Source organism: Opisthocomus hoazin, chromosome 17 (assembly GCF_030867145.1).
Source record: "Opisthocomus hoazin isolate bOpiHoa1 chromosome 17, bOpiHoa1.hap1, whole genome shotgun sequence".
Lineage (NCBI taxonomy): Eukaryota > Metazoa > Chordata > Aves > Opisthocomiformes > Opisthocomidae > Opisthocomus > Opisthocomus hoazin.
The window spans coordinates 4164933-4298946 of record NC_134430.1 but is presented as its reverse complement, the minus strand read 5'-3'; the positions used below and the strand labels follow the sequence as shown (position 1 = coordinate 4298946).

The 134014-nt window shown below is 58.2% G+C and overlaps 11 protein-coding genes and 2 long non-coding RNA genes across 27 annotated transcripts; 4 read left to right on the top strand and 9 right to left on the bottom strand.

Moving 5' to 3' along the window:
• Positions 1-8867: 8867 nt before the first annotated feature.
• On the bottom strand, positions 8868-12501 carry HMGN2 (high mobility group nucleosomal binding domain 2). Its single transcript, XM_075437889.1, has 6 exons — positions 12096-12501; positions 11445-11489; positions 11062-11091; positions 10690-10740; positions 10238-10333; positions 8868-9777 (listed from the first exon to the last, which is right to left on the bottom strand). The coding sequence occupies exons 1-6, from the start codon at positions 12108-12110 to the stop codon at positions 9742-9744; spliced, it is 273 nt and encodes a 90-aa protein (XP_075294004.1). The 5' UTR covers positions 12111-12501; the 3' UTR covers positions 8868-9741.
• Positions 12502-13250: 749 nt separating this feature from the next.
• On the bottom strand, positions 13251-26499 carry DHDDS (dehydrodolichyl diphosphate synthase subunit). Of its 3 annotated transcripts, none has more exons than XM_075438027.1 (9): positions 26417-26499; positions 25125-25208; positions 24089-24205; positions 23318-23460; positions 21858-21974; positions 21568-21669; positions 20790-20904; positions 18483-18590; positions 13251-15577 (listed from the first exon to the last, which is right to left on the bottom strand). In XM_075438027.1, exons 2-9 carry the CDS (start codon positions 25185-25187, stop codon positions 15341-15343), a joined length of 1002 nt encoding a protein of 333 aa, XP_075294142.1. In that variant the 5' UTR covers positions 25188-25208; positions 26417-26499; the 3' UTR covers positions 13251-15340. The 3 variants fall into 3 exon arrangements, with proteins under 3 accessions (XP_075294142.1, XP_075294143.1, XP_009941738.2); XM_075438028.1 differs by having other exon boundaries at positions 25125-25203; positions 26417-26464; XM_009943436.2 differs by lacking the exon at positions 26417-26499 and having other exon boundaries at positions 25125-26392.
• Positions 26500-30768: 4269 nt separating this feature from the next.
• On the bottom strand, positions 30769-42766 carry LIN28A (lin-28 RNA binding posttranscriptional regulator A). The gene is made up of 4 exons (XM_075438046.1): positions 42736-42766; positions 41757-41935; positions 32071-32255; positions 30769-30982 (listed from the first exon to the last, which is right to left on the bottom strand). Exons 1-4 carry the CDS (start codon positions 42764-42766, stop codon positions 30769-30771), a joined length of 609 nt encoding a protein of 202 aa, XP_075294161.1.
• A 12641-nt stretch (positions 42767-55407) lies between these two features.
• CRYBG2 (crystallin beta-gamma domain containing 2) lies at positions 55408-64066 on the top strand. The gene is made up of 19 exons (XM_075438095.1): positions 55408-57420; positions 58028-58075; positions 58163-58281; positions 58542-58698; positions 58795-58934; positions 59022-59148; positions 59466-59501; positions 59573-59700; positions 59901-60027; positions 60307-60449; positions 60530-60656; positions 60761-60793; positions 60918-61030; positions 61197-61326; positions 61518-61657; positions 62189-62312; positions 62649-62807; positions 63679-63838; positions 63978-64066. Exons 1-19 carry the CDS (start codon positions 55408-55410, stop codon positions 64064-64066), a joined length of 4113 nt encoding a protein of 1370 aa, XP_075294210.1.
• Positions 64067-65852: 1786 nt separating this feature from the next.
• LOC142363468 (uncharacterized) lies at positions 65853-73558 on the bottom strand. The gene is made up of 5 exons (XR_012765755.1): positions 71453-73558; positions 71086-71230; positions 69998-70085; positions 67739-67986; positions 65853-66199 (listed from the first exon to the last, which is right to left on the bottom strand). It is a non-coding gene; the product is annotated as an uncharacterized LOC142363468 (long non-coding RNA).
• On the top strand, positions 71161-82710 carry UBXN11 (UBX domain protein 11). 2 transcript variants are annotated; one of them, XM_075438235.1, is made up of 12 exons: positions 71187-71249; positions 71558-71658; positions 72425-72479; positions 73533-73609; positions 74120-74234; positions 75654-75871; positions 76215-76292; positions 77718-77838; positions 78926-79029; positions 79265-79332; positions 80100-80246; positions 81039-82710. In XM_075438235.1, the coding sequence occupies exons 1-12, from the start codon at positions 71243-71245 to the stop codon at positions 81202-81204; spliced, it is 1257 nt and encodes a 418-aa protein (XP_075294350.1). In that variant the 5' UTR covers positions 71187-71242; the 3' UTR covers positions 81205-82710. The 2 variants fall into 2 exon arrangements, with proteins under 2 accessions (XP_075294351.1, XP_075294350.1); XM_075438236.1 differs by lacking the exon at positions 71558-71658 and having other exon boundaries at positions 71161-71249.
• Positions 82711-82819: 109 nt separating this feature from the next.
• On the bottom strand, positions 82820-84804 carry SH3BGRL3 (SH3 domain binding glutamate rich protein like 3). Its single transcript, XM_075438238.1, is given in 4 exon segments — positions 82820-83720; positions 84112-84279; positions 84614-84720; positions 84723-84804. Coding segments are annotated over 4 exon segments (408 nt in total). The 5' UTR covers positions 84790-84804; the 3' UTR covers positions 82820-83654.
• Positions 84805-85470: 666 nt separating this feature from the next.
• On the bottom strand, positions 85471-98425 carry CEP85 (centrosomal protein 85). 6 transcript variants are annotated; one of them, XM_075438229.1, is made up of 14 exons: positions 98365-98425; positions 96650-96716; positions 95892-96044; positions 92939-93663; positions 92153-92286; positions 91193-91310; positions 90617-90802; positions 90091-90243; positions 89679-89833; positions 89044-89164; positions 88529-88579; positions 88336-88443; positions 87447-87675; positions 85471-87192 (listed from the first exon to the last, which is right to left on the bottom strand). In XM_075438229.1, exons 2-14 carry the CDS (start codon positions 96702-96704, stop codon positions 87029-87031), a joined length of 2352 nt encoding a protein of 783 aa, XP_075294344.1. In that variant the 5' UTR covers positions 96705-96716; positions 98365-98425; the 3' UTR covers positions 85471-87028. The 6 variants fall into 6 exon arrangements, with proteins under 6 accessions (XP_075294344.1, XP_075294345.1, XP_075294347.1 ...); XM_075438230.1 differs by lacking the exon at positions 98365-98425 and adding an exon at positions 96946-97020; XM_075438232.1 differs by lacking the exons at positions 95892-96044; positions 96650-96716; positions 98365-98425 and adding an exon at positions 94953-95479.
• Positions 98426-100222: 1797 nt separating this feature from the next.
• Positions 100223-108055, bottom strand: CNKSR1 (connector enhancer of kinase suppressor of Ras 1). The gene is given in 21 exon segments (XM_075438105.1): positions 100223-100777; positions 100864-101045; positions 101282-101396; positions 101489-101553; positions 101800-101873; positions 101960-102031; positions 102786-102859; positions 102941-103113; positions 103216-103246; positions 103520-103698; positions 103784-103917; positions 104363-104448; positions 104603-104722; positions 105365-105433; positions 105835-105920; positions 105923-106217; positions 106312-106353; positions 106477-106561; positions 106646-106836; positions 107498-107655; positions 108004-108055. Coding segments are annotated over 21 exon segments (2484 nt in total). The 3' UTR covers positions 100223-100576.
• LOC142363455 (uncharacterized) lies at positions 105572-110028 on the top strand. The gene is made up of 3 exons (XR_012765749.1): positions 105572-105710; positions 106321-108360; positions 108473-110028. It is a non-coding gene; the product is annotated as an uncharacterized LOC142363455 (long non-coding RNA).
• A 740-nt stretch (positions 110029-110768) lies between these two features.
• Positions 110769-112651, bottom strand: ZNF593 (zinc finger protein 593). The gene is made up of 3 exons (XM_075437966.1): positions 112428-112651; positions 111429-111491; positions 110769-111240 (listed from the first exon to the last, which is right to left on the bottom strand). Exons 1-3 carry the CDS (start codon positions 112622-112624, stop codon positions 111099-111101), a joined length of 402 nt encoding a protein of 133 aa, XP_075294081.1. The 5' UTR covers positions 112625-112651; the 3' UTR covers positions 110769-111098.
• Positions 112652-113416: 765 nt separating this feature from the next.
• C17H1orf232 (chromosome 17 C1orf232 homolog) lies at positions 113417-114405 on the top strand. Its single transcript, XM_075438215.1, has 4 exons — positions 113417-113524; positions 113627-113713; positions 113802-113899; positions 114156-114405. The coding sequence occupies exons 1-4, from the start codon at positions 113438-113440 to the stop codon at positions 114403-114405; spliced, it is 522 nt and encodes a 173-aa protein (XP_075294330.1). The 5' UTR covers positions 113417-113437.
• Positions 114406-114715: 310 nt separating this feature from the next.
• LOC104333607 (serine/threonine-protein kinase PDIK1L) lies at positions 114716-133063 on the bottom strand. Of its 7 annotated transcripts, XR_012765728.1 has the most exons (4): positions 132976-133063; positions 123925-124041; positions 119753-119928; positions 118986-119282 (listed from the first exon to the last, which is right to left on the bottom strand). XR_012765728.1 is itself a non-coding variant. In XM_075437732.1 (3 exons), the coding sequence occupies exons 2-3, from the start codon at positions 131084-131086 to the stop codon at positions 126969-126971; spliced, it is 1236 nt and encodes a 411-aa protein (XP_075293847.1). In that variant the 5' UTR covers positions 131087-131991; positions 132976-133063; the 3' UTR covers positions 124058-126968. The 7 variants fall into 7 exon arrangements, 4 of the variants coding, with proteins under 4 accessions (XP_075293849.1, XP_075293848.1, XP_075293847.1 ...); XR_012765729.1 differs by lacking the exon at positions 123925-124041 and having other exon boundaries at positions 132976-133061; XR_012765730.1 differs by lacking the exons at positions 123925-124041; positions 132976-133063 and adding an exon at positions 121546-122103.
• Between the last annotated feature and the right edge of the window lie 951 nt (positions 133064-134014).

The window sequence follows — 134014 nt, the reverse complement described above, 5'->3', positions numbered from 1 at the left end:
AAGCTTCAGTGCACGCTGCTTGGTGTCAATAAAGGCTCTGCCAGAGGCAGCGAGCATTTTAAAAAGCTCCAGCTCTGGAAGCTGGCTTGAGTTTTGCCACTAACTTCAGTGACAGCAAAAATGAGACTTGCGTGGTAGATAACGACTCCTTTCAGCCTTTTCCTGTGGGAAATGAGGCATTTGCTCACAACCTGCTTTCAGAAAGTCCTGGCCAGACCTGCTGTCTTACTTTTCTATTTACAGTCTGCAGAGAATCATTTTCCCCCTCAGCCTAAGAAGCCACTAACATAACGTCGGAGATAAATGTTCTGTAGCAGCAGCCCAGCATAAGATACGGTGGAAACAGGGTCAGTGTGTTGGAAATGGATAATAAATAATATCTAATGTAACATTATTTAAGTCAAAAGTCTTCTCTCAAATACAAGGACTTTGGGGCATGCTACAGTCCTTAAAACAGCACAAGAAGCACAGCGCTGCGAGCTGTTAACACTCTGGAACACCATATACTTGCTGAAAGGTAATACTGATCGACAGAGATGGAAAACAGTTTTTTGGCAACCATTTGCCAGCTCCTTGGAAATTAATACGGGAGCCAATTATCAATGGACAAATGTCCCTTCTACAACATCACCGGCTCACTGCCGGCACAAGCTTGCCTGCTGCCAGAAGCATTTCGGAAGAGGAAGGTACAGGCAGAAATGGATGGGTTTAAATATCATCACTATGCAGACAGAAATGGATGGGTTTAAACAGCATCACTGTAGCCTTAGAAATCATTCGTTCAGTAAAGGGAAACAGTTATGTCAGAAAGCCAACCAGTCTGGATCCAGAACAGGGTAAACCAGCCCACCCGGAGCATCGGTTAGTCACCCCTTACGGTCCTGCAGCTCTCAGCACCAGTCATAGGGAAAATTCAGTTCTTTGCCACCCAGCATAAGATGGGGACTGTGTCTGAAATGCAAAATAAATCTGCAGAACCCGAGTGCGGGTGAGGCGGCGATGCTGGAGGAATCCCTCTTGCGAGGAGAGCCCGGTATTGCACGGAGGCAGCGCTGCACGGGAGCTGCTGCTGCGCTGGCTGCAGACGAGTGCGGGGAGCTCTGCCCTCACCTCCGTCTGGCTCTGTAACCAGCGACCTGCTCAGGCACCCGGGCAGGAACCCAATGCCTTTGATTTAAAACAAATGCATCATCGCACTTCTCACCGCTCTGGTAGGCAGCGAACGTGCAACCCCAGTGCCGAGCACACAGCCCGTGAGCAGGACCTTGGGGTGACATTGGGGCGTTTTATCTTCAACAATCTGTTTACTCATGTGTGCAAGCCAGACCCCGTATAGAATATAACCCAGCTGGGGCCAGTGCACACCAGTCCAAGCAGTGTGCTGGCTCGGGTGGCCGCTGGGCTGCCAGCCCCACCACCTCCGTGAATGACAGATGGGAGGAAAGGGTCTATCAGCATCCCCAATTTTGGGTTAAGCTGGCCTATATTTCCTCCCCCCCCCATACACAAACTGTAAGCTCAACTTAAAGCTGGCTCCTCCTTGTTTTGCTGATAGAAACTGTTCATTTAAGAGTTAATCAACAAACCAAACTCCCAAAGCTTTTCTGTGCAAACGGATAACAGCCCCGCTCTGCTCACTCTGCTAATCACTGAATAATCGCTGTAGGTTTGTTATCTAGGAACTAGCGGGGCACGGTGACAGGGTCTGTGAATAAAATCTACGTCATTCCAGTACAGGGCACACTCAGAAGTCCTTGAAGCATTTGGTGTCAATGTTTACTACACCTTCATGGAACGGCATTTATACTTGTGACTGGAAATCTCTGTCTTCTGCCTTTTCCCTATAATTCCAGGTGGTGTTTTGCCCACTTCATCCAATAAATGCATAGATCCCTGCCCCAATAAATGCATCAATCTCTGCCCCAAGTAGGTACTGAGAACTGAAGAAAAGGAATGAGCTTGGCTTACCAGGAGGCTCATCTTTCCGTTTCGCATCCACCTCAAGGAAGTATCACAAGGGTGTCAAGTGCTCCACACGCAATCTCGCCAACTCCGGGAAGCGGCCACTTCCTTTCCAACTTTAGGCACCGCTCCTTGGTAAAGGTAATCATGGAAAGCATGTGTGAGAAGGAGACAACCCAATGACGAAGATATTTCACAATGTAAAACACAAAGGAAAATCAGCCCTCTGCAACTGAGGGCATTGCTTCAGCCCAATACGTGTTCCAGGATGGCATTCTGTGAGACTCGGCAAACAGTACTGGCAGAAGTTGCTGGCTAGAAAACTGAGCACAGAGTTCTACAGCATCGGAAAAATCACGCCAGCTGGACTTTCAAGGAGCATTGTGAATTGGCAGAAATATGACAATTTGGTTTCCTAGATTAAGCTTGTAGAGAAAAAGCACAGGCACTCAAAATACTGACATACAACAGCAAAGGGAGGCATGACAAAAAGTGCAGGAAGCTTTTCAATAAAGTATTATTTCTTTGAATGATACGATTTATTCTGTAATCTCAGGTTGAAGATGCAGCAAGTGTGATAGCAGTCGTTTGTACCAACAAGCCTAAAAGTAACCAGGCTTATACGATACCTATTTAAATCTGGATTTAGGATAAAGTATCCCTTCCCCAGTTTGAGGACAGATGAGACGGATAGCGGCAGCTCTCGTTTAAGCTGAAACTCCCAGGACATGTGCCACAGCAGCTGCAAGAAGTGCCTGAGGAAGAGAGAGAATGGTCCAGTGACTCTTAAAATAGAATCTGGGAAGCCTAAGCTCAAAGGCTCGCTACACCACAGGCAGGTTCCTGCGAGATGTCAGCCGTGCCTGTAAACTGATGCTGAACTGAGCACTCTGTCTGGATTTCAGACAAAAACGTAACAAAAACTGGAAAGTGCTCCCGTGCTGTGGCTGCACAGCTAGGTTAGGGATGCTCGGAGGGGACTCGCCCCGCTCTGGTGACCATCGCGTGTTGAGTGCTGGTCTGCCGAGGCTGGCAGGAGAGCAGGGCGATGGAGGCTGCTGGAGAAGCACTCCTCCCGCTTCCTAAAAGCAAATAACAGACGCTGGACTGGGATAACCCAGGATAACCCAGGCTCCAGGCTCCCGGCTCTGCTGACAGGCGGCCTGTGCTGCAGTTGGACGCTGCCTGCCGTTTGTGGCTTCGATTCTGCGTTCCCTGGTACCACCGTGTGGCCAAGGGAGGAACGGGCTGTTAATTAAAGCGGTGCTTAATGAGCTGAAGAGCAGCCCCACAAATCCCCGAGCCCACCGGGCCGTGGCAAGGAGGGAGGGTGAGGCTGCCAAACCCAGCCTTCCCCTGCCAGCATGCCACCCATCCAGCTCACTCCTGAAACCGCGCAAGAGAAATTAATTCGGGATCAACGGAATTCTCCTTCCTCGCTTTCTGCAGGGCTTGCCAGCGGGGAAGCTAATTTGGTCGTGGTATGGCAGGGAAACCTGGGCATCGCAAACCAGGCTGCGCTCCAACAAACCCTATTCACCAAACACCCACAGCACAGTAACCATCTCCAGTATCATCTCCAGTAAGAAGGAAATTACTAGAGAAACTAATTTAATTGCCTAAGTTTACCATCAGTCCTCAGGCTAGACTAAGCACCCCATATATGTATACATTCAGTTCTTACACTTAGAAAACACTTATTGCCATCAACAATGAGCACTGAGACACCACTTCATTAGAATTAAGGCACACAAAACCTCCTGTCTGGGCCACACTAAAATAGTAACGTAACTAGATTAATAGTAATCTAATAGTAACCCCTCCCTTGCTTCGTGATTGCGCATACACAGCAACAGCAACCAACACGCTTGAGAGCAGGGCAGAGCTGTTGCCCAGAGGAAATTTGTTAAAAATCCAAAAGTAAACTCAGTGGGATAATTGAAGAAGACAAAATGAAATCCACTATCAAATCTGTTTAGAAGGGGAAACCTAGCAAGTTGGGGGTTCAAGTATCCGGCAGCAAAATGTAAAAGCTTCCAGTACCTGCAGGAGCTTTGGAAGGCAGAGCGGTGAGATGCTGCACCTCCAGGTCATCTGCAGCCAGTCGCACCGTGCCTTCCTTCCACCTTGTCTCAGTCCTTTCTCCAGGCTGGTGTTACAGACCTAAGGTGATGAAATCTTGTTTGGAGTCTTTAATGCATTTTAATAGATCTCACATTTAGGAAGTTTTTCCCTTACATTTCCTGTTGCTATTTCTTCTGTCACGCCATAGATTTTCTGTCACCTTAAAAATTCCTTTTGCAAGGAGATGGTTAAAAATCAAAACTGTCTAAATAGTTTAAAAAAAAGCCCAGCCTTTCACATTAGAAGTCTTCCTAATGTCAACTTACTAAAGCTCTTTATTCGTCAGTATCTCCTCCTCATTAGCCTTAATCAAACTTTCCTCAGAATCAGCTCCCCCTGTGCCATCGCCTTCCCATTCCTCGCCAGCGAGGCCGGGCTCACACTGTAAACTGTGAGTTTAACTATAGCTCCATTTCATCTCTACGAACTGCAGGATAAGGACCCATTTCTCAGAAATTATAGTCAGCAATATTAGTCCCTGGGTACAGTATTACCATATCTGGGATGATTTAGGGACAATGAAATCCCCGTGCCATCAAGCTTGGTGATTCTTCTGACACAAATGATCCTGCAACTCAATATTCACTGCGTGTGCGCACTGAGATTTAGTCCGTTTTCCTTCCCTGTTCCTTTTCATACCCACCCAGCACAGGGCTTGGCTGATGGGAGGAGGATACTGTCACTTTTTCCAAATATAATTGAGCTCTGTGAATGCAAGATGAAAACTGCCGCAGGAGTAAATCACCCTGAAACTCAACGCTGCTAATCCAAGGGCACCGCGTCAGGAGGAGCAGGGACGGAGTTTGTCGTTCTTGGGGAGTCCCCCCAGCACAATCTAGTTCAATTGTGCTTTTTTTAGCCAAACAATCCACTTTCACTTGAAAATAAAACCACGGCTGGGGTAAAGGTGGTTCTGTGGGATTGCGGGAAGTGACCCACTGGCCGCAACTACCTCACGTTAACTCCTACTCAGTTTTAATTGTCACTTAGTACACTGCTTTTGGAGAGTCCGGAGACTCTGCTCTATCATTTCTCAGTAATCTAAATGTTCTTAAGCACCCAGCAAAAATCTGAAGTCTTAAGAAAACCAGGATCGCCCACAGGCTCCGCTGGAAGCCTGCCAAAGGTTTCAGCGCCGTTAAGAACTTGGCCGTTCTTTGCAATCTCACTTATTAAGAGGCAAATAAATGATAACGGCAGTTTGGGTCCATTTCCCAGACCATTTGTGCTGAAATTAATAAACTGAGAAACAATTCAGTGGCACGGCCTCTAATTTTACACGGATTTAAACCATACCGGTACACGACGACTTCTGAACCTACTCGTTCGCCTTTCTGTTGTCCGTGGTGACTTTCTGGATCCTGGATGCTGCTGTGCCCCTTTGCTGCAACTCCGAGCAACAGATTCCCCCGTCATACTGAATCTGGCTCCTGCTTCATCGTAGCTCTCTAGTGCATGCAAGCCATTTTTCTGCAAGAGGATGGATAAAATGAAGGTGTGAAAGGTATCAGACAGCAGAACAAGGAAAATTATCATGTAAATTGACAGCGAATGTTGAGAACTGGGGTAATTAGCAGAAAGACAAAAAAGCTTTCGTGTCTTACAGGACACCTCCAACGCATCCAGCACTGCCTAACAGCCTCGCGCAGCTCTCGAGACGTGCAGTTACCATCTGAAACGACGTGACGCAGCTGCCGGAACGTGACCAGGGTCCCAGCTGGCTTACCCTTCCAAAGCGCCATTGCTGGTCCTCAGGACATCAACGTCTGAGAAGTAATGAAGAAGAGTGGACAAAAAATGGAGGATGATGTCTTCCACAACAAATTCCTAGACAGGGCACTTGAGCAAAGCCCAGCAACGCAGCCGGGCTCTGACAGCACCGTTTGTCTCTACACCTAGTACTTCTGTTTTTACCTGAAGCTAGCGCAATCCTTGGTCTTTCCCAGTCATCAGCTGCAAATGGGAACCATCATTGTGCATTCCCAGGGTTTTTTTTTTAATGCTCAAACCCTCAGATCGATTTAAAATAGGATGCTCTTTACGTTGGAAAATAGTCACGTATTACTGCGTAGCACCGGTACCCTTCACCAGCAGATCGCTGGGCAGTTCTGTGCATGGCCGTGTTGCCATCAAACACCGGTGGGCTCCAGTCCTTGTCAGCTCAAACAAATAGGACAGAACACACGCTAACGCAAAGACCACCTGACAGAGCAGCTTTCTAAATGCACCCGGCAGCATAAATCACATTCCCAGACGATACACAGAGACAATTCTCCATGTAAAATGATTACGATTTAACAGAAAAACTTATTTTTAGCTTGAGGCGTTCTGGCAGCTGGAGATGCAGATTTGCGGCTATTCTAACCGCTAAACATGCACGGATCGCGGCACAGCGCTGCCTGCTCTTTAGCTTTTAATTTACAGAACTAATTAGTTGGATTTACTGCCTTTAGCATCCCTCACCCTCTGTTTGCTTAAGGAGGAATAGATGAGCCCTGCGTGTCAAGTCAGGCTCCACAGGCCAATAACTCCAGCACAAGGGCACAGCCGGGGGAAACACCTTCGGTGTCGCAAGAGCTTCAGATCTTGCAGCAGCGAATATACGCGTCGCTTCGTGCGGAGAAGAGACAGGCAGAGCCCTCGCGTAGCCGAGACGTGGATCATCCGCGGGGTTTAAAACTTCTCTAGCAACTTTTACATGTTTGGAGGAGAGGTGGTGTTCTGCTCAGCAAGCAGATTTCAAAGCAGGATAAAGGAAAATACAGGAGTTTCGTAGCAAAACCAACAGCATCAATACTTTCCAAAGCGTATTACGGTATCAGCATGAAGCGACGTGTGGCAAGGCATTCAGGCCGTTGATTCCGTACATCCGAGATGTAATGGGGTTTGGAAGTTCGCTTGGCAGTAAGAGAGCACGGCTGAGGAGCTACAGAGAAACTTCTGTGGCAATTAGCACCTAAAATCATCATTTTCCTGCTCGGCTGCAGAAAATGTCCCGTACAGCAATGCACAGGACAGCGACACACCGTTGAAACTTCTAAGTACTGAAAAGCTTAAGTAATAGTTAAGCATTAAGCTCTTCACCAAAAAGAAACCCTGCAATTACACTTGATTAGCCGTACTTTATTTACGACTAGGGGATGAAGAGACCTTCCAGCCACAAAGATGCTCGCAGAGAACACCAGAGCATTCCAGCTGGCAACCCGTTCAAAACCCGATTCGTTTGGAACTGCTCGTTGTCTGTGTAGAAGCCCAACAACGTAAGGCTCTACAAAAGCAAGGTAGGCTATTTCAAAATTCCTTATATTAAAACATTTAATTAAAATATTTGAATGTAAAGGTAATTACGTTATTATTACTGGGTGAAATCCCAAGCTCACCGCCCAGAGCGCGCTTACAGCCTCACCCGGGCTGTGACCAAGCCTCGACCATCCCACAGCCTCCAGGCTCACCTCCCTCTGGTACCTGGAAATTCGGGCTCCTTGGGAAACCCCGAGGAGTTCAAACCTGCCCTCAGCCCTCCCGCTCCGGCGCTTGAACCACGCTTGCTCCCTCCAAAGTCTCTTCCACAGGACACAGCAGAGCAGACCAGAGCAACGTCACGGTACCCTAACGGCCTTTCTCGGGAATCTTTGACTTTCTGCTTCACCCCAGCTTCTCAACCTCCCCCATGGACGTCCTGGGGCTTCGCCCAAGCTGCATCTCTGGGAGGACGCCCCGGGCAGCGCACAACCTCCTCCCTGCTCCCGCTGCCGGGGAGCTGCGGCCTGTCAGCAGCCGCATCCCACTGCTCGGATGCTCAAGCAAGCAGTCAGTAGTTTCGTTGGCCGTTTCTAAGCTGCTGCTTCCGGGTAGCGTATACGCAAGATTATTACACATTTTACTTCTTACATTTGCTATGGCAAGTATAAGACATATCAGCTATGATAATACAAGATGGAAAAACAGCTCCTATTGGTGCATCTCACACTGGCTGCTTTCTGCCCGTCCAGCCCCTCCAGAGCACTTCCAGCACTCTAGACACCAAAAATCTGATGTGAAACTCTGCCCTGTTGGTTTCCATCAGATTCCCTCTGAAAACAGCACAGGTTGAAACAGGGCGCTGAACTGAACCAAGAGCCGACGCTGAAGTCCCGGGAAAGGCCAGAGACCGAAAAAGCACTCCCAGAAAGCTGCTGAAGGAGACATTTACACACCGGGGCTTCTGGTTTGGCTCTGCACTAGTGTAAGTAGCAACTATACAAATGGTGCATTTTTACTCAACAAATCTTGTTTCCTGCTTAGTCACTACTACAGCAAAGTCTGTATTTGATTAGCAGAAGCAAGAATATCCAAGCTTCAGCACAGAAATCTAACACACCATCAGTTTCACGGAGCTAGTTCTGGTTTCACTACCAAGAAAAGCTTACCAAAATTTATTTTTCTCTGCAGCGACTGCAAGATTGCTGTATTCTTCCCCTTTTCGTAGGGTGCCACTTTTTAGACGGTAACAAAGATAGTTTATCTCCGTAAATTCACTTACAGGCTCCATGTTGGGCCTCCCAGTAAGCCAAGTTTCAAAACATCCTGCAGTGCTCCAGCTCTCAGGTAGGGAAATCTCACTTTTCACTTGTGAATTAAGACTGGATTAATTATCTGAATTAAGATGCTCCAACCAAATTCCTGGCCTTTAGCAAAGCATCGCCTAAATACAAACACACACGTGTACATGGCAAGTACCCTCCTGACACTAACCACATCGCAGGTGAAATAAAGGCAAGAGAATTTAGAAAGGCATTAAGAACAGTCCAAGCCAAACCGTATCCAGCTTTATTAAAGGTACTTTTCATAAACAATCATGGTAATTTAGGCAGGACATGGGCTACAATCTGCAACATTTTACAACAACCGTCAAACTCCCCTCCCTTCATGGACTACCAAAACGTAAACGTTGCTATAAAACGGAAGAATCTTCATTTCATACTTGTAGAGGGGAAAGTTTAGAGTGAGGGTGGACACTTTCACATTTAGCATGTTGTTTAACAACGCTTCACAAACCTACCCTGACTTTAAGAGGAAAAAAAATTAAAATGCAGGTTTCTTAATCTGAAGATCCACAATATAAAAGAGGAAGTACAGCTCCTTTTCGAGCCATTAGATCCCTAAATCAGACACCAGAAGTCTGGATCACCTGACAATGCATTTAGAGTGGCAAGCCCCAAAATGCCAATTCTGCCGTGTTTTGGAGTGATTGGCTTTAGGCAAACAACGAGGACGTGAAAGGGAATGCCGAGGGCACTACAAACTGTGGTTTTGAAGTCGGCAACAGGCACCTTGGGAGCTTCGATGGTCACTTGGATGCACTTCACAGAACTTAACAGAGGGACAGCACAAAGGAATCCCTTCCTCTGCGATTCAGGAAGAGCCCTTCTTCCAAAAGCTGTGGGACCGGGAAAACTTTTCTTATTAAAATTTAGGTTCCCAGAAATAGACTAAGTGACATTTGTCCCCACTGCCCCCCCCCCCCCCAACACAACAACGAAGCGGTCTGTGTGCTAACAACATAGCTTAAAAAAAAGTAAACCAAAATTCTGCATTGTTATAAAACTTGATAAAAAATAGTATTTCAAACTGTACAGTCACCAGAAGTACACAGTTATCAAAAATTCACACATTTTACTTGGCTTCACCAGCACCTTCAGCTTTCTGTGCCTACAAGAAAAAGGGGAACCAGTCAATACACACCGTGCACTCGCGCCAAACAACCGATAAAACTCGTTTTTTTCTGAACAGCAGTTCTCTGAACAGAAGAAATCTTATCTGGGCTGCACCAGTGTAATTTTTAACAAAACAAAATCGAACATTTGAGGTACCGTAAAAGACAACCTGAAGTTGCTCTATTCCGTGCAAACCTTATGCATTTTCAGAACAAGGCAGAGCAGTAACTTTCCCGGGGCAACTTCAGCTTGCCAACAGGCAACTTTAGCTCTTCACCAAGCATGCAACACCCCTCCCCCCAACGCCCGTTCATACGTTGCTAGTGTCACAAGCAACAGGTCTAAATAATCAAGCAATAACCCCTCTTCATTAGCGCAAGCCTAGCCCTGTCCATGCTCGATATGTTAATGGGAATTCGCTGATGTAAGACAAGCGCCCAGACCCACCGCCATACCTGGTCTGTTTTGGCATCTCCATTTTCTGCAGGGTTGTTTCCCTCCTTGCCAGCATCAGCCTTCCCCTTCTTTCCCTTGGGCAACTTCTCGCTCTTCTGCAAAGGTAAAACGACGTGCGCCATTATGATTACCAACCTCCAGTCATTAGGCCACGAGAACCCAAAAACTAGAATGGCAAAAGCCAAGGGTGGATGTTGGCCCAAGAAGAACGCAACACACAAATGTTCGCGTCGTTAAAGAGATCGACAACAACTATGAGGAGTCTTCACTTCAGTATTTTTAATGCAAATTTAGTACAGCTCAGAAGTTTTCAGTGCAACTTCACAGCAGTAAGGATGCAGCTCCATGTCATCGCCACACACGCTGTTATTTGAAGTTTTATTGGTTATTACTGGACAAATCTCTCAGAACCCATTTACATCTCAGTAACAGCACTGACACGACGACTCACCTTTGGAGCTGCTTTTTTCGGTTTAGGCTCTGGCTTGGGAGGAGCAGGCTTCTGCAAGTGAGAAAAATCCCTGGTGTTACTCAAATTACTTTAAGACAAACTTATTCCTATTTTAAAAACATTCAACCCCAATGGTTTAGTTTTATGAAAGCAAATCAAAATATTTGAAACTGCAGCACTTACTTGGGTTGTCAATTATTCTACCACTCCCATAGCACCACACAATGGGCCAGTTCGTTAAGCCAGTAACTTTCTTCCACCTGAACAACGCGTCTCTCCAGAATACCTACGGCTCTCACACAGATGCGGTACCCACTACTCCAGCTTAAAACTGAGTGTGGTGACATCTCTGCTCAACGACAGAATACTCACAGCAGATAACCTCGCCGATCTCCGTTGTGGCTGTTCAAAAATAATAAAAGATCAAATTTAATGGGATGGAATATGAACGCTCAAAAACTCGTAAAGTAACTCGCATTGCAAAGTTGTAAAATCCCAGAACTAACGATTTAAGTTTTTAGTTCCCTTTTTCCCCCCCATTCTTAAGAAACATAAGAAGATCCCGTTTAAATCACTACTTATAGCTAACAGGAGTCGAGTAGATTTTTCATGGTGGTTAAAAGACAGTGAATACTTTGAAAAGCCATGATCAATTAAGACCACTCCCCCCCTTCTTTATTTTAATAAAGTTAAGCCTCCCTCTTCCAACGCAAACACTTAACGACCCAACTTTGTCAAAATATTGAACTTCTTACCTCATCCTTAACTTTGGCCTTATCGCCCTTGGTATCTCCTTCGGCCTAGAAGGCGAAGCACAGCTCGCACCGCCGAGTTCAGGGCAGGCGCTCCCCCCCTCCCCCAAGGACCCGCTCCCACCAGCACCGGGGGGACCCAGGCCTCCCCCCCCGCCAGCGGACAGCGCTCCCGGGCCCGCCACGACCCGGGGAAGAGCGGGAGGCCCCAGCGGGACCCCCCCGGGCCGGGCCCCGCACCCCGCGGCGGGGCGGGAGCAGAGGCCTCCCCCGGGGGAGGGGGGGGATGGGGGGGGCGGGGGAGCGGCGCTGCCCCTTCAGGGAGGCCCCGCGCCCGCCCACGGCTGCCCCCGCGGGGCGGCGGTTTTGGCGGCAAAGCAGCGCGCCCGCTTCCCGCCCTTTCCCGCCCCACCGGCGCGCTCCCCCCCCCCCCCGCGCCTCCTGTCACCCCGACCTCCCGCCAAAACCAACCGGATCGGACCGGCGCCGCTCGCCGCGCCCCTCCCTCCCCCGCCGCAGGGCCCCCGCGCCCGCTCCCCCCCCCCGCCACCGGTAACGGGCTCCGCGCCGCCCCGCAGCCGTTACCAACCCGGGGGGGGGCTGATCCCGCCCTCCCGGGGCAGGCAGGCCCCGCAGCGGGGCTCCCCCACGTACCTTTCTCTTCGGCATGGCTGCGCGCGGGCGCGTTGTGCGTGTGAGGGAAGCGCGCGGAGCTGGGCCGGAGCGGCGTGAGGGGGCGGAGGGAGGGGGGAGGGCGGGGGGAGAGGGGGCGGAAAGAGCCGGGCGCGCTGGGTGCGGGGCGGCGGGCGGTGCGGGGCGGCGGGGGGCTGGCTCCCGCCCGGCTGCGCTGGCTCCCGACCCCACTAATTGGGATCGGGTGTTTATAAAGTTTTATATAGAGCCGGACGCGGCCCAACCGGTTCCAGCCGGATCCCCACCGCCCCGCCCGCCCATTGGCCCGTCGGGGTCACGTGGGGTGGGGCCAGGCGGGGGAAAGCGGGTGGGGAGGGGGGAGAATGCTGAGGAGGTGGCGCGCGCGCAACTGGGCCTTGCGCCCCCCTCCCTCCGCCCCCCCGGCCTTCCCGCGCGCCGCAGTGCTCCGCGGGCGGGAAACACCCGGCGGGGATTGGGGGGGGGGCATAAAAAAAAGCTGGGAAAAAGGGGAAAAGCAGCAATGGAAGAAGCCGCGGGCGCTGGGTGGGTGCGGGGCAGCGCGGGGATACGCAGCCGCCCCCCCCCCCCCCCCAAACGCGCGTGGGGAAAGCGGGACCACCCCCCCCACCCCCCCCCGCGGGAGCTGCAGAGGCGGCGCGCGCGGAGCTGTTCGTTCAGCACCAGGCGCCGCCGTGCGCCCCCCCTCAGGCACCGCCCGGGGGCGGGAAAGGGGAGCGGGGGGACGTGAGGGAGGGGGAGGCAGCGCGGAAACACAGGGCGAAAATCATCAAAACGCCAGAAAACAGCACCGAAACTCTTCCCGCTACTTGCGCTGGGGTGGCTGCCGGGCTCCCCCCGGTCACAGGCACAGCCCCCCCGCCACACCCCCCCGAGCTTAAAACCTTTTGCCTGACGCTCCTCCAGCAAACCAGCCCCAGGAACACGCTCCCCCTGTCCCCCCCGGGAAGCCCTCAGACCTCCAAGGCCAGCAGAGCACAGTTCGGGTTCCCACCCCCTCCACCCTCACGCTCGGAAGCCGAGGTCTCGCTCACAGGCCAACCGCTCGGCTTCCGGAACCGTCCCTTCAGGAGTCACTGGAAAGATGCAGGAGCTGGCCCACGGGACTTCGCCTACTGGCCCATGAAGTGAGGTGTAAGGAGAAAGCTGGCGTTTCCCCAGAATCACCGATGCAGGGGGGGATAAACAAACTGTCAGGTAACACCAACCTCTTCCCAGCACCTGAAGGGCTGGCTTGTTCTCCTCCCCTACTACAGCAACGCCTTTTACAAAGGGGATTGAAACTTCCCCTCCAAGCCCTTTGTAAACCAGATCCTTCGATTACCACACCTGCAACAGTACTGCTGATTTGCGGAAAACCAAACCACCACTGTGGCTTTGGTCACCAGTATCATCATAACACAACTGAAAACCTTTTCTTCAAGGCAAAAATACATTCCTGGGTAGAAGACCGTGTCCCCATCAGCCTGGCAAAGCAGAGTGGAGAGTGCTCCGTCTCATGGAGAGTAAACCATTTCCACAGACGGCTTCCTGAAATGTAAAGACAGAGAAAATAAAATACAGCCAAAAAAGTTTAAAATCGACAGCTCCCATCGTCTCGGCATGCTTTCATCCAAGCTGCTGTTTGCTACTTACACAAGAGGAGGGTCGTGCATGGAGCTTCCCTCGGCCAAGCCTTGGGCTACCAGCAAACTGCTTGCACGGCTGTGAAAAGAACACGGCCTCCAAATGTTTCCAGTCTAACAGGAATCCGCTGAGGAGTCTGCCGTAGGTCGAACCATGTTGTGTCAGACCTGGACGCCACCTTCATGACCCCTCAGAATAAGCTCTACGTACTTTTACATGTTCAGCTTATTTTTTTTTTTAAAGTAAGTTTGGTATAAATATGCTTTATTCACAATTTGACAATGTCATTATCCTCTTCACAATCACATTCCCAGTGCTGAGTCTGCAGCACTTTAAAGTCTTTTAAATCTGCATTTTCTGGTTTTCACCTGGAGGTAAAAAGGAACACTTTAAAACCAGCCACAGCTGGTACTGCTGCACCGGCCTGTGCACCAGAAACAAAACCCAGGACATTTTCTGTTACTTTGACCATAGGGACAGAAACCAGGAGAAACTGGAGACGGAAACTATCTTGGAAATTAGCTAGTCCATCTCCCTGCCAATGGAAAACTGAGAACAAGCACTCCACAGCTGCTGCGGCCACTCCCATTAAAATCCACTAAACAGCCCCTCAAAAGCATTTTGGCTGGGGTCAGAGGTTGGTTTTGGCTACTGTACTCCCGAACTAAGCCCACCCTCATTCCCCAGGAACAGGACAGTAAGTCAGAGAGGTCTCGGAGGGCTTTGGCATACCATATCCATCACCTGGTTTTAGCTAACTTCTTTTCCTTTTTAAGCCATGAAGTGAATTCCCAGCCAATCCTTTTTCCTTGCCTGCTCAGAGCCCCTTTCCTAAGCACAGTCAGTCAGTTCCAACATCAGCATCTTGGGCGCTTGGGGTTTCCCCAAGTACACAGCCCAGCAGGGATCACAGGACCCCGTGAAGCTTTGGAGTATCCGTTTTCTTTACGACAAGCCTGACAACACCTCGCTTTAGCTCTTTCCAAAGAGCAGATACATCAAAACTAGCAGAGTAAGGTGGGGAAAAGACAAGATGCTGCCATAAAGTAGGCAGTGGGGAGTATCTCTGCCACCGCTTGGCAAAGGGCGCCCTTCTACGCTGGGAATAATCCTCTCCCTACAGAAAGCAGGGCTCCCCTTAAGGGACGGCAGAGGAAACTCAACAGAAGATTCACTGCTGTGAAGCCATGGAAAGAATGAAGTCCAGGCTGATTTAACGGGACTGAATTGGTTTGCCTGGGCCAATTCACAAGGAGTCAAACAGCACTGGAGGCTCATTCTAGATAACTTCTTGTCACCAAAACAGTCGGGCCTGTAAGTACCAAGCAGCAGAGATACGGCGGGGTGCGCGTGTTCTACAATCATCAGGGGCAGGGAGGCGAGACACAAGGACGGCATTACCTTCCTCAGCAGCATTCACAGAACTAGAAGGGTTCACAGTATTCTGTCCCTGCCCTCGGACAGGGCCAGCGGGGACGGAAAGCCCTAGAGCAGCCCTGCATCCCCACTGCAGAACCACACCGAGTGAATTCCTCTGGGCAGCAGCTGTTCCCTCTAACATGGTTAAAAATTGTCTTCCCAAGAACATCCCAGCACCTATGTCATGCAGACACCATACACAGTCTTTCAAAGAAGTTCGCTCTCTTGTGCTCTAGTGCCTGTAGAAAGCCCTGGATCCTCTCTTCGCGCATGGCGGTGCATTTCTGCAACAGCGTCTGTCGGCGCCGAGAGTCTCCGTGGGATCCAAACCCCTCCTGCTGCAGCTTCTCCATCACATAAGTCTGATCCCTTTCCATCTGCTGTCGCCTCGTTTCCTCCACGTAGGAGTCTCTGGCCTTCTAGAGTGAAAAGCAGCAGAGTGTTAGCACTTTACCAGGCCTTTTCAGCTCATCTGTGGTACAGATGCAAGGCAGCACAGGTTGTGGGAGAAACAGCCTCTGCTTGGCCATCAATCTGCAGGTGAAACAAGGGGTGGCTCTGCGCGCACCTCCTCCACTTTGAGGCAGCCTGCTTGGTTAGTTAGAAAAAAATAAATACAGGGATATCCTTCTGGACTTTCTGTCCAAGACACAAGTCTGCTCACAGCATTAACTCCTAGAGAAAATAGATAAAGGTCATGACAGATTCTGGAAAAACCCTCAGATACTGGAAACAGAGAGGAACAGCGTACCAGAGGACTTTACGACCACAGACACGTGCACGAGCTGGCCTCGCCAGTGTCATCGGAGAATCTTTGATCCTATTCACACCGCAGCTGAAAGGTTCTAGGGGATTCAGAACAATGTTTTATGGGGCAATTCTTTGAGCTGATGATCAGCTATTGAGCTGACCAGCTTCAATAAAAAAAAAAACCCAAACAAGAGTGGGCTCAGCATTCCCAAATGCCTGTGATCTAATAATGTACTGGCTCGAAACACAGCAGGATGGGCAGGAGAAGGGTAAAGGCAGTTGCTATCTTTGCCTGCCCTTCAAGTATTTGAAATATTTTTGCAGAGCATCACTTTTGGATTTCTTATTGCACATATGCTAGCCTGCAGCCTCCAGCAGCAAAAAACACATCTGCATGCAGAAATATTAGGCTTTCATTTTTAAAAAGGGTAAAACTGGTCACCGTGACATAACCTGACACACACATATTTAGGGAGTGCTGGCCTTTCAAACGGGGAAGAAGAAATAATTACTCTAATGAGAGCCTGACTCACTCTTCACTACACTTTCCCTGCGCCCAAGTCCGTAGTCTATGCTCTGGCACTGTAAATTAGCTTCTGTTGTGCTAGGAATGAGAGTAGAAATATCCCTAGCTACAGAAAGCCCACTCCACTGATAGCACTCCACTGCTCTAGCTCTGCTTATTTGAAATGCAAAGACCATCAGCCTGTTCAGCATTAGACTTCCACCCTTGGACAAAGGGAAATTCTGTCTGTTCACCAGAGGAGACTCTGCGCAACCACCTCCACAGGGCAGGCTTGCCAACCAACGGCTGCATTCTCTCCCTTGGTCTACCATGTACCAACAGCGGGTTGTAGCTGATCCTGGGACTAAGCGGTGAGCAACAACCAGGGAGCAGACTCCCCCGAGAGCAGGCTAACTGGAAAATGAAGATGATAACTATTAAATGGGGTGCTGTTTGAGTTGGTGGAAAGAGGATATCTTTTGTCAAGTACCTCCAAATGAAGGTTTTTCTGTACCTTGTCAAAACTCCCACCCGGCTGCCCATCCACACCGTAACTGCCTCCAGTGTCCTGAACACAGCTGCACTCTCCCAGAGTAGACACAGCTGCTGTCATATATTCCGGCCTCTCGGCAAGCCAGTGCCCTAGCCCCACCACCCTCACTGACAAGCATCCCTTTCGCCAAGGTAATTTGTTTCAAGAGCTCCAGATACTTTTGGCTTTCAAGATCACCTACTTCAGGTGCAAAAACTCCAGCTCCTGAACCTCAGCGGTTTCTCCGAGTGAAAAGTCCTCCCTTCTGCGCAGCTGGGCCGCATTCCTTGAAAAAAGGGCAGGCTTACATGCTGCAAAGTGGATCTTACAGCCAGAAAACTGACCAAAGAACAAATGGGGACAATAAAAAGCCTTGATAATAGCGTAGTATGAACACAGAGCCACAAACGAGAACTAAGAAAAGATGAGACTAGCTAGGAACAGAAGAAGCATTTGTTACCCACTGGAAATTAGCACCAGGAGCAAAGTCAGAACAGTGACCTTACTGTTCAAGTCAGAGGCAGAGCTGATGTCAATGACAAGCACTACTGCTTTTTTTGCTTTCCCCTTCCTGCAGAAGGTGAATTGCCATTAGTTGTATTAATACAATAAATTGTGGGTAGGAAAAGGGCAGACTTGGGGCAGAAAGAGGAATAAGAGAGGTTAAGGACATGGAGAATTTGGATGCTTCCATACTGACTGCACCCAATTAAATTCACCCATAACCACAACCGCCTATAATCTCTTTGACAGCTCTCAGAGGTGAGCAAGGTCCCTGAAGGTAGAACAGGACAATAAAACGCCTATCTTTAAAAACAGAGGACCCACTTTGTTTTGCTTAAAAATAGCCAGATTACTAAGTCACTACTAAGTTGGCTAGACTTATCTGAACCAGGTCAGGGAGAGCTCACAACAACAAATCTAAGAAGAGGGGAACAATGACAACGAGCAATAGGAACAATGTCTTTAGTAGGCACATCTGAACCTACAGTTGTCCACAGTCTCACAGCTCAGGCAGCCTCACTTCAGCTCCCAGAAAGGAAACTCTAAACCCACTTGTTGCAACCCTGAAAACAATAGCAGAATTAGAGGAAGAGCATACAAATTCTCCCTGCTCATTCCTGAGTGAACTAAGCAGTCTTTGCTTGAGCCACCGATGAATTGGTTTGAGTTAAACTGGCTGGTTTTGCCCTGTAGCAAATCAGGAGTGCTCACTTGTTCTGTCCTGTCGGCTGAGGAGCGGGGACAGATACTTCCAGTTGGTGGAACGAGCAATAAGCAGTAGAAAGAGTGGTGACTTCAGATATTCCCAAAAGTAGAGAAGTGTGGCCACCCGCTAAGATGCTGTGACAAGCCACACGGGTACAGGAGAAGCAACACATCTGGCATTAGCTGCTACTAAAACAAGACCTTAACTAACCGCAATAAACAAACAAGTCCTCTGTTCCCACTCTGCACACTCTCACCTGATCTCCAGCACGCTGCTGTGCGGATAACGTGCTGTGCTGAACTTCCCAGCCCCTTGAGGCTTCCTTACCTGTAAAGCACTGTAGTTCATCTGGAACCGAAGGATGGCCTCACACAAGTTCCAAAAGGAATATTCTGGCCACAAGACTGACTGAAACACCAGGCACGAATGCGATGTCTGCAGAAAGCAAGATCACCAACAATTTAATCATCTAGCAAGCGAAAAAGTCATCAAGATGCAGCTCTGTTGGTCAAACTCTGCCAGTTTCCCCACAAAGATTTTACCTGGGCTGTGTTATCAGGTTCTACTTAAAATGAAATAAATATCAGCCAGGACAGTTTGAAATTGCACAACAGAGTCATTCTAATTAGTTTTTAATGCTGTGACGCTAGTCATCCATCCCTGCAAAGAATTCTCTCTAATGCTACACTGGTCTTCAGAGAGGTATTTTTAATAGCTTAAGCATCACAGACTTAAAACAAAACTAAAATAGCAGCACTGGACTACCAAAGACTGAGTTAAGGGAATAACAGATGAACTGAGGATCAGGACATGACATTTAAGCCGTTCATGAAATGACATCTCGTGATATTCCTTACTGCCCACTCATGGCATTTAAATGGCTTGATGAATCTAAGAGTTGTGGGGCACTGAAGAGATCCTACAGCTGAAAGATGCAAGCTTTTGAGTTAAAACACGTTTTTGCCATTGAGTTCCTCAAAGTTTCAGGTAAGTGTGTTCCTATGACCATTACTACAACATCTAACACTTAAAATAGTAATGCTACAGAAAATCTTAGTGTCGATTCCATATAAAACAACACCATAGGACATTTTCTTTGACATCAGAGAATCATCGCGAAAGCACCATTTCCTCCTACTTTGGGGCTGTCAGGACACACACGATTGCCAGTGAAGGGAAATTTGCACCAACGCTCCGACACATGAGCTGGCAGAGTGGGAGCACAAGCACACGTTCTGCTCCGCTGCTTCTGCTGTAATCTGCGGCACGGGAGAGGGGCACCACGCCAGCCAGACTCAGAGCACTGACTTCCTCAGTAATGCTTCACCCATTTCAAGCTCAGTCTCTGAGGCACCTCTGCCAGGACTATCACCATGAGGGACAAGTGAAAGGTTAGTCTGCAGCACTGAGGCCCATCCAGGGTGTATACGTGTGCCCAAAAATACAGGGAGGAGAGGGAGATGCCTTGGTAGGCAACCGCAACTCAGGCCAGGCAACTTCTGTGAACTTGCCAATTAAGTAAGTTGGAATAGAAACATTTGATGTGGTTGCTTAAAGGCAGTTGGGTTTTGGCTCCAAATTGTACATGTAAAACAAAACATTAGCTTTAAGTAAAGCAGCTTGACTCAGATGTTCTCCTGCAAAGTTTGGCTTACAAACAAGTCAACTATAGCCTAGCACAGGAGAAACAGAAATGAAAGTAGCTGTGGATATTGCAACTGCAAATACACAAACTTCATATGTATTAAGAACTTACTATGTTTTAGCTCGGCAGCCGAGTCATGCTGATTTGACTTTGCTACCCTTAGAACCTGTCCTCCAGGGTCTTGTTTCATTATGAGAGTCAAATACGCCTCTGAAACTGTGACAAGTCAGGCATGTACATTACACGTACGTTGTAGGGTTACACCTCCAATACCTACAGCTGACGTGACAAACACCTCTCTTGGGAATACAGACATCCTTCCTGGGATTTCCTCATCCCAGGAAACATACTGACAGGTTAAATTAATCAAAGACAGGAATTTTCCAGTCAAATGGGGAATTACCTAAATGTGAGAAGAGGAGCAAAAGGACGAGCAGTTCATTATTTCACAGAATCACAGAATGGTTTGGGTTGGAAGGGACCTTATAGATCACCCCGTTCCAACCCCCCTGCCATGAGCAGGGACATCTTCCACTAGACCTGGTTGCCCAGAGCTCCATACAACCTGGCCTTGAACACTGCAAGGGAGGGGGCAGCCACAGCTTCTCTGGGCAACCTGGGCCAGTGTTTCACCACCCTCACGGGGAAGAATTTCTTCCTAATATCTAAATCTGCCCTCTTTTAGTTTACAGCCATTCCCCCTTGTCCTATCTATTTCCTTGACTGCTGTCAGCTAGACTAATTTGTGATTTCTTATTAAGCATTTTCAGGATGATACACTTCCAGGTTTGTGCTGCAAGGTATTTTAGGCAATCACGGAACTGCAAGAAACAGATTCCTCAGAGGCGTCCCAGCACTCCGTCCATCTAGGGAGTTACCTAACCACTGGCAGAGAGAGTTTAAGAGCCCTCGTGTCAGTTCATGCCTGGAGTCAGCAGAACACCCTCCGACACAAAAATGGAATATTTCAATAAGAAAACAGGCTTTACCTGCCAGAGCAAGAAGTCACTCAACCGAACCTCTCCAGAGGTTCGAATCAGGAGGTCTGGGTCAGGGGAGTTGCTGGTGTACAGACATTTATCAAGCAACGATTCAGACACATCACTAAGAAAGACAGATGCATCTTATTAAGATCACTTTCCTGACCCAATGGAGGTGGCACTACTACACCAGAACTACTGAGGGTTTTTCAGCAACACAGGACTGCAGATTAAAGCTGGGCGGTGGTGCTGTACCACAGCCAGTCATTAACTTGCTTCTGATGGAATTTGCTGTCTGCGCCACAGGCTATTACAAATGCTCTTTCGGCCCCCACAGCATCCCCCCCATGCTCTTTGAAACAATACAGTGGTGGAACCAGACTGTGAGGACTTCCATCTGGAGCAGAGAGCAGAGTGCTAACTACTCCATCTCCTCCAGGGTGGAGGAACGGTTCAGTATTCATGATTCATCTGTTGTTTGACCTCATAGCTAAGACTGCCAGCCAAGCAGTCAATTGTTGTGGCATAAAATCTGCCTTCAAATTTAAACTAACTTAAGACACAGACCTAATTTCTCTTCTGTCTTGGTTGTGTATCTATCACCATGGTAACTGCAATAATAAAAACCAAACATTGCATAGTAACTTTAAGTCATTTGTTCCAGTCATACCGGTTTAATGAGATCTATTTAAAAGCCACTCGGTTTCTGAGAGGTTATTAATAAAGCGTAGGAGGTAAGACAGGCAGTCTTCAACTACGAAACCTCACGCAGCAACACAAGAGTTACCTGGGCTCGAGCAGTCCTTGTTCCACCCCCCATGCCATCTCCCTGACAGCATTGCTGATTTCATGCCTCGACGTGTATGCAAAGCAGACGTTTAGAAAGCATCTGAAAAGAGGAGAAATAACTGAAAGACTAACCTAAGGAAGGTCCAGCAGATGACAGAAAGAAGAATATCTACAACAGTTGTGTGTGTTTGTAGGACAAAGCAAAAAAAAAAAAAAAAAGGTGTCTCATGTCTGCCAAGCCTCAGCCTTCAGGTTGAAGAGGAAGCCGTGAGGCTGTGCGTTACTTACTTGTTGTAGTTCCTAGTTGCCAGCACAGATTTGGCAATCAGCTCCTGAATATCCAAGGGCAGAAGTGGCAGGTCCCCGAGGACACGGATACACACACCATGCTTCTTCAAGCTCTCCCTATACCCAACAACAAGAGTGAGGATTGCAGAAAACAGATCAGTCCCTACTGCACACGTGCCATGTTTGCCTTGCGTGACATCTACCAAATGAAAACAGCAGGCCTGTAGCAAGCATAGCTTCAGCAAAACTAACAATTAGAAAAGGGAAAAATAACCAAATGGTTTTCAGGTGCTCACAGCTGGCTTAGATTTGATCATCCCAAACCACTCCATAAAAGGAAATGGATCATTCCCCATCCAGGTTCCTGAGGTACAGACATAACCAAAGGACTAGAAAATGATCACAGATGAGGCATTCCTACCTGAAGTTATGAAAATCCTTACGGAAAACTTATAGTACAATCATAGATTCCGGCCACCTATAACTAATCAAAAATTGAGGTGACTAACGGTCACCCACAGAGCAGCACAACTACTCTCTGGTGTAAGAAAAGAATACTGAATGAGGGTGTTAGATTTACGTCAGATGAGATAGGAAGCCATCTGTGCCTGCTGTAGCATTATTCTGAGCAGACAGGACACCCCGTGGGATCCTACAGGCTCGTGCTGCTCTCTGACTGGTGGTACGACCTCCCTGATGAAGGGCCGCACCGGGTGTGAACCACAGAAACAGCCTCTTTGCATCACAGCGTACTGCAGTGCTCAGACAGCCCTGATCTTCCCAGCTGCTTCTCGTGCACACACGCTACCCCCGCCCTCCCATTCTTCCAGCTGCACCCCCTCACTGCCTTTCAAATTGACTTCAGCCGGATAAGCACCCCCTCCATGCACCACTCAGCACCAGTCAGGCGTGGGGAAACACACACAGCCACTGCGCACCGGGGCACTGTAACACCGCTCCCTGCTCACTCAGATCTGTACCAGTCCCATCTACACACAATAGGTTGAACTAGCTCTCCAGCTCCAGCACGTGACTTAACACACCGTGTGCCCACAAGTAAAAGTCTCAAGTTACCAAGCTAAACTCGACCTGCCAAGAATACCATGACAGAATTGAAGACAAGGCTTTGACACTTCCTGAAAACAAGGCATCTAGCACTCTAGTGCCAAGCAGGAACTTCTGATTGTGCCGTGCTCATCTGAAAGCTGTACTATCCCCACGGTCTGGACAGGGTTGTTGCACCGTTAGCTGTATGATACGGACACGAATCCGGTGTGCTTGGGGACTGCACTTCCCCATCCATGCAGGCAGAGCCCCTCAACACAAATCTCTGGCTGGAGGTGGAGAACAGCTTCCATAATTTCATCCATTTTCTCAGCCACCAACATCTCTGTAACACCTCTTAATCACGTTCCGCTTTAGTTCCACCCTGTGCAACCCAGACATGAGAGGATTCTTACTGCTCTTCCAATAGGCGGCTAAATTTCTGTCTTGCCAGATCCATTAGTCCATCCACCTCCTCCTTGGAGCGCTTAAAGTTCTCAATACTGAAGGCATAAACAGTGACCTCCCGAATGCCCAGATTTAAGCACCACCGTAGTGTCTGCGAGAAGACAAAATATAATGGAAAACAAAAGTCAGGTAGGCAGACTCAGACAATCAGACAGGTCAGCGAGACCCAGCTTCTCCACTGCTAAAACCTTCCTGTCTTTTCCCACTATGCTAAGACTGGATCAAAAGAAACAAGCATCAAGAGCTGACAATGCAACCCACCTGATGAGAATTTCAGCTTCATGTTAAAGAACAGGAGGAAAATCTCACTATCTAAGGATGTGAATCCACAACAGATATGGGGCTAATCCAGCCCGGGAAAGCACTTCTTGCAGATAATATTCTAAGGTATATAAGATCATACCTTTCAAAATCTTTTCAAAGAAATTCAACCTGCTTCACAGAATTAAAAGCTTCAAGATCTGCAAGGCAGATATTTTAATCGAGTGTAAAACAGAGGGGAGAAAAAAATAGCTGATTAGAGTGACTCTGCAGATAACAGGAAGAGAGAGAGAGGAGCTGAAGCTGGGAACCCCGACGAGTAATGTCAGCTCCAAGCACGGACCCGACTCCAGCGAAGAAAAGGAACACAACACACCAGCCAAGTGGTAAAAAATCAGCTGGTGAACACAGCTCGAGGTTTCAATGCACAACTTTAAGGCAGCAAACATCCTCCCCACCTGCGCCAGCTTATCGAAGCCTTGCGAATGCCCCTGCTGTCTCTCCACATGACACTTCCGGGCGTAGCGGCGGTTGCCGTCCATGATGAAGGCAACATGCTTGGGCATCGGACCTGCCTAGAAAATACGGAGGAACACAACAGACCAGACAGCGAACAGCCAAGCCGGCCTCTTGCATCGCAGACTTTGGTCCCTGTTCATGGCAGCACCACCTATTTCTAGGAGTGCTTCCCACCGAAAGTCTGGAACAAGAAAGATGTGAGTTACCTGTTCATTAACCCTCATTTAGGCTCTCTAAGAAGCGCATCAGCATTGATAACTGCCTGAACTGAGAGGCAGCTTTGCCCTCCCCATTTCTACCACGCTACAGAGAACTGTGGCACTCAGTGGAGAGAGCAGCCCTGCCACTGCGACCTCTCCGCAGCCACGGTGGAGGGTGCGCACAGTCTTATGCTGCCCTAAGTGTAAGTGGGTTTTATTTCTGAGTTCAAGGGCATTTTCACAGACAATTAACTTAAGAGAAAACAAAACAAGTCACGAGACTTCCCCCCACCTAAGAGGAGTATTCATTTCCATTGACATCATGAGGTCTGCCCAGATCCTTCCGAGAGCAGGGCAGCAGCACCAGTCTCAGGACTCTGCTGAGCAAGGACGGAATTTTCCTGGAACTGGTGAGCTGCCAGTCTACTCAGCAAAAACTCAGTTTCATTTCTCAGACTCATAACCCGACCATCTTGCTTCTCGCCCTCCTCCCATGCCCTGCCTCCATCAGCAAGGGCACAGAACATGGAAGCCTGGGAGTGTAAGCTCATTACTGGCAAGCACTGCCTGCAGCCCTGCTCATTCGCAAGACTCGGCTTAAGTAATTTTCCATCCTCGAATGCTGTTTAGGGATGCACACCCAGTGCCAGCATTAACACGTACCCTTGCTAGCATCCCTGCCCTTCTAGAGCGGAGCAGTCGCAGAGACAGTCCCGCTCTGAACCCTGATGAACCCACCAGCTCTTTACCACCGGTAACCGAAGTCATTCCTTACCTTAATGATGTTGGCACAAAATCTCTCTATGATGGTCAGCTCGCCTTCTTTGATCCACGACATGTTTTACCAAGAGCTCCTTTTCTTTTTCAATAGGAAGATGAAAATAAAGGGGTTAGAGGTACAGAAGATTCTGTCTGAGCCCAAAGCAACGCTACAGACCATCACCTTGGAAAAACAAGCTTTGACTAGCTGCCTTGGAGCCCGTTTTACCATCTGTGCAAGTACTTCGATAAGCAGACTACGGGGGAGCTCAGGAACGAGCTCTGGAGTTTTCCAGCTGCATGCCGCGACAGTGGATTCTGCAGTAGCTGGCTGTTAGGAAAAAAAGCTATTCCCAGATCCTCCAGCCGAACTGGCTGGTGAGCGAGCACAGCCCCGCAGCTTGGGCTGCCACCAGGAGAGTTCCGGGGCGGTGGCCACGCAAAGCCACCTTCCGTGCTTTTGTGCTGGAGCTGGTGGAAATCCTCCCAACGAAGCAACCACCCACATCACCGACTACCCCGCGCTTGTGTCACCACTGGTATTTCTTTTCCTTCACAATGAGAGAACGTCAGCCCCTGGAGCTGTAAAAACGTTGGGGTTTTTACCATATTATCTGCACAGCAAATACCAACGGCTGGTTTGAGCCAGGGAGATACAAGAGCTTGCTGACCTTCCCTGTTCATCGTCAGTTCTCTTGCAGAGGAACCCTGAGAGACGTGGGCAAAGCAGCTCTGAAGAGAGCGCTGTGGGGGCCACACTCCAGCTCCAGCCACCCGGTACCCAGCTCGGGACCGGCGCAGACCCGAACTGCACCCATCGCACTGACGCTCTGTGCAGGCCTCCCCTGCCTCCCCCTCGGGAAGCAGTGCCTGCCCACAGAGCGCTCAGGCGAGGAACGCTGACCCTCGGGCTCTGCCACCGCGGCTCTGGACGCTCCCCTGGAGCAGCCCGGGCTGAACACCCGCCCCGGCCCGGAGCCGCCTTTGGCTGGAACAGCGATCGGGATCGCATGCAGCCGGCGCGGCAAACCGGCGTCCCGGAGCACCCCCCCGCCTCCGGGCCCGGGGCGCAGCACCGGGGAGGCCGCCGCTCGCTGAGGCCCGGCCCAGCGGGCGCTGCCAGGAGGATTCACGGCCCCCCCGGAGGCCGCTGCCCCCCCGGACCGCCCGCTCCCGCTGAGACCGGCCCTGCCCGGGCCCGGGGCACCCCCGGCTGCCTCTGGGGGGGTCCCGGTGGAAGGAGACGCCCCCCGCCCCCGAGAGGCCGCCCCGCTGCCGGAGGCGAGCCCCGGCCCCGCCGCCCGTTACCTCGCCCGGCGCCGCCTCGGCCTCCCCCTGAGGGTGACGAGCCCTTCCGCCTGCGTCACCCGCTGCGTCACCCGCCCGCGCCCCGCTGCGCGCAGGCGCCGACGCCGCGGGGCGGGGCAGGAGGCGGGGTTTGCGCGCATGCGCGGGGAGGGGGGCGGCAGCTGGTACCGGGGAGCGGGACCGGGGCGGCCTGGAAGGGCCGGGGCGGGGTGGCTGCGGGGGGTCCTGGGGGTGTGTGGGCAGGGCACGGTGGCAGGGCACGGTGGCTGGGGGGTTCTGGGGGGTTCCTGGGGGTAGGCGGTCAGGGCAGGGTGGCCGAGGGGGTCCTGGGGGTGGTTGGGGGGCTCCTGGGGGTGTGTGGGCAGGGCAGGGTGGCTGAGGGGGTCCTAGGGGTGGGCAGGCAGGGCAGGGTGGCTAGGGGGGTCCTGGGAGTAGGTGGGCAGGGCAGGGTGATTGGGAGGTACCTGGCTCCCTCCCCCCGCAGCACCCACTGGAGGGAAAAACAGCGTAACCACACACAGAACTCCACCAGCAGCCATTGCCCGTGGTCTTTATTATATTTTTTTTTACAGAAAAGAACAAACCCCACATTTTACATAGTTGGTACAAAAACAAATTAAAAAAAAAAAAAAGGAGGGGGGAAAACCTGCAGCAACAGGAGCAGGGGGGGGTCTTGCCGCAGGGACCCCAGCAGGAAATCCCTTTGGAAATCGCGGCTGGGGGTCACCCCGAGCAGCCGCCCCGGCTCTGCCCTCCCTCCCTCCCACTTCATAAAAATTCAAGAGTTTGCCCCAAACAAGCTTTGGTTGCTAGCAGTAAACACGGATTACATTCTTCCGTCTCCTCGCAGACAAATCTTGTGACTCCAGGCTCTTCGCGCCGGGGAGACGCTGGCTCGCGGGGGGACAGCTTCGCCTCATGCGTCCCAGCGCTCCCGCGGCGCGGCGGGGCCCCGAGCGCGCGGCCTCGTCCGCCCGAAATGCATAGTGCCCAGCGCCTGCAAGCCGAGCGTGGGCAGGGTGCGTGATGATGCAGCAATTTACTTAATTATTGGCAAGATACGGAAGGGCCACGGCGGCAAACAGCAACGAGAAGACGCGAATCAATCCCATCCTCTCCCGCGTGGCTTCCGTTCACAGATAAAAATCCCTGTTTGCTTGGATCCCGGGGCCACGCCGGCCCCGGAGGAAACCTGAGTGATTCTCGAAGCCCCTTTGCTGTTGGCTTCAGCCAAGGACAGGGATGGTTACAGAGCTCGTATCCCCACACAGAGTTGCAAGGCAGAGTACGCAGAGAAGATCCTGTCTCCCTGGTCCATAACCTATTAGATGCTTTGGCTATTTTTTAATTCCTTTTTTTTTTTTTCCCTCTTACTTTTGTAAACAATAATCAAGGAGAATACTGAGAGAAAATGGAAAGATTTAGAGGTATTTACACACGCTAGACATCTAGTAGAAAAATCACCAAACCATTAAACTGGGGGCGAGGGGGGAAAGGTCCCACACGACTCCTCAAGACAGAGACACGAATTGGGGGGCAGCAGTTTCCCCGGCACGACCGAGGTGCCGGGGGAAGGCCAACAGCCCCCCGCCACGCAGCAGCGGGACCGAGGCCCAGGCTTAGACACGCAGCCCAGTGCGCTCTATTGCATTTACCCCGTTCGGACAAAAGCCGTTTTCCTGAAGCAGCTTTGTATAGATCCCGCTGCTAGTCAAGAACTACAAAGTCCTTCCCCCCACCCTCCCAAGAAGAGAAGACCACCACCTCACCACAAAAACTACAGGAGCAGGGCAGGCGAGCAGCCGGGGAGCCGCTCTCCATCCCCACCGGTGCCCGCGTGCCACAGGGCAGAGCGAAGCCTCGGAGGGGTCACCAGGCTCCAGCAACCTCAGCAAATCCCCCCCCCGGTGACCCCCGCCAGCGAAGGTGGAGTAGGTGCTGCCCGTCTGCTCCAGCCCTGCTCTACATCTAAACCTATCGCTACCTAAAGAACAGCAGAAACCGTGCCCATGTCCCAAGACGCCCTCCCTGGGAAGGCTCCAGCCAGCCCTGGGCTGCGAAGTGGAGTGTTAATGCCCCAAAACCAGGGATCCAGAATTTTCCCTTGGTCATCATGAGCCGGCATTTGGGGGAAGCCGGGAAGGGAGAAGAAAGATGGAGCAGCTGCACCTTCCTTGGACTTGGGTCCACCTTGGCACCAGGTCCTTCGTCGCAGGAGGTCACAGGCAGCCAGCCAGCTTTCTGCTCGAGAGTGAGCACGGGCAGGGGACTGAGGATAACCCTCAGTCTCCCAATGACCTCCCCGGCCACTGTCAGCTCTTGTCCTGTCCCCCTGAATGGGCTGGGAGCCCCATCCTGGCTTTCCACCCCCAGCCACACGGCACCAGCCTGCTGGGAGCCTGTGCGACGTCCCAGCCCGTGGGCAACGGGAGGGCTCGGGCACGGGGTGGACTGGAGCGTTCCCATCAGGATGGTGGGGAGGGGACGTGTGAGCGTAAACAGGAGAGAGAAATGGAGGACAGCCCTCAAAATCCACCAGGCTGGGAGAAACTCTGGAGTTGGGGAGCCAACACGGGCTCTAGCAGCTGTTCCCTGCCCCATGGCACTGCCTGGCTTCTCTGTCCCCGCACATGGACCTACAGACCCCAATTCCTCCTCAGTCCATGGGGAAGGGAAAAAGACTCTATTAAAATACAGTTAAAAAGAAAACAAATCCCAAACATACCAAAAAACACAACTGAAAAGCTCGACAACACATCAGTCCACCTGGCGAACATCCAGTGAGGTAGATCTACACTTCCAATACAAACTTCGTCACGTCTTTGTGCTGTTAGAAAAAAACCTTCCTCTCTGTCCAGCACTGGGCTACAGAGGCATTTTATCCCTGAGATTGCTCGAATACCTGAGAATAAGTTGCAGGAATTATGTCCTTTCTCTCTCTCTCTTTTTTTTTCCTTTTCTTAAAGATTAAAATATACAAAAATACAAAACCAGAATATTTATATTAAAAAAAAAAATCAAAAAAACCAAAACCCAAAATAAAGACGACAAACAAACCCAAAGATACGTCATTCACGCACGTCCTAGTGCAGGTTTCACTTGGCGTTGGCTTCGGCACGGCCGGGGGGCTGCCCCGGGAGGAGGGCTGTCCACCGGGGCCAATAAATAAAGGCAAGACTTGGGGGGGCCGGTGGGGCGGAAGGACAGCGGCCGCTAACGACTGGGGCACCCTTTTCCTCTGGCCCTGGGGAGGCTCAGCCCAGGAGCCAGCGGTTTCTGGAGCGTGGGATGGGTGGAAGGAGCAGAGGGGCAGTTTTGTGCTGCGCGGGTTTGATCCAGGCAGTCTGGTGTCTGGGTCTGCGTGAGCCCCGGCTGGGTTGCGTACGTGGCCTCCAGGGGAAACGCTGCCAGCAACACCCCCCAGGAGCCGGCTCTGCCCCGTGTCCGGTGCCCAAGGCTTAACGAGGAGCATTTCTGCTCCGTGAAGCCCTCCCGCTCCCCAGCTCCGCACGTCGGAGGTAGGGAGAAGCCTTAGAGGGGAAGAGCTGGCTGCAAACAGCACCTCGCGCTCTCTGGGCTGGCACTTGGGAAGGCTTAGGGGGGAAAAAAAAGTGGTTTTCTTCTGCCTTGATCTCCCCCAGGCCACAGCTCGCAGCCCATGAGCAGGCAACAAGTGTTAGCCCAGCCCCGAGAGATGTCCCATTTTCTTCCAGACTGAGCCCAAATCCGGGATCTGCTGGTTTGAGCAATGGGGTGACCACGGAAAAACCGCAAATCCTCGCACCGACCTGCAAGTGAGAAGCCACAAGAAGCAGAGGGACCCGTGGGGCCGGCCCGCGGGCATCTCCCTGGCTCTCTGCAGCCACCCTTCCCCCCTCGGCCACCCTCCTTGGGGCAGAGAGGGACCGGGCAGGTGTAGGAGCGGGTCCCCTGCAGCTCATCCAAGCTCTGCCGGAGCCTGTTTGGAGCTCAGGAGAACAAGGAGCCATGAGCTCCTCCCTGAGGTGTTGCTTCTCTGCTCCTCCTCCCAGAGACGCTACTGCCTGGCTTTGTTTAGGAAAAGAATAAAGGTGAATCAAATATGGGGGTTTTTTTTTAGCTGGAAGAGGTGGGTTGGGTGCTGCCTCCCCCTGTTTCTGGAACGAGCCATCCTGATTCAAGCAGGGCTTTTCCCAGGCTGGGAAGAGCGGGAAAAGGTCTGTGCAGAGACACCGGGTCCCCGCCGTTAGCACTGCTGCCTTCCCTCCCCAGTCCTTCACCCTGCCCTCCCTCCTCCGAGCCCCCGCAGCTGCCCGTTGCCTTGCCAAAGCCTTTTCATCCCGGTGGAAGCCCCCCCTCCCCACCACCCGCCATCATTCCCGGGTTTCGGGGAGGAGGGCCGAGCCGTGCATATCCTCCTCCTCTCGGAAGTAGGCAGGTTTTCCCTGCGAGCTGGGGGACTGCTGGGCTTTCGCGGGGCAGTTGGCGACCATGTGGCTGATGCTCTGGCAGAAGTGGCATTTCTTGGGCTGCGGCGGGAGCTTGCACTCTTTGGCATGGTGGTCCAGCCCGCCGCAGTTGTAGCATCTGCGGGAGGGGGAGGAAAGAGATTCCAGGAGGAGAAACAAAACGAGGTGGGGTGCTGCCGTGGTCCGGCCTGGGACCCATCTGGTTTCGCAGCCAGAGCTGGGCTCAAAATGGCCCGGCTGCTGCAGGGATATGGGGTCGGCTCTCCGGGGACGGATGGTGGCCCTGGGTTTGGTCCCTGCAGTGCTCCAGCATGGCCAGTCTGGGCCTGGCTCAGTGGTGCTGCTGGTACCCAGGAGATGGCAGCAAACCCCCGCACCGAAACCGAGCACTCGGGGACAAAAATCGGGGCTATCGGGGGGCTTCCACCCCCTCCTGTGTCTACAGACCCTGCACCCAGGGTCGCACACCGTGGGCCAAGAGCCTGCGGCAGAGCAGGGACGGGCAATCGGACGACTGACAGCCGCAGTCGGGAGAACGGTTGCAGGGACAGCCCCAAACCTCTCTCACGGCTGCACCCTCACAGCCCTCGTCCCCCGGGTGCCACCTTCGCACCGAGCAGTGTGGGCAGAGGGAGCTGCCTCGTATCCTTTTTAAATCCTGCATCTGTCTAGGATGGCCACAACCCTTTGCTCTTTGCTTTTCCTTCCCATTTCCTTCCCAGCTAATTTTAAAACCCAATTGTGAGAATGGCTGGGCAGGGAGGGCGGCATCCGCTGGGAAAGCTGGGACGAGGCATCCCCGGGCAGCCGGGATGGGGAGGACGGGAGAGGAGAGGACGGATGAAGGGCTGGCCAGAAACTCGCCCCGGGGCTCCCAGCCTCACCGTGGGAGACGCTGCCGGGATGTCCGGCCATTTCCTTCCCACAAGGAAGGGTTTCTCTTCGAGAAAATTACCCCTGCCCAGCGCAGCTCCCCCAGACGAGGGGAGCGGCTGCCCGGGGTGTCCCTGACCTCTGCCCTCTCGCTGCTGGTTTGCTGCCCTTTCCCTACCAAGCTGCATCTGCCACTCATTAACAGCCGAAGGAAGCCACTTTCCCAGAGGAAGGGTCGCTGCCCGTCCCCATGCCGTGGGCAGGGTGCCGGGCAGCTCCTGGTGCCCGCAGAGCTTGGACCCTGCCCCGGGTCAGACCCCAGCCGCCCCTTACCGGTCTCCTTTCGATCTGCGTTTCTGGAGGCTCTTGCCTTTGGGTCTCCTCTCGCTGCCGATGCAGAAGACGCCTCCCGGGCCAGTCACCCGGATAGACTCCAAACCTTTGGATGACTTCTTGAAGGTGAACTCGACAGCTTCGCCCTCCTTCAGGCTGCGGAAACCCTCCATGTGGAGCTTGCTCTGGGAGGCACAGGGAAAGGATGGGGGTCAGCACCGAGCCGGGGTGTCCGCACCGAGCCGGGGTGTCTGCCGGGCACTCAGAAAGCCCCAGCCCAGCAAACACCTCCCGTGGCACCAGAGCTGCCAACGGCCCCTGTAGCTGCCTCTTACGAGGGGACGGATAGCGGGGACTGAGCTCAACCAGGCACTTTCATCTCCCTAAAATCCCTGGAGCCCCATTTGGTAACGCACAGCCTTCAGCGAGCTGAGACACCTGGCTGAGTAGGGCTCGCTGGCAAGCAAGGGCTGGCAGCTCTGACCTGAATTTCAACAGTATGTGCTGCAAAAATCTGTTTCTCAGGGCTGCAGAACAGCCCCCTGCTCCCACCGACACCCCAGGCTGGGGAGCAAGAGCTGCTCCTGCACCTCCCAGCGCCCCGGGCTGGGGATGCTCAGGAGGAGATCCAAAAATGCCATTTTAAAAAGACAAAAGGATCTTGAGGCTTTGCAGAGGCACATGTTACCCTGCTCGTGGCAGGACACACAGCAAGGCCAGGAGGCTGGAAGCTGGGGCTGCTGGCCTGGGGTCCCAGCCAGCCCCCTGCACTGCAGCTCACCTCGGTTCAAGCACTTTAAATGCCCCCAATAATTAATTAAGCAGCCATTTGGCCCTGGATTGTCACTGCTGGGAGCATCTCCTGTCCCTGCCAGGATTGCCACAGCAGTGCAATCAAACTCGGGAGTTCAGACCCAGGCTGGGGAGGGGGGTTGTGGGGTCCAAAAACCCACTCTGCTTTCATGAGCTCCATCCTTTTTAGCAGAACTAATTTGTACGGAGCCGAGATGGGCGATGCAGCGACATCTCTTGCCCCCCTGCGCCAGCAAGCGCTGCCATGAGCCGCACTGCCTGCTCCGCCGGACCAGGACCGACACTTCCCAGCAGCAATTCCAGCTCAGCTTCCTTCGTGGAGCCCAAACGAGCGTGAGCAAAGAGTTAAGAGGGGTTTGCTGGCAGAGGGAGGAGCAGCTCCAGCGGGCTGGGGAGTCCCGGCAGAGCCGGCGCCAACGCCTGCGCGGCTGCAGCAGGACCCAGCATTTATGAATGGAGCATCTCCCCCATTCATGGCCCGGCGAGTTCCCGTCACGTGGGCCGCGGCCGCCCATTCTTCCCGCACCGAGCCGCCGGCGCACGCTGCCTGGGGACGGGCAGGCATGGTTGGTTCCCCTTTCCCTTCCCCTCTTCCGCCCCAAATCTTGCCAGGACCCACGTGGAATCACCCCACGTAAAAGCAGAGAGGGAGAAAATGAAGTTGTTGAGTTTCAGGAGTGAACTGTTTTTGGCCAGGTCTTGCAGGACGTGCATGTGTCTGTGGACATGAGAGAAGTGGGAACGCAGCAGAACTTGAGGAACCACCCTTGAGACCCCTTTTTCCCTGTTCTGTGCCTGGGGGCCCAGACCCCACGGGCTGGGCCATGATACCCACTTGCACCCGGTCTATTTGCCCGCTGGGACAAGGTGCAGGGCGAGCCAGATGGGATCGTCAGAAACCTCGGCTCTCCAACCTGCTTCTGCTCCCAAAGGGGAGAGCCAAACCGTGAGCTACGAGGTCCCCAAAGGCAACAAGGACACAACAGGGTCTCACAGCAGCCTCTGCCCATCCAGGGGTGGTCTGGGCAGTCCCATCACCACCCACCGCTGGCAGACACCCTGCCATGCTTGGCGCGATGGCCAGACACTGCTTCCCAACCCCACCTTGGCTTTCCCCCGGTGCTGAGCATCACCAGGGTGCTGAGCATCACCCAAGCAGGAGCTCTGCATCTGAAGCAGCTGCCAGCACAACACAGGAGATGCCTGATTCAGCCTCGGCACCTCGGGGTTGGCCACCGACCCTGCCCCATCCCCAGTGTGTCACCACACCAGCCCCCTCGAACCCCCCCTGCGCGGCGGTTTGGGCGATGGGTGCTGCCACGGATGGCGAGTTTGCCTCACTCCAGCAGCAGCTGCGGGATTTTGGGGGTGAGGAGGAGCTGAGCATCACTCCGTGGCGCAGGAGGCAGCTCCGGAGGCTGGGGGACGAGAGGCAGAGCCCCTTGCCGGGGGCGTTTGCAGCCCCAGCTGTGTTTACACTGCGGAGATGAAAACTCCCAGGCGCTCGGCTCCCAAGCTTCGGGACAAAGCCAAACAGTGGCAGGGGGGGACCCCAGCACACAAGCTGGACCCCCCCCCGCAGCTCAGCCCACGCCCTGGGTACCATCACCCGTGGGCAGCCAAACCGCTGTACCCCCAGTGCCGGGGGTCCAGCTCCTTCCCCCGTGAGCCATCCGTTACCCCCATTTCGGGGAAGAGGCAGAAGCTGCCGCAACGCGATGGGGGAAGCGATTTATTTTCCAGGAGCGGGTGAGGATGACAACGGCCTCCCCGGCCCCCTCCGCCAAAAGGCCAAAGGAAACGCCCTCTCCCCGGGGAAGGGGGGGGGGGGCAGCGGCCGGGGCCCCCCAGCCCCCCCCCCCCTCCCCACACCACAGCCTTTTGATGTGAGCTGCAGAGTGGCTGGTGGTCCCTGCGCATCCCCCCTGCCCCCTTCCCAAAACACACACATTGCTGGCATTCCTCTGTTATCAGATAGGTAATCAAACTGCAGCCCATTGAATTAGCTGCATACCTCCTGCATCTGAAAGGAAGGGGCCCAGAGCCCCCGTCCCACACCACACACAAAGCCGGAGCCTTCCCAGGCCTCCACACACACGCAACCCCCCCAAAAAAATGAAGGGAGGAAGGGGGGGATTGGAGCGAGCCGGGGATGCTGGGGATGAGGGGGAGCAGGGGAGGGCCAGGGCCGGGAGCCACCGGCCAGCAAGAACAAAGGGCCGGCGGCAGCCGCGCTCCCGCTGCCCAAATTCCAGGAGTTCCAGGCCACGGCGGGGGGAGGAAGGGTGGCCGGCATGGCCGAGGCCCCTCTGACCCCCTGCAGCCCCTCCGCATCGGCCCCACGCCCGGCTCGCCCGTCGGGTGCTGGGGTTCAGGGTCCAGGTCCCACGGCGGAGCTGAGGGGTTGGTCACGGGGGGCAGGGGGCGGTTTTGGTATGGGGGGGTGTAGGGTGACCCTGGGGTCCCTCTGGGCTTGGGATCACAAAGCGTTGCCGTCCTCATAATAAAACCGTGTCGAAGCATAGCCTAGAGCAAGGATTTCACTTGTTATCATTAGGGTCCAGAGTTAACCAGCGGGACAGGGAACAGCAGGAGAGCGGGCACCACTTCTCCCCGCTCTCTGTGGCCCCCGGGCACCCCCTCGCCGAGAACCTCTGCTTTTCCACCCATCCCGCACCCCGGCAGCTCCGCAGTTATTTACGGCAGACAAAGACGCCAGCAGATGAGCGGCCGAGCGCTGCCCGCTGCCCCCCACCCTCACCCCTTCCCCACCTGCATGTGGGTGACTTCATCCCTCCTCTTCCTCCCACCCAACAAATCCCTCGTCACAGATCCCAGCGCTGGGCTTGCTTCCCCTCCCCGGAGGGGTGACAACGTGGAGCACCCCAAACCCGGCCGCTGCTCCCCAAACCGCCGGGCTCCGGTTCGCCCCCACCCCGCCGCGCTCCGGAGGGGCTTGGCCAGCCCCGGGGTCACCATTGTCCCCGCGGCCTCCCCAGCGTGACACAAGGGGACGTTTATTCCCAGCCAGCTCCGGCCACTCAATCAAACCATCTTTGTGTCCGGAGGGGCCTGGGGGGAGCGGCCGCGGCACCTCGGGAGCGTTGAGGCCGTTTAAACCAAAATCCCTCGGAAAACGAGCGGGGTTGGGACGCTGGGACAGCAGGAACGCGGGCGGTGGCGCCGAGCTGTGCCCGGGGTATGGCCGGGCCATGCCCAGCGCGTTTCGGGCAGCCCAACCCCACCGCAGCCAGAGCCCATGCCTCAGTTTCCCCCACTCCGCAGAGGGGAAGCAGCCCATGAGGGCCACGGGAGCTGGACCCCCCCGGCACTGGGCACAGGAATTGCTGAGTCCCCAGAGGGTCACTGCGCCCCGGCTCTGCACCCCACCTTCGCCTGCAGCCTGGGGATACCCTGACCGTGGTCCCCTCTGCTCAGCCTGCACCCACAGCCATGCCCAGGGCACCCCGGCCACCACGCTGTCCCCCAAAGCTGCAGTGTCCCCCCAGATCCCCCCCTTTGTGCCAGGCAGCCCCACGCCAGGCATCCCGGCCGGGCTGCAGGGCAGCTGCGGAGTCCTGGGCACCCGGCCGCCTTTGCCCCACCTTGACCGCCCAAGGGCCCACCCTGGGGGGGACACACGCGTCCTCCCGCCCCGCAGGGCTGAGGCTTGGCACAGCCGGCGCAGAGCAGCCCCCTCCTCGGCTCCTGCGCCAGGAACGAGCTGGCGTGCAGAGGGCTGGGGCTCGCCCCGTTTTTCGGGGCACGGTTCCCATTGCCACCCGGTGACGTCATCGCGATCCCACCGGGACGGGGCAGCCCCAGCCCAGCTCCGAGCCCCGCGCCGGCAGAGCAAACAGCCCCCAAAGCAGACGTGGGCAGGGTCAGACTCTGCCAACACTCAGCAGTGACCCGAGCCCCGTGCCACGGCGAGCCCAGCTCAGCTCCCACCACGGAAACGTCCCTTTGCCGTCACAGCTCCTGCCTGGATCCAGCCCTGAGCAAACCCCTTCCCCTCTCCCAGAACGACGCAGAAAATCTTTTCCCGGTGCCGGCAGTTCAAGCGCCGGGGGGCTGCGCTGCTGGGGTTTTCGGGCTCAGAGCAAGAATCGCCCCATGGTCCCGTCCTGCAGCTCAGCCCCCGTGCCAGCGGCCGGTGGGTGCTCTCAGGAACAGGGTCCTCCCTCGGCTCCAGGGGCTTGGTGTGGAGATAAATGGGTGACGCCTGCGGGACCCCGTCGGGGAGAGCACAGGGGGTTAAATAAAAAATTACCAGGGTTTTCCAGTCTCTCTCTACTGTTATCTAGAGCAATACCCCCAAGAATTTTTCCCCAATTCAAGTAAAACCAAAATAAAGCCACTTTCCTGCCAAAGTAACTTCTGTTTGCTCTTAATTTTTTACCGTAAGCCAGCAAAATTAAACGCTAGATACTAATTCTGAGGGGAAAAAAGGATCCACCGAGGAGCTTAATCCATCAGCTACCTGCCCTAAATCCACCCCCTCAGCTCCTTCAGCTGTATTTTTCCCCCACCCTGGGGGTGCCAAACCCTCCCGCGCATCCCAGGGGGCAGCTAATTAGGATTAGCTGCTGCATATTAATTCCCTGCTCCCATGTCAAAGCAGGGGCACGGCCAGGAGCAGCAGCGCATCTTCTGCCAGTGGTTTCAGCTTCATCCCACTCCTCCGTAGGACCAAGTAAATAAGGAAAAGGAAGCAGAGGAGCTGGGGGCAGCAGGGAAACGGGGTCTCCAAGCCAGCGGCCCCATCCCAGCCGGCTCCATCCCAGCCGGCTCCATCCCAGCCCTTCCCGGCTCCAGCGGGAGCAATCCCATTCATTTGGGCCATTTTATCTGGGAAGACCATTTAAGGGTGTTTTCTCTCCCTGCCCTGGGGCTGAGAGGGGAGCTGGGGGAAGGGATGTGCCTGAAGCCATCCGTTAATCTTTAGACAGAGACAGGAGGCTTTTTTTGTGTGCGCGGGTCTTGAGGGAGGTTCAGGGGTAGAATAAAGCCGCTCTCTTTCACTCTTTGCCATCAGGACCTGGCGCGCAAGCGGCCCGATACGATTTTATTCCAGCAGTTATTTAAAAAAAAAAAAACCAAAAACAACAAAGAAATTTTTCCTACCCCTCTCCCCCCAAAAGCAGAGATGCGAGGTGCATTTCCACCCCTGGTCAGCCACCCACGCCGGACCCCGGGTGCCCCCCCAGCGCCGCGGGGTGACCCCGCTCCCGGAGAGCGGACGCAGGAGCGACACACGTGAGAAAGCGGAAAAAGTGAGATACAGAATGCGTCCCACAGGCACCATGGTCCAACGCACTGACTAACTCCAACTGCTGCTCCGAGCGGGTTCCTCCTTCCCCTCGCCACCGCCCCAGCCCTGCGCAGACAAAATTTCCCCGACCGGATCCTGCCCCGCACCCCAACCCGGGTAAAGGCAGCAGGAGACCCCGCGGGATGGCCAGACCCTGCTCCCCGATGCAGAAATCCTCCCTTGTGCCCCTGCCTTTGCTCTCCGGCGCGGTCAGGGATGAAGCTGCCTCCAAACACGTGTTTTGGGGTTGGTTTTTTGGTTTTTTGTAAGACCTCACGTCATGCTGGTGTATTGCCTGGCTGCACGCCGGAGAACAGCGTGAGCGCAGGTGGGCGACAGCCCAGGCTGGTTCAGCCGAAACCCACGGCCGAGCGGCAGCCGTCGTCCCCTGTGCCCCGTCCCCTGCCCGGCCGAGCAGGGACAGAGCCCCTCTGCCGACCTCGACCCCCGCGGCCGGCAGCACCCAGGGGAACCTGGGGGAAATGAAGCCCCCCGCCGTGCCCACGTTGCCTGGGCACTCAGGCAGGGCACAAATGCCACATCGCAGCCCCAGCGCATCGAACCACGGGCACAGCCTTACGTCCCCGCAAGGACACGCGGGACTGCGTCACCGAGATGCCACCAAACGCCCTGCGGCCACAGCACCCGTGGGGTCCCAGCGGTGCCCAGAACCTCTCCTTGCCAAAAATCACAAAGAGGAACAAAAAAACCCCCCAACTAACATTGCCTTCATGGAGGATTTAGAGCTGTTGGCTTGGAGAACAGATGGGAACGTGGAGCTGAGCTGTGCGGGCAGCAGTACCCGGGGTCTGGGCAGCCAGGGCCAGGTTTGGGGACGGGCTGCGAACCCCAGCGCTGGTGGGCTGCGCCTGCTGCTCCGGCCAGCGGCCCTGAGCCCTGGGACCGTGGGGTGCTTGTGTTTCATCCTCCCCTTTCCCAGGTTGCCCTCCCCGGCAGCCCCACGCCCCTGTAAGCGATGCCCAGCACCGCGCTGCAAGCCCGAGCACCACATCCCCAGGGGACCACCGCAGCTTTGGGGTCTTCCCCAGCACCAGCCTGATTTCTACCACATCGAGACCACTACCCTTTCGCGGGTGCTGCTCAGCCCTTCGCTTTCTCCTACTCCGCTGCGCTTCTTCCCTCCTGTCTCCTCACAGTCCCCAAATGAATCCATCTCCAGTGTCCAGGGGAGGCATTTGAACCCAAACGCCTCATTTTTCGCTCACAATGCGAGGGAAAGGCAGCCCCGAGGAGCCCTGTTAGTCTCCTGTCCTGCCGAGATTTTAATCTCTTTGTGATCAGATAAAGGGAGAGGGAGATGGAGACGCGCTCCCTGCAGAGCGGGGCCATTCAGACCCGGTTCCTGTAATAAAGTGATTTAATAGATCTAAAGAGGCCAATTCCCTTCTTTCTCCCACAATTACTTCCTGTGGGTCATCATTCACATATGTAAATGAAGAGGGGAAGGAGAGGGTTATGGGGGGCTCTGGGGTGTTAAACCCCCATGGCTGGTGTGGGGCAGAGTGTGCGGTGTGGGTGGTGGGTGCCGGTCACAGCACCCTGACCCCAGCACCCCCTGCCCCATCTCTGTCCCTCACAAGCCAGTTCTGGCTTTTGCCCTCCCAGGCCTGACTCCCTCCCCGGGGAGCACAGCCGGCACCGGCTCTTGGGAAGCACCGGGATGCCGGGATGGGGAGAGCATCCGCGAAAGGGCCCGTTTCCCCGCCAGCCACCCAAGAGCAGCGAGGCCGGGGTGGGAGCGTGAATTTGGTCCCTCTCCGAGGAGCAGCCGGTGCCGGGATGCTCCGCAGTGGGAGAGCCGCTGGCTGTTTCGCTGCAGGCGAGCGGGGGCTTTTTGCCACGAGCGAGCGAGCGGGGCAGGAGGCAAAGCCCGACCCGGAGGAGAAAGGCTCAGCATCAGCCCGAAGCCGCTGCAAAGCCCCGCGCTGGGAGCACCCTGCCCTTCGCTGCGGCACGGGAACCACACACCCACCACGCTGCCGCAAAGAGCCCGCTTTCACCCAGCGTTCGCCGTATTTTCCGAACGCAGCAAACCCTGCGCATGGGACCCCACGCCTCCCCCAGCCCCGGAAAATGCAGGGCACCGGGCGGCTGCCCCTCTCCCTGGGTGGTGGGATGCCCCTGGCAGAGACACCCCTGCTCGTTCTCTTTCTGAAGGAACGTGAGCAAGAGCAATCAGGAAACCGGACTGTCTGGGGGCAATAAAACCCCCGGGAGAAGGGAGGGAGGGCGAGAGCCTTCCCCTCACGGGCACCAGGTCCCGCTGTGCTACATTGAGATGCAAAGACCCATTTGCTCTCTCGAGAGCACCAGGATCTCCATTTTCCCTGGCTGGTTTGGAGCCCTCGCCTCCGAACCCAGCCGTGTTTCAGGCTCGGGATGATAGCTTCCACCACACCCCAGACGAAGAAGGGATTTGCTTCTCCCTTGGTCATCGTTCCTTTCCCAAGCCACTGTAGCCCTGCCTGCAGGAGCCGCTGCCTCACGGGCAGGGGGTGAGAAACCCCCAGGAGCCCTGAACAGCCCAGGTGACCCCAATTTGGGGGGTTTTGGGCCTGTGGAGAGCAGCAGCCACTGAAGCTGGCTGGTCCAGGGGCTCCCTGGAGCCGGCATCACCAAATCCTGCGCGGCTGCTCCCAACCGTACCCACAAACCCACTCGTGTTTGCTCCAGAGATGCTTGTGCTTGCTTTGCTCCCTGGCCCACGCTCGTCACACAGACCCCTTTCCACGCAAGCCAGTGCCGAGCCCCACAGCTCCCACCCAGCGCTGGCCCGACAGCCCCGATTCGGGCACCATCTCCACATCCATTCCCCCCGCCCCGCAACGGGGTCCCCAGGCAGATCCTTCCCCGACAGCCGGGAGCAGGGGGGGTTCAAGCAGCCACAGCCCCGAATCCACGACTTCCCTCAGCGCAGGATCACCGACACGTGTGGGGCTTCCCCCTCAGCAAGGTGCATTGGGATCAAATCCGGACACGAGACTGTCACTATCCTACGGGATCCACAGGAACACATACGCGACCCCGCACGCCTTTGTGCCAGCTGCAGCCGAAAGAAGGCAGAGAAACCCGCCCTGGGGGATGAGCTGCAGCTGGGGAAAGCCCAATCCTGCACCCCTGCCTGGCTCGGGGTTCACAGGACCCTGTACCCAGGGGAAAACCGGCCCTGGGATGGGCAGCATCCCAGCTCCAGCACGTCCCGCTCACCCCGCGGGCACCTGCTCCCCCGGATCGGGCCCCGAGGGGCTCCCCTGGGAACCGGGATGGGAGAATGAAATCGCTCACGGATGAGCTTACAGGGCCGGTGCCCGGAGAGGAGCCCCGGGCTGCGGCGGGGCGAGCGGCCGTGCCTGCCCTCCGCCATGGAGAAACGAGCCCGGGGGACCCCCGGGATGCCGGGCTGGGCAGGGGGGACCCACGGCTTCATGTGGAGGCGGCGTGGGGGGATCCCCATCCCACCTCGCATCCTCCCCGGGGGGTCCCAGGGGCTGCACCCCGTTCCCTCCCCAGGACCCCACGCGGGATCTGGGCCCCGTACCTGGTGCACGAAGACATCGACGGGCGAGTCCAGGGTCGCACCGCCCTTGGCGGTCATGGAGAGGAAGCCGAAGCCCATGCGGACGTTGAACCACTTACAGATGCCGGAGCCGTGCAGGGGCTGGGATTCGTTCTCAGCCTTGGGCGAGTCTCCAGCCGGCTCCTCGCCCGGCTTCGCACCTGGGGAGAGACCCACGGAGCCGCTGAGCTGGGGGTTGGGGTGCCCCGTGTCCCCCACCCCCTGCCCAGCCACCCAGGTCCCGCAGCTGGAGCCCCAAATCCCGCTCGGGCTTCGCAGGTTGGAAAAGGCAGAAAAAAAGGAAAAAAACCCAAAACCCTGAAACAGTGGTCAGTTCTGGCTCCACGTGTGCGTGGGGATCCCCCCAGGAGTGGGGGGAGATGAAGGCAGGTCCTGCCGGCACGACCCGGGTGATGTGGGGGGTGGGGGTCCGAAAGCTGTTCTTCCCTCAAAAACGTTAAAAACAAAAAAAAAAAAAAGAAAGAAAACCCAAGCCCCAAAACCAAAAAAAAGCCAAAAATGAAAAAAATACCAAAGCAAAAAAAATCACAAAAAAGGGAAAAACTCCCGCAAAACACCAACCCGAAACCCCCCCAGCAAGCCACGCTGGGGAAAGTCGCTCCCCCGCCGTCAGCATCCCCCCGCTGCCCGGGGACCCCCCCCGCCCCCAAACCACCCCAGCAGCCCCCACCGGCCCCAAACTCCTAGGCTCATCTTGGGGCTGGGAGAGTGGGGGGAAAAAAAAAAAAATTAAATAAAATTAAATTAACCCCCCCAGAGCTGCAGCGGGGGAGCGAGCCCTTGGCCGGCCCCGGCCTCGCTGCTGGGGCACAGCGGGGTGGGGGGGGCCGGGGTCGTGGGGGGGGAGAAGGGGGGAGTCCCTGCACCCCCCGGCCGGGCTCTGCCGTCGTTATTAATAATCGCGGAGCAGAGGCGGGCTGCGACAATAATATAACTTAACCTGCAAACTGCTGGTTGGAAACAGACCCCATCCCGACCCTCGCTTGCAAATTCCGAGTTGTGGCTGTTACCGCCTCCTCCTCCCTCCTCCTCCTCCTCCTCCTCCTCGGCCAGCTTTGAGGGTATCGGCCCAGCCAAAAAAAAAAAAAAAAAGAAAGGGGAAAAAAAAAAAAAAAGGAGGAAAAAAAAAAAGAACCCTCAACAAAAAAACCCCCAGCTTAGACCCCGCCGGGAGAGGTTTGACTCCATCTTCACTCCAACAATAGGGGGGGGAGGGAGCGGGAGGGTTTTTTCAAAGGCTCCCAAATTCTCGCAGACAATAGCGGCCCCCCCCCCGCCCCAAAGCCCCCCCCCCCATCCAGGACCCACCCGCGGGGCTGGGGGGCGCCGGGCCCCGCTCCGCCATCCCGCCCCCACGTGATCCTAATTAACACCCCCCCCCCCCCCCCGCTAATAGCGACACATTCCGGGAGGGATTTGGGGAGGGGGATCTGGGGGAGGGGGGGTGACACCCCCTCCCCTTAGGGGTGAGGCCACCTGTCAGGGGAAGACGTGACCCCGGGGGGGTGAGGAGATGGGACCCCCAATATCGGGGGGAGCTTCCACGTCGTTTCTCCTCGCCCCCCCCCCCCCCCCAAGATGCCCCCACGAGTGCCACCACCTGCGAGCCACCCCCCACGGCTGGGGGAGGGGGGGGAATCGGCACCAGGCGGGGCGGGGAGGGCCGGTTTTCGGGGGACACCGGGGGGGGTGTCTCCCCGCGCCCCTCAGCCCCACCCCGTGTCCCGCAACCCGCCCCCCCACCCCCGGGGTCACACAACCCCACGGGGACACGCAACTCCCCCCCCCTCCCGTGCCCTCCCGCCGGCGGGGAGCGGGGCCCCGCCTCGGCCCCGCTCCCCGCCGGCAGGAGGGCATGGGGGGGGGTGGGGGTCGGGGGTCCCGTCCTCCCCCCGGGCAGGGCGCGGACAAAGGGCGAGTGACCAGCGGCCGCGTTTCCGGCGGGGTGGCCGATGTCCCGGCCCATGGGGGCACAGCGCCGCCCGCCGCCCCACCCGGGAGGTGTGGGGGGGACTCCCCGCCCCCTCCCCAACCCGAGGTGACCCCCCCCCGTGCCACCCCCCCCCATCCCCCGCCGCAGGGAGAGCTGCCCAGGGCGGGGGGGTGCGCTGAGCGCAGCCGCCCCACGCAGGACTCGCCCCGCGTGGTAGCGTTGCGCGGTGGGGGGAAGGGGGGCAGGGAGCGGACGCTGGGGATCCCGGCGGGGGGGTCGCGGTGTCACGCGGGGGGGTTCCCCCGGGGCCGGCCCGGTGCTGCCCGCGAAATCCCGCGTGGGGGGAATCCCCGCGCGAGGGCCCCCACCGCGCCGCCGCCGCTGTCCGTGGTGCTGAACGGCGCCGTCCCTGTCCAGGGTCCTGGGCCGCGGCTTCCTCCTCCTCCTCCTCCTGCCCTTCCTCCTCCTCCTCCGTCCCCGCAGATCCCCCGCCCGCCACCGCTGCTCCCTGCACCCGGGGGCTTCGCCTTGCCCCTTCCCCGCCGGCCTCCCACCCGCGGGTCTGGGGTGACAGCAGAGGAGGAGGAAGAGGAAGGTTTTTCTCTGCGAGGGCAGGGAGGCAGGTGAGCCTCTGGGAGGAGGCAGACGGGGCCGGGAGGGAGGTGCCCCCCAGGGCTCTGCCGGCTCCCCCCAGTGCAGATGAACCAGGGTCCCACGGGGCACGGGTGGAGCAGGAGGTGCCCATGACCCACACACAGCAACCTCAATAACTCCATGACACTCACAGAGTGTCACCTCATCTTTACACCAGTTTTAACTGGGATAGACCGGGAAAACTCCACGGGTCTCTTATCCACAACACCAGTCTTGAGTCACATCCCCAAAGCCAACGGGCGATAGCAGGCAGGCAAAGTCCGGCCGGGTTCTTCCTGGGCACAGACCGGGACCCCCACTCCCACCCATGACCAGGCTCTGTCAGCCTGCAGAGCTCCCTGCCCAGCGGGGACCGTCTTGGCAAGATGGAAACCACGCTGCGTGTTCACCCTTGGTCGCCTTCACGCTCCCCCTCTCCCCGCCGGCACCCACGGCCATCCCGGCTGGGGATCCGCTGCAGGACGGTCCCGGGGGCTGCGGGAGCAGGGTGCACCTGGCACCCTCTCCTGGCCAGGTCCGCGGGTTGCCTTGATTCTCATTCCCTTTGCGGGATAACTAGGGCAAGAGGAAAGAAGGGAGGAAAACCCCCTCCTTCCAGCCTATCTCCTTCCCTGCTTCCCTCCTTTTGCCCAGGATTTGGGAAGGGCAGCGCAAAAAAAGCCCATGAGCAACACCAGCCCATTCCTGGGACATCAGGGGCACCAGAACAAGCCTCCAGGGCTGGGGCCAAGGTTTGTCGAGCAGCCCGGAAATATGTCTCTGTCCCTTCTGTCCCCAGAGGGGACACCCCAATGCCAGCACCCACACAGCCTGGGGACGATGTCCCTGGGCAGACAGGAGAAGCTGCAGCGGGGCGGGAGGTGGGCAGAGGGGTGGGGGTACAGGGCAAGGATGCAGCGAGGAATCAGCCCTTGCTTTCTCCAAAACGAATCCTTGGGAAAATAATCCCTCACCACGCACCAGGTTCCTCCCCCCAGCCCCTTCCTGACCGAGAGGAGGGACCGGCAGCCCCCCAGAGACGCTTTCCTGTAACTCTCTTTTAACTCAGCAGCGAGTTTCTCGGCATCCCCCGATTTCTGCCCATCCCCGGTGACTTTCCGTCCCAGTGACGCAGCCACGTCCCTGAGCACGGCACTTCCAGGCAGCGTCCCTTTACATCCCAACTTCGCCTCCCCCGGCCCTGGCAACACAGCCCTGCAGCAGCGACAGCCCCGCGTCATATTTCTGTGTGTGGCGTATTTGTTTTTGGGGCCTGTTGAATGGCAGTTGCGAAAGGGAAGGGGACTCCTTCCTGTTCTTTCAGAGCCCGTCGCTGTGCCCTGCTCAGCTTCAAGGGAATAGCCAGCAAAGCGGCCGCTTTCACAAATAATGGCTTCATTAGATTGAAAGAAGTGGACAGTGACCTCGCCGAAATGGACTTTCTGACCCCTGCTGACCTCTGGCCCCAGCTCTGACAGCCTGTAAATCTTCCCCCTCGCAGCACGGCCGGGGCGAGGGCAGGCAGTGCTCGGCCGGAGCCCAGCGCTGGCAGTGCTGCCATGCTCCGGCACCGTCGTGCGAGGAGCACGATGCTGCCTGGGGGCTGCCTGGCTCCAGCCCCGCTGCCAGGTCCTGAGCCCAGCAGGACGAGGCCCAGGGGGTGTGAAAAACCCAGGCTCGTGGGTCACGGCTTTGGCAGAGATGGGGACTGGTGTCCTCAACGGGCTGCAGTCCCCGGCAGGGGCTGGTCCCAGGAACGGTGTTGTCGTGGCTGTGGCTCCCAGCACAGTCACCATCACCATCCACCCATCGGGAAGGCAGAGACCAGTTCAAAAGCAGCCTCCGAGTCCTCATCGGGGAGACTGGAGCCCATTCCCTGACTGTCCCCTGGGCACAGCCCTCCCGGCTGCGCACAGACACGCACAAACAGCCCCCCCAGCGCCCACCTTCACCTCCCGCCCGTGGGCACGGACCCCTCCCGCAGCACCCAGCACCTCCTTCCCCACCTGCACAGCCCAGGGTGCTGCCAACCGCCGCACAGCCTCCCCACCCGCTCTGCTGGTGGAGAAACTGAGGCACAACAGGGATCCGTGGCCAGTGCATGGCCATGCAGTGAGAGCTCATGGCAGGGTCTCCCCACCAGCTCGGTGCCCCGTGCTCCCCAAGGCTGGCACTTGCCCCCCACGGCACAGCCCCGGTGCCGGCAGCGAGCCCCTCGTGTCCCGGAGCCACTCGCCTCTCTCCTCCTCGCCCTCGCACGCTCGCCGCTGACCTTTGGCTACAAAGCAATCAATAATGGAGGCCATGGTGCCACTCCTCCCCCTCACCGGCCCCCCACACCCCCCGCTCGCCCCGTGCCTCTAACGAGCCCAGCCAGGATTGAGGGATGCTCCGGTAACTCCCAGTGCTGGGGACACGGGGCTGGGTGTGACACCAACCTTCCGGGGACACAAGTGTGCTCCCAAGAATGCCCTGACCAGGCCCCCCCTTCCCAACACCCCAAAAGTGCTCCCCTGGGGCTGCTTTCCAGCTCTGGGGTGTCAGCGGGTGCCCCACACCTCTGGGCTTGGGGCTCTGCGGTCCCCACAGTGGGGATGGAGCGTGGGCAGCCTGCTGCCATCAGAAATGGGGCTCCCCAGGGAGGAGGGAAGGACGAGAAGCGCACACGTGGGGTGACCCGCCGGGACGCTGCCCGGTGCCAGGCTCCCGCGCGGCTTCGCTGCCTTTTGGATAAGGCAGGAGGGGGTCAGGGTGGGTAAGGACAGCCCTGGCCTGGAGCGACGGGCCGTCCCCAAATTCGGCGGCTCCTCTTCGCACCCCCAGCTCCCCTTGATAAAAGCCCCCGGGCAGCAGCTGATCGATCGGCTGCAGAGCGGGCATTGATCAGGATTTCAGCCCCATACATATTCCTGCTGCCTGATAAAGGGAAATCGATAGCTGAAAGAGGCATTCCTTCGAGGCAGCAGCCTCCAGCAGGGCACACAAGCCTCCCCTCGCCCCGTAAATCCCCCCACCCCAGTTCAAGCCTTGCTCCCCCCGACAGCAAACCCAGGCAGTGGGAGAGAAAACTGCTCTGAGGGAGCCAGGGCTGGGGGGCCACGGCAGGACACTGGGGAGGGGAGGCAGAGCCTCTCCCCCCACGGCCGAATCTCACCTCCCAGAGCATCAGCCCTGTCCCGCATCTTCCTCCTCTCACTGGTGCTCTGGCAAAGGGGGTTTTCCCCCTTCTCGGGGTGCTAAAATACCCTCCACCCCCAAAGCCCCGGGCAGGGTGACCCCAGGGAAGCTGGGCTGGCTGGCACGTCCCCAGCCCATCACCTCCAAACGCCGGCAGCTGCGGCTGACACCGCCCCTTCCCAGTGCTGAGACCTGGAAACTCGCTGCAGGTGTGGCTGGAGCAGCACCCTCCAGGTGCCTGTCATGTGGGGACGGAGTGGGGGCACCCACTGTTCACCCGGGGAGCAGCCCTGCGTGTCCATGGGTGCAAATGGGCTCAGGGGCTCAACCCCTCCCAAAATACTGCCCAGCGGGGTGGTGTGGGTCTGGATCAGCCCATAAGGACCCTTCTCACGCTCGTAATGCACCCAAATACTTGCACAGCTTCCCCTGGACACCCAATCATCCCCCCAGCATCCTGAGATCCACCCCTTGGGTACCCCACCACCCTCCTGGGCACCCCATCATCACCCCAGCAGCCTGCCATCCCCTCTTTGGGCAGCCTGCCACCCTCTTGGTCACCCCGTCATCACCCCAGCACCATGCCATCGCACCCTTGGGCACCCTGTCACCCCCCCAGCACCCTCCCAGCCCCTCCAGACTCTGCAGCCCCCCCCATCTCTCCCCAGGGTGCTCTGGGGTCCCAGGACACACGTCCCCGTCCCAGCCCTGCCTCACCCCCACCCCGTCACAGTTTTGGTCTCATGCCTTGATCCCTCTCATCCTCCTTTTCCTTTCCCTTCTCCTTCTCTCTGTCACCATCCCGTTTCCCCCTGCCTGGAGGGAGGGTGACAGTGGGGACCCCCCTGCAGCCCCCTGGGACACCCCCAGGTGCTGAGGGGCTCCCTCCAGCCCCACGTCCCGTTCCCCCGGGTGCCTCGGCTGAGCCCGTCCCTGCCCCGCAGCCTGCCCCATATCTCCTCCCTCCCTTTGCACAGAGTGACTCAAGGTCTTGCCCCAGTGTCCCTCCAGTTCCCCCAGTGCCTCGGGAACTGGTTTGCCCCGAGGACGACCCTCCCCAGCGCTGACTAAATCCTCCCCAGCCAGCCCCGACGCTGCCGGGGGACGCAGCAGGGAGCTCTTGCTTCCCACAGCCGCGGCCAGCAGGCTCGGCTGGTTTGGCACGTACACACGCTTGCACACGCATGCACACTCATGCACACACACACTGCAGCTGGCCCCGGGGCTCCCAGGCTCCCCCCACCCATCACTACCCCTGATGGGAGCCCACGGTGCTGGAGGGATGCAGGAATGGATCCTGCTCCTGTGCCAGGGCCATGGGGACGGGCAGCCGGGCCACGCGTGGGCGTTTGGCCACCCTTGGGCTCCCCATGGCTGCTGGGGACCCTGCTGCGTCCCCACCCCACACAGCTCCCAGTGCCCCCAGTGCCCTCCGCACTGGGGGGACACGGTGACCTCCCTCTGCTTTCCTGGGGATTTTCTGCTCCGGGGGGACCCTGTTGCGGTGTCACCAGCAGCGGGTCCCAGTGCCGGGCCATGCCCTGGCAAGGCAGCCGAGTCCCCAGCTGCAGGGAGACAACCTGGTGCCACTTCCTCCTCTTCCTCACCGCGAAGAGGCTTCACCTCACCTCTCCAGATTTAGCGAAGGCCCCCGAATCCGGACATTCCCTGTTCGCTTGCTCCCGACACCCACCGAGCCGTAGCGCGGCAGCGGCCGGGGCTCATCGGCGGCCATGGCACCGGAGCGGGGCAGGTTGGAGCCACTGCACTGCCACGTCCCGCAGGGATGTCCCCCGGCGCGGGCAGCCCTCCCGGCTCTGCCCTTGCCATCCCCCCTGCAGACCCCAGCTCTCAGCGCTCCGGCTCGGGGCGGCCGTCGCCACCGTTCGCCATTTTGTGGGTCACAACGTCGGCTGGCGGGGACACAGCTCCTCGGCGCTGGGACACGGTGATGCCAGGCGGTGCGGCGTGGAGTGGCTTCGCTTGCCGGGCTTTGGCTTCCCCAGCCGGCACCGCATACCTGGTTTTTAGGCTTGACCATTGCTTTGGGTTTAGTTACCCCAAAAACAAGTAAAGTGGGGAAAAAAATCCCCATTTGCCTTCCGCTGGCTGGGGAAGCGGGGTCGAGGCGAGGGCACTGCCCTGCCCGACGTGTCCCACCCCAGCTCTGCTCCTTGCCCGGACCTCGGTTCACTCTGGGTCCCCCGAGTGCCCCCCCATAGCCCTGTGCCCCCCAGGAGGTCCACCTGAGGGTGGCACCCTGGCGAGAAGCTCCACCAGTGCTCAGTGTGTGCCCACTGGGTGCCGGGAGGGCGGGTTGGGGGGTCCCAAACCAGGGTGCAGCACCCACCCCGAGTCCCCCATGCTCTCACCCCTGCAGATGGGCCACAAACCCTTCCCGGCAGCAGCAACCCAAAAACCCACCTGCACCCACCCTCGAGGCAGCAGCCCTTCCAGTGCCACCAGTGCCACGGCTGCATCCCCCAGCACATCCACCTCCAGCTCCACCGGTGCCTGCACCAGTGCTGGCGCCCACCCCCTGGCCCCCCTGACCCCACAGCCCCCTCGGTCAGGCCGGTGGGTGCTCCAGTCTGGGTGCTGGCTGGCAGGAGGAGGAGGAGGAGGAGGAGGAGGAAGGAGGGAGCTGGCCCAGCCGGGCTATGACGCTGCTGCAGAGATTTGTGCAGGGGGAGGTGGGGAAGGGGCTGCCTGGGTGGGTGCAGGGACCCGTCACGGTGTCCCCAGGCAGCAGCAATGTCCCCCAGCAGGGTCTGTCTGAGCTGAGTGGGGGCTGCGTGGCGGGGGGCTGCCCCCCAGCCCTGGACCCTCGGGGCCAGGAGGAGCCACTGCCATCCTCTGCCATGACCCCCAGCCCCATCAGCGCAGAATCACAGAATCCCAGCATGGCAGGGGCTGGCAGGGCCCTCTGTGGGTCACCCAGCCCAGCCCCCTGCCCAAGCAGGGTCACCCACAGCAGGCTGCACAGCACCGCGTCCAGGCGGGGCTGGAATATCTCCAGAGAAGGAGACTCCACAGCCCCTCTGGGCAGCCTGGGCCAAGGCTCCGTCACCCTCAGAGGGAAGAAGTTCTTCCTCATCTTCAGCTGGAGCTTCCTCTGCTTCAGTTTGTGCCCATTGCCCCTTGTCCTGTCGCTGGGCACCGCTGAAAGAAGAGGCAGTGCCCCAGCCTCGCTGACAAGGACGGAGGAGGGTCCCCCCCGAAGGGCCAAGGAGCCCTCTGTCCCCACAGCCCTGGGGGGACATGGGACACGGGACCGCGTCCTCCGGTGCCAGCGGGCAGCACGGCTCGGTGCCCTGCGACTGCGTCCCTGGGCCAGGGGCTGGCAGGGTCCCCCAAAGCCTCCTGTCCCCATGGCTCTGGGGATCAATCACGCTGATCCCCCCATTGGAGACTGGCACAGGGGTGCTTCAGAGACCCTTCCCCGGGGGGGTCGGGGACATGGCCCCCACAGGTGCCCTCCACGACGTGCGGCTCCTCCCTGGGGGTTTCACAACCGCATCCCGCGGCTGCGGCAGGGAGGGACAGGGCAGAGTCCGGCCGGCCCGCTCCAGCCCCCACCCTCACCCCGCACTTCTCCGGGACGGGTAAAGCCGGCGCGGCGGTGGGTGGGGGGCAGCCGGGCCGTGGGCTCCCCATCCCCAGCCAGACCCCAGCGCTGCTGGCCAGGGAGCTTGGCTCTGCCTCGGTTTCCCCGGGACGTGAGCGGTGGCACCCGGAGCTGGGTGGCCCCGGGCACCCCAAGCAGAGCTGAACCGCGGCCACTTGTGCCGGGCCGGCGGTGGCCGAGGAGGCTCCCGGGCTGGGCTGGCAGCTGGGAGCGGTGGCTCCGGGGCAAGGCTGGGACCGTGGCGGGGCACCCACGGGTGCCAGGGAGGAGCGGGACGGTAGGGCGAGGGTGCAGGGCGGGTGCTGGCTCTGCTGTCGCTCCCAGCCCGGGTGGCAAAGGGCCCTGCGCCCGCGGTCAGGTCTCCCGCAGTGGCCCGGGGCTACCAGGACCCCCCTGTCCATCCCCAAGCCAGCACGAAGCTCCTTGAAAGCCGCAGCTCTCCGAGACCTGGGAGCCCTCCCAGCACTGGGAGCCTCCTGGGAACGTGCTGCAGTGCCAGGGGCTCCGCGTGGGACCCCGACGTAGCCGATTAGTGCGGGTGCAATCAGCGCCCTGGGGACCCCCAGCCCCTCACCGCAGCGTCCTGGGACCCGCCAGCCCCATGGCCCAGCCGAGCCCAGCTGCTGCGCTGCAGAGCTGCGGCGCAAAGCCGGGCACCGAGATCCCCACCGAGGTTACCATCACCCTCACCGGGATGGGTGGTGGGGAGGGGGCGGCCGGGCAGGGGTCTGGGGGTCCCAGAGCCACCCAGGCTGGCCGGGCTCCCTCCCGGCGCTGCTGAGTCGGAGGAAACGGAGGAGCTGGGTGCTGGGGAACCAGCCTGACCGGCTCCCCGGCTGTCAGCACCTGAGGAATGCCAAACCTCCGCTGCGCCAGGGCTGGGTGCTGAGGGCTGGGTGCTCGGCGAGGGCTGGGTGCTCGGCGGGTGACTCTGCCGGTCCGCCCAGCCGTGGCGTGCAGCGAGCAGCACCCCCAGCCCCGCTCGGCACGGCACAGCACCCCGCTCGCCACCCGGCCGGCACGGCGGGACCCTCGGCCGGCAGGTACGTGGGGGTGCGGGGTGGGGGGCCCCCCGGGACAAGGTGCCGCCTGGGCTGGCCCGGCTTGCAGGGGTGCTGGTGGGGAGGGAGGCTTTGCGGTGCTGGGAGCTGCAGGGCACCAGTGCTCCCACCCTGGCTGCTGCCCATGGGGGCTGCCGGCTGCTTGGACCTGCGCCGCGGCTCGGCAGGTGCTGGGATGGGTCCCTGCTCTGCCGGGATCGGCACTGGCCAAGGAGGGGGCTGGGAGGTGGGGGCTGAGCCCAGCTCTGCCCCTCTCACCTTCACTCCCTGAATTTGGGGGTCTGCTGGCGTTGCAACCCCTCTCCTGCCACCCAAGTGCATCCCCAGAGCCACCGGAGCGAGCTGAGGCTCCTCCATCTCTGGTGGCCTCGCGACCTGGGCCGGAGGCCAGCGGGGCTCCCCCATCACCCCCGTCCCCTTCCTCCCCGCAGGGCACGTGGCTGCCGGTGACGCGGCCGGGGCACCGAGGGGAGACGCCGGTTCCCCTGCCCTCGCCGTGAACCCCAGCCGGCGCAGCAGCCACCCAAAACCAAATCCTTGATTTTCCCTGAAGGCGGCAGGTCCGCTCCCACCCCGCGGTGACGGGGCTCACCCCGCCGTGGCCGGAGGCTCGGCTTAACCTGTGGTCACCGGCTCAAAGGAAGCCGCAGCCCTCGGTCCCTCCGTCCTTTCTGCATATTAAACGGCGGGCACCTTGCGCCTCTTACTTGGGTGCTGGGAGACATGGGCTGGGTGCTGGGAGACCCTTTGGGATGGCGGCAGGCAGCAGACGAGCTGAGTGCGTTGGCTTGGCTTGGCCAGGGGGGATTAACGAGCTGTGCCGGTGCCGCGATGTGGCAATACCGCTGGGATGGAGCGCGGCATGTCCTGGCGGGCAGGGATGGCTGGCAGGAGCGGCCGGGAGGCTGCAGAGCCACGTCCTCGAGTCCTCATGTCCTTGCGTCCTTCACCCACCGTCGTGACACAAACACGGCGCTGGGGCTCTGGAGCGAGCTCCTTTCCCGGTGCTGGCGGGGTGCCAGGCAGCCCAGGGTGGCACCGGCTGCCGGATCCAGCTGCGGGGATGGGATGGGAAAGGCAGACCTGGAGATCTTTGGAAATCCAGCTCCGGGGCGAGAGGCAGCCACGATGCTGAGTCAGCAGCCCCCGCCTGCCCCCAGCACCCCGGTGCCGCACGGAGCCGGCGTCCCTGTCCTGGTGCCACCCTGGGGCCACGGGCACGGCGGGGCCAGGCACCGTCTGCGAGCGCTTGAGAAACCGGCGCTGAAGCAAGGCTGGGGTGCAACCGGGTGCCAGGCGGCTCCAGGGGGACGGCAACGTCGCAGGGCAGCGAGGGGCCACATCCCCGTGCCAACTGCACTGCCCTGGCACTGCCGCCCCGGGCAGGAGCTTCCCCAGAGCAGGGGGTCCCCGTGTGCCACCGTGGAGCCCCTGTCTCAGGGCGCTGGGGGTCCGTCCAGCCTGACCCTGCCCTTGGCCGTTCACTCTGACACCCGGCTTGTCCCCTGCACATTTAAGCGGCTTTTTCTCCGCGTGGCCGAGTGCACCCATCCCTTTTCCACTGGCGGGTGCTGTGTGACCCTGGGGACCCAGCTGTGACCCTGGAGACCCAGCTGCGGCCCTGGAGACCCAGCTGTGGGCCTGGGGACCCAGCTGTGGCCCTGAGGACCCAGCTGTGACCCTGGAGACCCAGCTGTGGCCCTGAGGACCCAGCTGTGGCGTTGCCCATGCAGCTGTGCGGCCCCGCCTGTGCTGGTCCCAGCCTCCAGCGGTGCCGGCTGTCCCAGACGAGGTCTCATCGCCTCCTGGAAAATGACACAAACTCTTCCTATCTCTACCGGAAAGACCTGCCGGGCCGGGGAGAGCAAGAGGCGCGGAGGGCTGGGAGAAGGGGCGGGCAGCTGCCTGCACCCCGCGATTCTCTGCCTGCCCCCGGTCTCCTCGACCCCCTTTAGGGACCAGCACAGCCCAACCTGCTGCTGCAGAGGGAGCCCAGCCGCAGGGCGGTGCAGGATGAGGCCTCCTCCCGAGGTGTCCCCCGGGGAACCAGCCCTGGGGGCTGTGCAGGGAGGTGTCCTCGTCCCCAGCTGGGATACCCCAAGCTCAGCCTGTCCTCAGGCTGGGCCCAAAGCTCCGTCCCCGCTGCTGTCCCCACAGCCGGGCGGTGACACCGAACAGCTCCTAACTGGGAGACGCCGAGATGCCAGCACCCTTCCGGCTCCCTCCCCGGCACCTGCTGCGTCAGCTGCTTCCCAAACCCAAACCCAGCAATAAAACCCTTCTGGGGCAGGGACAGAGTGACGGCACAGCGACGCCTCCGCCGGCATCCCCCCCCCAGCCGGGGCAGCGCGGGTGTCCCTGTCCCCTGCCCCGCGCCCCGGGGGCCGTGGTGATGCCCACCCTGCCGCAGGAGCTGAGCGCTGGGTACCAGCTGGGATTGGGGTGCGAGCACCCGGTGATTAGCGCAGCTCGTTTGCTCGTGCCGATGGGGCTGCAGAGGCGGACGCACCCGTCCCACCTTCGCCCAGCAGCAATAGGGAAGGGTCAAGGGAAGGGGCTGCTCAGGTCCCCACTTGCTCCTGCGAACCCCACGGCTCCGGGCGCTTTTCCCCCATGGAGCAGCTTCCCTGTTGCTTTCTGGGCTTGTTTGTTTACTGCGTTTGCTGACTCGGCGCAGCCCTGCTGCCCGCCTGACTCACCCCGCAGCTTGGGGCACGGCACGGCTCGAGGCACGGCACGGCCGGATCCTGCACGCTCCCCTGCACCGTGCCAGCCCTCCGGGCTCTGCCGGAGCCCACCTTGCTGGCGTGACGGAGCTCCCCACCGTCTCTGCTGGACGCAGAAGCGTTGGCAGAGGGGCCCACGGTGCCCACCACGTCCCGCACGTGCCAGCATGGATGACAGGAGCACACTGAGAACCACAGAGAGCCCCAAAGCCACCTCCTGTGCTCATGGGACCCCCCCCAAACGTCCTGCAGGACTGGAGGGAGGTCTAGGGGGTTTTGGGGTCTGCCTCAGGGTCCAGGGCTGGTCTCCGCAGGGTGTTTTCTGCTCAGCTCTCCCCGGATCTCCTTTTCTCCCTGTAGCTCCACCAGTCCCAGCGTGGCTGCCGCAGGGGCCGAGCCCGGCAGCGTGGGGGGTTACGGGGCCGTGGCAGCTCCTGCTCCCCAGCCCCCCGGCATGGACTCGCCGTTCCAACGCGCCAAGGCCAGGGGCTTCGTCTCCAGCGCGGAGCTGAGCATGAAGCAGGCAGCAGGTGCTCCAGGACAGGAGGGCAGGTCCCGCTTCCAGAAGGTCTCACTGGTGTCCCGGCGGCTGGAGAGCACGGGGAGCGCGCGGGGCCGGGACGGGAGTCCCTCCCGCGTCTCCCTCCTGCTGCAGGCCTGGGAGAGGGAGATCGTGGAGCAGACGGCTTCCGGCTCCGCCACCCTGACGCACCGGGAACGCTCGTCCTCCGTCAACCTCCTCAAGGACTTCACCACGCACGGCCCCATCTTCTCGCAGGTGTATTCCCCCGCGCAGAAGCCCCGGCGGCAGGACGAGAGGGGGAAAGCGGGGGTTGACGGCGGCAGTGACTGCATCCCCCCGCCCGCGGGTGCCCCCCGCGAGGTGCCCGTGCACAGGGAGAGCTACGTGCATGGCACCCTCCTGCCCACCCGACCCGCCGAGCGCCCGGCCGGGGGTCCTGGGGAAGGTCCTGGCACCCTGCGCACGGTCAAGCCTGGCTGTGTCCCTGCCCTGCCCAGGGCCAGGCACGTCACCGTGCTGCGGACGGGCAGGGACGCAGCCGGGCCTGAGCCGGGGCTGGCGGAGGGAAGGGAAGCCCGAAACGGGATGGACAACGCTGCCGGTGCCACCACGGCCCCGCCACAGCGGGAGAGCTGCGGGCAGGACGGCAGCGGCGTCGCTGGGGCCGCAGCGGGCAGCGAGAGCTCACCGGGCACCGCGGAGGTCACTGGGCTCCGGGACGAGGGATCCCCCGGGGAGAAACACTCACCGCAAGCCGAAGCCGTGCCGGTGAACGCAACCCCAACAGACAGTGACAGGGATCCACAAACCAGTACAACCAGCTCGCCGCAGTGTCCCTCGGCAGATGCCGGTGGCCAGGCTGATTTGGCTGGCGAGGGGGAGGGAAGCATGGCAGACGGGGACAGCACCGCTTCAGCCACGCCACCGAGGACAGAGAGCCCCCCGGGAGCTGGCAGCACCCCTGAAAACCCCTCCTTGGAGGCGAGCGATGGTGCAGAGCCTTCACCCAAAGCACCAGCATCGCCAAAGGCTGATGTTGAGTTGGAGGGGGGCGAGATGACGGGGGACCCCCAGGACACAGCCCAAGAGCCCGAGAGCAGCTCAGAGCCCCCCGCTGAGCCCCCAGCCCCCGACCGCCCAGCCGAGAGCCCTCCAGACGCGACCGAGGAGGACCCCGAGCTGCTGGTGGACATGGAGATCTTTGTAGACACGCTACGCAACATGGAGCCATCGGAGATGCGGAAGGCGCCCAAGGTCCCGCGCCAGCCCCGGCCGTCGTCGCTGGGCCGCTGCGCTGCTCTACCCCCCATCCAGGAGGACCGCGTGGCCCCCCGGGCCTCCGTCTCCCTGCCCGAGGCCCTGCGCGAGCTGCTGGAGCGGGGCCCAGCGGGGCGGCGGGAGGAGAGCCCCAAGGAGGAGGAGGAGGAGATCGAGAACCCTTACCTGAGCCCTGAAGAGCGGGCGTCGGTGGGGTCCCTCCATGGGGTGCCCGGGGACAGCGTGGCCGGCGATGGCCGGGCAGAGGGGGGCTCGCTCCCTGGGACGCCAAGGCAGACTGGAGCGGAGGAAAAGGCCAAGCCGGTGGCCACGGGCTTGGCCGACCGCAGCGTGCTCTTCCGAGGGAACGTCCTCAAGGGCATGGCGCTGCTCTCCCACTTCTTGGAGCACCGGGCGGCCACAGCCGACGAGGGCAAGCCCTACTCGCGCCTGGACAACAGCATGCTCTACAGCCGCTTCATCTCCCCCAGCGTCGCCCTGCTCGAGCTGCCCGGCAGGGACGGCGGGGACATGGGCTCACCCATCGCCGGGGACCACAACGGGCTGGGACCTGGTGACCACCCTGACCCCGAGACGGCCATGCTGGAAGCACCGAGTCCTGGCTCCATCCCTCCTGTCACCGATGAGCCGGAGAGTGCCATGGCCCTGTGCCCCGCTGACCTCCCGGTGAGTGAATCCCACAACGCGGCCACTGGGGAGATGCTCTGCCCTCCTGGTGCTCGGGGAGGTGGTGGGCTCTGAACCCCAGAGCATCTTTCCCTGTTCCCAGCACACGGCTTGTGCTTCCCACCAGAGAGGCCGTGGGGTGAAAGGGAGAGTGCTGGGATGGGTGACGGGAAGGGTGCTGGGATGGGTGACGGGAAGGGTGCTGATAGGGCTGATGGAAAGGTACTGGGATGGGTGACAGGAGGGTACCAGGATGGGTGATGGAGGGTATTGGCATGGGTGATGGATGGGTACCAGGATGGGTGATGGAAAGGTACCAGGGCGGGTGACAGAAGCGTATGAGGTCAAGCGATGGGAGGGTGCCACCACGGACGATGGGAGGGTCCCGGGGCGGGTGACGGGAGGGTCCCGGGGCAGGCGGGGAGGCTGATCCCCAGCGGTGCAGGAATGCTCGAGGTGTGGCTGCTCGGGGCGGTGGGAGGGCTTGGCAGACGCCAGACGCGAGGCTGCTGCTGCGGCTGCGGCTTCCTTGGGCTGCAGGGAGATGGCTGGTGCAGCCGACGTCCCTCTGCGCTCCTCACACGCCCGTCCCCTCGGCTCTTCCCAGCAGGAGGACACGGAGGGCTTCGAGAAGATCAACACGAGACCTGGCAAGGTACAGGAGCGTGGCGGGGCTGGGCTGGGTGGCTGGGCACGGTGCGGTGCGGTGCAGTAGCCCCTCTCTGCTGTCACCCCCTCCCAGATCATCCTCTTCTCCGAGGCCGGCTTCGCGGGTCAGAAACGGGAGATCTGGGGCGACGTCCCCGATGCCACGTCCTGGGAGCTCTCGCACACCATCTCCATCCGGGTCATCCGAGGCGGGTAGGGGACGGCGGCAGGGCGAGGACATGGGGGGAGGGCTCGGCCGGGGCTGCCGCGCTCCCCGTGCTGGCGATGGCGGCCGGGTGCCAGCCTGGGGTTGAGGAGTGACCGTCACGCCAGCGCTAATTACCGCGGCGGCGATCCAGCATCGCGGCGGTGGCAGGACGTCCCCACCCACGCTCTGCCCCGAGGCTCCCGACGGCTGCGGGTAAAAGCAGGATTTTCCCCCCCTCCCCGGTTTGCTCCCACCCCGCTCCCAGGTGGGTGATGTACGAGAAGCCACGGTTTCATGGGCGCAAGTGCGTGCTGGCCGAGGGGGACGTGGAGATCGACAACCCCTGGACGGCGTACGGGCAGAGCGGGAAGCCCTGCGGCCACCAGCCCTTCCGCATCGGCTCCTTCAAGAGGGTGGTGCGGGTGAGCGCAGGGACCCCCCGAGCTCCCCCCATGTCTCCCAGCACCCACCAAGCCAGGGGTGCCGGACCCCCGTAACGCTGCTCTGCCCCACGCCAGGATTACCGCATGCCCGAGATCAGCCTGTTCGCCGAGGAGAACGGCGAGGGCGCTCGGCTGAAGTTCACCGACTCGGCCGAGGACACCCGGACGCGGGGCCAGCCGCTCGCCGCTGCCTCCATCATCGTCCACTCAGGCTTGTGAGTGGGACCGTGGGGCCAGGTGGGCACCGGGTGGGCTCCAGCACGGGCTGGAGCGGGGTGCGACGCTTTCCCCCTCTTCCCCAGGTGGCTGGTTTACTCCAAGCCTTTCTTCGACGATGACCCCTACGTTTTGGAGCCGGGTGGGTACCCCAATTTAAAGGCTTGGGGAGCAAAGGACCCATCCATCTGCTCCATGCACCCCATCAGGCTGGTGAGTGCTGGCTGCTGGAGCGCGGTTACTGGGGTGCCGGGGCCGCACCCAGCCCTGGGCATGGCGGGTGAGAGCATCTCCCAGCAGTTCCCAGTTCACACCAGTGAGAGCTCGGTGTGGAAATGTGCCGAGAGCGGCTTTGGAAAGTCCTCCTGTGGGTTACTGGTGAAGGAAAGCGATAAAACAAAACCCAGAAGAGCTTGTTCTTGCGTGAAAATAACTCCAAAAGCAGCTCAGGCTCTAAAGGGGGGAATGGGATGTCCCTACGCCGTCCCCTCCTGCCAGCGCAGCCTCACCGGGGCTCCTTCTCCTTCCAGGGCTGCCCCGTCGTGGAGAGGCCCGGGGAGCCGCAGGTGAGCAGCGCCCGGGGAGGCCACGGGGCCGGGTCGGCCGTGGGACCGTGCTCACCCCGCCGTGTCCCCAGGTGCTGATCTACGAGGCTGCGGGTTTCCAGGGCCGCAGCTTCACCATCAGCCGAGACATCTACGACCTGAAGAGCCTGCCCGGGCCGGCGCTGCCCACCGCGGGCTCCCTGCACGTCCTGGGCGGCTGGTGAGCGGCACAGGGTGGGCAATCCCGGCTGGAGCAGGCTGGGAAGGTGACGGTCACCCCCGGGAAAAGGCTGGGAGGAGCTGCCCAGGGCTGTGGGCTGGGAGAGAGGGTGGCACCGCAGCAGCATGGCTGGCGTCCCCGTGTCCTGGCACGTGGAAATGCTCTGAAGACCTCACTGCCCACGTCTGCCTGTGCCACAGCTGGGTCGGCTACGAGAAGGAGGGCTTCCGCGGCCACCAGTACCTGCTGGAAGAAGGGCAGTACCAGGACTGGAGGCAGTGGGGCGGCTACAGCAAGGAGCTGGTGTCCTTACGGCTGATACGGACGGTGAGGGCAGGGGTGGTGGCATCGCTTGGGGACAGAGCCAGGGTGGGCAGGGAGAGCCAGGCCCCCCGCTCCCATCCTCATCCCCCAAGGAGAGCCTTCCCGGACTGCGTCAGGCAGCTGGGAATGGCCCGATGCCCCCAGACCCATCACACGCGGAGGCCCAGGGGTGCAGAGCTGCTCCCACTCTCCGTGGGGTCCCTGGCTGTGGAGAGTGCCTGGCCCACAGCCCCTTCCCCCCAACAGACCGAGGGGCTTGGGGTGGGCTACTTCTCCCCGCAGGACTTCTCCGACCCGGCGCTGGTCCTCTTCGAGGCCATGGACTTCGAGGAGGGCGCGAGCGTGGAGCTGAGCGAGGCGCTCCCCGACACGCAGCTGGCCGGCTACGGCTCCGTCACGCAGTCCATCCACGTGCTGAGCGGCGTGTGAGCGCGGGGACGGGGGCGAGGGGGGACGCGGGGACGGACGAGGCCGGGCCGAGCCAGCACCCGTGTTTTCCCGGCAGGTGGGTGGCCTACGAGGGCACCAACTTCTCGGGCGAGCAGTACGTCCTGGAGAAGGGGGTTTACCGCAGCTGCGAAGACTGGGGTGCCACCGATTGCCGCATCGCCTCGGCGCAGCCCATCCTGCAGGTGAGGACACTGGAGACCCCCCCCCATCACCACGGGACCCACCAGGGCTGGTGGGGACGAGGCCAGGGTGAGACGTCAACCAGCCCTGCTCTGTCTGCTTCCAGGTCGGGGAACACAACCTCCACTTCGTCTCCAAGGTCAGGGGCGGCAGATGGGGACGGGGACGTGCCCCCCTGGGGGACGCAGCCCCGTGCAGGGCGGTGGCAATGCTTTGCCCCCCCCCCCCCCCCCTCACCGAACCCCTCCGCTCCCGCTCCCCAGATTCTGCTCTTCTCCGAGCCTGACTTCTTGGGGGACCACGTCGCCTTCGAGGAGGACCAGGACGCCCTGCCCGACGCTTTCGTCCCACACTCCTGCAGAGTCCGCGGGGGCAGGTGGGGTGTCCCAGGACCTGGGGACACGAATGGGGACATCGCCCTGGCCAGCAGCCCCGCAAGCACCCATGGGGGTCCCCGGGAGGGTGGGCAGGATGGGGTGCTGGGGACTGGACGGGTGCCTACCACAACAGCCGCGTCAGCCCGGGCGCGCTCCTCCCGCCAGCTGGATCCTGTTCGACGGGCAGGCCTTCGCCGGGGAGCAGCACGTGCTGTCCGAGGGCGAGTACCCCACGCTCAGCGCCATGGGCTGCCTCTCCTCCACCGCCATCCGCTCCTTGAAGAAGGTCCCGGTGGTGAGCACCAGCCCACCCTTCCCTTCCCACCAGCACCAGGGCAGAACCACCCCCACCCAGGAAACCCCTTTTCCCCCTCCTGTGGGTGCCTCCAGTGCTGGCTCTCCAGCCTTGGAGCCCTTCTGCACCCATGGGTGCTCGCTCTTCCCGCACGCCCCCCCTCATGCCTCACCTCTTCCCCCACCCCGCAGTTTTTCTCGGAGCCCTCCATCTTCCTGCACGGGCTGGAGTGTTTCGAGGGGAAGGAGATCGAGCTGAACAACGAAGTGCGCAGCCTCCAGGCAGAGGGTTTCAACAACCACGTGCTGTCGGTGCGGGTCAAAGGCGGGATGTAAGTGAGCCCCAGCCCTGCGCCCCCCCAGCCATCCGCCCACTGGGGGTGACTGTGCTCTGCCCATCCCATCCCACCCCATCCTGTCCCATCTCATCCCATCCCGCCCCATCCTATCCTGTCCCACCTCATCCCATCCCATCGCATCCCACTCCACCCCATCCCATCACATCCCATTCCACCCTATCCCATCTGATCCCATCCCATCTGATCCCATCCCATCCTGTCCCATCCCATGTCATCCCACCCATCCCATCCCACCCTATCCCATCTCAATCCGTCCCATACATCCCATCCCATGTCATCCCACCCCACCCCACCCCATCCCATCCCATCCCATCCCATCCTGTTCCATCCCATCCCACCTGATCCCATCCCATCCCATTCCATCCTGTCCCATCCTATGTCAACCCACCCATCCCATGCCACCCTATCCCATCTCAACCCATCCCATCCCATGCCATCTCATCCCACCCATCCCATCCCACCCATCCCATCCCACCCCATCCCGTACCGTCCCATCCCCCGCAGCTGGGTGCTGTGCGAACACGGTGACTTCCGAGGGCGGCAGTGGCTGCTGGACTGCACCGAGATCACCAACTGGCTGACGTACAGCGGGCTCCAGCACGTGGGGTCCCTCTACCCCATCCGCCAGGTGAGCGCTGGCACAGGGGGGTGAACCCCAAAACCCCGCGGCGGGCGGCTCACGTGGAGATGAAGAGCTGCCATTCCCAAAGGCCGGGAGGCAGGCGCCTCGCGAAACGCCCCGGCACCCCGGCGGGGAGAGCCGTGCTGGTGCCAGCTACCAGAGACCTGGGGGGAGGCAGGGACCCCCCAGGGGGATGGGGAGGACCCTACTGGCAGCCGTATCAGGGGCCTGGGGTCCTCAGTTCCCAAAGCCTCCGGCCGGTGAGGTCCCTCCTCGGCGCGTGGGGCCAGAGGTGCAGGCAGCAGGGCTCTTGGGTGCAAAAAATGTTGTTTCCTTTCCCAGAGACGGATCTATTTCCGCGTCAGGAGCAGGGAGCTGGAGCTCTACCTCTCCGTCCCCGACGACGTGGAGGACATGAAAGCGGGGCGGGTGGTGGTCTCCAGTCTGAGCGAGCAGAGCAGCTCCGTCTGGTACTACGAGGACGGGCTGATCAAAAACCAGGTCAGCGCTCGCATGTGACAGCCAGCGCCGTGGAGGGGACCCGGGGATCACAGAATCATAGACTGGTCGGGGTTGGCAGGGCCCTCTGTGGGTCACCCAGCCCAGCCCCCTGCCCCAGCAGGGTCACCCAGAGCAGGCTGCACAGCACCGTGGCCAGCCGGGGCTGGAATATCTCCAGAGAAGGAGACTCCACAGCCCCTCTGGGCAGCCTGGGCCAGGGCTCCGTCACCCTCAGAGGGAAAAGTTCTTCCTCGGGTTCAGCTGGAGCTTCCTCTGCTTCAGTTTGTGCCCGTTGCCCCTTGTCCTGTCGCTGGGCACCACTGGACAGAGTCTGGCCCCATCCTCCTGACACCCACCCTGCAGATATTTAGAGGCATTTCTAAGGTCCCCTCTCAGCCTTCTCTTCTCCAGGCTGAACAAGCCCAGCTCCCTCAGCCTCTCCTTGTAGGAGAGATGCTCCAGTGCCCTCCTCATCCTCGTTGCCCTCCGCTGGACTCTCTCCAGTAGCTCCTCATCTTTCTTGAACTGGGGAGCCAGAACTGGACAGGGGAACCCCTCTCCACCCCACCACGATCTTTTAGGGCTTATAACAGCCTTTGCCAGCATCCGACCTCAGCCTTGGCCTCAAAGATCCGTTGAATCTCTCCTCCCCAAGTCTCCCCCGGAGATGCAAAGGCATCTCTGCCTCCCCTGAGGAGTTCGTGTCACCCTGTTCGTCCCCACCTCTCACTGAGGGGTTTTCCTGCTGATCCCGTGTCCCACCCCAGAACCAGCTGCGTTTACAGGGAAACCCCTCCGAGCTCCAAGCCTTTGCACTGGGCAGAGGTGACGGAGAGGAGGGGGCTGACCCGGCCACCGCTGCCCCTTGCAGGTGGCCCCCAACATGAGCCTGCAGGTCATCGGGCCGGCTGGAAAAGGTGCGAAGGCCGTGCTGTGGTCCGAGACCCGGATGCCACGTCAGACCTGGAGTGTCGATTCCAAGGGACGGATCCACAGCCAGATGTTCGAGGACATGATCCTCGATGTAAAGGGTGAGGCCTCGGCACCGGGGCTGCTTCCCCAGGACCTCCCCCCCAAACTGGGGTGTTTGGCCGTGAGATGGGGCACCCACCCCTTCACCGCCCTCAGGAGCGCAGTCTGCCCTCCTGAAGCCCTCCCCTCGCTCCGCAGGCGGCCGATCCTACGACCGGGACCACGCCATCGTGTGGGACGTGGCCGAGGAAAGACCCACGCAGATCTGGGACATAGAGGTGCTATGAGGGGGCGGCGGGCGGCCCTCGTGCCTAAAAGTGCCACGGGGCAGGACGGGGACCCCCTGCCAGCATCCCCGCACCGCGGCGGGAGGGCACCCACCCCACGCACGCCGCACCCCAAACCCCCTCTGCCCCGGCTGCTGCGCGAAGGATGCCCATCATCCCCTCCATCACGAGGGGGAACCCCCCCAACCCTCGCGGGGAGCCCCGTACGTGGCTCACGAAGGACCTCACGGACACGACCAGCACGGGACCCTGCGGAGAGCAGCACAGCCCCCTCCCCACCAGCTTCCCCCTCCGAACTGTATTTATGTACGTGTGTAAGATACGGCCCTCCTCCTCCGGGCCAGCTCTGCTCTTGGTGTCCTTGTCCTGGCCACAGCCTGGCAGCCCCCATGCCGGGGGGCTGCTCCCCACCCCAGCACCTCGTCCCCCCGCCAGCCCCTCAGCCCAGGGCCCGATCCTGCTCCAGGAGGGGAGCCCAGTCCCTTCTAGTGTCACGGGCAGCACCAGGGCCCTGGGTGTCGAGAAGGGGGGTGCAGGCTAAGCTGTGCCCCCCGCAGTGCTGGGGACTGCTGGACCCCCCAGCTCCGGCGCAGGGGGGAGCCCAGCCCATGCTGCGGGCTTGGGGGTGTGCCGGTCGTGTCACCCCAGGGTGAGCTCAGCAGCGTTTACCTTCCACATCACAGCTCAGGTCACTCGTCTGACCCGGGACACGGGTCTCCTCCGCCTGGGTGAGGGCAGGAGCTCCCTGGGGACTCCGAGCCAGAAGGGATACGGGGTGAGAAAGCCATGCATGGAGACATCAAGGGCTTCTGTCCTCGCTGCTGGGGAGAGGAGATGGCTGCCGGCAAGGGCCCGGTTTGCCGAGCAGGTTGAGCCCAGTGATCACTTCTCAACCCCGCAGCGAAGCCGGGCTGTTCTGGCGGCGACAGACAGTGCAGTGCCTCCCCGGGAGGCTTCCCTGGCAGATCCGCACGCACCAAGGTCCTTAGATCAGGCGTCTCTGCTCTGGCTTTTGGCAAGAGCCATCATCAAACGTCCATCGTTATGCTGAAACGTGTCCCCAGTTGCCGTAAGACCTGTTCGGGCGGGACGACGCGTAACCACGGGACAGCAGAGCGGAGCGTGCTGCCAGAGCCCAAACCGCTGCCTGCGGGCAGCGCAACAGCTAGGGCTGCTCGTAGAGGGCAATGCCAGGCCTGCGTGGATGCCACGTGCCAGGGTAAGCACCACAATCCCGTCCCGTGAAGAAACACCAGTGGGAAGGCGGAGGAGACCACCCGAGGACAGGGAGTGAGGGCTGAGGAGACAACACGGAGAGGCTTCTACCGCCCTGTACAGTCAGGGCTGGACTTGCAGCACCTGGAAGCAGCGGGGGGATGTTAAAATACACAAGCTCAGCCCAGCTGGGCGGGTAGGCACGCTGCTGAGGGGGAAAATCCTCTCAGCGACCGCGTATCAGAGAGCCCGGGGGCCAACACCTCCTCCCCCCATCCAGCGCCGCTCCTCACAGCAAAAGGTCTAAACCCTCACGCGCTCTTATATAGCCCCCCGCCAGGCCGCGATTGGCTGATAGCGGCGAGGTTGGCAGCGTCGGATTGGTGGAGAGCACAAGCCCCTGCCGTGTGATTCACGGTGGGGCCGCCAGGCCGGCGGGGGGCGCTGTGGCCGCGCCCCGGTCCGGGCCCCGAGGCCGACGCCCGGGGCCGGGCCTCGGGGCCTGGAGAGGGGCTGGAGCTCGGTATTGGCTCCGCATCCCCGTTACCGAACCGGAGAGGAACCAGAGGCCTCCACACCAGCGCTTTATTTCTCAGAGCCCCGCAGCAGGCCCGCTCCCGAGCCTTCGGGGTTTCGTTCGGAGGGGAATCGCCGAGGAGAGGGAGCGATGGCGTCCGGTCCTCCGCGCTGCGAGGGTCCCAGGAGATGGCGGGGCGGGGGATTGCCGTGGTGGTGGTGGGGGTTTCCCTTCTTCCCTCCGGGTCAGCGCAGCCGCAGGTAGAAAGCCGCAGCCAGGCCCAGGGCGAGGGAGAGGAGGGGGGGGCTGAAGGAGGGGGGGCTCAGGCTGCTGAGGTGGGGGCCTCCAGTGATGGAGGGGGTGGTCATGACCCCCTCCACCTCCTTCGCTTGGCCAAGGGGCTGGAAGAGAAGAACGAGAGTCAGGCATCGCTCTGAACTGGAGCGGACAGCAGCGCAGGGTGGAAACCCCCGGCCCGAGAGCCCCTGCTCGGGGGGACCCCCCTGCCCCTTCCCGGGGGGACACACGTGGCCGTCTCTCCCCCCACAGATTCTCCTTCGCAACCCACGCAGAAATCACCGCGTGCTTTGGGGTTTTCCCAGCGCAGAGAGCAAAGCGTTGACTTATTTCTCACCAGGGGCTTTTAGAAACTGGGGGAGGAGGAGAAGCTGGGGGTCACATCAGCCCCTCGGAGCGCTGCGAGGAAGCAGCTGGGGACACGGTGACCCCCAGGCCCTGCAGCAGAGAACGTGGGGTGGGGGAGCTGGGAAAGGGCCGTGCTGGAAGCGAAGGGGGGGAAGGAGGAGGAGGAGGGACCCCCATCCCCCCGGTCTGTCGCAAGCAGGGGAGTTGCAGGTGGTGTGTGAAATGTCGCACAGCCAGGATGGGGATTTCAGGGCAGTTTCCTTCCGTCTCTGAACGGCGCCTTCCAGCTTAAGGTGTTGGTGTGAACGGCGGCTGTGCTGGCGCTGGGGTTTGGGGCCTTTCCTGGGATTCCCGGTGTAAGCGGCTGTGCGTTACGCCTGGGAACAGGGACTGCAGCGACAAGCACTGCCCTGGGCTGCAGGAAAAGGGACGCCATTTCCCTCCGTGAACCAGCCCCCCCACAGGGGTTCGCACCGCTCCCCGGGTGCCTCCGGAGCCGGGCCAGGGATGGGGCCCCAGCGCCCCGCTCTGCCCTGTCACAGGCACTCTCGTGCTGGGAGGGTTTTGGGCTGGTTGGCCCGGCCACAGAGCGGGACTCCCGGGACATAAATGTGCCCCATGGAGCGGGCAGCAGCTTGCAGCTGCGTGGAGTTTTTGAGTGAAACAGCCAGAGACAAATCTGGCCCCGTCACACACTGTAGAAACAAAAAAAGTCATCCTGAGAGCTGCTCCAAAGAGCATCGCCCGCCCTGAGAGCACGGGCACGTTCATCCGTCCCACGCAACGGTCCCCTCCCAGGAGAGCGCAGCACTGGAACCCAGCCCAGGGAGGGGCAGGAGGGACAACAACCTGCAGCAGGAAGAGGCGAGAGGAAGCCAGGGAGCTGCGTGCCCACCCTGCGTCCCCACAGCCGTGCCCTGCAGCCCCACGGTCACGCTCGGCATCCCCACAGCAGGTGCGGACTGGGGCCAGCGCGCAAAGGAGAGGCTGCAAGATGGGGCAGAGAGCCAAGTGCGAAGGTTACGGATACGCGTGATGCTCTGAAGTACAAAAGCACTTTCAAAAAAGCAACGCCTGGAAGTATTTAGACCTTACAGACCACGGTGCATAGCTCCTGGTAAGACAGTCAGGGTTAAAGTCAAACAGAAAGTCAAATGCTCAGGTGTTCAGCAGAAGTTCTCCTACTGGTTGAACCCCAGAGCCCCCCAACCGCCATCGCACCCCTGGGGCAGAGCTGGCTGGGCCCCCCCCCCCCAGGACTTGGCAGGGCCCCACACCGTGGGGGTCTCTCTTACCATGCAGAGGCCAAGCAGGGTGAGCAGGAGGAGCAGGTGGGCGCGCCGGAGGGGCTGCATGGTCGGGGCTCAGCTCACGGCGTGCCGTGACACTTCCTCATCTGCTCGCAGCGGTTGCAGTCAGAGGCTTTAAGCGTAGCGGCAGCCCTGTCCCACCAATCACACTTTCCTCCCCTGTACCGGTCCCGCCGCCCCAAAGGGCCGTTTGAACTCAGGGCGATTTGGGGAAGTGCCATCTGCTGCAAATTCTGCGAGGGAGAAAGTGCAAGACACAGCACAGGGGATCTCCAGGTGGGGACAACACCACACAGCCCTTTCAGCCTCGCTTCTCCATCACCTGGCACAAGAGTGGCTCCCGCTCTCCCTGTTCCCTGGCACAGCCAGCCCCGAGCCAGACATCCCGCCAGTGAGCCGCGAGCCCTGCCTTTTCCCACATCACAAAATACCGCCTGCAGTGTGAAATCCCCTGGCCCGAGCTCTGCTGATCGCAGGGGCTCCCTGTGCTGTGCCCCGCAGCCGTGATGGACCAACAGTGGCTGTGGGTTAAACCCACCCCGGCTCACTGGAAGGGTCTGCAAATGGCAGCCAGCGTTTCAACAAGGGCTCTGTGTTGCACCGTGTAACAAACCTTCTTCCCTGCAACTCGGGGCAGAGGCTGGGTCCAAGCCCTCCCTCTGAATCTCAGTGATGCGCCGGGGGCTGTCTGACCGAGGGAAACGCTTCCTTCCAGCCCCCTGCCATCCGTCTCCTCACAGCAGATTGCTGAGTTCCCTCACCCACTGAGCTGCTGCAGCAGCATGAAACAAAAGGGATCTGGTTGTTCTAAGAGGGTTTGAAATGAGTAAAGCTACCGAAACATGTCGGGCATGGGCCTGAAATACACCTGGTGTCTGGTTTTGTGTTGGTGAAGTGCATCACAGCGCAGCAAGCCCCCTGCCAGCTTTGCCTGGAGCTGAAGGCTCCTCTGCAGCAAATTTTGTCAAATTCTGTTAATTTTTGCGCTTCATAGAAGCGTCAAAATGAAAGTCTCTTGGGGACAGCCAACATCCCACACAAAGGTGCTAAAAACCAGCCTGTCCTGCTCCTCTCCAAGTGGCAAGGCCGAGCTCTCCGGAGACCAGAGATGCACAGCAGTGGCGGGTGGGACAGCGGATGTGCAGGGAAGGCTCTCTGGATGGTGGCAAGCGCTGCCTGGAGTTCAGAGCATGAGCAAGGCCAAAACAAGCACGCGGCTGTGCCTGGGTGAGGGACAGCACTGCTGGAAAACAGAGACAAGCAGGAGGTGAGGCAGTGAGGAGCAGCAGCACGATGCTCCGCATCTATGAGCCGACGCCAAGGGTGGCTGAGGAGAGGAAGCGTGGCTGCCTGTCGTGCTCCAGCACCGGGAAGCGTCTGGAGTGCTCCGAGTGAACAGAGGTGGAGAGAGCACCATTTTGCGGGCAGGCGGGGAAAGGCAGGGAGCGGATCAGCCTGGCTGGCAGCCCGGGCCCCTCTCCTCAAGAGCCACAGGGAAGGGGCTTATCCCCGGGCGCGTCCCTTCTCCAGAGGCCGGGAAGGCCCTGCCGCGGGCCGGATCCCCCCCAGCGCGGGCGGCCTCGGGGGAGTCCGCCGAGGGCCAGGGCAGGCCGCCAGGGCCGCGCTGGGGCGCGGTGGCACCAGGTCCCGTAGGAGCCCTCGCAGGGCCCCACGCCCGGCCCTCGCCGGGGTCCCCCCGCCGCAGCCAGGACCCCCGCATCCTGCGCGGCTCCGGAGCGGTGCATGCCGGGACGTGTAGTCCTCGGGCTGCCTCCCCCTCCACGTGACCAGCGCTGAACCAATCGCAGCGGCCTCTGCGTCGCCGTGGCGACCGCCTGTCAACAAGATGGCGGCGGCGCGGTGAGCGCGGGGTGAGTGCTGCGGCAGCGGGGAGGGGGAGCGGGGGGAACCCCCGCGGTTTGGGAGCCCCCACGCACCGTGAGGGTCCCTACACACACGGGGGTCCCCCCCAGCAACACGCCGGGGTGCCCCCCAGCGCTGCCACCCACATCGGGCCCCCCCCAGGGCCCACGCACGGAGACCCCCGGGCAGCTCCCGGTTACCCCCGTTGTTCTGAGCCCCTTTCTGCCAGCGGTCCCTCCAAAAGCTGATGGCTGCCGGCCTTCTGGGCACCCACAGGGCTGCACATGGCAGTGACAGGCTCAGAAACACCACCGGTTCCAATAAAACTCCCCAAATTTCTTATCTGCTGCCTCCTGGCCAGCATCACTCCCCAGCAGGTACCTGGGGTATTGGTCAGTCACGTCTCGCACCGGTCTGTGTCACATTTGCGTTTCCTCAGGGTCAAGCGGAGAAGAGTCTCTTTCTGCAGCTGCAATGGCATCGCAAGCATCAGCTTTTTCACCCGCCTCTGCCCCGACACAGCAGGGGTTGCTGTGCCTCACCCACCCGGGTTTCAGCCCTTCTTTCTCTCAGGCTCCATCCCGCTCAAGGATTTTAACTGTTGCTACAAGCTGTGGTGTATGGACACCCACTCTGCCCGGAAAGCCAAGGATGTATGGGCTGGGAAGATGGGCTGATGAGAAAAATGCACAGTTTGGGCTTTTTTGGAAAGCCTTTTCAACTACACTTTAAAAAATTTGCCCATCAAGCAAGTCCTCCCAAAGTTAACAAACCTATGCTTTATTTTTTACATATTTTTACATATTGTCCCCTTGTATTCCACCTGGTCTAGTGGAAGATGCCCCTGCTCATGGCAGGGGGGTTGGAACCAGATGATCTTTAAGCTCCCTTCCAACCCAAATCATTCTATGAGTATTTCTACTAAAAAGGCAGAGCTGTCCAAGTTCGTTGCCTCCACTGGTCAGGCTTTTCTTACCACCCTGCATGTTTTTCAATGATTGTAGCGCTCTCTCTCCTACATGTATCCAAAATCAGACAGGTAACAAAAGGTTTCCACATCCTCAGCAAGCCCTAGAGTACATTAGAGCCTCATCTATTTTTACAGTTCCATTTTAGGTCACATCCTTCCTACTAGATCTTCGAGCAAAAACTCCCTTTCCACTCCCAGTGAAGTCTGCTGCTTCTGTTAATCCCAAAGTGTTCCGCTTTTTGTTAAAGTAGCTCAATATTACCACTCTCTGCCTCCCTGTGCAGCGCAGGATGCTCCGTGCAAGTGTCATGGTCCCTTTCTGCAAGCCCCATTTTGTGTTCCCTCTTCCCAGCTGCTCAGACTGTCCCTTCCCCTGGGTCCCAGCTCATAACGAGCGCCCACAGTCATTAGTCAGAGTGCTAATGGGAGCCAATGGACTGGGCCGTGATGCTTCCTCCTGCCCTCTCTTCCCCTCAGCATAACCCCAGTATTTCTTTACCTGCTTTTGGAGAAGTCGTATCCAAAGCTGACTTGTTTTCTTTCTTTCATGCTCTTCGTGCCTTTTCTCAGAAGATGACAGCCTGTCTCCTAGGACAAAGAACCCACTGCAAGGCAGCCTCCCCTCCTGCTCCAGGGGGACAACACTGAAAAAGAACATGCAAGGTAAAGTCCCTCAGTGGTGAGGGGATTCTGGGCCATCGCGGTCTCTCAGTGACAGCCTGGTGGACTCAATACCCCAGACCAGGGCTAATTCCTGTGGTCCCCCCCTCGCATACACAGTGTGCTGTTGGTGACACAGCCATCTCCCAACCAGTCGGGAGCCAAGGGATTTCTACCCAGTACCCCCAAAGGTACCCTTGTCCTACCTGCCGTGGCAGAACAGGAATTCTTGCGGCGGGTCCCCTACGGCGCAGATGAGCCTCCAATACCAGTCGCCATTTTAGAGAGGTAACGTGTATTTGTGCTTTCAGGTGCAGCTCGCACCGACGCAGAGCTCATGTCCTCCATGATGCAAAAAATCACTCTGTTGGAGCAAAAATTAGAGAAACAAGCACAAGAAATCCAGCTGAAGGTAGAAATCCTGCCCCTCAATGAACCTGTTCTGTGCTCTCCTTTGACGGTTGAAGCCACAGTAGCGTTACACCTGCTCAGACCTAGTTTGGGCTCAAACAAGTTAATCTGTAGCCTGTAGCCTGCTCTGTTAATTACACAAACAAGCCTTTGCAGAGCAACTGTATCAGTCCTTGGGGTGAGAGAGGGGACAGTCCCTGCTGTGACTAAGTAGTAAAGACTCTCGGTACCCTTTCGCTGAAATCATCAGCTGCTTGGCTTCAGACCCTTCTTTCCCTCCTTTTGCTTTCTGAAACAACAGCCGTGCGTAGAGCAGAGTCATCCCGGAGCAGACCTCTTTGCATTACAGCAGCTTAGAATAAATACCTTTTGTTGTTGTTGTTCTTTTTAAAGAGGTGGCTGCAGAGGTGCTGGTTTCATTTCTAGATCAGCAGTTTACTGCAGGTCAGAGCACGAGCTGTGCCTGAGCAGGAAGCACAGGGACACGAGTCCGTGTGTCTGCCTACAGCTCTTGTGCAGATGGAGGAGCAGGAGATAGGTCAGCATCTCACTCACCTATTCCTGGAGCAGTGTATTTCTATCCCACCCCTCATCTGAGTCTAATTAAGGTGTTTGTGAGGTGATACAGCCTTCCTGACCCTTATTTTGCCTAAATGGGGTGACAGCACTAGCACCACTGACTCACCCAGCCAGGACTAATTATGCAAACCTCAGGGTCCTGAAGGCCGAGGTACTAAACAAGCTCATGATTTGTTCTGGTCCTGAAGGACAGGAGGATTGCTGAACTTGAAGAGGAGATGAAGACGCTTCAGAAAGGAGAAGGTAAAAATTGTTCTACCCTTGGAACCTTGCTCCTACCTGTGGGAGAGGTACAGAGCTCCTGGTACTGCAACAGAGCAGGCTCAAGGAGCTCCTCTGCAAGCCATCCTTACCTTAAAAGCCCAAGAGCCTCTCTGGTGAGTGGTATCAGTTACACACACGTGGTACTGTTTGCCAAAGCAGATCCGCACTTTATACTTGTGTCTGTTACTCGGCTTTTCACATGCAGTGCAAAACATTATTTCCTGACCTATTTTCTACGAGTTACTAAGTTTTCATGAGCATAGACCAACGACACATACCTGAGGATGGTCAGAAAAAAAGAACAGTAAATACTGCAGAGTTCAAACAGGCTGCAAGAACAGCTACTCAGAGCTAAGCGAAACCAAAAATCAGCTTGGAGTCTCAAACAGTACTACGGGTCCAGGTTCACTCGTCCTGCAAGGCAGCCTAACTCTAAATTGAACCCAGATTTGAGTGAGTCACTGAAGGTCTTTCCCCCACTCAGTTCCTTGGAATCCTGCAGCTCTCCAGCTGAGCCCAGACATGTTTCCTACAACGGCTGAACTACCTTGTTAGCACAAAGCTGTGGTAAGTTCTCCGCTTCCTGAGCGGAGAACAAGAATACGCCTGTCAAACCACAAACATGTGTTTTGCACTTCATCATGCATTGTTCTAACCATTCAGCCTAGGCTTCTGGATCCAGCTTTAGTGGACACCTGCTTATTTTTTTAATAGGAGCCTTAAGACCAAGTAAGCCAAGCAATTCTCTTTGTATAATTGCAAACAGCACTGCACACATCAGCTTCCCACAGCATAAAACTTCACCAGTATTGTTCACAACTATCTTTTAGTCTGTCAACATCTTTATCAAACTGCTGCAGGTTGAATTGTCAGGGACAAGCATGTGGAGCTCATATTCAGCTCCTGTGTCACACAGGCTTGAGTTCATTTACGGTACAGACAAGTACTTTGGGTCATCTGCACTGTGTGACACAGGCTGTCTATAACTCTTCTTTAACACTGTATATAGAAAAAACAAGTCTTCCTTTTCAGGTGCTCCTGACTTACCCACAGCAGAAGAACTGGAAATTAGGTGCCTTCAGCTGCAGACCCAGGTCTGGGAGATGGAGGTGAGACACCTGCTCCACTTGCCCTAAGCCATCTGCACCTTTGGTTTGAGATCATTGCAGTCCCAGGCTGCTTGGTCTTTTTCAAGCTGCCACTTTGATCATCACAATTCTTCACCTCACCCCTCTGAATAGAAAGAACAGGCTGGATGTGAGCTACAGGGCAGTAGGAGGTTTTTTAATACACAAACATTTGTGCCTCCTACAAGCCTCCTCATTTTGATTTCTAGGAATGTAGAAATAGTCTTTGTAGCTACTACAGCTACTTCACAGTCTTGGGAGTTTACTGCGTCACTACAGATACTTTCATTCTCCCTTTTGCTTGCAACTAGTAGAGCTGCTACTCACCCTGACAGTGAGTTTGTCTGTCTGCCAGGGCCAAAGAGCCCCAAGACAAACCTTCTCTTTCACTTCCTCTTCTGCTTCTCAGTCACAGCTGACCACTCTCGGGATTCCATTTCTACTTTTCTGAAGCTCTAGTCTACAACGCTGACTTGTATTTTCCTCTTACAGCGGTTTCTAAATGACTATGGTCTGATTTGGGTTGGAGAGAGACATGAACAGCCAGAAGATTCAGAATCACTTGAGGATGAAGAAGAGCTGCCAGCAAGGAGCCTATGGAAGCCAGGTAAAGCACCAGCACTCTTTGCTGAAGCAGCTATCCTAGCTCCTGCTGCGCACTTAGAGAAGGTATGATACTCCCCAGAGTAGGTGAGCATCAAAGACACAGAATTTGGGCCTTCAGAATTTGTGATCCTGTGCCGAGGTCTTCACATCAGTCCATCTCAGGGACAGAGACATGGAGCAATTTAACAGGAGCTAAGCCAGGCAGAACGGTGGTATTTTATATACCCATATTTCATAAGCTCCACATAGAGCAAGAGGAGAGAACCTGATGGCTCAGCCATTTGGAAGGATACCCTCGCAGCAGCTGCTTCCTGAAGAGTTCACATACCCTAATCATTTGAAGCTTCGCTGCTCTAGTAACACTGACGTAAAATGGGTGGGAAACGGAATCAGATGCTTTGTGTAAATAGTGGCTGTAGTAACTTACCCATATTGTCTGGCTCCATCAGGGAGTATTGTTTGCCTTTCCTCCCAGCCACCACGTGAGGGGTTTGAGACCTGATTGTGCTGTATGGGGTCCAAGCATATTTGGCAATGGCTTCTTAGGAAGTGGTAACAGAGGAGGGGGGGGGGGGGGGGGGGGAAAGTGTAACACTTGAGCTGTACTGCCAATGCTGCTTCCTAACCACCAGGCAAATACTGGCTAACTAATCCTTTCCTCCCTTCGATGCAGGAGGACAGAAGACGGGGGAAGCAGTAGAAATAATTTTCATTCTTTTCAGCTCACTTACCCTTTTTAAGGGACATTTCCCTCGCCCTCCTCTATCAAATCACAAAAAAAGCAGAACAGAAAATACCAAAGGCTTTACTTCTGCCTACATCTCTTCTTTCATTTCCTCTTCTAATTTCACTCTTTGTCCCATTATAATTCTTACTGTCTCACCCTACCACCCTCCTCAAGCACCCAGATAAACATCCTCAGCAGCGTTCCAGCAAGAGAGAGCAACCTGCTGGGGGTGAGGAGCAGGCAGCCGGCTGTGTGTACACTGGCATTTCTTCAGCCAGTCTGCCCTGATCCATTTATCCAACCTAGTTAATGCAGCTAGTTAAGTTACTCTGTGCATTTTATGGTACCACATTCAGGGACAACACAGCACTTCTGAAACTACAACCGAAGACAAGGAGCTGAGCGTGGTCTCTTGCAGAGCTGGCTCTGGAGTTGTACCACCTTGTAGCAAGAGGGCTGTTTCCCTGCTGCCCTGCCCTTGCGGTTTTGCACACACCCACGTAAACCTGGCAGCGCTGCACCGCAGCAGCGGCGTTGCACCACGCTTTGCAAAAGCTCAAGAGGCAAAGCACGGAGAGGCAGCTCAGGCAGCCCAGAAGTGTTAGCACCCAAACGCACCTCAAATTCACACCGAGGTGAAAGTTGCTTAGCTGGCAACCCCTTCCCCCTGTGACTCTGGTCCCTCTGCCACAGGTGAAGCAGTTGTTTCCAAACACCACATTGATTTTGATTTGATCTTGGAAAACGTGAAGGATTTGAACATGCTGGCTGGAGAAGGTGTTTCTCAAATCGAGCACACGCCTGGGGGTGCTCGGCTGAGACAGCCAGAACCCCTCCCTCTTACGCTGTACCAAAATGGGATCGTCATGTTCAACGGGCCCTTTCGGCCCTACGAGGACCCATCCACACAGGTATGGAAAAATCTGTAGAGGCATCGGACTTAGAGCCATCCTGCTATCATTCACTAAGCCTCAGGAAAGGGAACGTATAGAAATAGGGCTTGTGAGCTCGTCTCAGTCCTGAAAAGGAGCAGCTACTGAGACCTCCAGCTTCTCATCTGCATTCCCATGGTGCCTTTACAGACTGGTATATGTCTTTGTGTAGTAATTTTTAGAGATGGAAATTCCAGGTCTTTTATGCAGACTTTTCTGCACAGCAATACCACCACGAATAGGAGCAGCCCAGAAGGAACATATCAGTCATGAGATACATAGTAAGTCTGAAGTATGACCATGAGTTGTAATTTTGTTTCAGCAATGCCTGCAGGATATCATGGATGGCTATTTTCCTTCCGAGTTGCAGATGCGCTACCCAGATGGCATCCCTTTGCAGGTAAGCAGTGCAAAACCCTGTTCATCCGCTTTTTGGAAGCAATTGCTCTCTTGCTTCCTAAGGAAACTGTTCCAATTTCTTTCCCCAATCTGCTGGATGCTCCCTACAGCAAGCGATGTTTGAGGTTTCTGAACACAGCACACATGCAGCTTAATTCTGTGCATGTGTGTCTCGGGGAAAGGCTGGCTGGGAGCACACCTGCTAGAGCCGTTACAGGAAGTAAGCGAGCATTTCAGCATTAGGACTGAATAGTTTATCTGCCTTGGTGAATCTCAGCTTGGAACAAGACTTCTAAGATCAGAGCAAGCTTTGTAGAAGTAGTACGTGCAGCATCTGAAGAGGTGCATCACAAAAAGGAGAAAAGTTTTCAAATGCTTCCCCTGGAAAAGCTTTTAAAAATGGATTGAACATGTGTATCTCAAGAAGGATGTTGGAAGAGCTTATTTTGCCACAATTGAAATGGATTTGGCCACCTGAGGTTCTTTTGGGCCCTGCTTCTTGGTTTCTCAGAACTGGCAAAAAGCCAAGGCCACATTTTCAGGCAGAGAGCCTCAGAGGACTCTAATCTAGGTCTTCAAGCACATCTGAAACGTAAGCAGGCACAACCAGAGGGATGCACCTACCCGCTGCCACGAAGAAAGCAGGGCACAACTGCACAGGCAAGTGTGAGGTCAGGACAGCCAGAGTGAGCTGGCAGGTGTGGAAGTTAAAGTCTGATGGAAGAAGGAGGATTGTGCGCTTGGGGCTGTCGTTCCCTATAATCCATGCTAGCTGGCCACATCTGGAAACCACAGGACAGTACAGTAATCTGGGGTAAATACAGACACAGAGAACATCTGCCTGCGATATGAACAGCCAGTGTAAGAGGAACGTAAGAGGAATCCAGAAAGACTGCCCCTATTTACAGGGCTCTCCCCACTGCTGGGGGCCTCGGGGTAGCACACTGCCTTCCTTGGGTTGCTGGAGCTTTCTGACAGCCCTCACTGCAGCTTCTCACTGCCAAATCCCTCTCCACCCCCAACCTGCTGCTTTCACATCACTTTCCACCCGGAGAGCATCTCCAAGTGTGGAAGCAGGCACAGAGGAAAGGTCGGGTCCAAGCACATTTCTTATGGCTCATGGAAAGGAGCAGCTGCCCGGTGCCTGTTGAGATGGATGAACAGTTATCCTGTGGTCTAGGTGGGCTATCCCAGGGACTTGAGGGATCCACCAGGATTTGCTTTCTTAGATAACCTATAGGAGCTGAACACGCATTTCATTGAGTTTGGGCAGCTGGAGCACCTTCCAAGGAAGAAGCTCTCTTGGCTTCATTTGGGGTTTACAACTCTTGGTTGTCATTGCTGTGGTTTATTGTGCTCTGATGCAGTGAGAACAAGCTTGTGCAACACTCTCATTTGCTTATGGCAGTTGCTCTTAATTCAACAGGTCATTGACAGAAGGAACGTGGTATTTCGGGAGAGAGACCTTCCAGGGAGTTTTCCTGGCCATGGCCAAGCAGTTGGCCATTCAAAATCAAGCGAGGTGCAGGAAACCACCAAGACCCCAGGTAAATTCCTAAACCTGCCTCAAAAACGTGGCTAACTCCCAAAAAGGAGAATCAAAACCTTACCGGGGCAGTCCAGCTGGTAGGAGGAGAATGTGTAGGGTCTCAGTGAGGAAGGCAAGACTCCTGGGTCAGAGCCCAGCACTTGTAGCCCCAGTGTTGCTTCAGGAGCTGGGAGCCAGGCAGCACACATGGTGTCCTCTCATCATTAAATCCTCCTAAAGAATGAGACATGACAAGTAATAAAAGACCAGAAGATCAGCAGGTTTCCAAAAACTTATCTGCCCCGCACCCTTCTGAATGGCCAAGCTCCTTCTAGCTTCATCTTTATCAGCTTCAGAGGATGCCGAGGGAACCCTGCAGATCTGGAGAGGTAGCTCGCAAACAACCTTCGGTTCTCCTACAAGTTTCGTAAGAGAATATGGGACATAAGGTCAGGCCAAAGATGCCTCATTTTGCTTCTAGACTCTGGCAGTCTGTGTAAGCAATACCCGTCAGGGTTGGAAAGTCAAATGCAGTCAGTCATCTGGACAGAAAATAGTGGGTTTGTGCATGCATAACTAAATAACCCGACCACGTGCATTGCCCATCAGCAACAACTTCCTGTTTATACAAAACTGTACTGCTTGCTTGTTCACCCTCGCTATTCACAAACAGAAGCTGTGCTAAATGTTCTTTTATCCAAGTAGTGGAAAAAAAACAACAAACATTGCCCAGTGACACCACAGAAAAAGGAATGGACACCTACAGATGAAAAGTTTTGCAAGTCTGTAAAAACTGTCAGAGTTTCAGTTTTTCCTGTTCACAGTGGGACTAACCAGGTTTCTACCTGCTGTGCATCCCAGCTGTGTGCTGAACAGGCTGCACAGTTACTCACTGTTGATGTCGACAATCAAACATTTAGTGGGCTAGAAAGTAGGACAAGCTTCGACAGGGGAGACTGAGGACCAGTCTCAGCCTAGCTAGGGGAGGTTAGAGCTCTCCCTGTCGGCCTTTGCGCTCTCTCATTTCACCAAATCGGCCTGTTCTGGGGGAAAAATCCTTTGTCAAAAAAGCCATACACAGACACATCTCTCCTCTGCTCTGGCAGGTCCCAAATCCTCCTTGAAGCAGTTTCTCAACAAGCCTTCTAAGTCCTCGGAACACAGAGGACAAGTGATCAGTGTCCGAGATTCAGCCAGAGCAGCACAGCAGGTATGAGCAGATCCCCCAGGCACCCACAGGACGAGGCCAGCAGCGATTCCCTGAGCTCAGCGCCCTGCACAGCACCGATACCTGCTCTTTGGGCCTCTCTCAGCTCTGCAGAATCTCCTTCTCCCAGAGAGGCTCCACCAGAGCACACGTGGCACTTGGTGCCCTGGGCTTTCATAGCATAGGTTGCTCTCTGGGCAGAGCAGGCAATGCTGATGCTCACCTGGTTTGGTTTCAGGGTACTGGTGGGGTGTGGAGCAGCAAAGAGATCCTGGTGGAGACACCCACGCTGTTGGCCCTGGAGAGGTACAGACACAGCCCTCCGACCCTGTCAGGCTCTCCTCTTCCTCCTACTTCATCACTGCGGGTTTATTTCAAGGCTTTCAGTTGAGGAAGTAAATGGACTTGCCCCTTCTGTCTTATACCTTAGAAATAATTAGAAAAAAAAGGTTAATCTGGTCTTTTGGGAAGACCACTGAATTGTTCATGGTGAACCTGCCATCTTTGACATCTCCAACAAAAGCTTCTGTTCAAAACATTACTTACTTATTGCTGTGAAATACCTTTCCAGGCAGCAAGACAAGGCCTTAGAGTTTGAAACCATCTAAAAAGCTGTTTGTGGTCATGTTAAATGGGAGAATTCCTCTAGGAAACTGATGCCCGAGCAGGAGGTCACACTAACAACACTTTTCCACTCCTAGCCTTCTGGCAAGACAAGACCCAAATAGCTAATGAAAAAAAAGAACCCAAGCAGATTATTTTTAATCAAAAAAAGTAGGGCGAAGTACTTACCAGACAGCCCTGATCCAAAAATGAAGAAGCTAAAAAAGGTCATCAGCCCTCTTTCCAAGGCACCTTTAAGAAGTGAAAGCAAAGCAGTGGTTTGGTCCATGGGTCAGTCTGCTTGCCCACAGTCAGACAGGGCCTTGTTCATCTTGAGAACATACCCAAACACGAATCACCTCTGCCCTGTTCAGATCACCCTGGCAGCCCAGAGGCTCTGCCCACTGAGTAGAGCTCACAGGCTCTGCCAAGCCCTCGCTCCTCAGCTGATGAGGTTTTCTAACCTCTAGGACAAAGACAGCTGAAGAGGCTGAGGCTTCTGCTCCTGACATCTGCACTCTCCGCATCAAATCTGAGAGCGGGGAGCAGACGTACCTCTTGAAGATGCTGTTCACAGAGACCATAGGAGACCTGCGCCAACACCTCGCCTATGCCAGGTAGGCCTAGGACTTCCTCCTCTCCTTGGTCCCTGCCCAGCTCTGTCAGGGCCCAGGGAGGGTTTCTGAGCTGCTGCTCAAGGCCCTGAAGCTGTGCTTCAAACAGATCAGCCCGAGCTGAGCGGGGCCAAGGGTCGGTGCCAGGAGCTGCTCCGGCTCCTCCCAACGCCAGAGATGCTCCCTGGGCAGCACTGCCAGGATCATGCTGCCCTCAGAACATTTAATACCCACCTTTGCTAGAAAGCTGACACAGCAGCAGAGATGAGCCTCTTGTGTCCTCTCAAAATTGCCATCTGACCCAGGCCCATCACTGCTTTTGCCTCCTTCCAGCTGCTCAGCAGCACCCACCGGACTATTGCCGGCATCCCCAAGGTGCTGGTGCAGCTGCCGGACAACCACCACCCTTTGCTCAGCCAGCTCTGTGTCCCAACACGCTCAGTGCTGCCCAGAGGCTTTGGGGACAGCTGCAGATGGCCGAGGGGACCCCTTTGCTCTCCCCTCTTCCCACTCCTGTTGCAGACTGTAGCTCTGGCCTTGGTCTGAGCCCACGATGAGCTCGCTGCTGTTGGGGTGCGAGAGCCTCCTTCCCCGCTGCAGCTGTGCAGCCTGGGATGGCCGCGCTGTGCCTGGCTGTTCACAGTTTGGGCAGGAAGCCCTTCTCTCTGCTCAGCCTGTGCTTGCGAAAGAGTCTCTCCCTCTGCTCTGACATAACCGCAGCTGGATCAGCCAGAGCATCTCAGCAAAACCTTGGGGGATCCTGTGCATTGGAAAGATTGTGCTGTTCTTTCCTAGGGGTGGAGACTCCGACTCGTATGATATCATCAGTACCTTTCCCCAGAGGATGTACATGGACAACTCCAGAAGCCTGCAGGAATGTGGCCTGATCCCCAATGCCTCCTTGCTGCTGCGGAGAAGAGACCCCTCCCAACAAGAGGGGACAGGGCTGCAAACAGCTTAACAGCTCCTGGCAAGAGCTGCTCGCCCCAAGCTTGGCAAGAGGAAGGAGCTGCCTTGCACCATTAGCTGCATTACAACCTCCCCTGGCTGGGAAGAGAGGAGAGGGTTGTCCTTCCAGCTTTAGTTTCATTGTGCTGTTACCATGGACGGAGAGGAGAGCTCAGAGGCAACGCTTTGGCCTCTCCCTTCAGCAGAGTGTGCCAGGCCCAGTCCTGCTGCCTGGCGAGTGGATGCTCCTCCCCAAGGCAGGTGGGCTTCTAACACGGGGGCATTTCTGCCAGCTCAAACCCCAGGCCTGGTTTCTCATCTCTGTTGAAGGTTTCACAGGCCAATTCCTGCCCAGGGAAGGCCGCCAGCTTTACACTGGTACTGGGCAGTTGCTCAACTGGGCTCAAGCATTCTATATAGCAGCAGGACAGACAGACAATTTACTTTCCACATCTCCCACTTCCCACATCTGCTCCCCAGAGATTTCCACTACGCTTAGACCACAAGAAACAAGCCTTGGTAAAGCTAAACCAAAAGGCCTTGAGCCAGTGCAGTGCTGGGACTGAGCCAGACTCATCTCAGCCAGGAGATCCTGCTACCGGGCTTCCTGTACGTGAACGACTCCTTCCCTTGGACAGACCCCAGCTCCAGCCACGCCAAGCCTGCCTGCGAGGGCCCCAAGCTGCCAGCCTCCCTCCCTCCCTCAGCAGGCTGCCGAAGCCAGGAGCTGGATGCTGCAACAGGACACCGTGTCATTGGAGAAGAGCACAATCCCCTCGCTGCTTCTCTGCTGAGTCCTGAGTAAAGCATCTTCCTCCCTCTCCCGTGGGCTGGGGCTGTGCTTTGCAGGCCCCTTTCCCCAGCACATTCTTCCCATTTCAGCTGTGACAAGCTCCCACTTGACTCCCAGCTGACAACACTCCCACTCGCGTGAGGCAGAGCCTTCTGGCAGGCTCCCTTACAGTAGAGACAGCCCTCATTAAAGGCTCCCAATAAAACCATTTATTCAAGCTGCAGTTTCCACTCTCATTAAGATTTCCAAGGCGCAGCTGCGGTGGAAGGGGGCAGGACACCCAGACCACTTCCCGGACACTGCGACCAGCACTGGACCCTGCACAGCTCAAACACAGGAAGCACCATTCACGCTGGCCAGCCACTCCCATGGGCTCCCAATGACCCAGTCCCCACAGCTCTCAGTTCATTTCCTCCTTTCTCCACCTACACCAGATACAGGAGTGCACAGGGGACCCTCCTGTAGGGCAGCCTTTTCCCAGTGCCCCTCTGTATCCTGGTCTACAACCAACCAGCTAATCTTTGTGCCAGGAGTTTGTTTTTTGCTCACATATCTGGCTGAAGCTGTCCCCCTCCAGGCTGCTGTTCTTACCATGCAGAGGAATTGTTGAGAGGTACCTGTCACTACCGCGCTGCAGGATACTCAGACAAGTCCTGTGAGCCTCTGATTAGCAGCAGCACTCTAAGGTGTTAAGATCTTTCTGTCAGGCTGCAGCAGCGAGTACAACTGACTCAGCTTCTCTGAGCTGGAAATGACTCGGAATCATTATGCAGGGTGATGTTTAACCTGTAGTCAAAATAAAACCAAATTTAAAAGAAACGCAGGAGTACCGATGTGAAAGGTACAGTAACATTTAATAGCATCTCGGAAGACAACACTGGTTATAAACTTGCTTTTTGGCAGGAAAACAAAATGCACTTGGTCCAGGTTGCAAAAAAGCCAACTCAAAGAGGAAAGGTAAGACAGCATCGGCTGTTCTGGAGCAGCCCCGAGCCGTTACCGCTCACGAGTGAGCCGTGGCATCACATGGCAGCGGAGGGCAGAAGGAGCACACAGGTCCCACTGCTAGGCCCATCCATCCCCCAGGCAGCCTGCGAGTGACACTGGCCCCTGCAGGTGGGTCAGACCCCAGCTTTGTGCAGTATTTTTGCATTAAAACAAAATCAAACAAAAATCAACTTAGTTGCCATGATCTTTGCAGTTGCGCTAAAGAAAAAAAGAAAAAAAAACAAAGTGAGGCAGCAGGATTTACAATTTTAACAGCAACTGGGAAAAGTAGGAAGTAACACACAACCCTAAGCCCTTCCCTCCTGAAGCAGCAGCTCTCCCTGCAGAGGAGAGGGCTGACGGACGGCTGCACTTCGCACAGCCCCAGAGGCTTTGCTGTTTACAGAGGCACTGGAAGCTGCTGTGTGAGCCAGGCCCAGCTTTGTTCACAGGCCATGCGCAGCGAGCATCAGACTTTCTTTGGATCTCTCTGAGATGATATGGGGGTTAGGCAGGAGAGAATCGTAGGCAGCTGCAGTGAGTAGTTTTGGTCATGGGTTTCCCTGTGCTGGGATGCACGTCGCCGTGCCAGGACGGCGCTGACAGCCTGGAAGTGAAGGTGGTCAGAGATGAGGGTGCTGAGGAATGCAAGTAGAGTCCAGGACGGGAGGGGAGCCCGGGCCTCAGGCCAGCTTCAGGAACTCCTGCAGGGTGTTTTGCTCCACCGCTTCCACAAAGAGCTCGTAATCCTGCAGGGAAAAACCACACGGTCGCTCACAAGGCAAGAGCGAGCTGTACGCTCCCGCCGGCCAGGCAGCACAGGGTCCCCTGAGCACACAGCACAAACTGGTTCACAGCGCGGTGACAGTCACAGGGAGGACAACTGGGCGAAGCAGGGACAGCCCTGCACAGCCCCGCTGCCCACAGTCACCCAGCGTCCCCCTGCCCAGGTCCCATTTTTCACAAGCCGCTGTGCTCCAAATGGCCATTAACCCTGGCAGCACCTTGTCCGTGCACCTCATGAGAAATGCCTTTTGAAAGGCATCTTGGTACCATTTGTAGCAAAAACAAGGGGATGGGATTACTGCCCACCACCCAGCCTCTGTGGTGCTTATCCCCTGCGCAGAGCACGAGCCTTACCCCGCAGTAGTGGTCTCCGTTGACGATCTGGGGTGGGATGGCTTTGGGGTTGCCAGCCTTGGCCCTCATCTCCTCCCGGAGAGCGTTGTCCTGGGAGATATCCACCAGCTCGTACTTGATGTTTTTCCCATCGAGGATTCTGGTTACTTCGCTCTGTTGGGATTTGATCTGGAACCCGGGTAGGGAAAGCAGGTTATGGGGAGCTGCTGGAGAGGAGCCCAAAGGGTGGGCACGCACCCCAGCGTGCCAGCCACCCTCATCACAGCGCTCACAGAGCAACCGCTGCTCACAGGCCACGGCCCAGACCCCACCCGCCCACGGGGCTCGGCCCTGCATAGGGGGGGACACCCAGCACGGATTCAGGGGACGATGGGGATGGCACAGGGTGAGCAGGGATGGGGACACCCGGGATGGGGCTGGGGGCTTCGCGGCTCCACGGGGAAGAGACGCCCAGCCCAGTGAGGGGGAACCCCGGAGCGCCCAGCCCTGCCCCGCCACTCACCTCCCGGGATCCGGTCACCGAGGTGCTGTAGACCTTGAGAGTGCTCATGCTGCGATCGCGGCCGCTCCCAGCGCTCAGCCCGACGGAGGGAGGCAAGGAGGGAGGGAGGGAGCGGCCGCCCCGCCGCCGCCCGGCATGTGACTGCGGGGACCAATGGGGCCGGCGGGCCCGGGCATGCGGCGTCGGCGGGGACCGGCCCCGGCCCGGCCCCGGGAGCCGCCGCCCCCGCCCCGGCCCCCCCCCAGGACGGCTTCGCGCGGGGGGAGCTGAGCAGATTCATTTTATACTCAGACTACTCGGTGCGAACAAGCGGGCGAGACAAAGGCCGGTGTGAACGCGCCGCGCCCAAGGCGCCGGGGGGGGCACCGGGCAGGGCACCGGGCAGGGCACCGGGCAGTCGGGGTGCTCTGCAAAGCCAGGCCCCCAGACTTCCCCCACATGGAGAGCGGCAGTCCCACGCGGCAGATGGGATCACCACCTTAGCCAGATGGGATCACCAGTTCTGCAGGAGGGCGACGAGGGGACATTTCCCCGCAGAGAGGAACACATGGCCTGGGCAGCCCCGCAGCCCCAAGCGTCAGCCGAGATGGTCTCAGCCATGATCTCGGGGGCAGAGAGCAAATGTGTCCCCCCATGGCACCTGGGAACAAGATCTTGCACCCCAAAGAGAATGCGGGGAAGGCGATGGTACTAAATACTAAAAGTGTCACAGCCGGTGCTGCTCTGCACCCCAGTGCCTGGCGAGCTCCCAGCAGCCGGAACACACAACTTCAAGAAACAGCTTTGGCCCACATTTAGCCCAGTACATGGCACCAGCAACCTGGGAACAGAAACAGCCAGAAACAGAACACACCAGATGCAGAAAGAACATGGCAGGCAGCTGGCTGCCCGGCAAACGCTGCTGCGCTCTCGCCCCGTGCCGCGCAGGGCGTAGCTCGGGACAGCAAACCAACCCATTTATTGCCACCATCACCCATGGCAGCCAAACGCTAAGAACAAAACAGATTTGGTCTTAAATTTTAACACAAAGGAATAACGAAAGCATTTCTCCCAAACCGAGGGCTTGCAGCCACAACATGAACCAGAAGCAACCAAATGGACAGAAGTTTCAGCAGTATCTTCCCCATTATATAAACCAACTTCTTATCTTGCAATTCAGCTGAAAACCAAAAGAGTTCCGCCCTCAGCACCACAGCGTTGTCACAAGCAAGCACTCAGTAAAGTTGCCACTACGGTTAAGGAGGGTTGTGACAAAGTGAACCACATCCTACACCAATTTACTCAGAAACCCCATTATTTCGCAGAGGAGCAGGGAGCCCCCAGAGAACAGGGGGCAGGTCTACCACAAAGCCCGAGTGGGCACTGCCTGGCAGGCAGCAGGGAGAGCTCTCAGATGCAGCTGTACCTTCCCTGCCGTGGTAGGACCAGAATGGCTTTCTCCTCATCAAGTAGTGAGCAGAGAGCCAAGCAGCAGGGTCCCTGGGGGCACAGAGGCTCTCTGTGGCTCTGGCAGGGGCTACAGGCATTCGAGGCTCCCCAGGATTGTTTTGCAATGGCTCTAAAGGTGGCTACGAGAAACAGCCGTTCCCCACCCTGCCAGGGGATGCATCAGGCATGAAGCAGCACGGGGACAGGAGGTTTCTCTAGCACATTAAGGCACTTCAGCATCGATCCGCTTCCTCTGCGGTCTGAATCACACCCACGCACAGAGTGCTGTTTCAGGGGGGATAAAAGGCTTAAGGCTTCTGGGGTACCAGTGCCCAGGGGGAGTGTTTTCAGAGTTGTCTTTGTTGCTCTATTCCCCAGCTCCGGCTGCATTTACCTGAGGAAAGCAGGGCCTGCTCCGTGACTGGCTACACAAGCACCCAAGCCATAAGTGTGCGCACAGCATCCAAGGAGCCTGTAGCACCTCGACGTAATTAGCAGTAGTATAACTGGCACACCTGCTTGCCTCTGAAGGCCACAGATATCCCCTGAACACTCTGATAATCCTCTGGTCTTACCAGTCACACAGGATCTGCGCAGAGAATTTATCAGAAAGACCAGGGCATACATTTCCCTTCAGTGATGATTTTAACTGTTGCATTTGCATGTTCAGCATTTGACATGCCTGGAAGGCAATTCAGAATTCATCTCCCAGCATCAGAGACCACACCAGCTCCAGCAAACACCACATAAACACATTCCACAACATCAAAGCTACTGCAAAGCCCAACACTGAAGCCCTGAACGATTCCAGTCAGCAGCTAAACACTTCTGGCAACAACACCCCGATTTCTCACAGATTGGATAAGTCACACATCTTGTACCCGAGCAAAGGGATGGTAAAGTGCTGAATAGGTTCTGGGGTGTAGGAGCTCTGGACTCCCGAGGGTTTCAAGTCTTCTTTTCCTGCCTTACTTTGGGGAGCATTCTTTACTGGGTGATGCAGTTGTCTCCCATGTCCTGAGCGTATCTGTCAGATATTGCCGTCCTTAAGTCCTCCACCTCTTTGTGAAGCTGTTTTACCTCCACCAGTTTCTTTGCAAGTCCATCAGGGCTCAGCAAGTCGTCCTTCTCCTTAGCAGAGCACTGCACAGCTGTGGAGTCAGAGAAAGGAGTTACCTCACAAGCAATTCTGACCAAGGATCACACACATTTGCAAGCGAGCCAGAAAAACCAATGCACATTTGCAAAAGAGCTACTACTTAACATTTAGTTATTACAGCACGCACCTTTAGAGCTAGCTAACCACAGAAAGAAGGTTCACAATCCCAGAAAGATAAGAACCTTCCATGCTACACTGCGAGTTATTTGATTTTGCCGCAGCTCTGCCATCGCTCCACACACTTACAGCGAATGCCCAGGAGCAGGGAGAGGTTGGGATCCTTGCCCTGAGCCCTCTGAGTGACAATGCTGTAGACAGACTGCAGATCCTGCAGACAGCTGGCCAGCTCGCCGTGCAGCTCCTGGGCGAGGCGGGCTGTCTCAGCAGGCAGCGGCTGGGTTGCTAGTTCTGCCTGCCGGAGTCGCTCCTGAAGGGTCAGGTTCTTCTCAATGAGATCCTGATTCTGCACTGAAAGCTGAACAAAGGGACACAGGAGGTTAGCAGTCACTTGGTACAGAACCAGCACGCTTAAAGCAACTTAATGCAACTGCTGGATGATGATGGGAGCCCTGAGGCCAGGAAGAGCTGGTTTACATCAAGCCCTCCAGATTCTCACCAGATAGCTGTCAGTCCTACAGGGTGCAAGCTTTCAGCTTTCGTGGCTCAGACAGCGAGCGCAGCATGACACTGCCCTGTCCCTGCTGAGGCATGATGCAACAACAGAAGCTTCCAGGAGGCTGTGCACCAGCCGCTCGCCCCAACGGTGGCCATCCCTTCGCCTCAAGGGCTGCCATTGTGCTTGGCTTCCTTTAGGCTTTAGCATGGGGCTCAGCCCTGCCCTCTAGCCAGGGCTGCAGTCATTTGGACTCCTGCTCACCACCTTGCTGCCCCCAGATGGCAAGCTCAGCATCCTCCACCACAACCGGCAGCCCCAGCTGAAGTTCCCAAGGTAGAAACTGCTTTTCTCCTCCTGCTTTTGACCAGTGAAGAGCTCCTTTCAGAGCACTGACAGTGCAACTGATTGAGAGGAAGCAGGAGAGGTTGTGCTGCTGACTGCAAATTAAGGGCCTCGCTAAAAGCACCCATTGTTCATTCAACTGCTATGCTCCGGCACTCTAAACACACCCGCTCTGACCTCTTTCACAGCGGTCCGGAGCTGCTGCAGTGCGTTTTCTCTTCTCATCGCCTCCTCTTTCAGAGCCTGGCTTGTCCCCTCTTCCTGGGCCACCTGTTCTTCCAGGTTCTGGAACAGACCATGGGAAAGCAGTCAGTCTAACTCCCTTCACAGCAGATTTTCATTTCTAGGTCCCTCCACAGTCACCTCTCACCTTTACTTCCAAGGACAACTGCTCCATCTTCTTCTGCTGTTTGTCCACAATCTGGAATCAGAAGCAGAGGCATCAGAACTGGCCACGCAGCCCCAGTAATGCCACCAGGATTTCTCCTTTAACAGGAGCGCATCCCCTCTCCTCCTCTTTCCTGTCCACCTACTGCTTTAATCATTGCCTCTGTTTGTAGTGGACTTAGATTCCCTGATGAAAGGCACCTGATAAAAGGCACCATTAGAATCATCAGCTAAAAACAGACTGGAGAAGTTGCATTCTTGTGGTTTTCCTCTCCCCTCTTCTGCATTATGCGACTTCTCTGCAGTGTTACTGTAGGAGTGCATGGCTATCACACCAAGAACAGCTTTTAAAACCCCTCAGTCTGGTATTCCAGGAACTGCTGCTTCAGTACAGTTATGACTGCCTATGACTGCAAAACTTCCCGATTTCATTGCAGTGCCTGGTGTGACTCAGTGGAAGGAAAAAACGTGTGATTCCCAGTTGGCACGGCCTGTTACCTTCCTGAGGCAGTCACATTCTTTCTTCAGAGAGTCATTTTCTATTTTCTGTTTCTCCCCATCCTGGACAGGGGGTCCTCTCTCTGCATTCTTTCCACACTGCTGCACCTTGTCCTGCAAGCTGAAATTAGCAGAACACCATGGAAAACCAGCTTTATTTGGGGTGTTTCCCTCACTGAACAATACGAGGCGGTGAATGATTTTCACATCAGGTGTCAGTCTTGCCCTCTTTTCATCCCAGCTTGCAAACTGCCAGGGCTGTGAAGGAAGAAATCCCTCTCCCTCAACACAGCCCTGCACATGACACTGGCACATTTGCAGAGATGCAACGATTGCAGATTACATAGATCCATTTTGCAAGGAGTTACAGTTGAGAGCAATAACCCGAGGACATAGACAAACCCAGGTGACAAAACAGGGGCCCCTTCTTTCAGCCACCTGGTTCTGCTCCCACCCTCCACTGTTGGCAGGCAGAATTTGAACACGGCATTTTGGCAAGCACTCACGTAATCAGCACAAATCCACGGTAACCTGGTTCTGACAGGTGCGACTGGCTGTGCTGAACCATCACTGCTCTGGTACAGTGATTACTTTAGTGCTAAGATGAAGTTGATTCTAATTCTCCAGATTTTTACCTGCGCAGAGTGGAAAGAAGCTCCAGCTCCTTGTGTTTTTGGGTTTCTAGCTGCATCTCTTGCTCCCTGAAAGCAGCCCGGACATCTCCGAGCTCCGTTTCCAGTGCCAGCACTGTTTCCTGCATAGCAGTATTCTTCAGTTCGGATTCCTTCAGCTGCAACAAAGACCATCACAAGACTGTACAGACCTCCCAGGGTTTTCACCACACGCACCATGTTTCAACTACACTTGCAAGGCAGATTTTTACTACCTATGTGGCAACTCTCAGCTATAGCTCAGAACATTCCTCCACCAAAAAGGCCAGACCACGACTTTACCTGGGCAGCTGCACAGGGGATTATCTGCAGCTGCAGAAAAGCCACCCAAGCAAGTATGCAAAGAACTAGCATCACAACTCAGAGGAAGTTTTACCTTCTGACTCTGTTTCTGGTGGTCCTCCAGGGTTGGTAGATCAGCCAGGTATCGTTCCAGGGTCTCAATTCTCTGTTGTCTCTCTCTGTTTTGTTCAGATTCCTTCTGGCATTTCTTTTTAAGGTTATTTATGTGTTTGTCTCTTCCCTTCACCTGCAGGTACAGTCATATACAAGTTTAGTCTATATAGTTTCTTGTCCATTCTTCAGTCCTCTGTAAGCCCACTCATTTACCTTTTGGTACAGCACTCAACACCAAAATACAAGATCACCTTAACTCAGCAGCATTTCTGCTCACTTAGCTAAAGACAGGCTTCTTCCCTGGTTAAAAGAAGAGGTACTGAAATAGTTCTAACTGCAGCAGGAAGGGCTTTTGCTTATAAACCAAAGAATTCTACAAGGAGATCAGAAAATGCCTACAATAACACATTGCCACAGAAAACTTTCCACCCAGGCACTACATTGACTTTTACCTTCTTGCAGAAAAAAAAAGTCACCTTCCCATCTCTAGAGCAATGGTATCATACCCTTTCTTCCTGTTTCTTTAACTCCTCTGCATGTTTCTGCATCATTTCCTTCAGCGACTCCCGGATCAGCTTCGCATCCACCTCTGTAGCAGCCAGTTTTCTCTCCAATTCAATCTTCTCCTTACTGAGGGATTCAGTCTTCTCTGTGAACTGTGCTCGAAGAAATGTGTTCTCCCGCTGCAGCTCCTGCAAACAGAGACACCCTGAGACTTCTGTCCATCAGAGCTAACAGTCACAACTGGCACTAACCAGCTGCGCTGCCTCCAACCTGTGGTCTCAGCCCTCCTAACTCCCACACATCATTTAGCCCATCTTGGATACTGCAGTATCTGAAACAGCACTTGTCAGTGCTGTCAGGCGTTTGCATCACTAGCACAGCTTCTAAACAAACTGTAGTGCTTCAGGGCTTGAAATCTCAAGTCACAGAAGATCTCAGAGCTGACAGGTTATTGGGACTCCACACAAAGGATAAATTTTACTCTGCATAGCCCTCCTACTCAGGAAACTCCTAATGAGAAGTGGTAGGGCCATTGGATTCAACACATTTCTTACAGACACCCTGTTGCACCCAATTACCTGCATTCTCAACATGTAGGCATCTCCGTAGGGTGCTGGACAGCCAAGCAGGGCACTGCGAACCTGTAATTCACTTTCCCGAACCTTCTGCTCTAACTGGGATATGTGTTGCCTTTGTCTGTGAAAAGAAAAAAAAGCAGTAATAGACTTTTCTGAAACGTACATCTTGTTTTCAGTGGTAGCAGAGAGCAATACAACATGAATAGTGCCGCACCAGCACCCTAGTGCTCCATACAGTGACCAGCAGAACAGAAAGACAACTCTGCAACTCAGAATTGACCTGCAGAGAAGTAATCCGAAAGATGTCCATTTCAATTTTTTTTTTTTTTTTTTTTTTTTTTTTTTTACAATTGGTGTTAACTTTTCTTCCCTCCCTTCAGAGCTTCACCCCCGGCAATGATTACAGATAAAACACAGAAGCCTTGCATGCTTTGGAGGATCCAGCTTGGCTGTGGAGCTTAGGAGTAAAATGAACAGACAGAGGACTCAAAATGAGCAAGCCAAAGAAGTATTCACAGTCCAAACGCCGAAGGTAGTTTTCTTTAGGACTTTTTCAAAAAGCTTACAGACCACTAGCTTTAGTTATGAGAAGTGTTGTTTGCCAGCCCCAAAAATCACAAAGAATACATTTAAAATAAAGATCTCAAAGAACTCCCAGAAAGTTCTCGAACGAAAAGGCAGTAGCTTTGACATTCCAGATAATCATGATACAAACAGAAATCTTTATCCCCTATAAAACACAGTAAACCATAATGAAAATCGATATATTTGAACCCTTCAGGATCTATCCTACTTCCAACAGAAAGGGGAGGAGAGCTGTTCTCAAAGGTCATTATGTTGATGTTTGCAATCAATAAAGCTCAGCTGGGTAAGAGGGACTCTGAGATGCAAGCTTTCCTTGGTACTTTCAAAAAGGAAATGCACTGGAGTCCTTAAACCATGTCAGTATCAAACTCTCACCTGTCAATGAGAAGCTCTTTCTCCTTGAGTAGGTTTTCATTGGAGTTCAGGATATTGATCCACTGGGCTAGATCAGGTGTAGGCAGCGAAGGAGAATACATCGAGGGATGGTGGCAGGCGCCTCCATTTTGTAACTGAAAGAGGAGACAAAACAAGGAGGGAGAGGTTTTTGCTCCACAGAGGTAGTTGCAACATTGCTAGAGCTATTTCGCACACTGTGTGCTCATCTGCATGCCAGGACGTAGCTATTTCAGTCTCCATTGATGTCCAAGAACAAGTAACTTTGCCCAAGCACAACTGGAGATTAACAAATAATTTTAGATCACTGTGCTAGCTCGCTGGAAACAATTTGTCTCCATTAGAGTACAGCTAGAGGGAGGTGATAAACAAGCTTCCCATCTAATAAACTGCAGTTAGTTTTACACATCTTTTAAGAAAGACTCTACTTCCTAACTGTAGATACAGAATACAATTATTCTAGAAACTGTAAGAACTTCTTGGCATGCTTTTTCTTTCCAGTTTCTTGTGGATGGGATATTTCACCTCTTGATCCGAACCGTTGTGCAGGGCTGTAACATCACACAGGGCTGCTCTACATAAGCAGCACATCGTATGATACCTGTGACACCACAGATTGTAAAAACAGATCCCTAAGAGACTTTCAGTGTAAGACAGGGAGAAGCATGAGACATTTTCACCCTTGCTTCATAAGCCTGGGACAATGATTCATGACTAAAGAGGCAGGAAGGGTTTCAAACTCATATGTTCACACAAGCAGCTCCCTACCTGCATTTGCTCTATTTGCAACTGTACTTTCTCTAGCTGTTGTTTCCAAGCACTGAGCTCGCAGGCCCTCTCATGCGGATGTAGCATGCAGGCTTCTGGCATCCATGCTCGAGATGAAGGAGGTACAGGTTTTGAAAACAAACTGTTGGCCTGGAGTCCTGGGGACATCAGTCTGCTCCCACTCGGCCACGTTCCGTCCTGAGGCTCACAGGCTCCTTTAGCCCCTGATGCTTGCTTGCTCTCTGGCAGCACTTTATAATGGTCCTTTGCTGCCTCAGCCGCCCCAGAGTTTGGACTGAACTTCTGGAACCTGCGGAGAGGGTCAGTGCACAAACTATCCAGAAAGAGAGACTGGTTAAGGGTGTGCTCAATGGCAGGGGTGTCAAACTTCCACGTATCTTCTGTTCTCATGTGATCAGAAACAGGATTCCAGGATTGCTCGAAAGCCTTTTCCCCTGCAGTCCTGTAGAGATGCAAGAGTTCCCTGGATGGTACCTGAGAAGACTTCCCGGCATTAAAATCTCCACTTCTGACAAGCCCTGCGTGTTCAGAAGCAGATCCTGGCATAGCAGTTTTTGAAGTATGCTGCGAACGGTTCTGGTCTCCTGCAGAACACAGCTTGGAGGGCGAGGCACCCAGTGTAGAAGGCATAACATGGGCTGTTGGGATCGTCACTTGGGTTTTGATGGGCTGGAATGAGGAACCGTTACTGGAATTACAAGAGTCTAGGGAAAGAAGAAGAGCGATGCTTTAATTACAATCCTGAACAACCATTCCTCTGCTGAAAAACTTTCCTAAAGATTTTAAAAAGCGGTTCTTTCCCCCCCCAAACATGTCCTCCTAAGCAGCAGCAAGACTAAGGCACACCTGTGCTCCCCTCTACAACTACAAGTTTCAGGATCCTGCCGACATTTTCCTCCCACTGTAAACCACAAGGAGAATCCAAGTTTAGTTCAGTACACGTTTTTAATCCCTTGCTTCTAAGCTACTCTAGTATAAACTTAAATCAATAAGGTTATCTTTCTATAGGTTTAGAAATCAAGTCCTTTAAATTGAATAAAAAGGCTGAAACTTACTCAGCTGAACACTGAGACCTCGATTCTGTCCCGCCCGTCCCGCAGCTCAGCGACTGAACTGTAACCAAAGCTAACTGGAGCCTTCACTAAGCCCATGGTGAGCTTCAAACGTAGCTGAACACTAGATCACCGAGCAGCTGACCTTCGAACTCCTCCAGGACGCTGCAGCAAAAGAGCTTTTTCTAGAGGCTAGAGTAATGGCTCTCGCCTTCATGCCATAGGAAATGAGGCGAGTTCAGCACACGCACCCCAGCGTGAGCCTGTCCTGTCACACGGGCACCAAACCTGGCCACATGGAAATACGGGGTTATTCTTAGCAACTCTCAGATTTCAATACAGCAACAGTGAGAGCTGAGACAGGAAAACAGCGAAGTGCCTGTTCCCACTCCTCGTCCTGATACATTGTATATCACAGTAATTCCAGAATTCTCCCAGATACACAAACTTGTTTTTTTCATTGGTTTGGCTGAAGGCCCGTCCCTGCACGATGTTTCTTCAATCCAACATCAGGATGGAAGGTTACCCTTCCACTTGTTTGTAACCTCAAAGCATTGTTACAAGAAGAATTAAAAGGTTACAATTTGAATAGGATTAAAACCAGATTCTGCAAAGACTGCCACCAAATTGCAGGAAAACTATCACAATAAAGGCACAAGACCCTGTCCTCAAAAATGAGCAGGAGGGGGAGAAAGTCCCTCAGACATTACTTGGCTGTGCCTAGGAACTCCACAGAACACCATGCTACCAAGCAGTCACAAGCACGTTCACCTTGGCAAGCAGAAGGCACAGTATAACTTCCTTTCACAGCCCCTAAATTTATACTCCAGTATCACTATCAGGAACTCGAGTTCTCTGACCAGCACGCCACGTGCGGATGGTGCAATCAGTTCCTTGAGTGTACTAAGGGTTGTCACAACATTTCTCACTAACGTACTGACCTGAACGTCAGCGTGCTTCAGCCAGCTGTCGGTGCTGCAATTCAGCCTCCGCTCTTACAAACAAGGCCACAGCATCACAAATGTTCAGAAGGGCAATTTCCGAAAGAACCGTCATTATCTCCCCTGCCCTCAGTGTGCAGCTGGATGTTTTATTATCCTGAGAGAGGCTAGACAGGACACTTAAACATGTGCTCTAGTAATATTTCTAGCAATATTTCCACAAAAGCCAGACTTTCTAAAAAGCCTTCATTCCAACTCACACATTATTAAGACCTATGGCTCATTCAAAAGGCTCATGGCAGCTTGTGAAACACATGAATGTGTGAAGTGCGCTGTTTTCAAGAACAATACAAACTTCCTCACTGCTGAAGGAAGAATCAGTAAATCAACAGTCATTTATACCACTTTCACAAATGAAGATGAAAATACAGGTGGAAAGGGCTGCTGGGACAAGCAATCTCACAGAATGCACCTCAGCTGAGGGCAAGGCTGCAGCATGCTTCAGTGAGAAGCACACAGCTCTAACTGAGGAGACTTGCACACAAAGGCACACTGATCTGAAGTCCCTAGAGGCACCTGCAAATTATTTCTTTAAAAAAAAAAATCACACAGCAGACTTGCTGATAAATCACTTGTTGGTCAGTATGAACCAGCAAATCACCAAGGTGGCTCCTTCAGTCAGTTAAAAATGCTTACTACAGTTAGAAGATAACCAAACCTGCTTAGAGAAACAGCAAGTCTCTTAATCACTTGTTTATATCTCAGGCAGCACATCTGTGTGCTGAGGCACTGGTTTTGAAATAGTCTCCAAACATCTTTGCAGATTCTGCTCTCCAAGTTTTGCATTCTAGGGTTCAGTAATACCAGGCTATTTAATGCTTGTCCTTCTAAGAAAATATCAAGTCTTTGGCTGTTACTGTGTCCCATGCTGACCATCACCTTCTGTGCTGTCTGAGCAGGAGGTCCCAATGCCCCCATCCCCGCTGTCAGCCACGCTTGAAGAGCGACTGACATGGCTCTGGAACTTCACAGACAACATAGGCGTCTTCCAGTCAGTCTCCAAGAAATTACTCTTCTGACTGGTGCTGGGATCTGCAGAGAAAGAGCCAGGGATAATTACATTTTAGCCAACAGACTGAAAAAACGTTTAATACACCTAATTAACCCATATCCAATTACCCACGCTACAAAAACCCAGACTGATCCTTGCTTGACTCCCCATGTTGTTGCTAAAGAAATCTCTTTTCCAAAAGGAAATGGCAGCAAATACAGGAAGTCAAACAGTATCAACAGGAGACTGAAAATCAGTCTTATTATGGAAGTCAGAATGCAAAAGCAGTAAATTATATTCCCATTGATGTGTTTGGCAATACTACACCCAGCTGATGCTCTGGTACTCGAACTAAGAAGAGCAGCAGCACTGGCACACAGCAAAACTGGTTAAATTAATGATACATTTTTGCATTAACTGTTAAGCACTCTTCCAGATTCATCAGTTATCAATCCAGAGACAGGTTTGTTATGAAATTATTCTCTACTCTTGCAAACCCATGCCGCTCTTACTTTGCGGGAATAAGACATTGTTTTTTCAATAAAAAGCTTTCAGTAAAGAACTCTTCTCAGGGCCACATGTCTCCTCAGAGAAACTGAAACAGGATCCGACAGCAGAAGGGCTTTAAAGAAAGGACTGTGCTTACCTGATGGATTGTTCTGCTGGAGCCTCAGGTCCGGATGTTTCTCAAGAGCAGCCATCTTATCTATCCACTGAAGCACAGGACAATAAATAAAAATCATATTTCAAGTCAGTATAAACCAAACCCTGCTCCCACTAACCAAGCAAAGGGTATGTACACATCAGCTACTCTTCATTCAGAGTAACACAGTATTTCATATTTAATTAGCATCTCCTCCCAAGAATGTATCTGTTTCAGCCCCACAACAACAGAGTCAATGCTTAAAAACCCCATGCAGTTATTGCAGGTTTTCTTCATGCCTGAGAAATGAGGAGAGTTCCTGTTTGCAATATTCTCCAGGTATGCAGCAGCTCAGCAGTGCCTTTCAACTGGGGCATGTGTTATCCCCATCGTAGTTATTTATAGAGCATCAGTCACCATGGTACCTACACGCTGGCTTTACGTCTACAGAGACTAAAAATTTCCCTTTAAAAGTCTAACTCTAAACCAGTTCATTTCTGCCCTCTGTAGCGGTCACTGAGCAACTACATGCAGAAATGCAGTCATTCAAAACTTAGCATTGCTGATCCATAAATGGCAATCATTATCTGTCCAGAGCTTTGGTTTAATTTATCTGCTTATCTGAGTATTTCAGACAGTGAATTTCCTGTCTCTGATGTTGCAAATATAATTTATAGCTCTTCACTGTGGAAATTCAAGGCCTCTCTCCACTCCACTGGTCAAATACCAAATCCTTGATTGCCAGCTCTTACAGATTTTTGCCTGATTCAAACAGACCACAGAAATCGTTGATTCTTAGAAAGCATACACATACAGATCTTACAAGATAGAACAGAGACTGGGAATGCAATAGGATAGTGAACCAGAGGTAGCATTTCACTCAGACATATGAAGAAATAAAGCACTTCTAGCTAAACCTAGTGCTTTTTATGTTTAGTTTAGCTATGTTTCAGAAACTCCCGAGTTTAAACCTCAGTCTCCAGCACTACAGTCAGGCAGTCGTAACAGGGAAACTCAAGCGTGGGCTCTCGAAATACAGCAGACAAGGCAACCAAAGCATTCCCACCTCACTCCGCACCACCCTCTCACAAACACCCTCCCCATCCCGTAAACAGACCCTACAGAGCGGGTGGGAAGGGGCTAAATAAAAAAAAAAAAAAAAAAAACAAAAAAAACGAGGGAGCAGGAGGCAGGGGAGCAGCGGGGCCCCGATGCGCGGGGGAGCAGCGCTTTACCCGGCGGAGGGGGCAGAGCTCGGCGGGTACGCGGAGCCAAGGGAAGCCGGGGCAGCCCCTTCGCCTCCCGGGAGCGATTTGGCTGCAGGGAGGAGAGATGGGAAGGCGGTGGACCCCGGGTGGGGGGGGTGTGTGCAACCGCCTGGCAGGCGCAGCCTGACCCCGGGGGCCGGCCCCTGAGGAGAACAGAAGGGGGAACCGGTCCCTGAGGAAAAAGGGGGGGGGCAACCGGTTCCTGAGGAGAAAGGGGGGGGGCAACCGGTTCCTGAGGAGAAAATGGGGAAGGGGGGGCCTCGTCCCTGAGGAGAAAGGAGGTAGGGCGGGAAGGTCTCTGAGGAGACTGGGGGAAGAGGAGGCCGGTCCCTGAGGAGAAGGCGCCGGGGAGCTGCCCGGGCGGAGGAGGAGGGCTGGTTTCACCGAAGGGGAGCACACGACGGGCACTGCCCGCCCTGAGAAGCTCCCAGCCGAGCCCGACCCACTCACCTGGCTCCGCCGCGGAGACCGCGCTGCGGCGCGACCGTTAGAGCCGCCTGGGGGGGGAGTGGCAGGAGGAAAGGGGCAGGGCCCCGCCCGCCTTTCCCTGCCCCGCAGCCTATCGGGCTCGCCGGCCCCGCCTCTTCCCCTCTTTCATTGGCTCTCCCGAACGCTCATCCCCGCCCCGCAACTTGGCGGAGGCAAACCGCGAACAGTCCCTTGAAAGAGCGGCGCCGTGCGGTCTCCCCGCGCATGCGCAGTGCCTACCGCGGCCGCGCCGTCCGTGAGGGGACCGGGCGGGGAGCGGGGCCGGCGAGGCCCGCATACCCCCCTACCCCCCCCGCCGTTGCCCCGCGTTCCCTCGCCCCACACAGGCTCCACGGCCCCCGCAACCAGCCCAGTCCCCCAGGCTGAGGGGCGAGGGCAGCGCAGCCCCCCCCCCAGGCTCACCCCGCTCGGCCTAAGAGGTCAGCGCTGCCCCGGGAGCCGGCGAGGCCGCGGCCGCTGGGCCCCGCGTTACGCCAGGCCGCACCGGGGCCCCTCCCGCGCGTGGCGCGGGGTCACCTTCCCCGACTGGAAGCCACCGGCAGAGAGGCCCCGGGCGGCAATGGGCACCGCGTCCCTGGTGTGGGGCCTGGCGCTGGGCCCCGCGGGCTGGGCACTGCTGCTGGCGGCCACGGCCACGCCGCGGTGGCGGGAGCTGCCCGAGAGGCCCGGTTACCCCCGAGACCTCTCCTTCAGCGACGGCCTCTGGGAGAGCTGCGTCGAGACGCTGGGCCAGCCGGGCCCGCTCTGCCGAGCCCTCCCAGAGGACACAGCCCTGTTCTGGCCCGTGCTGGCGCTGAGGGCGGCCGCCGTGGGCTCGCTGCTGCTGGGGGCCATGGCGTACGGCCTGGCCGTGGCAGGGGCACGCTGCTGGGCCCCCTCGCCACGGCCTGGGCTGGTGGTCGCTGCCGGGCTCCTGTTGACGCTGGCGGGCGCCGCGTACCTGGGTGCTGCTTCCTACGTGGCTCATCAGGTGCTGGAGGAGTCAGCCAGCCCGCAGACCCCCCCAGCAGACCGCTTCCACCTGGGGACGTGTCTCTACCTGGGCTGGAGCGGCGGAGGGACAGAGGTGCTGGCTGGCATCTGCCTGGCCAGCAGCTTCTGCGGGAAGAGGGGCTTGGCGACGAGGCCGGCCGCTGCCCCGTACGAGGTGGATTACTGAGGCGCTGGGGTGGAGTGGTTCCTGCCGCGAGCGTCACGGGATGATGCTCCTCAGCCTCCCGCCGTGGCTGTGCTGCACCCCTGGACACCCCTCGGACCATCGCTGGGTGGAAGAGGTGGGTCCATTCCCCATCTTACTTCCTCATCTGTAATTTTTCACTTAAAGCAAGCTGGTATCGATGCTTTCTTGCCTGTTACTTGATTGTGCTTTAATCCTTACGCAGGGTTTAGCCTCTGCAGCCAAATAAAGAGCGTCCCCATACCCAGCCATAGCATGCCTGTAAGGGGCTGGGTGGCACAGGGAGGAGCAGGACCCCCCCGCCATTGCCAGGCTGACCACATCTCCTTCCCCCTCCTGCCCCATGCCCTCCCCTTGCCCCTCGTGAGCTGCACAAAGCCCCGCAGCACCCCAGTCCTCCCCAGGACCCCTTCCCCGCTTCATCGCCCTCCCTGGCCTCGCAGCACTACGGAGCGCGTCCCTGTCCCCCCACCCCACGGGTGGGTGCCATCGCACCCGAGCTGGGCTGGCACAGCCCATGGGGAGAGGAGAGCAGGGCACAGAAGGATGCCACAACCCGTCGGGGATGGTGGCACACGGCACGGGTAGGGGCTGGCTGTCACTGCAGGGATATTTCCAAGAAAAAACCACAATTAGCCCTCGTCGACACAGTTTTATTTACAGCAGAAGAGACCCTGGCCGGGATGGCTGGCGACAACAGACTGGTGTGTGCGGCGGGGGCACGTTCCTCCAGGAAAAAGCCCCCATTACCAACGTGCAGCCAAGGCAAAATGTCCTTAAAAAAGCAAGACGGTCACTGCAACGTCCCACCCCAGGGAGGGGGGATGTAGCAGAAGCCACTTCTCCTGTGGCAAGTCCATGCTGGGGGCTGAGCCTTCAAAAATGTCATCAATCCCCTGATGCACACCCCCAGCGCGGGCAGAGTGCCCGCTTTGCTCCTGCAGCACTGTGATTTTTATCGGCAACGATTCATGCCAGAGAGGTCCCGGAGGGGTGTCAGGGTTCAGCTGCCTCTTCGGGGGATCTGTGCTCGGCCCCAAGCCCCCTGTCGCCGTCCTGGCCCTGCTGCCGTGCCCACCACTCCCGCAGCTCCTGGTACAGCTCCTGGTGCTCTTCCTTCCAGTGCGTGAACTTCTCCGAGGTGAGCGCAGCATCGCTGAGCAGCTGCTCCAGGGCCTGCAGCTCCGCCAGCTTCGCCTGGCGAGAGGAAGGGCACCTTTTGGGGTGGCTGCCCACAGGCAGGGGGTTTTGGGGGGGGGGGTCAGGGGGCTGCGGGCTCCCACCTTGAGCGTGCTCTGTAGGGCTCGCACCGCGTGCACCTTCTCGTTGATGTGGGGGTTCTTGTTGCGCCGGATGAAGGACTTGCGGCACTGCTCCTGCGTCAGGAACCGCTGCCGCCCGATGAGGGACACCCCGCCCTGCTTCAGGCACTGCATCAGGCACTCAAGATCCTCCCCGGTGGGGTCTGGCGAGGGGAGGGGGCACTGTAGCACGGGGGCAGCCCCGAAACCCCATGGGGCTGCCCCCCAAAACGGTCCCCTGCCCCGAGAGCATCCCGAGACAGCATGTGGTCCACACTCAAATACATCCAGACTCATTACCCACCCCGGCACACACACACGCAAAAGGGTGGCCCTAACGTTGACTAAAGGGTGCACACGAGGTGACAGGGTGACGGATGTCCCCCCCCGCAGCACCTACCCATGGGGGAGCAGGGCCGGGGGCTGCCCTGGGGGCTGCTGGCTGCGCTGCTGGGCTCGCCGCTGGCCAGGAAGAGCTGGGCTTTCTCCGGGGCGTTTTGCAGCCTCTTCTTTGGCTGGGGGAGAGACGTGGTGGGAGGTGAGACGAGGATCCTCCGTCCCCTCCCCGGAATGTCCCCTCCCCGGAATGTCCCCTCGGGCCACTCACCGAGTCGCATCCGTGCCTGGGGGATTCATCATCGGGATCCTCAGCTTCTGTCTCGCTGTAGCAGTCTGGAGGCCATGGGGGGAGCATGGAAGCCCCAGGTGGCCCCCCCAGCCCTCCCCAGGGCTGAGCATCACCCCAGCCCTCCTCTCAGGGAGCATTTCTCACATTTCCCCCAACCACGGGCAAAGCTCCCAGCGGTCCCATGCAGGGGCCAGGCACGGCTGCCCCAGCGGGATCCCCGGCTCCCTGCAGGGTCCCCATCTCCCGCAGGGGAACCAACCCCACCTCCCACCCCGGGAAGAGCCCGTTACCTTCCTCCCTGTCCGGGACCGGCTGGTGGGCCTGCGTGTACTTCGTTTTGGCTGTTATCAGGTGACTGACCCACCTGGGGAAAGAAAGGACAGACAGACGGACAGAGGGTCACAGCCAGCCCGGTGCGGTGGGACCGGCACTGGCTGTCGCGTTACTCACATGCTCAAATCAGCCAGCGTTTCTGCGGCGAAGACGAAGGGCTTGTACCTCTGATGGGAGAGCTGGAACACACTGGAGGAGGACAAGCCTTTGCTGCTGGGGCTCCCAGCACCAGAGCCAGCCCCGAGCCCCTGTCCAGGCTCCCCTGCGCTGCAGACCCCCCCCGTCCTGACCCAGCCCAGGGGCTTGGGCTTTTCCCTGGCATCGGAGATGCTCTGGTCCTCAGCCCCGGCCCAGATAACACCAGCAGCACAATGCTCATCTTGCTCAAAGCGTGGGCTCCCGTATTGCAAGAACAGAGGTCCTGCCAGCACTGCAGGGATTCCACCAGCCCATGGGGACCTCACCAGCACTGCAGGGACCCCACAAGCCCATGGGGACCTCACCAGCCTTGTTGGGACCCCACCAGCACTGCAGGGACCCCACCAGCCTTGTAGGGATCCCACCAGCACTGCAGGGACCCCAACGGCCTTGTGGGGATCCCACCAGCCCCATGGGGACCCCACCAGCACTGCAGGAACCCCACCAACCTTGTGGGGATCCCACCAGCCCGTGGGGATCCCACGAGCCCATGGGGATCCCCAGAGGTCCCTGATTCTGTGACCCCACCACCTCATGGGGACCCCACCAGCCTTGTGGGGATCCTACCAGCCCCATGGGGATCCCATCAGCTCCATGGGGATCCCATCAGCTCCACGGGGATCCCACCACCACCGCAGGGATGTGCAGGTGGTACCCAGCAGGGCTCAGTGGCACGTGCCCTGGGGACAGCATCCTCCCCTCCACCACCAGCTGGCAGATCCACGGCGAGACAGACCCAACTCACTATTTCTTCTTCTGCTCCCTTGTGCTCTCCAGGTCGTAGGTGGCCACATTGATGAGACCTGCAGCCTTCTCATCCTGCAAGGGAGACGCAGCCATGTTCACCACCCGCCTCGGTACCGCAGGCGGGGATCGAGGACACCCAGCATCCCCACTCACGTTGGGGTGGTGGTACCAGTAGAGCGTGTGGCCCTTCAGCACAAACCAGCACCGCTTCCACTTCTGGGCCATGAAGCCCACGTGGTCCTTCTTCTTCAGGAGCCAGCCATCGCAGTCCACCCGGCCCAGGTCCCGGCACGAGACCCGCCGGCGGCTCAACCTGGTCGCCACTCCTGCCAGCCGCAGCGATGGCGGGGGGGGTCAAGAGCAGGGAAGGGGGAGTGATGGGGAGAGCCTGGGAGACCCCCCCCCAGCCCCGGCAGGGTCCCGCTCACCTTTCAGTCTGCGGCCGGTCTGGGGGCTGCTCTGGACGGGCAGAGACGAGCGGTTAGGGACGATGCAGGGGGGGGGCGAAGGCAGCACAGCATTGCCAAGCTTCCCCCCCCCAAGCAGCACCCACAGCCCCTTAGGGACCCCCGACTCGCACACCCCACAGCAGCGAGCTTGGAGGGGAACCCACCCCAGGGATGGGTGTTTTGCCCCTCACCTCAGGCAGGACATGAAATCCCACGTGTCCCCCACTGATGTCCCCCCAGGGCCCCCCCCGAGGCTCAGCGCTCCTCTCCCACCAGCTCTCACCTCCCTCGGGAGCTGGCTGGGCTCTGCACCCCCAGCCCCCGTGGTGGGGGCTCCCGTGGGGCTGAGCTCCGCAGTGCAGGGTCCGGCGGCAGCGAAGACGCCCGGGGAGCGTGGGGTGCCTGGCGGGGTGCCCCCCTCCCACGCCTCTTCCTCCTCCTCCTCCTCCTCCTCCACAGGACCTGCAAACAGCAAGCAGGGCTGCAGCCTCCCGTCCTGGGGCAGAAACCGCTCCGTCCCCCCAAACCCCCTCCGCTCCCCCCCTACCTTGGCCGGGCAGCCCCGGCAGCTCCCCCACGGCCACCCCGGGCAGCCTCAAGTCCCGCTCGTCCTCTCCGTCCTCTTCGTCGGTGACGGGGTCTGCCGCCGAGTCTGGCCCCGAGTCCAAGTCGGCAGCAGCGCTGGGGGAAGAGGGATCCCTGAGCCCAAAACTCCCTTGACCGCTGTGGGGGTCCCGCTGCCGGGCTCCGGCCGGCCCCGCACTCGCTTGGGGCACCCGCGGTTCTCCCTGCCCCAGGACGAGTGCCCGGTGGGGTCCGAGCCCAGCCCGCCTGCGCTGCCACCGGCTCTGCGCACGCCTTCCCATTCCGGGAGAGAAGGGTCATGTCTAAATATAGTTTCCACCCCATTAAAACGTTACCAAGTGAAAGAACTACAAACACAACCACTTTTTTTTTCATTCTTTAAGACTGCTGGCAGCTTCCCGGGCTGATGGCAGGCGGCTGCCGCGCTGCCGGCACCTCTTCGCCCAGGAAGAGCTGTGAAGGGGCCTCAGGTGCACCCAAACGCCTCTGCACCGGCCGGACAGGGGGTGTCGGGGTGTCAGAGGACGGGGACGGGGCTCACCTGGAGGTCAGGGACACGGGGCTGCCCGGGCACTCGCTGCTCCTGGGGCCGGGGGGATCTGCAGCGTCTGAAAACGCTCCCGGGAGCTGCGGATGGAGCAGCAGGACCAGCTCGCATCTCACCACGGTCCCCCAGAGCTTCAGGGACCATCAGCGCGGTGGGAGATGCCCGGCTCTGAGCATCCCTGCCCGGTTCCCAGTGAGGCACCGGGGCTGTACTGGGAGCACTGGGATCACCCACCTGCTGCCTGGGAGAGGGGGACGAGCTGGGCAGGTCGAGGGGGATCTTCTTCAGCACCAGTGTCACCCCGCTCGCCTTCTCCAGCAGCTTCTTCACCAAGTTGACGCGTGTCCAGCCCACCTGCCCCACACCCTGGTGAGCCATGGCCCCAGCCCTGTGCACCCTCCCGGCCCCATGGCCCCCGCATCCCCAAAACCCTCCCCAGCTGCAGGTCCTGCGTCCCCCACACCCTCCCCGGCCACAGACCCCACAGATCTCCCCGGCCGTGGGTCCTGCGTGCTGCACATTTCCCCAGCCACAGCTCCCAGGTCCCCCAAATCCTCCTCTGCCGTGGCTCCTGCACCCCCCAGGCACCCCCAGCAGTGGCTCCTGCGTCCCCCAGGCCTGTCCCAGCCACGGCTCCTGCATTCTGCAGATCACAGCTCCCATGTCCTCCCCAAATCCTGCCAGCTGCAGGTGTCACATCCCCCCAAATCCTCCCCGTGTCACCCCAAACCCTCCCAGCTGCAGCTCCCATGTCCCCCCAAATCCCCATGTCCCCCAAATCCTCTCAGCTGCAGCTCCCATGTCCCCTCATAACCTCCCAGCTGCAGCTCCCATGTCCCCCCAAATCTTCCCTGTGTCCCCCCAAATCCTCCCAGCTGCAGGTCCCGCATCCCGCCAAGTCCCCCCCATGTCCCCCCACATCGTCCCAGCCCTGCAGCTCCCTGTCCACGGCTTCACTGCCGCACCGCCCTCGAGCCCCCGTCCTCCCTGACTCACCACGACCTGCTCATTGACCTGCACGATCTCGTCTCCGGGCAGGATGCGGCCCCCGTGGGCAGCCAGCGCCTGGGGCAGAGGCAGGGTGGGAGTGGGGTGCCCACCCCCAGGCGCTCCCCCCCCAGCTAATCCCAGCTCAGGAGCTCTCCCGGCTGGGGAGAACCGGGAGGGGTTAACCATTAACCAGCAGCCTGACCTTGCGGAGCGGCTGGTGGGATCGGGGTGCAGAGGGGGGCTCCCACCATGGCCCAGGCTGTGCTCACTCATGAGACGAGTTGCACAGTCTCAGCTGCAGGCAGCCACCCCCAGCTCTGGGTCAGGGGGGTGCAGATTCGGGCCCTAAGAGGTTCGTGGGCTCTGGGCGGATGGGTGGAAGCTGGGACGGGCGGTATTCCCCATGGCGGGCGCTAAAAGGGGGTGACTGGGGGCCAGGGTGGCAAGGCGGGGGTGACAGACTGGGACCCACTCACCTCCGAGGTGGCTGCGGACACGAAGTGCAGGCGGGAGCTGGTGGAGGTGATCTCGAGGCCCTGGGGGGGACGGGAGGGAGGTGTGAGAGGGGTCCTGGGGGGTCCTGGGGCAGTGGGGGGCACCGGGGACTCACCAGCGGGGCGGTGGGGAGCGGTGGGGTTCTCCCCAGCGGGTCAGAAGGCAGTGTTGGGGTGTCAGGGGATGCTGGGGGGCTCCGCCGCGGGCTGGGGGGCAGCGTCGGGGTGTCGGGGGACATCGGGGGGCTGCCCCGCGGGCCGGGGGTCAGCGTCAGCCCCACGCGCTGCAGCACAGCCCTGCGGTCGAGCAGCGCTGGGGGGCTGCAGCCCACGATGCTCTCGCAGATGCCCACGATGTGCTGGCACTGCGGGTGACAGCGGGGGGCTGAGGGGGACCCTGGCAGCACCCTCCCCCCCCCCCCCCCCATGCCCGCCAGCCCCTCCTCACCCAGCACTTACGATCCGCAGGATCCGGCCGTCCCTCTCGGCCCCTGGGCAGTCCTGGGGGGACAAGATGTGGGGCTGAGCAGAGCTTTGGGGGACGGGAGAGCGGGCGGCCAGCTCCCCCCGACACCGTGCCCGTCACCGTGGCCTTGGGGCAGCGCAGCCGCCCTGGGCACCCACCGCCTGCAGCGTCTCTGCCAGCTGGGCGCAGAGCGGGATGATGTCCCGGCTGGCCGAGAAGTCGTTCAGGGTGGAGAAGAGGTACCTGGGGGGGGGGGAGAGGGCAGAGAGCTCAGCCGCAGGTGCGAGGGGCACCCAGCACCCATGGGTGCCCTCACCCACCCCGGACCTGTTGAGCCAGGAGAAAAGCCCCTTGGCAGCCTCGACCAGGTCGACGACGCGGGCCAGGAGAGTGAGGGGGGGCGGCCGGGGGGCAGCCCCCACCGGCGGCCCCCCCAGCACCAGGCTCTGGGTGCCCTGAGCCAGCTCCCGCAGCCTCTCCGTCAGCGTCCGCAGGCTGGTGGTCGCCAGCCCCGCATCCTGGGGGAAGGGAAACAGGGTCATCGGGGGACGGGAGGGCAGTGGGGGTCTCTGGGGTGCCCCCACATCCCCATCTTCACCCAGCTCAGGGTGCCCCGAATCCCACCTCTACCCAGTTCAGAGTGCCCTCATGTCTCATCCCCCCCCATTCATGCAGCTCAGGGTGCCCCTGCATGCCCCCTCCACCCAGCCCAGGGTGCCCCTAAATCCCACCTTCACCCAGTCTAGGCTGCCCTCACGCCCCCCCCCCCATCCAGACCAGGGTGCCCCTGCGTGTCCCCTCAACCCAGCCCAGGGTGTCCCTATGTCCCCCATCCATGCAGCCCAGAGTGCTCCTGTGCCCCCCCTCCACCTAACCCAGGGTGACCCCAAATCCCACCTCCACCCACTCCAGGCTGCCCTCAAATCCCACCTCCACCCAGCTCAGGGTGCCCTCACATTGTGTCCCCCCCCCCCCCCAGACCAAGATGCCCCCAAATCCCACCTACACCCAGCCCAGGGTGCTCCTGTGTGTCCCCTCCAACCAGCTCAGGGTGCCCCTGCATCCCCCCCCAACCCAGCCCAGGGTGTCCCCATGGCATCCCACCCCATCCACCCAGCTCAGGGTGATGCCCATGTCCCCCCTATGGCCGCGGGACCCCCCATGGGTGCCGGTGCTCACCAGGGCGCGGAGCTGCTCCACGGCCTCCAGCAGCAGCTCCTGGTGCCCCAGGGGCCGCACGCCCAGCGCCTCCAGGCCCCCCGCCGACAGCCCCAGCAGGTCGGGCCCCGCCAGCCCCCAGCTCTCGAAGGGGTACCCCTGCACCGCCGCGTCCAGCCCTGCCACCGCCCTGCCCTCACGCCAGCCGCACGACTGGGGGGGGGTCCGGCACCCCCGCCCCTGTCCCCCGGCTCGGTGACGCATGACGGCTCTCTCCGTGCAACGAGTTTGCCCGGTCTCAGCTCAGATGGCGGCCAGACCCCCGCCGTACCCCAACTCCATAGATCTCCAGTGCCCCCCCCCCAGGGACAAGGGGTGAGGGATGGGAAAGGGCTGCCCCCCCCCAGCCACACCAGGCCACCCTTGCGTCCCCACGCCGGTGACAGCCCCCCGCAGCCCCCCACCCCAGGGCCAGCAGTGGGGTCCCCCCCGGGTTGGGGGGCAGCCGGGGCGCGGGGGGGCCTCACCTCGGAGCCAGGCGGCCGCCCGAGCAGGGCCCCACGCGCCCACGGGCTCCATGGCGGCCATGCCGGAACCGCCGGCGGGAGCGGCCGCTCACCTGCGCCAGGGACGGGCAGCCCCATTGGCGCACCCGCGTGCCGCTCACTGCGGCCCAGTGCAGCCCAGTACAGCCCAGTACGGCCCCGCAGGGCGAGGCCCCGCGACACACCCCGGTGATTCACGGGCCAGACGGTGACGCATGGCTGCCGAAACCAACCCCCCCCCCGGGGGTCCCCCCGCCAGCCACCGCACGCAGCGAGGGCTGAGCCCCGACAGAACTCACGACACCAGTGGTCATCCCGCAGGAACCCTGTGGGCACGAGGTCTGACCCCACAGACCCCCACGAGAGCCTGGGGGCAGCCCCCTCCCCACCACCTGGGGATTTTGGGGGTGGTCACCCCCTCCCCTCGCCATTCCCACCCCTTCATTTGCAGGTGGGGAAACTGAGGCAGAGGGGCCCCCCATGCGCAGGCCTGTGGAAGGGTTACTCCTGCGAAGCCCGGCTCTCCCATCCCCCCAGACCCCCCAAATCCCCCCCCGCCAGTGCCTTGGCGCCCGTCCCCCCCCCGCCCCGGCGTGTGCGCTTGGGGGAGCAGCGGGCGCTGATCGCGGCTGACAGCTGCTCAGCGCTCGCCTGGTGCGTGCCGCCCTTCCCGAGGGGGCCGCGGGGACGGCGGGCGGGCGACAGGCGCAGACCCCCCCTCTCCGTGGTCAGAGCGGGGGTCTCAGGATTTGGGGGGGGGGGGCCCAGCTCCGCTGCTGCTGCTGCTCCGCGGGGCCTGATCCTGCCGCTCCCTGCCGCGCCATGGTCATCCGCCCCAGACGCTTAACCCCGGGGTACTTCCGTCTGCTCCAGGTAAGGGGCGAGGGGGTCGGGGGGAGCCTGTGGGGACCCCCGGGACCCTGCCCGTGCTGCCCGCCAGGCCTGCCGGCCACGGGAGCCGTGCTCGGCCGTACCCTGGCTCCATGCTGGCAGCGCGGGTGCTGCTGGTGGAGCCCCCCAACACCGCACGGGGGACCCCAAAGCACCCCTGGACACCCCGGGGGGGCCATAGAGCTGCCCCCCGCGCTCCTACATCCCACCCTGGAATGGCAGGGACGGTCAGGGCACGGCCTCGGGTCCCCCGACCTGGGGGCTTGGGGACTGGCGGCGCTCCCCTCTCCTCTCCTCTCTCCCCCTGCAGATGCAGCTGGCGGCGGGGCGGGGGGCCGAGCCGGGGGGGCGGCTGCTGACCCCCCTGGCCCTGCTGCTGGCGGCCGCCGGGCTCTGCCTCTCCTTCTACAGCGTCCGGAGGATGGCCGGCCCCACCAAGGCCCCCCCACAGCCGTGAGGAGGGGGCCATGGGGCCGGTGCCCGTGGGGTGCCGGGGGTCCCCCTCCACCCACTGGCCCCCGCTTGAGCGGAGCTGCCGGATGCGGATCCTTTCCAGCCCATCTGCGCCACGTCCAGCCCTTGCCGCCATGCCAGGGCGATGGGCCGGAGACACGCGCCTCTGTCCCCCCGGGTCCGTCCCTGCTTTTGGGACCCGGCTCAGCGATCGGGATGGAGAATCGAGGAGCGACCTCCCAGCTCCAGAGCCACCGCAAGACACCAGGACCCGGCCACAGCAAGAACGGAGCCTGAACGGACAGACGGACGGATGGCGGAGCCGGCTGCTGCATCCCTCTCCATCTCCCCCACAAGCAGAGGGGCTCGGGGGGTCCCCTTGCACCCCACTGCAGCCCCCCTGTCCCTGCGGGGACCGTGCGGCGGCCGCAGCCAGCCCAGCCTTGTGGAAAGGAGGTCAGCGCCGCTGCGTAACGCGGCGGGGAGGGCTGGGGCCAGGCCGGCCTCTGCAGCAGCGGGGAGGGGGGAGACGGGCCCCCAGGGTCCGTGCTGCGGCCCCCGAGCAGGCGCATCCCACTGGGTTGGGGTCTGCAACCTTCCCGACCCCCCCGCACCCACCGAAGCCCCCCCAGAGCCGCCCCTAGTGAGATGCTAACAGGTAGATCTAGCCGCCTCCGTCCCCCTGGGGTCGGGGGGCACGGATCCGGGCAGGCTGCGTGGAAATAAACCCTTCCCTGCCGAGCACGGCCGCCTCGTCACGCTGCCTTTCTGCGGCTCCAGCCCGGGGGTTTCGCTGCCCGGGCCGCACCGGCGAGACCCCCTCCGCAGGCATCGGCAGCAGCGGGTGGTGGCATTGTCACACCGCGTCCCCCAGGGGCAGGGGCACCGGCGGGGCCGCAGCAGCATCAGGCCACCGGACACGAGGCGGGGAGGCTGACCGCGCCACGCACGCAGCCCCAGCCCTCGGCGAAGGTGAAATCACTCGCAGGCGTCGCGTTTTAGCAGACCAGAGCCTCAGAGCGTCCCTCCCGGGGGGACACCAGCACCCCCCTCTCCAGACCCAAACGGGCAGGGCCAGCACCACCACAAGCTTCACGCTGCAGACCCGAGTGCTTGACAAAACTCATTCAATTACTATTTCCCCCCCAAAAAAAAGCAGCCTTGTATCTGCTACGGATCGGCTGGGAACCCGCTGCCAAGAGGGCAAAGCGGAGGGAGCTTTGCCACCCTGCCGGGGTGGGAGTTCCGTCACCAAGCTGTTCCTCCGGGCCGGCACCGACGCTGGCGATATTTCCCTCCGCACGAGGGGAAGAGCAGAAGGCCGAGAGGCCGCCCTGCACCCCAAGGTGGGCACCCAGCCGGGGCCTGGGCCACGCTCACAGAGAGCTCTCAACGCTGCCAGCCTGGTGGTTGATGTATTTTAATGACCGAGTCGCCGGGGTAACCTCCGACCCGAGGAGAGAGGCTTCAAACCTCTCTCAAAGCAAAGAGACGAGCGTCCAGTCACGCCAGGGCTTCGGGAACAAGCAGCTTGGCCCTTCCCCGAGGAGGACGACACGCAGCGAGGGCACCCGGGGCCTCGCTGGCTCCTTCTCCTCGTCAGCGCTCCAGCGAGGCGGGCTGCCGGAGGAGCCGCGCGTTCGCTCGCGGGCAGGCTGCGCCGGGCACGTTTTTCCTCACAAAGCTGTGGAAAAAGACGCCCTCACGGAGCCGCCCGGCCCCTCAGTCCACGCTCAGCTGGCGGCCTCCATCTCCACGGCTTCCTCCAGCGGCTGGGTCTGCACGTCCACCTTCGGCGGGGGGATGTAGGAGCCCATCCCGGCGGCACGCTCGGCCTCCTCCTGCGTGTACGGGGCCTCGCGCAGCTGCTTCAGCCTGCGGGGAGGCGGAGGGGAGGCCGGACGCCTGCCGCCCCAGCTCCTCGGAGCACGACCGGCCTGGAGCTGACACCGCGACCTGGCCCCCCGCAACCACAGAGGCCGGGGTGGGGGGCTGCCGCCTGCTCCGAGGCAGGGCGCGGGCCCACGGGGCAGCTCGGGGCCCCGCTCAGGCCCCCCCCTTACCTCTTCTTGTGCACCTTGGACCTGAAGTGCTCCTTCATGCTGGTCAGGTCCACGAAGTAGCGCCTGGGGGGCGGGAAGGGGCGGGGGGTCAGGGGGCTGGGGAGTGTCCTACCAAGGGGCCAGGGTGTCCCCCACCCATCCCTGGGGCTGATCCCCCACAGCCCAGGGTCCCTCCCGGGACCAGAATGGGGCCTCCAGGGGTTAAAGCCCCCCTTACCAGGACCAGACCCCCCCCCAGGGGCAAGGGACCCCCCACCGGCACCAGGAAAGCCCCCTCCAGGGCCTAGGGACCCCCTGCCTGGGATCAGGACAACCCCCCCAGGGGCTAGCGACCCCTCCCAGGGGCCAAGGACCACCCCCCCCGGGCACCAGGACAACCCCCCCAGGGGACAGGGACCCCCCCGCGACCAGAACAAACCCCCCAGGAGCCAGGGACCCACCCCGGGACCAAGAACCCCCCCCCAAGGGCCACAGAACCTCCCCTGGCACCAGGAAACCCCCCCAGGGGCTAGGGATCCCCCTTGGGACCAGGACAACTGAGGCCAGGGACCCACCCCCGAACAGGATACCACCCACTAGGGGTCAGGGTCTCCCCCCTCGGGACCAGGACAACCCCCCCAGGGGCCAGGGACCCCCCTGGACCAGGAACCCCCGCCCCAGGGGCCAGGAAACGCCCCCGGGACGAGGACAACTGAAGTCAGGGACCCCCCCCGCCCGACCAGGATACCCCCCACTAGGGGCCACGGACTCCCCTCCCGGGACCAGAAACTCCCCTGGACCAGGAAACCCCCCCAGAGCCAGGGACACCCCCCCCCCGGGACCAGGAAAACCGAGGCCAGGGTCCCCCCCCGGCACCAGGAATACCCCTCCCCCCAGGGGCCAGGGACCCCCCAGCACCAGGGCAAGCCCCCCCCCCCGGGTCAGACCCCTCCTCCCCACACCCCCGCGGCCGGGACCCCCCCCCCCCCTCCCGGTGCGGGGACCCCCCCGCCGACGCACGCGCAGTGCAGGCAGTAGAACTGGGCGCAGCCCGGCAGGTCGGGGTCGGGCTCCTGGCGCAGCAGCCGGGCGGCGTTCTCGGGCCGCAGGTCCCCGTGGATCTCGTCCAGGTCGCGCCGGCGCCGCTTCGCCTTCCACTGCCGGGCCAGCGAGTGCGCCCGGTGCGCGCCGGTGCGGCGGCCATTGCGCGGCGACATGGCGGTCGCACGCCGACACGGCCTCCGCAGTGCGCAGGCGCAGACGGCTGCAAGCCCCGCCCCGCGCCGCCCCGCCCCGCTCACGAAGCGGCGGGCTCCGCCCCACCAGGCGGCAGACCCGACGTTGCGCCTAGAGGCCACGCCCACGAGGCTGGAGACCACGCCCTCGGAGCGACAGGCCGCGCCCTCTGGCGGCTGGCCACGCCCCCAGGCTGAGCCCCACCGCGTGCCCGGTCCCGCGTCTCCCGGAGCCGGTGACTGGGGGAACAGCCGCCACCCCAGGGCCCCCCCCGCACCCGGTGGCAGCCGTCCCCAGGCTGTCCCCGCGGTGGGACGCAGGGCCTGGCCTCGGGGCAGGGGGTGAGCGGGTCCCGCGCTGCCCCGGTCACTGCCGTGATGAGCTCAGGAGGCCTCAGCGCGCCCTGTCCCGTCACCGATCGTGTTTCCTCCACCCCGGGTGATCAATTATAGATGGGGACCCGCAGCGGGGGGGGGGGCCGAGCCCCAGCGCCTGCTCTGCACTCCGGGCTTGGGGTGACCCCAGCCCTGGGGGTCCCCTGCGGATGAGGGCGGCTGGGGGGGCTGGGGCAGGAGGGCAGAGGGGGGCAGTTTGGGGGTGACCGGAGCAGCTACCCCCGCGCTGCCCCCGGCTCAGGCCGGGCTCAGGTTCCCCTTTGTGCATTGCAAGTGGCCCCTGAAACTTTAATGAAGCCACCGGATCGCCGGGGCGGCGCGCGGGGGCCCTGGCCCCGCACCCCTCCCCTCCCGCTCCCCACGGCACCCACCGGCTCCCGGCCCGCCGAGCCCCTCACCATGACCCAGGGCTTCTGGCGGCTCTACAAAGCCAAAGTGCTGCAGACCCTTGGGGGGGGGCGGGCGGACGGGGCGCTGCAGGAGGAGGTAGAGTGGGGGGGGTACCGCTACACTTGGGTCCCCCCCAAAGCGGGGTGACCACCCTCCCCCTGCCCGCACCCCTGCTCTCACCTGGGGGCTTTGTTGCAGGGAGACCCCCCTGAGCTGATGGAGACGGCCGAGACCCCCACGCTGATGGAAGAGGAACCCAGCCCCGTGTCCCAGCTGGCGAGGAAGGTGAGGAGGGGGCCGGGCGGCTGAGGGGGAGGGGGGGCCTGCTGGGACCTGGAGGTCCCCAGTGAGCTCGGTGCCACCTCCCCCACAGGTGCAGGGGGTGGGTGCCCGGGGCTGGCGGACGCTTTCGTCCCTCTTCACCCGTGAGGATGAGCACCAGCTGCTGAGCCCAGAGCCCTGCGCAGACCAGTAAGTTGCTGCTTGGTGGGGGGGGAACCCAGACCTTGGATCCGGCCCCCCCGGGAGCTGCATCACCCCTGCATCGCCCCCCATCCCATCCCCTGCACCCCCCTCCCCTGCCTGTACCCACGGGGCTGGGCTGGGGGGCAGCAGGGGGAGAGCTGGGATGGAGTAGGGACATGGCGGGGCTTGGGGGGGTCACAGCCCTGGCCTCTGCGGCGAGAGGGGTCCCCACACCGCTGTCCCCGTCCTGCTCTCTCCCCAGCCCGCTGGCCGCCGAGCCGCCCCCCGCCGAGAAGGCGCCCGGCTTTTGGGATCTCTTTGCCACCAAGTGGCAGCAGGCGTCGGGGCCAGAGAAGGGGGTCCCCCCCCCGGAGCCGGGCGAGAGCCCCGGGGAGCCACCGGGCGACGACGGCAGCGACCTGCGGGAGCCGGAGGAAGGGGCCTTCCACTGGGGCTTCCTGGCCGGCAAACTGGCCGAAATCCGGAATAAAACTGCCCCCAAGGGCAACTAGAGGAGGAGGCGCCGGCCGGACTCTCCAGCAGCGTGGGCAGCCCCCCCCCCCGCTGGCAGGCAGCCCCCTGCCCGCACCCGAGGGCTCTGGGGTGGGTTTCGGCGACGTGTCTGCACTAAAGACCCCCAGGTGCCCCTTTTCCCCGAGGCCTGCCTGGTGCTTTCTTCGTCCTTGCCCACCCCCAGCAGCCCCAACGCCCCTGGAGCAGCATGGCCCCCGTGGTGGGGATGGGGAGCTGCCATCCCCAGCCCCAGAGCATCCCCTCGCCCAGCCTGGGCTCTGCCTGCACAAACCACACACGCTGCCGGGCTAGAAAAAAAAATATGTCAGGTTTATTGAGCGCTGCTCTGGCCCCAGCAGCCCCTTTTCTGGGGAGCAGGGGGCTGTGGGGTCCGGCCTGCAGCTGGCACAGGTTGTAAGTGGCCAAGGGGGCTGCAGCCCCATCCCACCACCCTGGCCTGGAGATGGGGAGGGTGGAGAATAGGGGCGACAGCAGCCTGCTGGCCCTGGGGCCAGGGAGAGACTCACCCAGGGGAGCCCCTTCCCTGCCTACCCCTCGGGTGCCCCCACTGCCCTCAGCTCCAGGTCCAGCACAGACCTGGGGGCTCTGGAGGAGGGTAGACCTGGTGGCCCCTCCAGCCAGCAGCAGCCCCACGGTGCTGGGTCCGAGGATGCCACCAGTCCATCGGCCGCATCCAGCGAGGGCAAAGGGCCACGTCCAGCCAGCGGGACCTACATGGGCATCCTTGTCCCCAGCCAGGCTGTCTCCACTCAGACAGTGGACTCCTTGGCGGCCGCCCAGGCTCTCTGGCAGCCGTAGAGCCACTTGATGACGCGGGCGTTGCGCTCCACCACCGAGACGGCAGAGCCCAACCGGGGGTCTGGCTCCTCCTCGCCTGGCCCCGCGTCCCCCTCGCTGCCCCCCGAGGCCTGCCCGGGCTCCGACTCGCAGGATCCAGGGAGCCGAGCCGAGGCGTTGTCCCAGCCTGCCGGCCCAAACCGCTCCTGTCCCAGCAGCTCCACCAGTGCCCGGTCCAGCCCGCAGTAGTTGAAGAACCGCTCCTGCTCTGAGAGCGGCAGGGAGACGCGCAGAGCCAGCGCCTGCTTGCCAGGGGGCCGGGGGGGCTGTGCCACTGGGCTGCCGGGCAGAGGGAAGATGCCACCACTGCCACCGCCACTGCTGGCACCCGGCGTCCTCATCTCCTTCTCCATGGGCACCCACAGCGTGGTGGTCTTGGGGCTCTGGGGGGCTGGCGGCTTCTCATCCAGCCCCCTGGCTGGGGGCGAGCAGGGGGGGCTGTCTCTGAGGGGTCCCTGGAACAGGCGTCGCACCAGCCCGGTGACCTTGGTGTTCTCCTTGTCTCCCCCCGGGCAGTCCCGTTTCTGTCGGTAGATGATGAGCGAGTCAGGTCTCAGCAGGCGCCTGCCGCCGGCCCGGCGCGACACGGGGGACTGGGGACACGGCAGCTTCCTGGGACCCTCCCGGCTCAGCTCCGAGCCCTGACACAACTCGTTACACTGCTGGCGGGCGAGGAGGCGCCGGCCGTGGGGGGAGAGCCGGGGCGAGCAGCCCCTCAGCGCCGGCTCCTGCCGGCTGTTGATGACCTCCTGGGATTTCACGTATTTGGCCTTGTCGGCCTCCAACCGCTCCACGGCACTGGGCGTCCGGCCCCTGCAGCCCCCCAGCTCCCGCGGGCACTCGGGGCCCTGGTTCAGCCAGCCCAGGGGGGACCCACGCCCGGGGGCCACGAGGCGCAGGTTGCTGGAGGCGCAGATGGCGAGAGAGGGGCTGCCCAGGGGCACCATCGCCTTCCAGCCCCGAAATGTCCCCCTTGGTCGCTCTGCTCCCCTCGAGTGGCTGGCGGGGGGGTGTCTGGCGGTGCGGCTGGGGAGGCTCCTGAAGCTTCACTCAGCTCCTGGATTCAGCCCTGGGAGGAGAGAGCAGAGCCGGGGTTAGCGCCGAGGACGCAGCGTCAGCAGAAGGAGGATGTGGGGTGAAGCGGAGCCGGGGGACCCCTCGACCCCAAGCAGGCAGCAGGCAGCGAGCCCTGCCAGCCCAGGCAGGAACAACCCGCGGGCAGGAAGCGAGAAGTGCCGGGCATCCGCCGGCTTCGCTCGCATCCCAGGAGCGGCTTCCAACAGGAAAAAATACCGGAGCCAGCCGCTTTATCTTCCCGAGCGCAGGGACAGCAGAACAAAGCCCGTTCACAGGAGAGCTGGCGAGCTGCCCCGGCCGGGCCCGTGCGTGACAGCAGCGGGACAGAGGCCAGGGGATGTTTTGGGGTCTCCGTGCTGTGCTCCCCACAGCTGGGCTGAGCTCGGCCGCCCAGGAGGGAAGGTCCCTCCTCTGCTCGATGTGTGGGGGTGATGGAGCAAAGGGGCTTTGATCAGCCCCGGGGTGCGATGGCTCCTGCTCAGCTGTCCCTGAGCATCCGTGCGGGACTGGGAACACAAATCCGGCGGTGGAGATGGGTGCCAGGGGAAGGGGTCTGGAGCCCGACCCAGGGGTGGTAAATGCCCAAAGCGGATGGTGGGGAAGGGGTCTGGAGCCCGACCCAGGGGTGGTAAATGCCCAAAGCGGATGGTTTCGCTGAGCAGAAGAGGCCCCAATGGCTGTGAAGAGCCACCCCATCACCAGCGTCCCCAGGTGACAGCAGGGACACAAGGCTGGGCAGAGAAGGGCTCACTGGAGAGCAAATGGCCTGGGAGCCCTCTGCCCACGCACCTCCACACACTGAGCTCACAGGCTCCGACACTGCGTCCACCCCAGGATGGGGAAACTGAGGCACACGGTTTGTCTGGTCCTGCGCTCCCAAGGGCCGAGCTCCGCAGCCTCTCCCGGTGCGGGGAAGAGCTTCATGGTGGGTCGAGGGAAGGTGGCCCCTGCACACAGTCCCATCACCCAGAGCCAGCGCGCCCGGGATGCGACTGCCCACCCCAGCGCGCCCGCACACTCCCCAGCCCCGCTGCCAGGATCCGTGCCCAGCCGCTGGGCTCGGCAGGCAGCGGATGCTCTCGCTCACCTGAGCCCACGCGGGGATGCAGGGATGGGATACAGGGATGCGCGGATGGGATACAGGGATGCTCCGGTCTCACTCAGCTCCTGCCGCTCTGGCTGCCAGCAGCAAACTGAGCCCAGAGCCGGCAGGAGCCTCATATAGAGGGTGAGGAAGAGGAAGAGCCACCCCGTTAACCCCTGCCAGCCCGGTTCCGTCAGCAGGAGCCTGCTCTGTGACCCCTCCTGCCCCAGCCAGCATGAACCCTCCATGTCCAGCAGCTCCAGCTCACCTCCGCCAGCTCCTCTCCTCCTTGCACCTCCTTACGGGAGCCTGACTGGGATTTTGGGATCTGCAGCAGAGATTTCTGCCTCTTCCCAGGTAGGAGGGAGCATCTCTGTTCCCCCAGCACATGGGGCATCAGGAATGGGACAGGGACACCACATCCACTCCAGCAGCTTCTCCTCCTGCACCCACCCCGAGATGCCGGCTGCGGAGCAGGAGCCCACCATGATCCCCTTCCTCAAGATCCCGCCCCAGCTGGCGAGGGAGAAGGAGGGAGGAAGGGTCCTTCTGGCACCTTCTCCACCGGTGGCGAAAGGGTCAACACCAGCCCCGCACCAGACTGGTTCCTGCCTCCGCTTCCCCCGGGAAGGGCTGTAAATCGCAGGAAGCCACGAAGGGCTGGAGCCGGCCCAGGGGTTATTTTTACCGCTGCCCCCTCCCCTTCCCAAAGGCTTCATGCTCCCCTGTGGCAGCCCCCGGCCCCCCTCCACCCCCAGTGCCCGCCCCGGGGGGCTGCCAGGGTGGCTCTGGCAGCCGGGGATAAGGACACGCTGCGCCCCGAGCTCGGCTGCCGATCCCTGGGAGCAGGGCTGGAAAAGCCCCCAGTGCTCCCTAGGGACCTGCTGCTCCCTCTATCCCTCCCCATCGGCTCCGGAGGGAGAGCTGGGGGCAGCCCAGCCCAGGCTGCTGGCAGGGACTGGGGGGACTGGGAGGCTCTGGAGGGGACCAAGCCCTGGCATCGGCCCGGGACCCGCACCCAAGGGGGCTCCATCCCTGGAGGAGAGGGTCCTGGCCCCGAGTGCTGCTGGCCCCCACCCCAGTTCCTTCCTGCAGTGCCGCTGCTCAGGAGCCAGTGCCGGGAACCAGGTTGGCATCCCGCACCTCCCTGCGCGACGGCACCGGGGCCAGGAAGGAGCCAGCACTCCCGGGCTGACGAGAACGGAGGCTGAGCAGGATGAGAGCAGCCAGGGCTCGTCCGAGCTCTGCCAGCACCGGAAAAAATCCCAGTGAAAGCGAGGAAGGGACAAAGCCCCTATTCTGTTCTATTCTAATAAACCTGGGGAGGGGCGACGCAGGCAGCTGTGCTCCCAGCAGCACCCGGTCCCCGCGGGCAGGATGCGGCCGTGCCGCAGCAAACCCAGCCATCTCCGGGAGATGGGGAGAAGGACGGGGGCGAGCGATGGAGAAACCCGTGGCAGCCCTGGGATCTGCCCCGGGGAAGAGAGCGCCTGGGCTCCCCGGGGAAGAGGGACAGCCAACGGGACCTTAATTTTAACTCCAGGCAAGGTGAATCACTGTTCATTAGGACATGCTTTATTTTCCGAGCTGGAATCACAGCAGCCGTTCCCGTAAATCCACGAGTGAGTAAGAGCAGCCCGGGATTCACGTTTCCCTGGCTGATGCGGGCTGTTCCCGGGGGACGCCGCTCCCAAACACCTTCCCCGGAGCAAGGCCGACAGAGCGGTTCTCCTCCTTTCCAGCTCCTCCTCGGAGCGCCCGCCGGGCACTTACTGCGGGACTGTTGTGCTTGGACAAGGCAGATTCCCGTCGGGACGGTGCGAGGAGCCCTTCCTGGCAGCGCAGCTCCCGCTGCCCCTGGGGAGGTGAGGGGGGCTTTGTCACTGTGACTTCTAGGAAGGGATTTACCCCGTTAACCGGGCTCTTGGGAAGGCACCAGGCGGCTTTTCCCAGTCACGCGGATGCTCAGCGTCCCTTGTTTTTATCCGAGGTTACCCCGAGCTCTCACAAAGCGCGCTCTGCTCTGTGACGGGGCTCTGCTTCCCTCCGGGAAGCGAGCACGGTGCCAGGCAAGCCAAGCAGCCCCGGGGAAAACCCAGCCACAGACGGGGCCAGGCATGGGAACTCCAAGCCCCTGCAGGGGTGAGCAAAGTCTGAGAAAACCCTCAAAGGCCACGAGTCCCAGAGCACAGATCCCCCTTCCAACACCAGCTTTCCGAGCACGTCCAGCTCCTGACCGAACAGCCCTGCTCCCCGCCAGCCCTCCCTCCTCCCAGCCCATGGCAAGGGGGACGTGGCCCTCCCAGCCCTGCCGATGATGTCCCCACCTCACAACCCACACGTCGGGCTTGAGGAGCAGCAGCAGAGCACGGCCAGTGCCGAGATCCCCGCTCCCATGGATCCCAGCGAGCAGGCAGGGGAAGCCAGAGGCTGCCACATCTCCAAGGAGCAGGAGGGCTGGAGCCAGCCATGTCCCACTGAGTCCTTTCCAGATGCATTTCTCCTTTAAAAATAAAAAAAATATATATATATCACTAACTCCACCATGCGCAGGTGCAGGCAGGGCTGCCGCACCTGATAACACAGCCATCTGTTTCTGCTTGCTGGTTTACTTTCACAACCCACAAAAGCCCTCTCTGGTCCGAGGTCCATGCAAATGCCACCCCCTGGAGAGCAGCCCACAGGAGCTGGGTGGCTGCAAGCCAGAGCGGGCACAGCGCGCAGGTGCTGCCCTTCGGGGGGGGCAGGGGTGGAAGGCCTGCTATACAAGTTTAAAAATATCAAGGGTTCAAACGGGCATGAATAAATCTGAAACCACCACCTAACCTGAGGCAGCCACCCACAAGTTCATGCAAGTAGGAACTCGACAGCAGCGGGGCTGAGGAGAAAACACCGCGGCTCCCGTGGATGTTCACACCCGCAGCGGGGGCTTCAAGTGGGACCTTAGAAATGCCTGTAAATATCTGCAGGGTGGGTGTCAGGAGGACGGGGCCAGACTCTTTCCAGTGGTGCCCAGCGACAGGACAAGGGGCAACGGGCACAAACTGAAGCAGAGGAAGCTCCAGCTGAACACGAGGAAGAACTTCTTCCCTCTGAGGGTGATGGAGCCCTGGCCCAGGCTGCCCAGAGGGGCTGTGGAGTCTCCTTCTCTGGAGATATTCCAGCCCCGCCTGGACGCGGTGCTGTGCAGCCTGCTCTGGGTGACCCTGCTTGGGCAGGGGGCTGGGGTGGGGGACCCACAGAGGTCCCTTACAACCCCGAACATTCTGTGATTCAAACCCACAGCAGGTGATGGTGGGCCTTGCTGACTGCTGCCAGGCAGCAAACCAGCTCAGCACTGGGTCCCCACGGACGGGAACGGCCGAGGGAGACGGAAGCAGCTGCTGGGACTGAGCGAAGCCTCCCCGGGGTCAGCGATGGGCGTCTGGGCTGAGCCCACCACCCACTGCAAGGGACCTGCAGAGGTGTTGAGGTTGCGTCTGCTTCCAGAGATTAGAGAGGCCTCTGAGCAACGGCAATTCTGGCAGCAGCTCTCCCTTTGGCCTCTTGAGATGACCACAGAGCCAGCTGCGTCCTCCAGCACGCTGCCTGGAGAGCGCGGGACGGGAGCTGGGCACGTGGGGCTGCCCCACAGAGAGCGGCCGCAGGTCCAACCACCACGGCTCAGCCCCGGCCCCTGCACCCGCCCCGGCTGCTCCTTACGCAACTGCTTTCTGCTTCAGGCACCCAAATAATCTGGGAATTCATCTGGGAACAAAGGGATTTGACAAGCACGTGGCCTGGGCCGTGGCTCCTCTCGCGGCGATGCGCTGGTGCTGGCTCACCCTTCAGGTCACCCGACTTCTCCGCGGCCTCAGACTGCCCAGAACCGCTTACGGAGCCAGCGAGCAGGGATCTGCGGCGGTTCCGTCTCGCAGCTCCACCTCCCACCCCTCCCCAGACAGCGCAGACACCCAGGAGGGTTCGCGGCATTTCAGCTGCATTGCTCTTCCTTCGCTGCGCTTCGGAATTGAAATCGCCCTTTGCACGAACGGCTCCGAGCCCCTCGCCGGAGAGCAAACGGAACAGCCAGAGCTCCACGCTGCCCACTGAACAGAGCTTGTTTTTAAATACTACTCACAGTATCAACCTAACTGGTTCTCTACAGGACAGCGCCTCGCCTTCACCACACAAACCACCAGGGGAGATTAAAAACGCTTCATCGCTGCCCCACAGCAGGGTTCACGGGACAGCGGTGGAGCGAAGGGAAAAGCCACACAAAGAGCTGCCCGCAGTCCGAAGGGCACCGGAGCGTCTGCTCAGCCAGCCACCGCACAGCCGGGGGAAAAAAAGTTGTTTTTCTGAAGCGAGGGCACGCTTCCAAGGGGTGGGCAGGCAGCCACCAGCTCCCCGAGCCAGGGCTTTATCTCAGCCGCAAAGCAACGCCTGCCATTACGCTGCAGTCTGCGCAGGGGCCTCGACGGGCCGGCGCGAAGGAGAACTCCATTTAAACCAGTGCAGAGCAGGAATCCAAACTGGGCGAGCTCCCAAGGCCGGCGCTGCGGAGCGGGCATCGCCTCGCCAAGCCCTGCCGGAGGAAATGGGATGGGCGAGCTGGAGCCCGAGGCCTCGGCATCCTGCAGAAGGCAGAAAATCAAGCAGAGGTTGGGTTATTCGAGCCGAGATGCAGCCTTAGCTACATCTGATCCCTGCACCAGGGCATTTCCCCAGATATTTTTCCCCCCTCTCCCTGACTAGGTACATTTCAAGTATGTACGCTTAGTTTTCTTCATTTTGTGGGGGAGGAATTTAGCTTGTGTCTATATTTAAAATCACCACTCTTAAAACTAATCAAAGAGGTGTGACTTTCTCCTTTAATTAAGGTGCTTATCCTTTAATAAAAAATAAATCTAAATTTCAATCCCTTCTTCTTTCCAAGGACTGCTTTTCCTTCCTGATTTAACCACACAGCTCCTGCCAGGCGGGGAGCCTGCCCGTCTCCAGCACCAGGACACGGGGGGAATCCGCAGGCGACGATGCAAGCACAGCACCCACGGGAGATGACCGGGCTGGGGTTGGTTGTGGGGGTAAGAAATGACAATTCACAGCATTTCCAGTCTGCACCATTCCCCCTCCCAGTCTGCACAACCCTTTGTTCCACAGCACCGTTCATTAAACCAGGTGAGTGACTGGAGACTTCTGTATCGTGTAGAAGTATTGGTGTTTCCTCACACTTGTAAAGGTTTCTCGGGGCGTGCGAGACCAGTGGGCCACTGTCCCTCCCTCCCAAGCCTCCAGACCTGAGCGTGGCTGCTGCCTCCCCCAGCTCCTCACAAATCCACGTACGCAGGAGGGAACCAGAGCGCAGCGCACGCTCACCGGGCTGCCTCCATCCCGCTGCACCGGGAGCCAGCAAGGTTCACCCACGGAACGAGGACTGGCAGCTTTCTGGGTGACATCCTGCTCCGGCACACGCAGGAACTAGACTGGAAAGGCTCCCTTCAGCAAGAGCAGAGTCAGTGCCCAGGAGAGCAGCAGGATCCACCCCCAGCCTCAGAAACCCAGTTGTACCAGTAGCGGGGTAGGCAGAGCCTGCCAGAGGTTTCCTTACAGCCCAGGGTGGTACTCAGCCTGCTTGCAGTGACAACTCCAAGCATGTACCAGATGCACGCATGGCTTGTTTTCAGTCTTTAATCACAGAATGTTAGGGGTTGGCAGGGCCCTCTGTGGGTCACCCAGCCCAGCCCCCTGCCCAAGCAGGGTCACCCAGAGCAGGCTGCACAGCACCGCGTCCAGGTGGGGCTGGAATATCTCCAGAGAAGGAGACTCCACAGCCTCCCTGGGCAGCCTGGGCCAGGGCTCCGTCACCCTCAGAGGGAAGAAGTTCTTCCTCATGTTCAGCTGGAGCTTCCTCTGCTCCAGTTTGTGCCCGTTGCCCCTTGTCCTGTCGCTGGGCACCACTGGAAAGAGTCTGACCCCATCCTCCTGACCCCCACCCTGCAGATATTTAGAGGCATTTCTAAGGTCCCCTCTCAGCCCTCTCTTCTCCAGGCTGAACAAGCCCAGCTCCCTCAGCCTCTCCTCATAGGAGAGATGCTCCAGTCCCCTCCTCATCCTCGTAGCCCTCCGCTGGACTCTCTCCAGTAGCTCCTCATCTTTCTTGAACTGGGGAGCCCAGAACTGGACAGAGTACTCCAGATGAGGCCTCACCAGGGCAGAGCAGAGGTGAAGGAGAACCTCCCTCACCCTGCTGGCCACACTCCCTCTTCGAAAACGCGGTACCCCCAGAGGAGCACTGTTACCATTCCCACAGGGCTGGGCAGAAGCTGCAGAGCCCACAGACACGGCTCGCCTCAGCCGCTCCAGCAGCCAGCTCCGTTTCCACCTCCTGTCTGGCCTCGCTCCGCGAGTCCTCCGGCAGCACACCGCCCATCAGCGGGAGCGTGGCACTGCCGCTCCTCTGGCGAGCAGCACAGCTAGTAGCCAACCTTGCGTCTTTCACAAGCCCAGGATCACTTACGGTAGCTGCTGTGATGAAGCACCACAGCTTGCTTCTGTCCTAGCACAGCAAAACAACCCTTCCGCAGCTTTGCTGACAGCTAGACGACACGGCGCTGACTGAGAAGAAAGCATTTCTCTGTGGAGAGTTCAAATACTTAATCAAAATTCAGATTTTATTTCAAAAACAGTCATGAACTTAATAAATTACACAATAATTTTCCTCATTATAAATTCTCCATAAAATATATTTTACAGTTTTTTTAAAAAAGAGTTGAAATAAAAAAAAAATCTTTTCTGAGTGCTGAAAAGAATCTTGACTTTGTGTCACGCTGGTGAGTAACTCTGTAGCCACTACAACAATTTGACTTCTCAAATGTTTCAAAACAAAGACATCAGACAACAAACACCAAACGGAACACAGACCTCGAGGACTACCACCCAGAGTTCACCGAGGAACCGCTCCGTGTCACCCAGCAGCACGGCTACGCACCACGAGAGGGATGTCAGGTGCCCCCACCCGTTAAAGTGGCAATCAGTGCAAAAAACCACTCTGGGAGTCAAAAAACCCCGGACTTTCCTGCGCCATTGACTGGCTTCTGCGTGGCAGGCAGGCAGCATACTCGGTGTCCATCCTTTGAAACACTTCTGAGAAGAATCAGGTGATTTGCAAAGCACCCTAAAGGGAAGCAGGATTATTCTGTGGCAGATTCATACTTTCAGGTAACAGTTGGTTCTGACTTTTGGGCAGGCAGGAGAGAACAGAAAGTTAGCAAGGTATTTCTAAATGCTCTCAAGTTTTGCATGGAAAAATTCTAGACCCCCTTAAAGCTTTACTCATCAAAAGACCACGGTGAAATGTAAGTACTGTGAAACAGTGTTGGCACAGGCAGAGGTTTGTTTTCTTCCTTTCAACAAGGAGCTGAGGCTTCAATTGTACTGAACTCCGTAAAAATATGAGAACAGACCAATCTCCACCTCTAGAACATACAAATAAGTAGATCCCTCCTTAGTGTTACTCACAGACAGGCTCCCAGTCTTCTTTTATAGACCAAGCTCCCCACAGGGGCGGAGCAACACCGGGACATCTAAGCAGGCAACGGGCTGTGTCCTCGGGGCGACTGGGTCACCTCTGTCCCTGCCAATGTACGCTGCAGCGAGGCGCTCTGCTGCAGTCGGGAACACTGCCTTCTGGAAGTTACTTCTACTGCATCTTCTAAACCATAAACATTGTTCAGAGACAAAGCGTATTTGTCTGAGAATCACTGTTTAGACAGTTTGCCTTAAACAATCAAGTGAAGCAAAACAACAAGAATTAAGGACTAAGGCTACCTCCTCTACACAGCACCAGGTAACAACCAGCTACAGTCCGTAAAGCCTCAGAAGTCTGGTAGAATCGGAATCCTTTGCTTTTGGAAGAACATATAAAAAATCATATTGCATTGTTTATTCACACTCCGGCAGAATAAACACTGCTCACAACCGCTCTCGCAGCACTACGAGGGAACAGCATCCGAGAAGCAAATGACACAAGGATACACTGACGGCAGTTTTCGGGTAAGATTTGGGGAAAAAAAAATTACACTGACTTTATTAAGAACACTGGCCTTTGTTGCAGCTTTCAAGGCAATTTTTTAAGACTCTACTTCTTCCAAAAAGGTCAAATTGATGCGAAAGGTCAAAGCCCTGCACTCAAAAGAACAAAGTGTTAGGCTATTACAAAGCAGCTTCTGTTTGCGGTGCAGTGTCAGGTGGCCTCGTGAAACCTCTCCTAGCCTATCAATCTGCTTCTGCGCAGGAAGAGCTGGGGATAAGCAGCCTGTCAGCTGCTTCACAGCCTTCCACCCTACCATCCATGCTTTTAAATGAGTATCACTCATGTAAAAGGAGGAAAACAAATAAAGAAGTCGGCCAAGGTTGCCACACAAATCAGCGATACCTTTCACATGCTGGTTATTGGGTTTTCTCCCGTGTTTCAGGGTGTTGTACAAGACACACGGTCACCCCTTGAACTCCTCACCCGCACCAGGTCAGAGCCAGTGCCAGGAAGGAAGAGACCATGCCCAACGTTATTAATTTCAGTTAACAGGAACACTGTGCTGCAACCATATTTTGAAGAATCTTAAAAATGACGCTCTGTGCTGCTGGCTGCCCTCATCCACCCTTCCATAAAACTAAGCCCCCAGTACTCTGCTATTACAAATCCTTAAGGTGCTACTGGATTATAAACACAAGGGCAGAGAGCTTGTTGTGAAACTGTAGATCAGCTGATTAATAAAGTATTTGATTACTAGGAGAAAGCAATATAGAATGATTAATGAACTAGCCAACATGCCAGCACCTGATTGCACACATCTGTAATTTGACTCCCTCGGTGACAAGCTCATTAAGCTGCAAGCGCTAAGCTTGGCCATGTCAGCACTTTAAAAAACTGCTGATCCCCTTGCATTGCACTATTTGCCTACAAAGTCAAGTCTCAGACTCTTTGACATTAGATAACAAAAATAAATAATAAAGTTATTCAAGCCTGGAGAAGAAGGAATGCTTCTCATCTATCTTCTTCAGCTGGTTTTCTAGCAGACCCCAATCATTCAGACCCACAGCAAATAATTTAAGAGAAGTGGCATACACTCCCAGTCACTCGTATACATAAATATATACACAGAACTACTTTACAAAGCCTGAAGATTTGCACTGCCAGCATGCAAATCTCTTTTTTCCATGAGAGTTCCTAATACTGATGTAGGCAACTGGAATGTATGAAATCCTCCATGCCAAAGTGCTGGAAATCAAGTCTCAGCTCTTCAGACATCCCACTGCCAGCGTACACAAACAAGCATCGTCACAGCTTACGCCTGCACGTAACACCCTGCTATTGTACACATCAACGCACTGCTAACAGCGGCCAACCCACATTCGTCTCCTTTATGAAACTCAAAAAGAGATCAGTTTGGTAGAAACTACACCCTGCAGGTTTGAGTTCAGGCTCGTTTCTTTTACTGCCATTAAGCTGCACCATCAGCTGGGAGAGCAGGAGCTCCATCGAGAGAGGTGTGACTCGGCAGGTCACCTGTCCCAGCCGCTGTCTTTAAAAGCTATGTTGACTAATCGCAGCTCTAGCTCAAAAGCATCGGGTCGGTCCTGCGGGTTGGCAGCCAGCATCTCCTTGATCAGCTGTTTCATTCGAGCATTCATGGATTTTTTCTTCACGGGGATGAGCAGCTCCATTTTCGGGTTTTCTAGAAGCGCCTCTCCAACAGGTATGATCGCCGTCCCCTGCTTGACATAACTGCCTAGCAGTTCCTTCTTTGTTTCCGTATCTATGAACGTGATTCTTTCCAACATTGCCCAGATTATAATACCCAGCGCAAAGATGTCTGCCTTGGCAGTGTAGTATCCTTCCCAGACTTCGGGGGCCATGTAGAAGTCAGTCCCGCATGCAGTCGACAGGAAACACTTATTTACATTGACTGGTTCCTCAGGATTCTGTCCTGAGGCTGAACATACCTTGCTCAGCCCAAAATCGGCTACTTTCAGGGTCGGCTCCAAGTCACTAGCATCCATCCTGCTCTGAGATATCAGAATATTGTCAGGTTTGAGATCACGATGAATAATCTGACTTTTGTGCAGGAACGCCAGTGCGCTGCTGAGCTGAAGCATGAAACTGGTATTGGTCTTGCGGTTCGGCTTTCGGGACAACAGATACTCATTCATGTCTCCTCCATCACAGAAATCCATTACAAACCAGAGGTAATAAGCACTTCTGGGGTCAAAGACTATTTCTCCTTTTAACGAGGTCTCTACGAGCTGCAACAAGGAAAAGAAATGTCATAACTACCTGCCGATCACAAGAATAGAAAAATATGATGGAAAAATGCATGAAGTATGGACCTTCCTCTCAACAACCCAGAGAGCAACGTACTGCAACTGGGGAAAATAAAAAACTTTATGCAAAATTTCTGATGTTAAAAAAAAAAAAAAAAAAAATCACAATGTGTTTGACAGCCGCCTCCTTTTCATGCATGCAAAGCTATCAAGTCCACGCTCCTGCCCAGAAGCTCAGAGCGAGACCCAGATAACAGTATTTTGAAAGACACCAAGCGGCCCTTGCACTCCCATCTGTTTCAGCTGGACAGTGTCCCACCCCAGCAAAGCCTGTCCCACCCATTCTGCTAACAACTTCAATGCATAAGCAAAGCCTCAACAAGTAACTCCGTACAGTGCCAGGCACGTGTATTTGTCCTCTGTCAATGAAGCAGCGCCACAATAGATTTTTAAAGCCTGTTCTCCATTCCTTACCCATGAATGTATTCTAGCAAGTGATAACACAGGATCCATTAGCTCAGGAGAATGCTCATCTACAGGCACAGCTGAACAGCTCCTGCAAGTAACACCTTTCCCACCATCATGATCCACCATCTATTCTCTAGAATATAAGCAGGGAGTAGCTCAAGCAGCCACTTTTAACAGCTGCTACATACAAAAAGCAGTGTAAAACCAGCAATCGGTTTTACTATCCCTGTTTACACAACTACACATTTGCCTCTTCAGCTCCTCTGAGGTGGCTCCTAGCATGCTCTGCAAGGTAAGTCTTGCAATTGTTTGTTAGAAGCAAACCAATGTATACTAAACCAAATGTAGCTCCTACAGGCTTTCAAAAATTAGGGTAGCTATTAGTATTTAGAGAGGCATTTTAAAGTGCTTTAAAAAAAAGCAACCTTTTCCATCCAAGAGCAAAACTGCTAGCAATTTATAGCTATCTTTAATTACAAGCACAGCTAGTACTCAACCCGAAACAACAGTGAATCCATGTTAGAACTAGAAAAATACGTGTGTAGGGCTTGCAGTCAGTAACAGCGAGATTAAGGTATCACAGGACAGCAGGGAGTCTCCTTTGCCAAGCGAGCACCACCACACAGCTCTCCCCTCCACACTGCTTTACAGCAGCTCTGCTAGCATCTCAGCTCAGAGCATTAAGACAACAAAATCCACTACCACGTCCGTGACAGAGGCAAAGCACCACAAGACCAGGCTAGTTTAGGGGTCTCACTTTACCGACCTAGTTCAGCTGACCCCAGCCAAGCACCCACCCCAAAGCCCTTCAGGAGACACTAACAGCCCATTCCCTGGGCAGCCTCCTCACCCACTGCACCCGTTCAGCTCTGTAACGCAATACCACCTGGGGCAGGGAGAGCAGAGGGCAAGCCAAGGCAGATCTGATTTTCTCTATTTTAACACAAGCAATTATAAAGTGATCCCAGCCTCTGCAGGGTCAGCTCAGCTCTGCCCTTTGCTCTTCTCTGCTCTCTGGAGCAGGAAAACAATTTGTAGTGCTTGCACCCGACACAGGTGAGATCTACGTGCAGTGTTGCTAATGGGCACCACCACCAAAAACCAGTGCTGCAGGTGATTTGGAGGCTCTTCCCCACCTTGCAGTTCCACCCTGTTTTTTTAAGCTCCTCCCTGTACAGCTCTTTGGTGCAATCTCTCACAGATCCACTAACCACGAGGAAGGTAAGGCACTAATTTCTCCCACATGAGCTGGCCAGTATTATTTTACCCTAATCCCTTTATGAAAGCAGGGCAGCAATAGCTACCAAGCTACGGCGACTCCACAAAGGCAACAATCCTCTTTCTCAGGCTCGTACAGCACTCGGCACAACGGGATCTGGAGAGCCGTGAAGGGTTGTCTGATGAATGTTCACTAACAAAAGGTCCTACATTAGACATGCAAGAATGACAACAATAAAAACTGAAATGATAAAAGCTGACTAGGGAGAACACAACAAACATGGAGTAGGCTACTGACTTTTTAAACCAGAGACACAGATTTCTGCCAGGGGAGGACTTCAGGACCCGCCTGGCCGCGGTGCTGTGCAGCCTGCTGTAGGTGACCCTGCTTGGGCAGGGGGTTGGGCTGGGTGACCCACAGAGGGCCCTGCCAACCCTGAACATTCTGTGATTCTGTGACTTAATAGTTGGGGCAGCTTCTTGACAAGGGAATGAATCAGATTATCTTCCAAAGTCTCTCCAGAGCTACTTATTCTTCAAAAATATGCATTTTCAAACTTAAAGATGACTTAAAGGACTCTTTCAGTAGCCACATCGGGGGAGTGATAATTATTCCCTTGTTCAATCATACCTTTACCTCTCTTTGAAGAGATTAAGAATTATTTACCCAAAAAAGAAAACGGCTCACCGCATGCTACCAATTGGTTATTATTTCTGAAAGAATTACAACTGTTGGCTTCCTAAATCGAGATGGTTACTTCCTCTTCCAAGGACATCCAAGATTAAGAAATTCATTAGGGCTCTGTCCCAAGACATTGGTCCACGTCTGCTCATTAACCCTGCAGCAGAGCTTCTGCCAAGTAACACAACCGCCTGCACCTCCCTTCTGCTTTACCTGTGGTGTTTCCTCAAATTACCACAGCAGATTTGCATTAAAAAAAAAAAAAATCCTGGAGTCTTTCAGAGTGGCATGGCTTCAAACTACAAGCTACAGGTGGTTGTTCAATAGACACGCTCTTTTAAAGATACTTAGTAATCCTGGGTATCACCAATGTGAACAGTACCCTCTCCTAATTAAGCACACCTCAAAAAAAAAAGATTATGGCTACCCACCTCCTTCCCTCCCAGACACACATCCGTATGAATTACGTCCACCCCATTACCTCAGCTTCATGTACCTGTAAATACAGGGAGGAACTGGAGCCATGGGACATCTTCTGCACCATACCATCTTTCTGCAAGATGCACTCCTCCAGGTGAATGACGTTGGGATGCTGGCTCTTGATACTGCTAAGTGCCCAGAACTCACGCAGAGCTAGTTCCACGTTCTCTGGAGCATGGCACCGAATCTTTTTCACCGCGACCCGTGCAGAGGTCTTCCTGACGACTGCTTCGTACACCACACCATAACTGCCACGACCAACCTCCCGTATTAGATCGTACTTAGGCTGGCTACTCACCATCTTCAAGATCAAGGGTTCTGGGGAAGGGGGAAAAACCCACAGAACTAAAACTTGTGAACAAGAACCGGGCTTTATTTTCCCCCATACGGCTTGGTGTGGCAGGAGTAGCCCTACCAGCACCCTGCAATTAACAGGGCCGTGCCTCACAATGCTGCGTCCGAGTGCTAGAACATTCCAGAAGATATTCTGTAAACCTGCACCTGTTGCCATGGACTAGTTAAACGTGAAGTTACATCGTTTTGGTGGGACTATTCAGATTCCAAATACAGCCCAGTTTTCAAGGTGGCAACAATTCAAACCTAGACTTGTTCTGTGCCGAGGCAGGACTATGGCGTACGCTCCTGCTCCCTTCTCTCAGTGTCTTCCACGAACATCTGCGGGAATAATAGTACGGTATCATGCTCTCCATCCACGCCTGGGATAGCGGAGAAGAGGTTCTAGTTGAAGCCTGCGGCTGGGCAGTAACAGATTTAACACTGCCTTTTACAGAGGTGACTGCATCAATAAGTGTTTCTGCTATAGTGTAGTCATGAAATTCTTTTTCTGATTCTAAGACAAGAGGATGCTTCGGATTGCAGCCGATTTGTTTTTTAATGTTACTCTGATTTTTCACTTAGTCTCCTCTGAATGAGCAGTCTACAGTTACAAAAAGTTAAAAAGGGTAACTGATTGCAGAAGCTTGTACCCAGCATCTAACTTTCATTTTCGCTCAACAGGGCAAGGACAAAAGTTAAGCTATTGCTCTATAAGTAAAACAAGACACACACACACAAAAAAGCTACAGATGTGTGACCCTCCCTGCACACTTCCCTGCAAGATTACAAAACACACCAGTACCACCTTCACACAACCAAACCACAACGGGACGCTGACTATAGACAGGAAAAAAAAAGCTTGACTAGCCAATTATCACTGGTCAAACAGAATGAAACACAAAAATCAAATAAAACAAAATAAAACTAAAAAAATCACAGCTAGAATATCAGAACTAAACTAGTTTGTAAGATTGCCAGTGATAAATGTAATTCTCTTTATGGGAGTAAACCAGGTAATAAGGACATCGAAACAGCCTGTTATCAGTGGGAAGCTTTCAAGTATTTTCAGTGTTCTAGGTACTTTTTTTTTTTAGATAAAAAGAAGAAAAAAAAGAAAGAGAGAGAAAAAAAGTATCATCAGTCTCATGGCAAGTCTACACAGACACGTTAATCTTTCAGCAAAGTTTGCGCTGCGCATCCACATGAACATTCTGAGCTGAGACGTGGTGTGTCGGAGAAACGCATGACCACGGGACCCGGCACGGAGCCTGCCCTGCAGCGGGACCGTGAGGAACGGGTTCAGCTCGCAGCCTGCACGCTGAGACCTGACGGCCCGTGCAGGGGAGCAGCGCAGGCTCCATAACCTCACCGGCGGCCAGACAACTCCTGAGAAAGAGACTGCGTTACTCCAACGCGATCACACCGGTTCCAAGGGAGCAGAAAGTGTCTCTGTGTGCGTGTGTCCCCGAGGGCCAGCTCGCTGCGTGCTGTCACCAGAGAGGCTCTGTCACCCTGCCAAGGCCGGGGCTGCTACCTGGCCCTCCCTCCCCCCACGGCGGGCTGGGCCGGCCTGGAAATGCCACCGAGGTTCACGGCCTGACCCGCGGGGAAGGGCCGCCCGCTCCTCGGGGCAGCCACCCGGGCAGCTGCGGGCAAGCGGCAGGGCCCTGGCACAGGCCCCGGGGGGGGAGGGCAGCGCGAACGGGCCAGGCCTGCCCCCGCTCCCTCCCGCGGGCCTGGGGAGCCGTCATACATCCCCGCCACGGCCCTACTCCCGCAGCAGGCCCTGCGAGCGGCTGGCACACCGGCACCGAGCGCGGCCTTGCTGCAGAAGGAGGTTACCGAGGGACCGCCGGCTCCGGGGAGCTGGGCCTGACCCGGGGGGGAGAGCCCCGCTGGGCCCTGCGGCCGGCACCCGGACCCCCCCGGCCTCCGCGCAGAGCCCCGGCGGAGCGCAGAGCCCCGGCGGGCTCGGCGCGGCCCCGCCACGACGCTTCGGGGTGAGCACCCGGGCCCGCTCCCCGCCGACCAGGCCACGCCGCACCGGGCCGGGCCCCGCGTTACCTCAGCGCCGCCGCCGCGCAGCCTCCGCCCGGCCGCCATGACAGCGCTGCGCTCCCCTCAGCCGCCGCCGCCGCCACGCCCCTCACTCCTCACCGCGGGGCCACGCCCCCCGCCCCGGCCACACCCTCCCCCGCCCCCGCGCCGCAGCTGCGCCCGCTGATTGGGCGGTGGCGAGGGGGCGGGGCGGGGTAGCGCGCCCGGCCAATGCAGGGCGAGGTGCGGGGCGCGCACCCCCCCCTCCGCTGCCCTGTGTCCTGCCCAGTGCCTGCTCACACACCTCCTTTCCGCGGTGCCAGCTTCCCTCTTCGTTTTGGTGTGGTTTTAACGTTTATTCATTAATTTATTGCTTGGCGTTAAGGAAAAAATACATAAAAATAAAGATTCCCTCACGCCCTCGCACCCCGGCTTTGCGTGATGGCGACGCGGGTCCCGGCAAGAGGGAGTGCGGGGGTACACGGGTGTACCCGTCCCCGCGCCCTGCTCGTTGCCGTGGCCCCCTTCCCTCTGCAGGCCGTGGGGCTGGAGGTGCCCCCCGCGCCGGGAGCTGGGGGGCTCGGGGCTCCTGCTATGGCCCCTGCTGCCCCCCGACCCCGCGCGACCATTGTGGGAGAAGCCGGGGCCAGCGGCTGCTCGGAGCCCTGTGGAGAATGAGCGGGGCCCCTTCGGATACGCTCCCACTGGATCGACGCTCTCCCGGGCCTCTCCCCGGTAAACTGGACGAGGCTGGGGGGTAATTAGTGCCCGGGGTCCTGCCTAAGCTGCCCCAAGCCAATTAGGAGCCGACGAGACCCTTGTGGGTTTCAAAAGCTGATTAGGGCATTACAACCCTTGCTTTCCTGCTAATCCCCTTAATTGAGTCCAGAAGCAATTAGTTAATCAATGCCACCCTGGGCAGGGCCAGCTTGTGGGCATAGGGATGGGTGCACGTCTGGGTGCCCCACGCCTGGCTCCGGTCAGCGGCCGAGCCCCGCGCTGCCCGGCCAGCCCTGCCGCGGTCCAGCTCCTCCCTGGCAGGGCCCCAAGGGCCAAAATGGGGACA

Coding starts and splice junctions, on each gene's coding strand:
- C17H1orf232 (XM_075438215.1), top strand. CDS start 113,438: ATGACCCAGGGCTTCTGGCGGCTCTACAAAGCCAAAGTGCTGCAGACC. Junction 113,714..113,801: donor TGTCCCAGCTGGCGAGGAAG/GTGAGGAGGGGG, acceptor CCTCCCCCACAG/GTGCAGGGGGTGGGTGCCCG. Junction 113,900..114,155: donor CCAGAGCCCTGCGCAGACCA/GTAAGTTGCTGC, acceptor CTCTCTCCCCAG/CCCGCTGGCCGCCGAGCCGC.
- HMGN2 (XM_075437889.1), bottom strand. Junction 11,092..11,444: donor AGGCCAAAGTTAAGGATGAG/GTAAGAAGTTCA, acceptor ATTTTTGAACAG/CCACAACGGAGATCGGCGAG. Junction 9,778..10,237: donor GAGATGCCAAAACAGACCAG/GTATGGCGGTGG, acceptor TTTTTCTTGTAG/GCACAGAAAGCTGAAGGTGC.
- ZNF593 (XM_075437966.1), bottom strand. CDS start 112,624: ATGTCGCCGCGCAATGGCCGCCGCACCGGCGCGCACCGGGCGCACTCG. Junction 111,492..112,427: donor TTCTACTGCCTGCACTGCGC/GTGCGTCGGCGG, acceptor CCCGCCCCCCAG/GCGCTACTTCGTGGACCTGA. Junction 111,241..111,428: donor TCCAAGGTGCACAAGAAGAG/GTAAGGGGGGGG, acceptor GCCTCCCCGCAG/GCTGAAGCAGCTGCGCGAGG.
- LOC104333607 (XM_075437732.1), bottom strand. CDS start 131,086: ATGGCAACAGGTGCAGGTTTACAGAATATCTTCTGGAATGTTCTAGCA. Junction 127,710..130,591: donor GTTCCTCCCTGTATTTACAG/GTACATGAAGCT, acceptor TCCTTGTTGCAG/CTCGTAGAGACCTCGTTAAA.
- UBXN11 (XM_075438235.1), top strand. Junction 74,235..75,653: donor AAGGAGCCTATGGAAGCCAG/GTAAAGCACCAG, acceptor CCTCTGCCACAG/GTGAAGCAGTTGTTTCCAAA. Junction 79,030..79,264: donor CAGCCAGAGCAGCACAGCAG/GTATGAGCAGAT, acceptor GTTTGGTTTCAG/GGTACTGGTGGGGTGTGGAG.
- LIN28A (XM_075438046.1), bottom strand. CDS start 42,766: ATGGGGTCTGTTTCCAACCAGCAGTTTGCAG. Junction 41,936..42,735: donor TTCCAACCAGCAGTTTGCAG/GTTAAGTTATAT, acceptor GTCTCTCCCCAG/GTGCGAAGCCGGGCGAGGAG. Junction 32,256..41,756: donor TCGATGTCTTCGTGCACCAG/GTACGGGGCCCA, acceptor TGTGCCTCCCAG/AGCAAGCTCCACATGGAGGG.
- CRYBG2 (XM_075438095.1), top strand. CDS start 55,408: ATGGACTCGCCGTTCCAACGCGCCAAGGCCAGGGGCTTCGTCTCCAGC. Junction 59,701..59,900: donor CTGCACGTCCTGGGCGGCTG/GTGAGCGGCACA, acceptor CCTGTGCCACAG/CTGGGTCGGCTACGAGAAGG. Junction 63,839..63,977: donor CATGATCCTCGATGTAAAGG/GTGAGGCCTCGG, acceptor CTCGCTCCGCAG/GCGGCCGATCCTACGACCGG.
- DHDDS (XM_075438027.1), bottom strand. CDS start 25,187: ATGTCGTGGATCAAAGAAGGCGAGCTGACCATCATAGAGAGATTTTGT. Junction 24,206..25,124: donor TTTGTGCCAACATCATTAAG/GTAAGGAATGAC, acceptor CGTATTTTCTAG/GCAGGTCCGATGCCCAAGCA. Junction 20,905..21,567: donor CAAGGACTGCTCGAGCCCAG/GTAACTCTTGTG, acceptor TGTCTTTCTTAG/TGATGTGTCTGAATCGTTGC.
- CEP85 (XM_075438229.1), bottom strand. CDS start 96,704: ATGGCTGCTCTTGAGAAACATCCGGACCTGAGGCTCCAGCAGAACAAT. Junction 91,311..92,152: donor AAAGAGCTTCTCATTGACAG/GTGAGAGTTTGA, acceptor TTCTTTTCACAG/ACAAAGGCAACACATATCCC. Junction 90,244..90,616: donor TAAAGAAACAGGAAGAAAGG/GTATGATACCAT, acceptor CTGTACCTGCAG/GTGAAGGGAAGAGACAAACA.